The sequence below is a fragment of the Callithrix jacchus genome, chromosome 10 (assembly GCF_049354715.1).
Source record: "Callithrix jacchus isolate 240 chromosome 10, calJac240_pri, whole genome shotgun sequence".
Taxonomy (NCBI): Eukaryota; Metazoa; Chordata; class Mammalia; order Primates; family Cebidae; genus Callithrix; species Callithrix jacchus.
This window is the reverse complement of record NC_133511.1, coordinates 128,688,537-128,829,500: the sequence shown is the minus strand read 5'-3', so window position 1 is coordinate 128,829,500 and position 140,964 is coordinate 128,688,537. Positions and strand designations below refer to the sequence as shown.

General features: G+C 55.5%; 2 protein-coding genes across 15 annotated transcripts in view; both read right to left on the bottom strand.

Annotated features, from left to right (window-relative positions):
* The window catches only part of CARS1 (cysteinyl-tRNA synthetase 1), a 58,294-nt gene extending 15,924 nt beyond the window's left edge, over positions 1-42,370 (bottom strand). For 2 of the 8 annotated variants that reach the window (XM_035263697.3, XM_035263698.3), the window contains exons 1-10: positions 42,278-42,370; positions 32,118-32,366; positions 26,966-27,057; positions 25,694-25,782; positions 24,333-24,429; positions 23,672-23,770; positions 22,556-22,705; positions 7,972-8,112; positions 7,690-7,778; positions 6,361-6,482 (exon numbers count right to left, since the gene is read on the bottom strand). In XM_035263697.3, coding sequence (XP_035119588.1) covers positions 6,361-6,482; positions 7,690-7,778; positions 7,972-8,112; positions 22,556-22,705; positions 23,672-23,770; positions 24,333-24,429; positions 25,694-25,782; positions 26,966-27,057; positions 32,118-32,366; positions 42,278-42,302 — 1,153 coding nt within the window. In that variant the 5' untranslated portion in view covers positions 42,303-42,370. Of the gene's footprint in view, positions 1-6,360; positions 6,483-7,689; positions 7,779-7,971; positions 8,113-22,555; positions 22,706-23,671; positions 23,771-24,332; positions 24,430-25,693; positions 25,830-26,965; positions 27,058-32,117; positions 32,367-42,277 lie in introns of all 8 variants that reach the window. The other 6 variants (XM_035263699.3, XM_078341754.1, XM_078341755.1 and 3 more) reach the window with 5 other exon arrangements.
* Positions 42,371-60,326: 17,956 nt separating this feature from the next.
* Positions 60,327-139,238, bottom strand: OSBPL5 (oxysterol binding protein like 5). 7 transcript variants are annotated; one of them, XM_078341753.1, is made up of 22 exons: positions 138,983-139,238; positions 102,177-102,333; positions 99,839-99,921; positions 95,652-95,732; positions 95,313-95,475; positions 94,122-94,325; positions 93,323-93,407; positions 81,975-82,149; positions 81,473-81,665; positions 77,917-78,101; positions 76,938-77,019; positions 75,911-76,009; positions 75,382-75,478; positions 74,008-74,106; positions 68,418-68,515; positions 67,923-68,012; positions 67,704-67,840; positions 67,050-67,235; positions 66,616-66,742; positions 63,774-63,912; positions 62,977-63,079; positions 60,327-61,302 (listed from the first exon to the last, which is right to left on the bottom strand). In XM_078341753.1, the coding sequence occupies exons 2-22, from the start codon at positions 102,198-102,200 to the stop codon at positions 61,164-61,166; spliced, it is 2,589 nt and encodes an 862-aa protein (XP_078197879.1). In that variant the 5' UTR covers positions 102,201-102,333; positions 138,983-139,238; the 3' UTR covers positions 60,327-61,163. The 7 variants fall into 7 exon arrangements, with proteins under 7 accessions (XP_078197879.1, XP_078197877.1, XP_054097188.1 ...); XM_078341751.1 differs by having other exon boundaries at positions 95,313-95,414; XM_054241213.2 differs by lacking the exon at positions 138,983-139,238 and adding an exon at positions 138,695-138,800.
* Positions 139,239-140,964: the final 1,726 nt, after the last annotated feature.

The window sequence follows — 140,964 nt, the reverse complement described above, 5'->3', positions numbered from 1 at the left end:
TGCGGTGAGCCAAGATCACGCCACTGCACTCCAGCCTGGGCAGCAAGAGTGAAACTCCATATCAAAAAAAAAAAAAAAAAAGGAAAAAGAACCGAGAGCAAGTTCATCATAGAGCAGTAAGATCGTGTGCTCCAGCTGCCTCCAGAACGTTTCTTCGCCATGTGACCTTGAGGGCACTGCTGCACTCACCAGTCCCTCGGGCCCTCCCAGTCCCACCTTTCCCACGCGCTGCCGGTTTCCTCCTGACATCTAAACGCCAAATGCAGTGTGAGTTGTTCACGGTTTCCTCTAAGGACTTTAAGGAACGCTCTACTATATCCAGTTACATTCAGGTTTTGTCTTGTTATCTGAACAGATGTATATACGCATAGGATCTTGCTCTGTCACCCAGGCTGGAGTGCGATGTGCAATCATAGCACACCATAGGGCGAGGCTGCTATCACTGCAGCCTCGACCTCCCTGGCTCAAGCAATCCTCTCACCTCAGTCTCCTGAGTACCTGGGACTACAGGTGCACGCTAGCACACTCAGCTAATTTTTAAAATTTGTGTAGAGATGGGGTCTCACTATGTGGCCCACGCTGGTCTCGAACTCCTGGTCTCAAGCGATCCTCCTGCTTCAGCCTCCCACAGTGCTGAATTACAGGCATGAGCTACGGTGCCCCAGCCCTAACATATTTTTGAATCTTCTATTTGTATTAAGCAGACTTGTTAAGGGTTTTTCTACGTTACTGTTTCTATAAAGAGCCAGCTTTTGGCTTTTACAACGATTTCTCTTCCTTCAACCTCTGATTGAACATTCATTTCCTATTTCTTTCCACTGCCTCTTGCTCTTTTCCTGGCTTTTGACCGACTGCTTAGCTCACTTCTTTTCTGTTTTTTTTTTTTTTTGAGATGGAGTTTCACTGTGTTGCCCAGGCTGGAGTGCAGTGGTGCAATCTCAGCTCACTGTAACCTCTGCCTCCCGGGTTCAAGAGATTCTTCTGCCTCAATCCCCCGAGTAGCTGAGACTAAAGGCACACACCACCACAGCCGGCTAATTTTTGTATTTTTAGTAGAGACGGGATTTCACCATGTTGGCCAGGCTGGTCTGGAACTCCTGACCTCGTGATCCGCCCACCTTGGCCTCCCAAAGTGTTGGGATTACAGGCGTGAGCCACTGCGCCCGGCGACTCACTTATTTTCAATCTTTTAGTAACTACATTTAAAAACATCAGTTTTGGTGCTTGAGGGCATTCTCCAGATTTGGTGGGTGGCAGGCACCTTTGCTACTGTTTGGCTTAAACACCCCTGACTTCCGTCTGTGGTTTTGGTTTTCTTTCCTAGGAATTATCCAGGAGCACGACTTCAACTCCCCCGGCAGGTTTGTACACTTTAGATGTCCTGTCAGTGTGGGTATCTTTTTTATTAAAAAAAAAACTGTTTTCATTTTTTTTGAGACACAGTCTTGCTCTGCTGCCCAGGCTGGAGTGCCGCTGCACGTCAGGGCTCGCTGCAGCCTCGACCTCTTGGGCTCAAGTGATCCTCCTCCCTCAGCCTCTTAAGTAACTGGGACTATATGCGCATGCCACCACACCCGGCCAATTTTTAAATTTCTGTAGAAAGGGGGGGTCTCCCAATGTTGCCCAGGCTGGTGTTCAACTCCTGGACTCAAGGGATCCTCCTGCCTTGGCCTCCTAAAGTGCTGGGATTACACGTGTGAGTCACCATGCCCGGCCAAGTGTTGTCTAATACAATTGCTCCGTGGTCAGAGAATGAGCTCTCCTTGTAAGTGGTTCTTTGGGATTTGTGGAGATCTTTTTCTGTGGCCTGGCGTATGGTTCTGTGTTTCTGGAAGTAAAGGATGGTCTTTAGTTCCTGAGTGCAAAGTTCCCAGCTCTCAAACCAAGCCTGTTAATTGTATTTCAAACATTGCACATCCTTATTATTCTCTGCCTGCCTGATCTGTCAGCTCCTGCGAAGTGTGTGAAATGCGGGGATGTCCACTCCAGTCCTAGGGTTCTAGAATTGGTATTTTCCAGTCTGCTAGGATCAGTTACCTTGAAGTATTTTAAAATCTCAGTAAATAGTTATTGCTGAAATGGATGTTAGCAGTCCTTATGATTCAGAGAAGATCAAAGGCTTTAGCTTCATTTTGAAAAAGACCAAATTACGATTCCTGAGTGGGTCATGACAGGATCACAACTGAAACGTAAACAACATTAATGATGACCATAACAAATCACCAAACTGCTAAACGTGATACTTTAGACTTGGTATAAAAACTGATGGCCGGGCGTGGTGGCTCGCACCTGTGGTCCCAGCACCTTGGGAGGCTGAGGCAGGAGAACTGCTTGAGCCCGGGAGGTGGCGGTTGCAGTGAGCCGAGGTTATGCTCTGTCTCGAAAAAAGATAAAAAATGATGTTTACTGGAGGCTTCTGGGCCACAGAGGCCCAGGCTGGGTCCTCTCAGGGCTGAGGCGCTTTATCGTCACAGATCTGCCCCTGTACTCCCACAAACCTGGAGCCTGCAGTGCCATGGGTGTGATATTTATGCTGTTAACCTGGCTTAGTCTATCTTTTTTCAGTCTGTGTTGTCTTGTTTTATTTTATTTTACTATTATTATTATTTCTGAGACAGAGTCTCATTCTGTTGCCCAGGCTGGAGCGCAGTAGTGCAATCTTGGCTCACTGTAACCTCTGCCTCCCAGGTTCAAGTGATTCTCATGCCTCAGCCTCCTGAGTAGCAGGGATTACAACTGTGTGTCACGACACCCGGCTGATTTTTGTATTTATTTTTTAGTAGAGACTGGGTTTCACCATGTTGGTCAGCCTGGTCTCAAATTCTCAACCTCAGATGATCCACCCACCTCGGCCTCCCAAAGTGCTGGGATTACAGGCGTGAGTCACCGCACCTGGCTTGTCTTGTTTTATTTAAATTCTAACATTTCGGCAGAACGATCCAAGATGGCCGATCGCTAACATCTCGGGATTGCAGCTCTCAGGGAAGGCGCAGAGAACTAGAGGACGCCACACTTTCAGACAAATTCTGGTCGCTCACGGAGCAGGAGATCCCCCAGTGGAGGAATCACACGGGTCACCAGCACGACTTTCGTGACCGGGGCAGCGGTTCCGCCAGCACCTCGGCGCCGCAGCTCTCGGAGCAGAGTAAACAGGTTCAGAGGACCCACACGGGACCCCAGCACGACACCAGAGCCCAGCCCGGTGGCTGTGATGGCATCTCGGCGCGGCAGCGCTCAGCGCAGAGTAAACGGGACCGGTTCCCCTTCTGACCGAGGTTTGGAGCCCCGGGAAGGCAGAGTCGCCCACTACAGACACAAGAAGGAAGCCCGACAGGAGAATCCTGGGCAGAAAAGCACCATCAGTTTTAACGCCGCTACTCTGGCCCTGGGAACTAACAACCTGGACGTCCACTCAAGAGACCTAATCTGAAAGTTGGTAATTTCAAAGACGACAGGAGGATAAATTTACAATGACGGGAAGAAACCAGCGTAAAAAAGCTGAGAATACTCAAAGTCAGAACGCCTCTCCCTCTAAAGGTGATCACAGTTCCACATCAACAATGGAACAAGGCTTGACGGAGGAATAGCGCATCCTGATGACAGAATCACTCTTCAAGGAATGGATAATAACAAACTTCGGTGAGTTAAAAGAACACGTTGTAGCCCAACGTAAAGAAACTAGGAACTTTGAAAAAAGGTTTGATGAAATCCTATTGAGAATAGACAACTTAGAGAGGAGTATGAGTGAATTAATGGAACTGAAGAATACAATACAGGAACTCCGAGAAGTATGCACAGGTTTAAACACTCGAATTGTTCAAGCAGAAGAAGGGATATCAGAGGTCAAAGTCCAACTTAATGAAATAAAACGTGAAGAAAAGATTAGAGAAAAAAGGATAAAAAGGAATGAGCAAAGTCTCCAAGAAATGTGGGACTATGTGAAAAGACCAAATTTACGTTTGACAGGTGTACCTGAATGCGACGGAGAGAATGAATCCAAGCTGGAAAATACCCTTCAGGATATTATTCAGGAAAATTTTCCTAAACTAGCAAAGCAGGTCAACATTCAACCCCAGGTAATACAGAGAACACCACAAAGATATTCCTCAAGAAGAGCAACCCCAAGGCACATAATCGTTAGATTCACCAGGGTTGAAACGAAGGAGAAAATACTAAGGGCAGCCAGAGAGAAAGGTCAGATTACCCACAAAGGCAAGCTTATCAGACTTACAGCAGATCTCTCAGCAGAAACTCTACAGGCCAGAAGAGAGTGGGGGCCAATATTCAACATCCTCAAAGAACAGAACCTTCAGCCCAGAATTACATATCCAGCCAAACTAAGCTTCACAACTGAAGGAAAAATAAAATCTTTTATGAATAAGCAAGAACTCAGAGATTTTATTACCACCAGGCCTGCTTTACAAGAGCTTCTGAAAGAAGCATTACACACAGAAAGAAACAACCAGTATTAGCCTTTCTAAAAATACACCAAAAAGTAAAGAGCACCAACATAAAGAAGAATTTACACCAACACATGGATAAAACAGCTGGTCAGCATCAAATGGCAGTAACCCTAAATTTAAATTGACTAAATTCCCAATCAAAAGACACAGCCAAAACCCAATGGCATGTTACATCCAAAGCTGTTTCACATGCAAGGATACACAAAGACTCAAAACAAAGGGATGGAGAAAGATTTACCAACCAAATGGAGAGCAAAAATAAATACATAATAAATAAAAAGCAGGAGTTGCAATTCTCGTATCAGATAAAATAGATTTTAAAGCAACAAAGATATAGTGGTAAAAGGATCAATGCAACAACAAGAGCTAACGATCCTAACACCCAGATACATAGAGACTTAGATTCAATGAGACAGAAAATTAATAAGGATATGCAGGACTCGAACTCAGATCCGGAACAAGTAAACTTAATAAATATTTATAGAGCTCTCCACTTCAAATACACAAAATATACATTCTTGTCAATACCACATCACACCTACCCGTAAGTTTAAATGAAACATTGATTGGCCATTATTAACACCCAATTTTTTTCAAAATAAAGCAATATTTCCATTTACTCTCCCTCTTTCTCTTCCTCTTTCTTCCTCTCCTTTACTTATTTTTTTTTTCTTTCCTTCTCTCAAAAAAAAAAAGAAATCAACTTGTAAACCTCTAGATCCAGGTCAGCAATATCTCTCTCATTGCTTGATTTCCTTCATTCCCTTCCCTCCCTCCCTCCCTCCCCGCTTCCTCCCTTCCTTCCTTCATCCCTTCCTTAAAAAAAAAAAAAAAATTCTAACATTTCTTTAGAATAGAGACCTAAAATTACTAGATCAAAAAGTATGAACAGTTTTATAGCCAGACTGTCTTCCAGAAACACTGGGGACCTCACTCTGCAGGGCGGCTTCCAACCCTGACTCTTCTGGATGTGTCCCCAGACTCACTTAAAGAATAAACACGAAGAAAACGCCAGTGAAAGGGTTCCAAATATAATTCTGCCTTGTCTACAAAAAGCCTGATACATGTTTGAAGCACTTGGATCCAGACGGGCACAGAGGCTGTTGTCCACTAAGCGTCACTCAGCGCACACCCCAGCATTCCACAGTCTGCCGTAAACCGCACGTGCTCAGCCAGCAAACAGCAGCCCTGCGAATCCCGGCCCACGGCCACTGTGTTGACTGCCTTTTGTTTCTTAAAAAATAACACAGCACTAGAAAATGAAATCCTGTCTTTTACAGCAATGGGGATGGAACTGGAAGACATTCTGTTACGCAAAATAAGCCAGGCAGAAAAAGACAAGTATCACACGCCTCCCTCTTATGTGGGAGCTAAAAAATGGTGGACCTCAAAAAGGTAGAGGGTAGAACAGTGGCCCAGAGAAGGGTCAGATGGTCGGGGAGGGAGTGAAGAGAGGCTGGCTTCCAGGCACCAACACAGACAGAGCGAGTAAGTTCTTGCGCTCAATAGCACAGTAGGGCAACCACAGCCACCAAAGAACTTTGTTGTGTATTTCAAAATAGCTAGAAGATATGGAACATTCCCAGTGCAGAGCAGAGATAAACGTCGAAGGTGATGAGCACCCTAGTTACCCAGATTGTCACACACCGTGTGCACGTACTAAAACATCACGTGCACAGCGTAAATGCACAATGATCATGGATCAGTAGGATTGTGTACACTAAGGCATTTCACGGCCTTAGTGCGGAAAACTCCTAAAACTCCTTCAGGTGAAAAAGCACTGTTCCCAAGAGTCTGAGGGGTGGGCTCAGAGCATGCGCCGCGGCCACGCAGGGTGAACACCACGCAGGCTGTGCCAGGAGGGGAGCCCACAGCGCTCTCGGGCCTGCCTCCTCACCTTCCCCTTCCTGAAGTGCTTTCTGATCTCCAACGGCCTCGGGCACCAGCTTCCCATAGGAATGCTTTTCGCTAGAAGCAAACTTCACCGTATCAAAGTAGACAGACCCATTGGAGACATAGCTGGAAAACAGAAAAGGAATTGAGTAGGGGGAATCTAACAGACCCAAAAGCATTTCAGCAGGATGCAAATAAAGCAGGGCTATAAAACTGTGAAATCTGTGACCTATCTACTCTGCGGTGGCCACTGAGAACCGCATCAGCTAGTTTGGACTGAGTGGGACACAAGGGCCCATCCCACTGCCCCGGGCAGCTCACCCCTCTGCCTGGCATCCTCTGGCCATGCAGCTCCCATCCTGCCTTGCTCTGGGGCTGCTGCAGTCCTCATCCTTGTGTGGCACGCCTCGCCTGTCCCTGAACGGCCACACTCTAACCGAGCAGCTTAGCCCAACTGAGGCTCTTGGCTCCCAAGAAGCACTCCAGATGACTCCAGTCTGGAATGGCCTGTCCTCTCTGAGCTTAGGCTTGCCCGTGCCTCTCAGCTTAGCACATGCTCTTATGCTGCCCAACAGTGGTCTGTGTTCGGTGGGGAGAGAAGCGCGCTACTGCTCCTGGCACTGCCACAGTTTCTCTTTCATCCAGCCTGTGTGGCTCCTGCCTCACTCACCTTCCCCAATCAGGTGGGGAGGGAAGCAACCTGAGGCTGGACACAGGGACCCCGGATGGGCCCTGCAGAGTGGGTCTCCGGGAGCAGGGCACGGCACAGTGCTGAATGCGACAGACAGATAGCCAGGTTCCTGTCTGCACTTCCCGTTTGTTGGCCATTCTGAAAATGCTACTTTGGAGATTGAGACAATACAGGCCAGGGAAGTGTGTGATGGACTCACTGACAAAACGTCACTAAAATCGCAGCCAAGCAATAGACGCGCAGCCTCCCTCGGGCTATGACACCGGGACTGGCACTTTCAACATGTCCACGCCACAGCGCTGCTGTCTGTGAAGGGCCAGCCACATGCACCACTCGCCACCATGCAGCTCTGCGGCCCCACGACCGACGGTCTGAGTGTCCAAACTTCCCAGCAGACTCTGGGTTAGGTTCTCACCATGGCCCCCAGGGCAGGGCGGACCCATGCTCCTCAGCCCCTGGGTAGGGCCCCGAGTGGCAGGAGGAAGTCTGCTGGGACTTCTGGCTAGGTGGCCCCGAACACCTGCTCCCCTGCTTCTTGGGGCAACCCCAGAACACCAACTCCCTGCTTCCCAAACTCAGACTCAGAGCTGGGAGCACCTCCCCGTGCAATGCTCTGAACCCTGGGGGGGCCCCTGTGCTCACCCGTAACCATTGTCCACAATCTTCTGGACGAAGTTCACAATTTCTGGCACATACTCACTAACCCGGGTTAAGACATCTGGAGGGAGAACCTGTGCGAGACAAGAGAAAACCACGCGCTCCATGAAAATGTCACCAATTCATAAAACCAAAGACATTTTATGTCCCTCAGCTTGAGTTCAATGTTGACTTGGCCACTTAACTGAGCTGGCTTTACCAAAACAGGAATTTAGAAATCAGGACTCTTAGCGCAAGACGCCAGCACAAGACAGCTGTGACACTCACGTTCAGAGCTTCCATGTCTCTGTGGAACTCCCCTTCCCAGAACTTGGGCAGTTCGGAGAAGATGGAATTGTCAGTCACGTCACTGCCAAGTGTAGAATCCAGCCAGTCGGAGAGCAAATCCTTGGCCTCTTCGAGCAACACCTGAAGAGAAAGAAACAAAACTACAGAAGTGGGCCACGTACCTCACATGAGCACATGTCGTGCAGCTGGAGTGAGCCAGTCAGAGCCCTGAATTCAAAGGTGCTGGCCTTGACCTGTGACGAGTCACCGTCTCCCAGGGAGACAGTGATGCTTATACAACTGGCTCAGGGGGGAGAAATACAAGGCTCCACAAACGAGCGGGTCTCACAGGACTCAGAGGAGCAGAGCCGAGGGGAGAGAGGGTGCAGAGGCACAAAGAGGTGGAGGGCCAGGGTGCAGCCTACCTGAGCCCTGCAGGGAAGGGTCATGGGCAGAGGCTGGGCAGGAGCGCACAGTGAGTCACCTACAGCACGACCACTCGGTGTGTTCAAAAGATTCATGATGGAGATAGCCAGAGGTTAGAAGAAATGGGCAGGGCACTGGTCCTGGAGGTCTCAAAGGACCCATCTCCCTGATGCCATTGACTGCAGATGCCACCCCCACTTCCCACACAATGGAATGGGAGGAAAAACCAATCCCAGCACAATGTGGTATCTGTGTGACCCAGGTCCTGAGCACATGCACTCTAGTTATGAGACATTTCCCAACTGCTCTTGTGTCAGAGGTAGAAATGTCTGCCCTCCACCTACCTGGGAGAAACCTAGAGCTGCCAACGCCCTGACCTGGACCTAGCATAGGGTGTGGCACCAAGCAGCTGGTCTGTGGCCTCCCACGTGAATGCGACACAAAGAACCAAGGGTGGAGAGAAAAAGTGTAGGAAATGGCCTGGCAGGGTGGACGGAGAAGCCACAACACAGACACAGAAGGGCACGGGGCCCACGTGGCCAGGAAATAGCAAGGACACAGGGTGGACAGAGAAGCCACAATACAGACACAGAAGGGCATGGGGCCCATGTGGCCAGGAGACAGCGAGGACACAGGGTGGACGGAGAAGCCACAACACAGACACAGAAGGGCCATGGAGCCCACGTGGCCAGGAGACAGCAAGGACACAAGGTGGACGGAGAAGCCACAACACAGACACAGAAGGGCACGGGGCCCACGTGGCCAGGAGACAGCGAGGACACAGGGTGGACGGAGAAGCCACAACACAGACACAGAAGGGCACGGGGCCCACGTGGCCAGGAGACAGCGAGGACACAGGGTGGACGGAGAAGCCACAACACAGACACAGAAGGGCACGGGGCCCACGTGGCCAGGAGACAGCAAGGACACAAGTGGATGGAGAAGCCACAACACAGACACAGAAGAGGCATGGGGCCCATGTGGCCAGGAGACAGCGAGGACACAGGGTGGACGGAGAAGCCACAACACAGACACAGAAGAGGCATGGGGCCCATGTGGCCAGGAGACAGCAAGGACACAGGGTGGACGGAGAAGCCACAATACAGACACAGAAGGGAATGGGGCCCATGTGGCCAGGAGACAGCGAGGACACAGGGTAGACGGAGAAGCCACAACACAGACACAGAAGGGCCACAGAGCCCACGTGGCCAGGAGACAGTAAGGACACAAGGTGGATGGAGAAGCCACAACACAGACACAGAAGGGCACGGGGCCCACGTGGCCAGGAGACAGCGAGGACACAGGGTGGACGGAGAAGCCACAATACAGACACAGAAGGGCACGGGGCCCACGTGGCCAGGAGACAGCGAGGACACAGGGTGGACAGAGAAGCCACAACACAGACACAGAAGGGCACGGGGCCCACGTGGCCAGGAGACAGCGAGGACACAGGGTAGACGAAGAAGCCACAACACAGACACAGAAGGGCCACGGAGCCCACATGGCCAGGAGACAGTAAGGACACAAGGTGGACGGAGAAGCCACAACACAGACACAGAAGGGCACGTGGCCCACGTGGCCAGGAGACAGCGAGGACACAGGGTGGACGGAGAAGCCACAACACAGACACAGAAGGGCACGGGGCCCACGTGGCCAGGAGATAGCGAGGACACTGGTGGACGGAGAAGCCACAACACAGACACAGAAGGGGCATGGGGCTCACGTGGCCAGGAGGCAGCAAGGACACAGGGTGGATGGAGAAGCCACAACACAGACACAGAAGGGGCACAGGGCCCACGTGGCCAGGAGACAGCAAGGACACAGGGTGGATGGAGAAGCCACAACACAGACACAGAAGGGGCACAGGGCCCACGTGGCCAGGAGACAGCAAGGACACAGGGTGGATGGAGAAGCCACAACACAGACACAGAAGGGGCATAGGGCCCACGTGGCCAGGTTCTTGACATAGTCTCTGCCTACAGCTCCTGAGTCAAACAGATGTGTTAATATATTGCAGGCTTGCAAGTGGTCAGGCATGGCTGCAGGAATGGACACACCCTCACTACCACAGCGGGGCATTCGGGGGTAGACAAGCAACAAAGGCAGGGCATGTGCTCTGGGGAGCAAAGGCTGCCAAGCCTGGAAAGCAAATGGTGGGCCCATCCTAAGTATAGGGAAACATGTGCATCCTGGCCCTCAGGATCACCAAGGTCATGGCCCAGCAATAACTGATATCCTAATCAAGGTCACCAAATGCCAAAGAACATGAGCAACTGTGAATGGGAGTCCGCAGAAACAACAGATGGACGCTTCAGATGCAAGAGTTACAGATACATAGTAGAATCCACATGCTTAAAGAAATAAAGATGGACTGGGCACGGTGGCTCAAGCCTGTAATCCCAGCACTCTGGGAGGCTGAGGCAGGCAGATCACCTGAGGCCGGGAGTTCGAGACCAGCCTGACCAACATAGAGAAACTCCATCTTTACTAAAAATACAAAATTAGCAGGGCGTGGCAGCACATGCCTGTAATCCCAGCACTCTGGGAGGCCGAGGCAGGCAGATCACCTGAGGCCGGGAGTTCGAGACCAGCCTGACCAACATAGAGAAACTCCATCTTTACTAAAAATACAAAATTAGCAGGGCGTGGCAGCACATGCCTGTAATCCCAGCTACTCTCGAGGCTGAGGCAGAAGAATCGCTTGAACCCAGGAGGCAGAGGTTGCAGTGAGTTGAGATCACACCACTGCACTCCAGCCTGGGCAACAAGAGCGAAACTCTGTCTCAAACAAATAAAAAATAATAAATATATAAATAAATAGAGACTCACAGATGATAAGCATTAGCAAGCAGGAAGAGGCCAGCAAAATGGCCCAGGCACATCTGAAAACTTCTGTTTTCATTCTTACATTCTGCAAATGGAATGTTCAGAGATGAACTCTATTAACAGGCAAAACAGTCATACCTACCCTGCTGAGTGACTGCTCCAGTCCCTGCCTGAAGGGAGGACTTGTGACTAGGAAGACGGAACTCAAGAAGTCATCCGAAATGAATGACAGGTGAGGGGACACAGAGAAGGAGGAGATGAAATGTTGAGGCTCACATCTAACTGGCATCCCAGGGGAGAGGAGAGAGGGAGTCGAGTAGAGGTGACATTTCTCAAAACCCATCCAACAGTCAGACCCAGGAAGCACATAAAATATCCAGTGGGATAAGTAAAAACAAATCTCTTATATTGCCTTAGTCAAAGAGCAGAAAACTGAAAATAGAATATTCTTATAAGGAGCCTGATAGAAAAGACATATTCACAGATCAAAGACAAGTGATTTGGAGGGCAGCCAATGTTTTCAACAACAGCCAACTCGGGAACCCAGAAGACAGCAGCCGCCTTGAACAAACGGAAATACACACTTCGAGACAGACAGAAGCTGCTTCCCACCAATACGTCTAAGACGAGGTTTCCAAAACTTGCCTGATGACAGGACAGGAACACTCAGCGTTGCTGGTTAAGCAAACAGATCAACAATCAAAATGCCAGAGACTTCTGCTTTCCAGTTTCACGTAAGTAAGGAGCTTGGAAGTTGCCACTCTACCTAACAATAGGTAAAAAGCTGAACAAACTGAAAAAAACAACTCTTCTTAGATCCGTAAGAGAAGTAAGGTCACAGGGCAAACCACTGCCCACCAAATTGGGGAGACCAACAGGCGAATAGAGCATCACAACTTAGCAGAGCAGAGACTCATGAGCGGAAAACTCTGTGGGAACCAGCGTCGGGTCGGGAGGAAAACCAGGAATGGAACTGACAGATTGGTGTGGGCAAGGCTGACAGTTAAGAACTCTAGGGACCCAGTCATAGGGGACCCCACGCTTTTGTGAGTGTTTTTTTTTACCTCCAAATTCCTGTCTTAATAAGGACTTGTTTATTTGGCACAAGAAAAGAAAACAGAGGTTGAGCATCCTTAATCCAAAAATCTAAAATACTCCAAAATCTGAAATGTTTTGAGTGCTGACATCATGCTCACTGGAACATTTCCAATGTTTGGATTGGGGTACTCGGTTGATTAAGTATAATACAAAGATTCCGGAAGGAGAGGAGGGGGGAGAAAAAAAATGCAGAGATTTCAGAATGAGAAATCCAAAACACCTCTGGTCCCAAGCATTTCAGATAACGGATACTCAACCTGTAAAATGTTTACTGATTGGGAAGGAAAAAGTAGAACTGTCTTTGTTCACAGATGACAGCATTGCCTACGCAGAAAATCGGAAAGAACTGACAAAAACACATCCTGGACCCAATAAGCTATTACATCAAGGTTGAAGGATGCAAGATGAATACACAAGTCAATCAATTTCCTGTACACCAGCAATGAACAAGTGGAATTTGAAATTAGAAACACACTATCACTTACATTTACAACTCTAAAACAAAACACGTATAAATCTAACAAAATATGCAAAAGATCTATATGAGAAAAACTCTAAAACTCTGAGGAAAAAAACAAAAAGAACTAAAAAAATGGAGGGATATTCTAGGTTCATAAATAGGACGACTCAGTATTTTAAGATTTTAGTTCTTCCCAACTTGATCTATAGAGTTAATGCAATCCAAATCCCAGTAAGTTATTTTGTGGGTATTGACAAGCTGATTCCAAAGTTTATATGAAGAGGCAAAAGCCCCAGAAGAGCAGCCGGGCATGGTGGCTCACACCTGTAATCCCAGCACTTTGGGAGGCTGAGGTAGGAGTTTGAGACCAGCCTGGGCAACGAAGTGAGACCCCATCTTTACAAAAGATGAAATTAGCCAGGCATGGTGGTGTGTGTCTATGGACCCAGCTATACAGGAGGTTTCAGCAGAAGGATCACTTGAGCCCAGAGGTCAAGGCTGCAGTGAGCCGTGTTCATGCCACTGCACTCCAGCCTGGGTGACAGAGGGAGACTTCATTTCAAAACAAAGACACAAAAAACAAAAGAAGCGGCCAGGTGCGGTGGCTCACGCCTGTAATCCCAGCACTTTGGGAGGCTGAGGCAGGTGGATCACGAGGTCAAGAGATCGAGACCATCCTGGTCAACATGGTGAAACCCCGTCTCTACTAAAAATACAAACAATTAGCTGGGCATGGTGGCGCGTGCCTGTAATCCCAGCTGCTCAGGAGGCTGAGGCAGGAGAATTGCCTGAACCCAGGAGGCGGAGGTTGCGGTGAGCTGAGATCGCGCCATTGCACTCCAGCCTGGGTAACAAGAGCAAAACTCCGTCTCAAAAAAAACCAAAAAACAATAAAAAACAAAAGAAGCCAGGCGTGGTGGCTCACACCTATAATCCCAGCACTTTGGCCGGGGTGGGGGTGGCCACAGCAGGAGGATTGCTTGAGGCCAACAGTTTAACACTAGCCTGGTCAATGTGGAAAAATCTCCACTAAAAATACAAAAATGAGTCAGGCATAGTGGTGCATGCCTGTAATCCCAGCTACTGGGGAGGTTGAGGCAGGAGGATTGCTTGAACCTGGGAGGCGGAGGTTGCAGTGAACTGGGATCGTGCCACTGCACTCCAGCCTGGGTGACAGAGCAAGACAAATAAAAACAAAAACAAAAAGACCCAGAATAGCCACCATTATACTGAAGGAGAACAAAGCTGGGGGACTACCATCGCCCGACTTCCGGATCTACTATAAAGCTACAGGAAGCGAGGCAGTATGGCAGTGGCACAAGAGACAGCAGATGAATGCAGCAGACGGACTCCAGAAACAGACCCAGGTAATACAGTCAACTGACTTTTGACAAAGGAGCAAAGGTAATCTAATGGGGAAAAAAAAGTCCCTTAGACAAATGGTACTGGAGCAATTGGACACCCATGTGTAAAAACAAGCAATCTGCAGAGAGACCTTCCATCCTTCACATTAACTCCGGAGGGACCACGGACCTAAGTGTAAAGCACCAAACTACAAAACTCGCAGGAGAAAATCCAGATGGCCCAGATGCAGTAACGAATTTTAGATACGACACCAAAGGCACAGTCCAGGAAATAAAGTATCACTTAAATGGACGTCGTTAAAAGTAAACATTTCTGCTCTGTGAAAGACAGTGTCAAGGGGACAAAAAGACAAGCCACAAATTGGGAGAAAATGTCTGCAAAAGGACTGTTATGCAAAATATACAAAGAACTCTTAAAACTCGACAATAAGAAAACAACCTGGGGCCAGCCTGTAATCCCAGCACCGTGGGAGGCCGAGGTGGGTGGATCACCTGAGGTCAGGAGTTCGAGACCAGCCTGACCAACATGGTGAAACCTGGTCCCTACTAAAAATACAAAAATGAGCCAGGGGTGGTGGTGCACACCTGTAATCCCAGCTACTTGGGAGGATGAGGCAGGAGGATCACTTGGAGGTTGCAGTGATCACACCAAGATCAGGACACTGCACTCCAGCCTGGGCAACAGAGTGAGACTCCAGAAGAAAAGAAAGGAAAAGAACAGTAAAGAAGGAAAGGAAGATAAAAGAAGAGAGAAAACAGCCTGGTTAAAAACCAGGCCAAAAAAACAGACGGCTCATCAAAGAAGATCTGCAGAAAGCAAGCACAGGAAAAGATGCCCTCATGATGGCATCGGAGACAGGCACGTTCAAATGACATCCCACTACACACCTAGTAAACGGCCGAAATCTGGATCACGAAGAGCAAGTGATGGCCAGTGTGTGGAAGAGGAACTCCCATTCACGGATTTGGGCAACACGAACGGGGCAGGCACTTAGGCAGGAAGAGCTGGGTGGCTTCTGCAAATCGTGCTCCTTGGTGTTTACCCAAAGGAGCTGAAAACTCAAATCTGCACACGATGTTTACAGTAGCTTTATTATACTTGCTGAAACTGGGAAGCAGTTGAGATGCCCTTCAGCAGGGAGACGGCAAACCATGGTACATCCACACAACGAAACATGGAATGTTATTCAGCGCTGGAAGGCAATGCGCTATCAGGCAGGGCGCGGTGGCTCACGCCTGTAATCCCAGCACTTTGGGAGGCTAAGGAGGGTGGCTCTCTTGAGGTCAGGAGTTTGAGACCTGCCTGGCCAACATGGTGAAACCCCATCTCTACTAAAAAATATAAAAATTAGCTGGGCTTGGTCACAGGCACCTATAATCCCAGCTACTCAGGAGGCTGAGGTAGGAGAACTGCTTGAACCCAGGAGGTGGAGGTTGCAGAGTGAGACTCTGTCTCAAAAAAAAAAAGAAAAGAAAAGAAAAAAAATGCACTATCAAGCCATGAAATGATATGGAGGGAACTTAAATGCATATGACTAAGTGGAAGAAGCTGTGATGTCACATAGCAGTATATATGTTGGTCTTGGCTTCTGGTTCTTGATACAGATATAATAAGACCTTTGTAATTTCCCGGGGGACAGGAGTATCTTTTGTTCTAATGAGGTGACTCTTGGTGGGCTTCTGGATAACATCAGAGTGGGGCTGGTTACCAAGAGAACCAACCCTGTGATGAGAGGGGTGAACTTTTAGCCCCAGCCCTCGACCTGGGGAGTAGGCAGAAGGTCAAGCTGTACCCACAGCCAATGGTTTAATCAATCATGGCTTTGTAATGGAGCCTCCAGAAAATCCCCAAAGTTCAGAGTGCTTCTCGATTGCTGCACTGTGACGGTGACTGCCGGGTGACCACAGAGGGCACGGGAGCTCCGCGCCCCTTTCCACATGCCGTGCCCTGTGCATCTCTCCCTTTGCTGTTCATCTGGGTCCTCTGTGATGTTCTTTATTAATAAACTGGTAAATATAAGTATTTCCCTGAGTTCTACAAGCCACTCTAGCAAATTAACTAAACCTGAAGATGGGTTCACAGGAACCCCTGATTTATAACTGGCAGGTCAGAAGTATAGGTAACAAACTACTGCTTTCTTTTTACTTTGAGACAGAGTCTCGCTCGCCCTGTTGTCCAGGCTGGAGTGTAATGGTACATTCTCGGCTCATTGCAACCTCTGCCTCCCGGGTTCAAGCAATTCTCCTGACTCAGCCTTCCAAGTAGCTGGGATTGCAGGCACACAGCACAAACCCTGACTGATTTTTTGTATCTTTAGCAGAGTCAGGGTTTCACCATGTTGGCCAGGCTGGTCTCGAACTCCTGACCTCATGATCTGCCCGCCTTGGCCTCCCAAAGTGCTGAGATTACAGGTGTGAGCCACCATACCCTGCCACAAACTACTACTTTCAATTGGCATCTGAGTTGAGGACAGTCTTATGGGACTGAGCCTTCAATCTTTGGGATCTGACACTGTCTTCTGGCAGACTGTGTTAGAAATGAGTTAAATTATAGGATGCCCAGCTCATGACCGCTAGAAAACTGACTGGTTGTTGGGGCAGGGGTGGGTTGGGTGAGGGACAAATCCCTGCACATTTTGGTGATCAGAGGTGAAGTATTCTGTTTAGAAAATGAAAATAAGAAAAAAAAAATTTCCCCCTATCTCAAACAGAAGTCAATCTGAAATGGCTACACACTGTAGGATTCCAAGTATGTGACATTCTGGAAAAGGCAACACTATGGAGACAGTAAAAAGACCAGCTGTTGTCAGAAGTTAGGGTGGGGGGGAGGGATAAACAGCTGGAGCACAGAGGATGTTCAGGGCAATGGAACTATTCTGTGTGATACTGTCAAGGTGGATACTGTCAAGGCAGGGTTTGTGCAGACCCACAGGATTCTGAGAGCGAACCGTAGTGGAAAGCAGGGACTCAGGGTAATGATGTGTCAGTGCAGGTTCACTGACTCTAATAAATGCACCCACCGGTGGGTGTGGATACTAGGGAGGTGACGTGAGGTGGGCAGGGGATACACACACAGCCTCTCAATGCCGACGTGAACCAGAATCTGCTCCACAAATGTGCATTTTGTTTTGTTGCTGTTTTTAAAGTGAAAAAATAAGGAGAACCAGACAAATTCAACATCAGAGGGGGAGTTTTGTTTTGATTCGTGTTTTTGTTTTTTTAAGAAACTGTATGAACAGGCTACGCTAGCAGAAGAATTAGCAAAGATGCACATAATGTTAACAACGCAGCCAACGGGTCCAGCCCACCGGACGGCCTGTGGAAGTGTGCACCAGGTGGTTAGAGAATACAACACCTTCTCAAGCCCGAGAGAACATTCAGAAACCAGCACACACAGGGGCCGCAACACAAGTCTCTGTTCACAGATCCAGCACGGGACGACCACGCTCTCTGACCACTGGGTAATTAAGTTATGAGGGAATCATGTGAAAACATACCATCTATTTGGAAATTTAAGACTCCTAGGTAATTCTAGACAATTACCTTTTAGATAATTACTTCTGGATAATTCCTGGGCAAAAAAAAAAAAAAAAAAAAAAAATGGGTAGTAGACGTTGTTCCCAAGTGAATGATATCAAATTCTGCAGCAAAAACAGTCAGAGGAAAATTCATAGCCTTAAATTCTTAAATCAGAAAATGAGCTGGATTGCTAAGTGAGACAAAGAAAAACAGAAAGAATCCAAAGAAAAAAGAAGAAATAAAGAATGGGCAAAAACTGATAAAACATATAGACTAGAGACGCTCAACACAGCCACACCGGACCTGAGACGGTTCTTAAGCACGATGTGTAAAAACCCAACCGTCTCTGACATGGAGCTTGACAAGCTGAGGCTTCAAAACACACCTCACAACAAAGCCAGGACGGGACCTCTCACCCATCAGATTCCCCTGGGAGACAGCACGATACTCCTGGAGGACAGGACAATTCTTATAATTTTTTAAAAAATTTTAAATTAGATTTTTTTGTAGAGATACAGTCTCATTATATTGTCCTGGCTGATCTCAAACTCTGGGCTCAAGGGATCCTTTTGCCTTCGTGAGCCACTGCACCTGGCCTGGGCTGGACAATTTCACCAACAGAACAGAACTGAGAAACACAAACACATAGAGACCCAACATGTCACGGAGATGGATTTGTGTTTTAGTCTGTTTTCTGTTGCCCAGGCTGGAGTGCAGTGGTACTATCTCAGCTCACTGCAACCTTCCACCTCCTGGGTTCAAGCCTTTCTCCTGCCTCAGCCTCCAGAGTAGCTGGGATTACAGGATGAGCCATCACTGTGGCTAATCTTTATATTTTCTAGTGATGGGGTTTCGCCATGTTGCCAGGCTGGTCTGAAACCCCTGACCGCAGGTGATCTGCCCACCTCAGCCTCCCAAAGTGCTAGGATTACAGGGGTGAGCCACCGAACCTGGCCAAGACTGGATAATTTTTTTTTTTTTAATTTATTTCTTACAATTCTGTAGGCTGGGAAGTTCCAAGTCAAGGGGCCAGATGTGTTCTAGGCCTTCCTGCTGGTGGGGACTTTCTGCAGAGTGCCAAGGTGGCGCAGAGCATCACACAGCTGGGGGGGCTCATGAGGGCCAAACTGTCTTCCATAACAGCCCACTCTCAGGATAACTATGCTACTTCTGCGATGACCCATTCATCCATTAACCCCCTTATCTCTGAATGGATGAATCTGTTCAGGAGGGCTGAGCGCTCACGACCCAGTCACCTCTCAATACTGCTAACTAGGGATTCAGTTTCAACATGAGCTTTGGAGGTGACAGTTACATCATAGCAATTAGTATCGGAAGAAAAAACCCATAACCCCATGGGAAACGGGAGAGATGGGGCACAGAATCACAGCTGGAAGCAAACTCGTGACAAGACGCTCAGTCTCAGGAGAGGGTGGAAAAAGAGGCAGTCAAACCACAGCAAACAGCACTTGGCGTTCATTTGACTGATGAGAGGGGAGAATCTGACAATACAAGTACGGGTGTATGTGCAGATAAACAGCACAGACAACTCTTCCTTCCTGTAAGGCTCCGCACAGACATCTCTTCCTTCCTGTAAGGCTCTGCACAGACAACTCTTCCTTCCCGTGAGGCTCTGCACAGACAACTCTTCCTTCCCGTGAGGCTCTGCACAGACAACTCTTCCTTCCCGTGAGGCTCTGCACAGACATGTCTTCCTTCCCGTGAGGCTCTGCACAGACACGTCCTCCTTCCCATGAGGCTCTGCACAGACACCTCTTCCTTCCCGTGAGGCTCTGCACAGACATCTCTTCCTTCCCGTAAGGGTCTGCACAGACACGTCTTCCTTCCCGTGAGGCTCTGCACAGACATCTCTTCCTTCCCGTGAGGCTCTGCACAGACAACTCTTCCTTCCCGTAAGGCTCTGCACAGACACCTCTTCCTTCCCGTGAGGCTCTGCACAGACACCTCTTCCTTCCCGTGAGGCTCTGCACAGACACGTCTTCCTTCCCGTGAGGCTCTGCACAGACACCTCTTCCTTCCCGTGAGGCTCTGCACAGACGCCTCTTCCTTCCTGTAAAGGTCAGGGTCTCTTTCTGTTGCACAGGCTGGAGTGCAGTGGTGCGATCATGGTTCACTGCAGCTCAAACTCCTCAGCTCCTGTGATTGTCTCACCTCAGCCTCCCGAGTAGCTGGAACCACCAGCATGCGTCACCATGCTTGGCTACTTTTAAAAACTTTTTGTAGAAACAGAGTCTCACTATGTTGCCTCGGCTGGTCTGGAACTTCTGGGCTCAAGTGATCCTCCTGCCCCGGCCTCCCAAAGTGCTGGGATTACAGGTGTGAGCCGCCGTGCCTGACCATCCAGACACTGCCGATATGGTTACTATGCAGGTCGAAGTGAGCCCAGCAGGTCTGTGTGTGCTACCTGAGAAAGGCCTGCTGCAGAGCTGGCCACTGGCTGCCATCTGGGAGCTGAAATGTCCCCTTTGCCGAGAGGCTGGGACACCCAGCTCTGTGGCAGTAGCTCCCACGGGCAGTTGAACAAACACTGTGGCTTATGCAGGTGGAACCCCACAATTCCTTCTGGGGAGTCAGGAATTGTGGCACATGCCAGGCAGAGGGTGCCTATGTGACAGGCTTCCCTAGAGAGGAACATTTCACACATGTGGCTGTATTTTTTCCTGGAGGGGGAAAGTGTGCTCTGTGTCCTCATGGGAGGGAGGGAGGATGCTTCAGCAGCCTGCCCTTGGATGAATGAAGACTCCGCCTGAGCCTTTGCCCCTCCGTTGTGTCACTATTATAAACCTTAGATGAGGCCGGGCATGACGGCTCATGCTTGTAATTCCAGCACTTTGGGAGGCTGAGGCGGGCGGATCACCTGAGGTCAGGAGTTTGAGACCAGCCTGGCTAGCATGGTGAAACTGTTTCTACTAAAAATACAAAAAATTAGCCAGGCATGGTGGCATGCACCGGTAATACCTGTAATCCCAGCTACTTGGGAGGCTGAGACCGGAGAACCACTTGAACCCTGGAGGCAGAGGTTGTAGTGAGCTGAGATCGTGCCATTGTATTCCAGCCTGGGTAACAAGAGTGAAGCTCCATCTCAAAAAAAAAGAAACAAACAAAAAAAACCCCCAAACAAACAACCTTAGACGAGATGGTAACTCAGTGCCGAGTCTCATGAGTCCTCCTAGAGGACCCAGAATGTGTGGGCAGTGTTGGGAGCCCCCGACGCAGTCACCGACATATATCCTATAGAACCCAGCAATTCCACTTGCAAGTGTGTGTCGTAAAGAAAGTCGCAAACGTCCACCTAGAGACAACACAAAACAACTCACAGTTCAGGAAAAGACGCTCCACATCGCTAGTCATTGCGGAAGTGCAAACCAGAACCACGGGATACACCACCTCACACCTACTAGATGAAAAAGATGAAGAACAACAGGCTTTGGCAAGGACGTGGAGCAAACAGAACCCAGGTACACCACGGGTGGGAACGTGTGACAGCGCAGCCACTGCGCAAACAACATGGTGGTCACACAGAATGCCAAAAGCAGAATCACCCTATCGCCCAGCAAGATCTCCAAAAGAAGTGAAAGCAGGAACTCAAACAGGTATCTGTACACCCAGGGTTACAGCAGCATTACTCGCGAGAGCCAAAAGGTGGAAACCAGCCACGTGTCCACGGGCAGGTGGATGGATGAACGAAATGTGGCCCATCTATCTAGCACAGAGTATGATTCAGCCGCGGGGGGAGGAAGAGCACGACAGGCCGACAGCATGGGTAAAGCACGGGGATGCTACGCTGGGCAAAACAAACCAGACACGAAAAGACCCTGTCTCTACAACGAAAATGTGTAAAAACGGTTAAGATGATGTGTGTTTCATCACAATTTTACAATAGGAGTAAGTGGGGGGAAAACGTATAGTAGTATTGCTGGTAATAAGGAAACCTAACGGCCCGTCCAGGAGAACAAACAGCTCGGCCCCCAGGCAGGCACTGAGGGAGTGACAGCCATGTGGGCCCGCCCCAGGGGCACAGCCGGGGTGAAAGCACACTGACAACTACACACACGTGGCGCGTTCCCATGAAGCTTGGAAACAGGCACGACCAAGTCATCTGCTGGGTCAGGACACAGAAGAAACCAAACGGAAAAGAAACAGGCCCACGAAGGGCAGCCACAGAATCCCTGCCCCATCACTGAGGTGGGGCCAGGGCAGTGGTAAGGCTGTGGGCTAAGGAGGCCTCTTTCTCCTGGCACAGCTGCAGCCATCTCTCTTTTTTCCATCCAGTTCTTTAAGAGTGACCAGCAGGTGGCGCTGGCACAAAGGAGAAGGCCATCCTAGCCCTGTCCAGGGTGCCCGCCACACGGGAACGCCTGCACCCAGGTCTCTCCCCTGTGTGTGGAGGCCTTTGCAGGGATAACGTAGCTGGTCAGTGTGAAGGCCCAAGCTCGGCAGGTACCCACAGGCCTCAATGCTCAATTCAACATTAACCCCTGCTCCTCTTCCTTCTACAGCTGGTGTGGGGAAAGTCCATGGGGGAATCCTGGAGCACTTCGACAGAAGGCTGTGCCCCCACATTCCAAGTGCACTTCCTGCCTGTCTGATGGAGGCCACTCTCTCACCTGACCAACTCTTAAGTGAGGGTGAGGGTAGTGGATCCCAAGTCTCCTTCCCGTGGCACAGGCTCTGCACCCAGGAAATGCAGCAAGAGGGTGTGGGAGGGGAGGGGCACTGACTCAGCCACCACAGAATCGGGCCACCTGCCACAGTGGAGCTATAGGAGACACGGCCAGACTATCTTCCACTAAGACGATCTGTGGACTCAATCTGTGCACAGCCTGACAGGTGACCCAAAAGGGCTGGCTGGGAGATGTGTGAAACTCACCTCCACACGGCTGGTGACTTCCTCTCCCGTGAGCCTGGACTGTACAGCCTTCTCAAGTGGTTCTGTGGCAAGCTGCACCGCGTGCCTAATCCGCTCAAGCATCTGCTTTTTATCGGCATCTGTGGTCTCATTTAATTTTACCAAAAATGGCTATAACCATAAAGAGATGTCAAACCTATTAGATATGACTCAGCAAAACCCCAAGTTCATAAAGGTGATTCAAGGTAGAAAACAGACCAGTTTTTCCCACGGCCCCATAGAGAGAAGTTTGCACCCCAAGGGGCAGGGCAGTAACTAAGAGACTATGAAGCTCCCGGCTCAGGAGCTCCTGGTACTGGCCTCTCATGTGTGACCTTGGACAGGGCACCTAGCCACTCTATGCCTCAGTTTCTCCAGTGCGAATTGGGTGTGAGAGCAGTATTTCAAGGGCTGTTCTGGGGATGAGGGAAAGTGGGCCACCCAGAGAGTTCTGAGGTGGCTGCAAACACCCCCATCAGGAAGGCACTCGAGCCTCACTGACCTAAAAGATTGCTAAGCTCTAATTTTATTCCTGCTTTTGAGATAAAATGCCATAAACATGCCAGTAATTATTACTGCAATTACTATTAGTAAAGAGAATAAAATGACCTATTCTTAGTACCGTTGTGAAATAGCTATATAATAATGTTACTCAGAATGAAAATACTAGAGAGAACAAACTTTAGGAAATTCTGAAAGTTTACAGTACTACCAAATTGAGAAGCTTAGTATAGCTTCTGCTCTCAGTCAGTACTTTCTGATTTCGTTGTGACCTTGGCATTGAAGACTAGACAGCAGCATTGGTAAGCATTTTTGTAAGTGTAATTAGTGGCACCGAGATGAATTCAGCTGTTTTCCTGTAAGTGGCAGGAATGTCACCTACTCTCCACTCCACCCTAGTGCGTGTTCCCTGGTGACTTTGTCACAGGCCAAGGGACCTCACCTATGGAGACTTCAGTGCCCCAATGGCACTGGCTTACTAACACACACTTTGTGAAAGTCTGCGAGACTGACACTACCCTAGGGACAGTACCCTACAGAGGACCGAGACCAGAAAGCAAAGGGCTCAGTTTCCAGAGCAGACAGCAAGAGGCCCACCATCAGGGCGGCCTGAACATCCTCCAGGAGCTGTGCCGCTTCAGGCCTCTTCTCCCGATACTGCCGGAACAGGTGGTTCTGCCGGGCCCTCTTGATGATCTAGAGAGGGAAGGCAGACACTGGGGAGTGACGCGTAGAGCCCAGTTTCATCCCTGTGCAGCGGGCCGCTCTCTACCTGGCCAACTCTAAGTGAGGGTGAGGGCGGGGGGGAGACAACTGCCGGCCCCAGACGTGCACACCATCGCCAAACAGAAACATCACCCTCCATCTCCCACCTGCCGAGTAGTGCCCAAGGCCTAACATGATCTTTCTGCCGCTTAAGGAAACAAGCCCGGCGGGAGGCGGGGGGCCCGGCTTCCCCTGCGGAGCTGGAAGTAGAAGGGCGCGCTGCGGGCGGCCTTCCTTCCGCAAAACACCAGGGGTTCCTGACACGTGCCCAACATGCAGGTTTCTAACTGCACGTGAACGTCTATATAAACGAACACAGCAGTAGCATACGCTGTCCTAATACTATTCATTGAGGGGATTAAAATGATGTTTATCAGGTCAAAACGTGAGCCGGATCAAGCCTACATTACTTTATTTCCTTATGCGAAAGTCCTGTCTTCTCTCACGCCGCCCGACTGCGTTTAAACTCTAATCCTGTAAAATCTTTCTTTACCTTGTCATCGATATCCGTGATGTTCATGCAGTAAAAGACATCAAATCTGAAGTAGTCCCTCAACACTCTTCTCAAGATGTCGAAAGAGATGTAGGACCTGAAGCAACGAAAAACACACACACCGCCAGATCAGACGAGGCGTACGGCTGAACACTGAACGCAGGCACGAACTGCGTGGGCCCACTCACACATGATTTTCTCTCCCACCCCTGAAACAGCAAGGACCCTCCTCTTCCTCCTCCTACTCAACGTGAAGATGACAAGGATGAGCTTTACGATGATCCACTTCTACTTAATGAATAGTTATTTCCTGTTCCTTACGATTTCTTCTTTCGTTGGACACCGAGTTTCACTCTTGCTGCCCAGGCTGGAGTGCAATGGCGCCATCTCAGCTCAGTGCAACCTCCACCTCCCAGGTTCAAGTGATTCTCCTGCCTCGGCCTCCCAAGTGACTGGAATTACAGGCATGTGCCACCATACCTGGCTAATTGTGTATTTTTAGTCGAGACAGGGTTTCTCCATGTTGGTCAGGCTGGTCTTGAACTCCCGACCTCAGGTGATCCGCCTACCTCGGCCTCCCAAAGTGCTGAGATTACAGGTGTAAGGCACCACAGCCGGCCCTGATTTTCTTAATGACATTGTCTTCACTCTGGCTTGCTTTGCTGTTACGGATACGGTATGTAACACATATGTAAGAGACGTGTCCACTGACTGGCATGCTATTGGTATGGCTTCTGGTCAGCAGGAGGCTATTTCAGTAGTGACGTTTTGGGAAATCAAAAGTTGCATGCGGATTTTCAACTGTGTAGAGGGCCACGCCCCCACCCTCTGGGTTGTTCCAGGGTTGACTATACATGACCTTGGCATTGCAACTAAAACACGAACAAACAAAAGGACTCTGTGGCATTGACCCCAACAGCCAGCTACTCATCAGGAACGACGGCCATGACCACCCAGAGTGCGTGTGGCGGGGAGGGTCACAGCCAACTCAGCCTCAGGCCGGTCAGGTCTGAGTGTGATGGCAATCCAGCGTCTGGGGACCGCAGCAGCGCTTGAGGGATGACAGAAAACTTAAGGGTACGTGAGAAGAAGCGGCCGGGTGGGGTCCAGCATGCTAGCAGCGGGGCTAGACGCTTCCTTTTTGGTCATCCGTAGTGTTTCTGCAGTGAATATGGATTACTTATGGCACTAACATTTTCATCTTAAAAATAAGAGAAGAAACTCAGGCTTGATTCCTCAGATCTCAGGTCGCTGTAGCAGAGCTAAGATCTTTGTAAAGCTAAGATCCCTGCTGTGGACCCCGCGGCTCTGGCTTCTGCGTGCAACTGCAGAAGCCACAGGACACCTGGCAGTGGACCTACCTGGCGTGCCCCATGTGAGATGCGTCATAGACGGTTGGCCCACAGCAATACCACGTCACCTTTTTCCCATCTTGAGGTATGAACACTTCCTTTGTTAGGAATGAAGGAATGTCGATCACAAGAAATGCAAGAAACACTGCACAGGATTACCAAAAACAGCAACAGACATCACAGTGTGGTTTGCGTTTTGTGTAAACAAATTCAACGCAGACCACTTTGTTTTACTGTGAAAAGTCAGTCTCGGTGGGAGCCCAGTGAGACGCCTGGCACCTCCCCACCGACTGAGAGCCCGGTGTGTGTGGAGCCTCTGCCTCCCTGGGTTCCACTCATCGATGGAGGGAGACCATAAAGGGAATCAATGATTTTACTCATTGCTGAAATGCTGCTTATTGAACAATTACACAGCTAATATTTACTGAGTACCTACCACGTGCCAGGCCCTGAGCAAAATACTCAATTGAACATATCTGCTCCAGGCAGTACACTCTAGGATGCAGGTGATGTAATTTTCTTTTTACAGATGAAGAAACTGAGGCAGAGAGCACTTGGCCAGGGTCAGTCCCTGTTGGAGGATCCTGGCTCGGAGGCCAGGACCCCTGAATCGTGGTGCTACTCACCGCTGCTCTGGCACCACCCCCCAACATCCCAGCATCCTCAGACCTCTCTGGGGCATCATCTTCAACAGTTTCCCAAGGAAGGCCATGAACTGCCTCACACCTGACTCCCCGTCTGCCAAGTGTGCTCGCAGCCCCGGCCAGAGCCTGGTCCGAAATCTCTGGAGTCACTGGCCATGCCCTGAGCCAAGCAAACCATGCAAACCCCATTCTGTGAGGAACCCGTCCTGCCGCCTTCTCAAAACCTGCTGTGCCCCCAACAACATGCAGCCAGTTTGCCATTTTGCCCATCCTGCTTGGCTCATACGGTGCCAACTGCTGCAACCACGTGTCCTCCTGAAAGGACTGGCTGTGGATGACCTCAGGTATTCATGCTTGGGCAGAGTCCGAGAGACAAGCCAGGGTGATCCACGCCCAGAAGCCGTGGGCAGGCTTCCACATGAGGCGTGATACTTCACGTGTCTGAGTTTCAGAACACAACTCTGCCCCTGGGCCACAGGGACTATGCACGTGGAAGTGTCCGGAGGATCTTAAACCTGGATTTATGGAACTCCAGAGCCCAGCAGAAGGAACAGACAAGTCTGTTGTGTGACAGGGCACCTGGGCCGCCCTGCCTCCCCATCCTGTGCACATGCCAGGGCATCTGTGTCCTCCTTACCTTGTTCCTGGTGAGGCTGTTGTAAAGGTGGAGTCTGTAGGGCTGGGTCCCAGCAGGAGGGGACCATTGGGGCTGCACACGCCGGCCTTTGCCTGGGAGGCAGAGAGAGCAGGGTCAGGGTCCAGGGGCAGCAACAGGAAGTGCAAGTCGCCTCTTCATCCGGAGACTTGGTTTTTATAACAGGACTATTGTTTTCCGTGAAATGTTTAACGTGAAACCACATGAATCTCAGCCAACATTACCCAGGTCAAAGACAGCTGCCTCTTTCTTTCACTTTTTCATATTCTGTATGGCAGCGCACCCCAATAATACCCTAAGAACCTCAGCAGGGCTGAGGAATGCCTGTACAGCATACCCAGCACATTCCACTGCCCTTCCAATACCACCCCTTGCTGGCAATGAGCACGCCGCCTGGCACTCCTGGGTCAGCCAGGGCCTAACACTGACATGGTCTGTGCTGTCCCAGCCCTGGGAACCTCCCCCTCCTGGATCCCTCACCTGGACAAAGTGAGGACATTGAGGACTCTTTGTGGGACACAGGCCACCTCCAAGCCTCCAAGCCCTGGCAACAGAGGCCAAGAGTCTGAGCAGAAAGGACTCTCCGTGGCCACAGCCAGCAGGCAAGACTGGCTCCAGCCCAGCCCCTCCTCATCACTTCGGACACTGCAGAAGCGAGGGGCTGGCTCCTAGCTGGGGGCGGGCAGCCTGGCAGACTCTGATCCAGACACTGGCTTCAAGCTCCACACAGGTCTATACTGCCTTCAGAGATAACCTGAGCTCCTCCCAGCCCCTGGGCGGAGACCCTGGCCAGCCAGCCCTCACTCCAGTCACCTCCTCCTGGCCAGGCTTCCCCAGCTGTTCCCTCCACACGCCTGCGGGGCTGCCCGGGCTGCTGTGACCACACTGCTGCCAGACCTGGCTTCCAACCTGGCATGAGGCTGTCCTTATCAACCTGCATCTGAGACCCCTGAAGGGGCAGAGCTCTGTCTCTGGGGCCAGGGGCAGCCACAGGGTGATTATTCACCCTCTGAAATGTCAATCCTGCAATGCCGGATGCAGAGGAGAGCACCTGGTGACTTTCTCATTGCCCTCGGCTGGCTCAGACCTGCCCTGCCCCTCAGCAGATCCCCACTTTCCGCCAGTTGTTGCCCACAGGTCCAGGTTCTGCATCATGCTCTACTGGGCACCTCCAACCCCAGCCTGGTGCCTGGCCCTGGGAAGGGCTTCACATGTCTCCACTGAGTGGCACCAGGAGGGCCTACGAGATGGATACTCCTGGCACTGACCTGCGCCCACCCCAGCAGGCTGCCTGGCAGCTCACCAGGATGCTTGCATCCTGCCTCCTCCTGTTCCTGGCTTCTGTGCCAGAGGGTCTGGCAGGAGGTGGGACCCTGTACAGGCCTCCCTCAAATCTCTGTTGAACATGACCAGTGAATCGCCACATAGCGATTGGTCCTGGGCACCAGCCATCTTCTGGCCTCCTGGCTCTTGCCCAGGCCACATGGGCCAGGACGGCACATGCTGGTGACTAGCAGGTCAAGGGGAGGAAGGAGAGCGGCTGCACCATGTGTGTCTGGGCAGGGAGAGGAGATGGGGTGGGAGGCAGAGAGAGGAACAGTGCTCAGCAGGCACCCCCATGCTAGCTAAGTTCCAGCAGTCACAGATGGTCAGATTCCAAAGTGTAGGAAATTCCAATCCTAATGAAATATCACGTGTTTATGAGGCCAAGTGCAGCCTAGCCTCAGTCTACTTCAAATGCCTCACAAGCCCTTGAAGGAGACTCTCACTCAATGCCTGGAGGCTCTCAACCTGCCACTCTAGGACCGTGTCACTCTCTTCCCTGACAAAGACCCTGGAGCTCCTCTAATAGGACACTGCTGCCATCTCAGATGGCTGGAGATGCTGCCCAGAAACACAGCCATGAGGCCATGGGATCATCACACTCGCCCTGCTATGAGGGAAGGGCCCAGGGTTCCAGGGACTGAGAGCTCGCCCAAGAAGCCAGGCCACGGCCAGCTTTCCAGCTCCCCTAAGGCTGCTACTTCCACACAGATGGTGATGTGCTCCCCAGGAAATGGGTTACCAAGCCCAGATACACATATTCAGATTGCAGGAGGGAAAAACTAAGGACCCTTGCTTTTTACAGTTCACTGCCTGCCTCCTGAGTTATCAGGGCTGAGAGCACTCGGCCAGGGTCAGTCCCTGTTGGAGGAGTCTAGTTCAGAGGCCAGGACCCCTGAATCGTGATGCCAGAGTCTTCCATCCTGTATAACACCCCACAACCCGACAATCCTAACCAGGGTTCCTGCTACACCTCACACAGGAACCCAGAAAAGCAGTCAGCGTGCTGTTCTCTAAGTCTTTGCTTTTTTTTTTTTTTAACAAGACGGAGTTTCGCTCTTGTTGCCCAGGCTGGAGTACAATGGCGCGATCTCGTCTCACTGCAACCTCCACCTCTGGGGTTCAAGCAATTCTGCCTCAGCCTCCTGAGTAGCTGAGACCACAAGTGTGTGACACCACACCCAGCTAATTTTTTGTATTTTTAGTAGAGACGGGGTTTCACCATGTTGGCCAGGATCGTCTTGAACTTCTGACCCCAGGTGATCCGCCCACTTCGGCCTCCCAAAGTGCTGGCATTACAGGGGTGAGTCACTGCGCCCAGCCTAGCTTTTGTTTCTTTAGAAAAAATGAACACACATTCATTCATTCCACAGTCCCACCCTGACCTGAGAGATCCAACAATGGAACAACTATGAATCGCTCATGAGAGACATGCCTCAAAATCAGGGATCTGGGAGGCTGAAGAAAAAGGATGGACAGAGAGAAGCCGGGAAGTGGCGAGCAGTCTGCCTATGTCACATCACATGTAGACACAACCCAAGCAAGGGGTTCACGGAGAGAAATCCTTCATAAGGAAGTTAAGGGGCCTCCACCCAAGGGGCGACAGCAACACCAAACCTTCATGCTCCTAAAACCATGGCCTCAGCGTCTGACAGACCCATGCCCTTCTCAGTGAAGTGGAGCCCCCTTCCTGGGGGCTAGGGAGAGGCTGGCAGGCTGGAAGGGCTGAGCCTCCGCTGTGAGTGAAAAGGGCCCAGCAAGTTCAACGCCCTGACTTCAGTGGACCTCCGGGCTAGAGGCCGACCTCAGAGGGAACGGGTCCCCAGGAAGCGGTCTGGCTCCACAGGAATAGGACCCTGAGGGTTAAGCAGAGCCTTTCCATCTCCGAGAGGACCCCTCGGGCTGCTGAGGCCCATGGTTTCGGAAAAAGGACACGGAGGGCATGTGGGAGGGGCTGGTGACAGGCAGGCAGGCTGAGGGCCAGACATGGACACATCTGATGCTGCTGCAATGGCCAGCAGGAGGAGGGGCACTTGCCCCACTGTGCCAGGAGGGAAGGCAGATGCCTGGGGAGTATGGGCATGGAAGTGGAGGGCGTTCCCACTCAGTGGAGGCAGCTGCTCTGATTCTCACAGCTACATGGAGGGAGAGCCACAGCTTATGTCATCCCAGGGACGTGGGTGAGGACACTACACTGGACTCCACGGCATCTTGGACCCATTCGCGGTCACTGTCACTGGACCTAGCAGTCCTGGACTCCAGCTCCACCTTCCCTTTCAGCCCCTGCTCAATGTACAGCTCGAGTGAGGGTCACCTGACCTAATGTCCATCATTCCTGGCACAAGCAGTCCCTGGCAGCCTCCTGGGCAGCCTGGGTGATGAGGGGATTTGGAAGCTGGGGAGGGCACAAGTCCATTAGTGCTATCCACGGTCCATTCTGTTATGTGGCAGTGTGGCTCTGCTTCCTCTCTGTAGGAGCAAAAACCTTCCTTTATCTCAGTGTGGATGGAGGCATGTGTCTATACTGTTCTTTCAACAAGTCCCTGTGACAGAAGACTGGACGGGCCACTGCTGAGTGGGAGGAACCAGGCCCCTTCTGGATATGTCTTGGAATGGCACATGGCAGGGGGAGCAATCTGATGCCCTTGGAGAGAAGGCACCTCATAGCACAGCTGTCACCTGGGTGACCACATGGCTACTCAGGCAGGAATGACTACACAGGGAAGGTTATGACCTGCACAGCAGCAGCCTCCATCCTACGCTGGTAAGGGGTGCCTGCTTCAGAGCTATCCAGAAAACACAGCCCCTAGGAGATATGACACCCCACCTCCACCCTGCTTCAAACAGTGGCCTTGCAGAGGCGTGACCCACGGCAGAGGCAGGGTGGCATGTTCCAAATCCCAGGCCCCAAAGAAGTCTGGAGAAGCCCCCAGGAGGCCACCAAGTACAGCCAGGACCACCAGAAAACAGCACGAAACCTGCCCTGCATGAAGGTGGAGGAGTGCCCACAGCCAGAGGAGGAGCTGAGCCACCCAAAGGCACACTTCGGGGGTGGTGGCATGGAATGCCCTCAGATTTGCCATGGAGAGCGATAAGGCCACGCAGGCACCCCAGGAGTGCCTCCCACAAATGACCTCAGCCACATTCCACAGGCGCGACCAGCACCAACAGGCCGGAGCTGCAGGGCCGACATCATCCCACGAGAAAAAAATGACCTATTTCTGATTTTTAAAAAGTCCAGTGGCTGGTCCAGAGGAGTGAGTTCTCTCAATTGACTGTTCACAGCCAGTTACAGATCGGGCTCCTGGTTCTGCTCTTCCCTCTTCTCACTACCGCACTTGACTAGTCTTTTAAAAACAAGTTCAATGACGACCTAACACGTCAGGATTCAACGACTCTAAAGCTGGAGGGCAGACACACTGCAATCTTCTAGAAAAAGTAAAGAGAAAGAACTGAGTCAATCAGAGCCAGGCACAGCCTCAGCCAAAAATCGCAAGGCTAGGCCCGGGGCCTGCATGCTGCGTGGGAACCCAGGGTCACGGTGGCCCTGCATCCCGTCACCTCAGGCAATCCTGCCGTGTCAGCGACGTGAACATCACTGTGGATAACCAACTCCACGGGGCGCGATTTTATCCCAACCTCCACCCACCGCGCACTGGATCTGCGCTGCCAGGCCACTTGCTGCAGACACTCTTGGGCGAGGCTCCCTTTGGGATATCCGCAGGCGCCAGGTAACCACAAAGGTGATGGAGAAGGCCTTTGACCTTGGGGGAGAGGTTCGAGTGGCCAGGGAACCCATTCCGTTACTCACTTGCTTGGAACACGCAGGGCTGGCCTTTGCCACAGGGGCTACCCAGGAGCGCTTCTATGTGCCTGAACCACCGAGCCACGTGGAAGAGCTGGGGGTCAGCGGGCGGGGCCGAGAGCTGCCTGAACGCGTCCACGTCTGCCTGGGATAGTGAGTACCCCCGGACATAGCTACGCGTGCTGAGGTGCTCGTTCAGGGCCTGTGCCCTGGCTGCCCCGTCACTAATGCTCAGAATGGACCTGTAGTCGGGAGCTGCAAAAACAGAGGGCACATGTGTCAGGCAGGCAGGCGAGGCAGCGCAGAGCCACCTGGCAGAACTCAGACGTGGGGCTGGGGGATGGCACAGAACAAAGAGAAAGGTGTCTAAGCCCTTCCCTGGACACTGAACATCCAGAACTGGCAAATGCACAGGGTCGCGCCAGCTGGGGTTGGGGGGGTGGCTGCCTAACAGATAGGGGTTTCCTCTGGGGTGACGAAAACGCTCTGGAGCTAGGGAGAACTGAAGGCCGCACGACAGCTTCGTGCACCAAATGCCACAGAACTCTGCCCTTTTCATTTTATGCCACATATATGACTTCGTTTTTAAACTTTTAATTGATTTTTCTATCAGAGAAAGCATGAACACAGTTCCACACTATCAGAAGTTATGCAGTTCAGTTTCTGACACTTGAAATCACAGGGGTCGGCACGTCCGGAGTGTAATGAATGGATAAGCCTCGCCTTGGGAAAACCACCTACACACTGTGGTATGTCACCTGTCAGGTAAGGACGCTCTATGAATTTTACCTCAGTGTTTTAAAACTCACAACAAAAGTCCCCCGAACCAAACCAACCTCAATTCTTCCTCTGGGTGCTGAGGGATGAAGCGTAGGGAGAACCCCACACTGACAACATGTCATCTACACCCCTATACCAAGAGACACCTGGACCCTAGCACAGTGTCTGCAGGAGTGAGCCCCCTAGAAGGACCAGCCAAGAAAGCACAGGGCTGCCAGGAGAATGTGACTGCTCGAGCCAGCCACACCTGGCCACCTGCCCCAGGCCCCAGCCTCCTTCCTTAGAGCCTTCAAAGTACAAATCAGGTGTATCACTCAAGGACCTGAGAGCCGCTGTTCTGCATGTCACCACGGGGAGGAGCAGAACCCTAACTTTCACAAGGGTGAAACCCTAACAGACAAGGCTGCCTTGACACACGAGCGTGGACCAGCCCCATGCTGTTTTTCACTGGAGACCCCCTGCTCGCCCTCCTTCCCCTCCTTCATTCTCCCTTTATTTTTTATTTATTTTATGTGTGTTTTTGTTTTTTAGAGACAGGGTCTGATTCTATTGCCCAGGCTGGAGCACAGTGGCGCAGTCAAGGCTCATCACAGCCTCAAAATGCTGGGCTCAAGTGATCCTCCAGCTTCAGCCTCCTGAGTAGCTGGGACGACAGGCACGTGCCACCAGGCTCAGCTAATCATTCTCCCTTTAAATCCAAAAGTCATCTCTGCTGAATCAGCAAGGAACGCAGCTCCTTTCCCTACTGTCAGGGTTGGGGAATGAAATCTGCCTCACCATTCTAAGGGGTATCCGGCTGCAATCACCTCCAACATGGGAGCTGGAGACCAGGTGGTCTGCAGGGCCCGCCTCCCTCAAGTGGGGGCAGAGCAGACAGACGGCACCGGGCTGCTGGCCAGGGGAAGGACATCTGGTCCCCGAGCCCATGAGCATGAGTGCATCCGAGCCTTGAACCAGTGACTGTGTTTGCTGAGTGAACTGTGGGGAAAGGACCGATGCCTGCTCCTTCCACATAGACGCCCTCTGACCCCAGAGTTCACTCAGGGTAGGAAAGCACACATCTGGCCACCCCTTGTTGTGCCATGTGCAGCACAGGCTGCCCGACATCACAAAGCCATGGGGCGTGGGTGGCCTGCATGTCATCATCTCCCGCTCTGCCCTCTCCCATTCCCTTTCGTCCCCCATCTTCTGTGTTTACTCCCTGGCACAGAGCCAGTCACCCCAACCAAACCCACACACCTTCTGAAAACAGAGCAGAGTGTGTTGCGGGGGTAAGTGCACACAAACGCCTTTCTCTGCTTTGCCTAGTATGGGGAAAACCCTTCAGTCAGGCTGATAACTGGCCCTTCCCAGAACACAGTGCTGTCAGCAAAGAGGGGTCAGAATGGAGTGCAGCACTAGTACCCGCTGGGCTGAGCTCCTCATCTGCCAGGGAGCCCACGGAGCTGCGTGATGCCCAGGGCCTGGCCTCCATAGCCGCCAGAGCTGTCCTGAAGCCACCTCTTCTCTGCAGTAAAGGGGTGGGCACGGCGTGGGAGAGCCTTCCTGAAGTCTCCACACGGACGCAGGCCCTAAAACAGGCTTCCTGGGGTGACTCTCACTGGTGGGATGAGTGCAGCGTCCCTCTCACTGCCCTGCTTCCCTCTCACTGCAGGGAGCCACCGTCCCATCTGACCCCCATAAGATGGCCACCCACTCCAAGTACCCAGAAGCAAAGCTCTGGCACACTCCCTAGCCAAAATTGGAATCATGCCCCTCTACAAGTTATTCTCAGGAGCACCCACAGCCACCCCACAGGAGGATCCAGGGCCTCTAACTCGTCACCCGGCTTCCTGTGAGGCAGACACCACCACCTGGAGCCAGAGTGGCTCTTCCCTCCCAGCCACGGGGCTCCTGCGGCCCTGCTGAAAAGCTCAAGGTCACATCACAGTCCCCTAACACCCACCTCGCCAGCAGCCCCAGCCCGTTCTTGTGCTGGCCATGGGCCCCGACCTGGCTCACCATACCCTAGTCACATGGCCCCTTCACCTGCTGCTCCTTTCCAGGGAGAATGCTCCCCAGATACCAGCAGGCCCCTTAATCCTTCGTAGCTCTGCGAGGTGCCAGCTTCCCCACCAGGCCTTCAAGAACTCTGTCCGCATGGCGCCCGCCTCTAGACCCTGAGCCTGGCTGCCGTTTCTCTCCACAGCACTCCTGTCAAACACATGCAGGGACAGCTCTCCTTCACCATCCGCCTGACCACTCCAACTGCTCCATTCGCTGCTTGGTCTGCACCATTCAGATACTGCAGATACCGGCTAATGCTGCTGAGGGAACAGATGAGCGGACAGCAGAACGGCACCACGGAGCGCATCCCACTGGTGGCAGGCTGGCGTTCCCCTATGGCACTGGGTCTCCCCCACCCTTCTCAGGACACCTGCGCAAGGACCAGTGCTGGGAACTGGCCACAGCCTCTGCGGCTTTGAGCCCTTAAGGGCTTGCTTAGCAGGAGCGCTGCTGCCCAAAGATACCAGAGCCACAAGAACAAGTCACTTTCACTTTAGCTCTTCCAACAGTCCCAGGAAAGAGATACACAGGGCAGACTCTGGCCCCGCTGAAGGTGCCCGCGGGTGCCAGGAGCTCACCTGTCCTATCTCCACGATTACTGGCCCGGTCTCGGCACTGGCACTGCTGAGGCTTCCCTCTGAGAGAGGAAGGAGGTCGCTCACATGGAGATGCACTCTCCTCCAAGCTGGAGACAAGATCAGGGAGGACAGAGGCAGAGGGAGACCCGCCATGCCAGCTCCAAGGACCCCAAAGCAAGGTCCTGGAAAACTAACGCTAATTAAGTATCAGACTCCTCCAAACTCTTTCACAGAGCAGCTTCCGACCAGGAGACTTCTGGTTCAGCTGGATACTGCCCCCACTCATGAGAAAAACGAAGTCCACTCAAGATGAGAGAACTTGCCAGAATGACGGGCAGGGCCAGAAGGTGAGCCTCGTCCCCTCACCGGTCAGGCCACAGTTCAAAAGCTGTGTTCCCCCGACGCCGACCCTCTGCGCTTCCCCTCCCCGTCCCCTCCCTGAGCCTCGGTCTTATGCAACTGCTTGTGTCTGGGTTGGGCTCCAGGACAGCAGGAGGGAAGGAGAGGCCACAGCATCTCCTGAGGAACAGTGACACAGCATCAGCTTCCAGTTCCCACCCCCCCCCAGCCCCAGGCAGCAAGCTGACAGTAATGTCTCACACTCAGGACAGATTCTGATGAAGACGGGAGACTGCGGCCATGCGCCCGAACACTGACAGTGACGATGGCTGATGAGGGGGTTACAGGTGACTTTAATCCCCTCTTTTTATTCATGGCTCACATGTTCTGCGATAAGCATATGCTATTTTTAAAACGAGAAAAACACGACATGTCCTAACGACTGCACTGGCTTTCGAGTGCTAACGAAGCAGTCTGGTTGCTGAAGGCGCTGTGGATCCACTCTAGAGACCTGAGGGGCGGCCCCAAGCCCGTGGGGCTGAGGCCCTACGCCAACACACGCTGCGGCATTTCCGCATGTGCGAAACACACTCATAACATCGCCTTGTAAAGCTGCAGGCCATTAAGTCCAATTACACTTGTAAAATGTTTAAAAGCTGCTGGCTCAGAGCCAGTGCCCAGTTTGCTATTATTATCATCCTAATCACTCAGTTATTACTATAATGGCGGCACGTGACGCCCAGAGAGTCTCCTGGAGATTTCCCGGGATCACACACTCATTTTTATTGAATTAATTTTATTCTTTTAAAAATTCATTACCACATCTGCCTTGATCTTGGGCCACATCACTCTTAAATGCACCGGCTGGAGCAGCCTGGACTGCTCATCAAAAGAGAACCAAGCGCAGGCTTGGGAAGCACCCGCTCAGAACAGAAAGGTGCTGGTGCCCGGGGAAGCACAGGAGAACCACTGGCTCCCACGGGATGGGGGCAGTCATGCGGGCAATTGTGGCAGCTGCATTTAAGGCTGTCTGGAGGAAAGACATAAAAATAGGTCACCTTTCAAGTGGTCATGGGTTTGAGCCAGGCTGCGGTCAATCAGTCTGATGCTGAGACCAGATGAGAACACTTCTGAGCAGACGACAACCTCCCAGGGACCAGTTCCTGGACGTTGGCCCTCATTGTAGAGCCTGCACACTCTGTGCTGAAACTCCTGCTCTGCCCCCACAGAAAGCAATGTCTGCCCCCAGGTGACCTTGCAGTTCAGTCCATAAACACAATGAAGGCCATGGGAATGTCCCAAAGGTGGATGCTGATTATCACCAGCTACAAAGTTGGAGTCTTTACAGAACATTTACTGAAATCAAATGCAAGTACCAAGCAGATACTAAGCAGTCACTCAGCGCAGACACCAGGCAATCACTCAGCGCAGGTACCAAGCAATCATTCAGCGCAGGTACCAAGCAATCACTCAGCACAGATACTAAGCAGTCACTCAGCGCAGACACCAAGCAATCACTCAGTGCAGACACCAAGCTATCAGTCAGCACAGGTACCAAGCAATCACTCAGCACAGATACTAAGCAGTCACTCAGCACAGACACCAAGCAATCACTCAGTGCAGACACCAAGCTATCAGTCAGCGCAGGTACCAAGCAATCACTCGGCACAGGTACCAAGCAATCACTCAGCACAGATACTAAGCAGTCACTCAGCGCAGACACCAAGCAATCACTCAGTGCAGACACCAAGCTATCAGTCAGCACAGGTACCAAGCAATCACTCAGCACAGATACTAAGCAGTCACTCAGCGCAGACACCAAGCAATCACTCAGCGCAGACACCAAGCTATCAGTCAGCGCAGGTACCAAGCAATCACTCAGCACAGGTACCAAGCTATCAGTCAGCGCAGGTACCAAGCAATCACTCAGCGCAGGTACCAAGCTATCAGTCCGCGCAGGTACCAAGCAATCACTCAGCGCAGACACCAAGCTATCAGTCAGCGCAGGTAACAAGCAATCACTCAGCGCAGGTACCAAGCTATCAGTCAGCGCAGGTACCAAGCAATCACTCAGCGCAGGTACCAAGCAATCACTCAGCACAGATACTAAGCAGTCACTCGGCACAGACACCAAGCAATCACTCAGTGCAGACACCAAGCTATCAGTCAGCGCAGGTACCAAGCAATCACTCAGCACAGGTACCAAGCTATCAGTCAGCGCAGGTACCAAGCAATCACTCAGTGCAGACACCAAGCTATCAGTCGGCGCAGGTACCAAGCAATCGCTTGGCGCAGGTACCAAGCAATCACTCAGCACAGATACTAAGCAGTCACTCAGCGCAGACACCAAGCAATCACTCAGTGCAGACACCAAGCTATCAGTCAGCGCAGGTACCAAGCAATCACTCAGTGCAGACACCAAGCAATCGCTCGGCGCAGGTACCAAGCTATCAGTCAGCGCAGGTACCAAGCAATCACTCAGTGCAGACACCAAGCTATCACTCGGCGCAGGTACCAAGCCAAATCCACACCAAATGAACCACATCCCTGACATGCCAAACAACCACGGCAGTGCCACTTCTCCCTCTCGCTGGCTCTTTCCTATCAGCATTTATTTTTTATTTTATTATTTTTTTGAGACAGAGTTTCACTCTTGTCACTCAGGCTGGAGTGCAATGGCATGATCTTGGCTCACTGCAACCTCCACTTCCCAAGTTCAAGTGATTCTCCTGCCTCAGCCTCCTGAGTAGCTGGGATTACAGGCATCCCCCACCATGCCCAGCTAATTTTTTGTTTGTAGTAGAGACAGGGTTTCACCACTTGGCCAGGCTGGTCTTCAACTCCTGATCTCAGGTGATCCACCCACCTCTGCCTCCCAAAGTGCTGGGATTACAGGCATGAGCCGCCACACCTGGCCTATCAGCATTTAAACCTCTCCGGGCTGCCCTGTTTCTCCTCTTGCCTTCCTTCAGGCATGGTCCTGGCACCACCAGCAGCAGCACCTGGGGCTCCTTACACATCACATTCTTGGGCCCACCAGAGACCGCCAAATCAGAGTCTCTGGGGTGGGCCCAGCAAGTAAGGTTTAAACCAGCTTCCCCATGGGTGGGCGGCTTGCTAAAATGCAGACCCCCTTCACAGCAGGTCTGAGCTCCTAATAAGTGCCTCGGTTTGGTGGGGGTCTGCACCCGTCACTCACCCTGACCCTCTGCCCACTGACCCTGCTACTTCTAAGGTCCCACCAGTGTCCTCATCTTGCGGGTGTCCAGGCAACACCTCACCCTGCAGGTCACTCCCTTTCTGCACATGTTTCCCTGGTCCTACCCTCTACAGCTGCTCCTCCTGGGTCCCTCTCAATGACGCACTCCGTGCCCAAGAAGTGCTCAGACAGGGGACTGGAAAAAGCCCCCAGACATGAATTGTGGGGAGGAGAGAGGTGGATGCCCCCCTGCTCTCACCAACTAGGAGCCAACACCACCCAACTAGGAGCCTCCACCAGCTCCTGGAGGAGGACCAGAGCTTCCTCCCACAGGCGAGGGCTCCCACCTGTCTCCTGCTCCCCAGCCCAGGAGGTTGAGCTGACACTCATTCACAGAGGTGTCCCCCAGGCATCATCTCTTCCCTGCAAGAACAGCATCTCCATCTTCCTCCTTACTGGGAAGGAGGTTATTCATTATCAGGAGAATCCGACATCCCTCACACTGAGCCCGTGGGGTAATCAGACAGCAATACTGCCACCCGGAGCACCCACACTGGAAATGGCTTAATCTCTACTCCAAGGGTACTGCCTAAGACTCTTCAAGTGCCTGAAAACATGGTACCGGAGTTCACAGGGCAAACATTTCATTTGGCTCTGGGGAGCACATCAAGGGCACCAGCTTTATTCTCGCCTGCCTTAACTCTCTGGGTCAAGTTACTCTGAGTGAGTCTGAAGAGCATCATCAGAAGCAGCACAGCACAGGTAAGGTCCTATTGAGTCAGCCTCCCCAGGTTGGAAGCCTGGCTCTGCCTCTGGCTAGGCATGATGGTGGACAGACTGCTTGACTTCTCTGAAGCTCAGGGTTCTCATCTGTACAAGATGCCAGCAGGATCTTCCTCAAAGGGGCTTCTTCAAGGGTGGCAGGAGATAACAGATGTAAAGCATTTAGAGTAGTGCCTGGCACAGACTCTTGCTGAAAAAATGCTGGTTATGTTATGATGAAGACCCTTGAATTAAACTGTATAAAAATTAAAGTGTAAGTCTGACCTATCGAGCAGCCACCCGAGTGGTATCCCAAATCTGTAGGGAAAGGCCCTGAGGTAGGCTCCATCCACCCCAGAAATCTCAGAAATGAAACTCATCCTTCTGAAATAATTGGGCCCCTGGACAGGCGCCAAGCCCCCGCACCTTCAAGACTACAGAGAAGAAGCTGTACAGCCAATGAGATCACGAACAAGCAAGTGAGGGTCTGAGGCAAGTTACGGAAGACGGTCCGAAAACGAGGGTCTCCTTGAAAAATCTGGGAAGAGAGTCACTGAAAGCATTTACGATTGGATTTTATTTCCTGTTCTTATCTTTGAGAGCCTGTGTGTGGTGGGAGGAGGCGATAGCAAAGGGCAGGCGGGCCACGTCTTGGGGCAGAACACTGGCTGGAGATGCTGCCCGCAGGGTAAGGATGGGCAATCTGCCTGCTGTCCTGGCAGCCGAGTGAGCAATCCCAACCCAGACGGCAAGCTCCAAAACTAAGGCAATTCTTACGAAGCTCTGAAAACCTCAAGTTCCGAAGCCATTTTTAAAAACAAGATAAAAACACTACTAACATGTCATTTGCATTCACAAAGGAACCAAAATCACATTTTTATTTTAAAAAACAAACAGGCTCTCATTTTCAACATGGACAGAGCACCTATTTCGTGCCAGGCACTGTTCTAAGTCCTTCTCATCTATTAACTCATTTATGCTACATCCTCCAAGGTAGGAGCCATTACCCATGGTTTCCTGTGAGGAAGGGGCAGAGCTGGGACCCAGGATCGGTTCCAGAGCTGGGGCTATTAACCACGACGCTGTTTTACAGGAATCTGGGTGACTTCTGAGGGCTGCCTGGCTCTGGGGTGGGTGGAGATGGTGCTGGAATCCAGGCACACAGGTAGGGTAGAAGGCGGCGTGCCTGGAAGGTGACTAGCTCCTGCCATGAGGCACAAGAGTGTAGCCCTGTCATCCAGGTGTACCCATGTCACCAGATTACCCAGCTTGTCAAACTACCTATCTATAACCCAGTGAACCCTCAGAGGCGAAGGGCACCACCAAATGCCAAGGAAATCTTGGCATGATCTAAACTGGGGGTAGGTAGGTGCTGGAGGTGTCTTAGAAGAACTTGCATCTAATTTTTGCCAGCCAAGAGAATTAAAAACTAGATAATGAGAATGTTTCCTTTGGAAAACCTGCTCCAGACTGTCAGGAATCTGGGCTTTCTGATTCAGTCTCTTGCCTTTCCAGCACCTAAAATCTTGCTGGAGGGACAGTGTGAGACCCTGTGGTCTCTCGAGGTCTACCCACTGGTGACATGAGTGACTGGGGGAGCTGACCCAGCTGTGTCCCCGGGGAACCTCCAGGGTTGGCAATAAAGTGGGCAGTAATGCTCTGACAATCAGCTTGCAGTGGACTGCTTCCGAACTGGAGATGAAAGCCTTCATAAAGCCCCAAGCCCTTTTACTGCGTGTACGCGTACCCCTGGCGTCCTCTGCCCCATTTCCCTAAGTACCAACCTCGGGTGCCCTCCGCCCACCTCCCGGATGCTGCCAGGTCTGGGCAGAAAACCAAAACAACTCTTGCACTTTTGTATCTCCCGAAAAGTCCAGCTGGGACAAGATGGGGCGAGGGCCCACCCAGGCACCGGCTGAGGAGAGGCTGTTGGACGTAGGGCCACCTCCTGGTGTGGGGATACAAGGGGTCCTCGGCAGGAACCAAGTGAGGAAACTGAGGCAAGGTGGTATCGGCAGCGTCCGGTCGGGCTCGGGTGCCTGCGGGGTCTGTGCTCCAGCCACGAGTCTGGCAGCCCTTCACACAGGGTCCCCCAGTGGCCGTCCCTCGGAGCTGGGCACCAGTTGTCCTTCGGATCCCAAGGCGTGCCGCCCCTCAGACCCCGGGCACCGCCGCCCCTCAGACCCCGGGCACCGCCGCCCCTCGGACCCCGGGCACCGCCGCCCCTCGGACCCCGGGCACCGCCGCCCCTCGGACCCCGGGCACCGCCGCCCCTCTGACCCCGGGCACCGCCGCCCCTCGGACCCCGGGTACCCCCGTCCCTCGGACACAAGGAAGTGCCGTCCCTCGGACCCCAGGCACCCCCGCTCCTCAGACACAAGGCCTCGCCGCCCTTCGAGCCGAGCACCCAGCGCCCAGGCAGGCCCCAGCCGCCCTCAGCCTGGCCCAGCCAAGCCGCTCACCCTGCTCCCCGGAGGAACCTGCCATGGCTGGGAATCCCGGACCCGCAGCTACGGCGACAGACACTTCCCAGAATCTGATGCAACCGCCGCCCCGGAAGTCCCGCCCCGCCCCGGGCCCGTCTTCCGGGACTGGCCGGGTCGCTAGGCAACCACCAGGGGCTCCGGGCGTCGGCGGCCCGGAGCATGCTGGGAGCTGTAGTTCAATCCCACGGCGACCTCTGCTCCGGAGCATCCCGCGGCCAAGCATTCAGTGTCTGGGCTGGAAGTAGTCAGCCCAGCCGCGGGGAGACAGACACTAAAGACGGAGTGTCCTGTGATAGGTGTTTAAGTCACGATTGCACTAAGTGCTGTGGAGACCAGGCCCAACCCGGAGGTCAGAGGCGGCCTCGGGGCGGAGTGTGCTGGCGAGACCCGATGGTTCCTGGAGCAGGGCCTGGGGATGGGCGGGAAGCGCGCTCCAGCCAAGGGATCGCCCTGCCACTGACCCTGCGGAAAGCAAGCCCCTATGAAGAGTTCCGTGAACAGGCTTCTCCATCTCCTTCTCAGACCCCATTCTAGAGCCATCCCCAACCCCCAATCATATCAAGTTCCTTAGGGCTCCTGCCTTCTGTGTGCATGGTGTCACTTCCCAAGGATATCCCACCCAATGTTTGTGTACCCACCCACAATGAGATGAAATGCTATTGACAAAGAGTTTTAGTATGTCAAGAAAAATCATTAGCCAGGAGGAGTGGCTCATGCCTGTCATCCAGCACCTCGGGAGGCCAAGGCAGGAGGATCATTTGAGCCCAGGAGGTTGAAGCTACAGTGAGCTATGATTGTGCCACTGCACTCCAGCCTGGGAGGCACAGTGAGACCCTTTCTCAAAAAATAAAAAATCCTCTAGTTGCTTTTTGGAACCTCATGTCTCATTTTATAATAAATTTTTTTTTTTTTTTTTTTTTTTTTGAGACAGAGTCTTGTTCTGTTTCCAAGCGCTAGGCTGGAGTGCAATGGTGCGATCTCGGCTCACTGCAACCACCGCCTCCCGGGTTCAAGCAAGTCTCCTGCCTCAGCCTCCCGAGTAGCTGGGACTACAGATGAGTGCCACCGGCCTCAGCTAATTTTTATATTTTAGTAGAGACGGGATTTCACTATGTTGGCCAGGATGGTCTCCATCTCTTGACCTCGTGATCCGCCCACCTCTGCCTCCCAAAGTGCTGGGATTCCAGGCGTGAGCCACTGCGCCCCATAATAAACTCTATTGGTGGCTGGAAAAAAAAAAAAAATCAAGAAGGAAGAGTTTGTTTACATCTCTGCAAAGACCCTGTAGCATCTACTGTAACTGCTGCCCAGGATGTGGGAGACTCTGTGAGACCCCAACTGATCCCAAAGAAGGGACCAGGTCCAGGGATTAGGGGACCAAGTTCTGACCAGGTCCCACAGTGACTCTCACGGGGCCTGCTGTTCACTCATCACTCTTGGACCATGAATCACCCAGCACAGCCACAGGCCTTCTGGGGAGAAGGAACTGGAGGCGCCCAGGAGAGTCAGAAGCCTCTCGGAGATACACAGTCGGCTAAGGTTCACCCTGCCCTTCCTTTCTTTCACTGAGAAGAACTCCTGACATCAGGTCAGGCAAGCCAGAGTTTGGCTGTGAAAGATGGGGTGAGTTTAACTTCTCTGAGCTTTCAGATGTCTTGTTTTTGAATCTTCAAAGTGAGGCTAGGCTCGGTGGCTCATGCCTGTAATCTCACCACTTTGGGAGACCGAGGCAGCTGGATCATTCGAGATCAGGAGTTAAAAACCAGCTTAGCCAGCATAGCAAAATCCCGTCTCTACTGAAAAAGAAAAAAAAGTCCGGTGGAGGTGGCTCACGCCTGTAATCCCAGCAATCTGGGAGGCTGAGGCAGGCAGATCACTTGAGGTCAGGAGTTCCAGACCAGCCTGGCCAACACGGTGAGACCCTGTCTCTACTAAAATGCAAAAACAATTTAGCCGGGCATGGTGGCAAGTGCCTGTAATCGCACCTACTAGGGAGATTGAGGCAGGAGAATCACTTGAACCCAGGAGGCAGAGGTTGCAGTGAGCTGAGGTCATACCACTGCACTCCAGCCTGGGTGACAGAGTGAGACTCCACCTAAAAAAATAATCTGTAAAGTGGGAGTGTTCCTTCAGAGTTGTCAGTGGGGATGAGATATAACAAGTACCTATCAGGCGTGGTGGCTCATGCCTGTAATCCCTGCATTTTGGGAGGCCAAGGTGGGAGGATCACTTGAGGCCAGGAGTTTGTGACCAACCTGGGCAACATAAGGAGATCTCATCTCTAAAAAAAGTTTAGGCCAGGCGCGGTGGCTCACACCTGTAATCCCAGCACTTCGGGAGGCCGAGGTGAGCAGATCACAAGGTCAGGAGTTTGAGACCCACCTGGCCAACACGGTGAAACCCCATCTCTACTAAAGATACAAACAATTAGCCGGGCATAGTAGCACACGCCTGTAATCGCAGGTACTCGGAGGCTGAGGCAGGAGAATCGCTTGAACCTGGGAGGTGGAGGTTGTAGTGAGCCAAAATCACACCATTGCACCCCAGGCTGGGCGACAGAGCAAGACTCCATCTCAAAAAAAAAAAAAAAAATTAAAAATTAGTGGCATGTGGTGGTACATGCCTAGTCCCAGCTACTCAGGAGGCTGAGGTGGGAGGATTGCTTGAGCCCGGGAGTTCAGAGGCTGGGGTGCGCTCTGATTGCACCGATGCACTCCCTCCAGCCTGGGCAATAGAGTAAGACCCTGTCTCAGAAAGAAAAAACTCCCGAAAACAAACCAAAACAGAGGCACCTGGAAGTAGCATGTGCACAATAAACGCTTACCTTTCCGCCGTGAAAATATGGTATCATATCGGGCAGGGGCCTGTAATCTAGAATTATACAAGCATTTCTACCACCCTCTCACAGTTTCTCTTAAAAACATGGTATGTTATAAAATAAAAGCAACATCTAACGTTTCTTGATTATGCCCACAAAACTCAACAGGAAATTGCAGGAGAAGGAATAAAATGTTCAAATTTAATAAGACCGCAAAACATCTTTGATAGCAGAGTGTTTTCTCTTGTGTCATCAGTGAATGGGAAAAGTGACCTCGAGTCTCCGGGAAAACTCCTTACACGTAGGCAGATGTTCCTCTTCCTCAGAAATAGACATTAGACCTTGACATTCGCTCCAAAGGTATAACTCTAAACCGTTGCTATAAATGAAGAATTCCAGTTACTGATCGCCACAGGACACATCCTTCAAAAATACTTTTCTGCATATTCCTGTGAGGGGAAGAGAGCGGAATTATTCCTGGAGAAGAAATCTGTATAGCCCCTTGGAGGAATTCTGAAACAGAACCAGAATCTGCTGTCTTGTGGGGCAGGTGGGCCTCACAGGAACAGAGTCGGCCTGTGGGCGAGTCCCCACTGTGCCCGTCTGAGAGTGGAAAGGGCTCAGGACCTGCCTTGTCCTCAGGGTCAAGCTTCCCCAGGACACTCCTGGGGCCTGAGTTGGACGCCTGTGTGGTCAGGGCTGCCCTGCTCAGTGGGCAGGCAGGATCCTGGGCCCGCTGCCCTGAGAGAGCCCCCCCAACTCTGACTCCAACTGGGGCCCAGCTCCCCCAGCCCTGGGGAGCTGCTGTGAACAGTGGACCGATGTTGCCTGGCGGGGAAGTGTCCACTCTGGACTTGGACAGCACTCAAGGAGAGGACACTGGTCCACAGAAGGTGCCGTGGAAAGCTATCACTGGCGTAAATGTGGCCTCCTCATGGAGATCCGGGCACGTTCTGGCAGCTGAGGAGCTAGGACTTGCCCAAGCCTTTCCAGGTGCTGCTCCTGAGACTGCTTGAAAGCCTGGAATCAGGCTGCATTTTCCCTTGAGATCACCAAAGACCTCACGCCTCCAGTCCCAGCTCTGCCTGGTGGTAGCTGTTGGCCCCACTTGCCACTCACCCTCTCTGCTGCCTCATCCATAACACAGGGACAATAACGGTTCCACCCGCACAGCACAGCCCCAAGCGGGACACCCAGCAATGCTCTGACCCCCTCTAGTGTCTCTTGAAGACATGGCTGGGGATCCTAATCTCTGTTTTATTTATTTGTCTCAGCCACTTTGAAGACTCTGTCAAAAGCCGCACAGCGTCTTCCTGGAATGATACACAAGAACACAAGAGCCATGGTGGGTACAATTTTGAGTTCTGTTCAGTGCCTGAGGTGGGGTGTCCCAGGCATCCATGACCTTCAGCTTAGGGCCCATGGTCTCCTCCCTGGTCCTATTCCCTGCTCACCTTACCAAACCCCTCTCAGGCATTGCTGGCTGGGGACAGCTCCACACAGACCCAGGATGGAGAATGGAGACGGTTCCTCTCCTCCCTGCATGGATGGATGGATGGACGAATGGACAGATGGATGGATGGATAGATGGATGGATGGACAAATGGATGGACGGATGGACGAATGGATGGATGGATAGATGGATGGATGGTTGAATGAATGGATGGACAGATGGATGGATGGATGAATGGATGGATGAATGGATAGACAGATGGATAGATGATGGATGAATGGATGGACAGATGGATGGATGGACGAATGGATGGATGAATAGATAGACAGATGGAAAGATGATGGATGGATGGATGGATGGATGGATGGATGAATGGATGGATGAATGGATAGACAGATGGATAGATGATGGATGAATGGATGGACAGATGGATGGATGGACGAATGGATGGATGAATAGATAGACAGATGGAAAGATGATGGATGGATGGATGGATGGATGGTTGGATGGATGGGTGAATGGATTGACAGTGGATGGATAGATAGATGGATGAATGAATAGACGAATGGAAAAATGGATGGACAGCTGGACATGGATCCTGCTTCCCTCCCATCCAGACTTCCTGGGGGACATGTGCACTCCCCTCTCCCTCTCATGCCCTCTGTTTCCCCTGCCACCCTGTCTGCTTTCTCTAGATGCTGTTCCTGGGATACAGGAGGTGCTTAACCAAGGTCTGCAGAGCAGATCTGGGAGACGATCACATGCTCAGGTGGCCGAACTGTGTCTAATAGCGCTGCAGTTTCTAGCAGCAGGGGGCCCTGCCTCCTCGGTCCTGCTGTGTCGCAGCCATACCACCACGGCAAGGACGCTCTCTGAACCTCAGCGTCCCGCTGGGTGTCGTAGTTCTTTGGGACAACAGGTTGTTATGGGTTGAATTGTGTCTCTCTCAAAAGATGTGGAAGTCCTATGACCACCAGGACTTGCGAACGTGACCTTATTTGGAAATAGGGTCTCTGTAGATGATAAAGTCATAAGATGAGGTCATTAGGGTGGACCTTAATCCTGTATAACCGATATCCTTGTGACAAAGGAAATTTCCGCTGGGTATGGTAGCTTGCCCTGCGGACATCTTGACCTGAGACTTCCAGAATTGTGAGGCAATAAATTCTTGCTGAAGCCACCAAGCATGGCAGCCCCAGCACTGCTCATGAGGATTTCGTAAGGATGTAACTCGGAACTCTGCCTGCTGACTATCCCGCACGTGCGGGTCCATCCTGAAGCTTCACTGGCCTGTTCCAGACGGCTGAGGGGCTGATGCCTGCTGGGCAGCAGGCAGTGGGTGAGTGAACAGCACCCTCCCCTGGGCACCGGTGGCCACCGTGCAGGGCTCTCCTTTGAGTCTTCTAAGGGCCAAGGCCAAGTCCTTCTCCAAGAGCTCTGGTCTTTCCATGCCAGAGGCTGGCCCATCCCCCTCAGTGTCCACGGGCAGAAGTGTGTCACTGGGCCCACCGCTTTGAGGTGTCTAGAGCAGAGTGACTTCTTTGCTGGCACAGCCGGCAGCTCAGGCCCTACCCAAACCACTTTTAGGGAAAGAAATGCCACGTGGCCTGCAAGCTAGGGCAGCGCAGGGTTAGAGAGGAACACACGTGGGTGAGTTCCCAGTTCTGCTGTCAACTCCTGGGGGCTCCCAAGACAAGCCTGTTGCGGGTCTAGCTGTGGTCCCCCAAGATGATTGTGTCCATGTTCTAACCCCCAGTACCTGTGTGACTTTATTTATTTTTATTCATTTATTTATTGATTTTATTTTATTTTACATTTTTAAGATGGAGTTTTGCTCTTATTGCCCAGGCTGGAGTGCAATGGCGTGATCTCAGCTCACTGCAACCTCCATCTCCCAGATTCAAGTGATTCTCCTGCCTCGGCCTCCCTAGTAGATTACAGCCTCCCTAGTAGATTACATGCCTGTAATCCTCCCATGGGATTATAGGCATGCGCCACCATGACTGGCTAATTTTTTTTTGTCTTTTTAGTAGAGATGGGGTTTCTCCATGTTGATCATGGCTGGTCTCGAACTCCCGACCTCAGGTGACGTGCCCTCCTTGGCCTCCAAAACTGCTGGGATTACAGGCATGAGCCACTGTGCCTGGCCTCATTTATTATTTATTTTTTTGAGGCAAGGTCTCACTTTGTCACCTTGGCTGTAATGCAGTGGTGCAATCACAGCTCACTACTTCCTTGACCTCCTGAGCTCAGGTGATCCTCCCACCTCAGCTTCCTGAGTAGCGGAGACTACAAACAGGCACCACCACACCTGACTAATTTTTTGTAGGGTTGGGTTTCATTATGTTGCCCAGGCTGGTCTTGAACTCCAGGGCTCAAGCGATCCTCCCGCCTTGGCCTCCGAAAGGGAGAGGAGTACAGTCGTGAGCCCCTGTGCCTGGCTGGCTTTATTTGAAAAAGGGGTCTTTGCAGATATAATCAAGTTAAAATGAGGTCCTCCTGGATTAGAATGGGCCCTAATCCAATGCCTCTTTATAAGAAGTGAGATTCAGAGACACAAAGACAGGTGTGAAGGGGGAAGCAGTTGGAGTGAGGAAGCCATGAGCTAAGGATGGCTGGTGGCCACCAGAAGCCGGGAGAGAGGCAGGGAAGGACATCCTGAGAGCCTCTGAAGGAAGCCACCCTGCCACACCTTGATTCGGAGCTTCTGGCCTCCAGAGATGTGAAAGAATCACTCCCTATTGTTTCTGTTTTTAATGTTTAATTATTGCGGGTATAGGGTAGGGATGTGAATCCCTACTGTTTTTAAAAAATTATTACTATTATCATTTTTGAGATGAAATCTCACTCCCTTACCCAGGCCAGAGTGCAGTGATGTAATCTCAGCTAACTGCAACCTCCACCTCCCGGGTTCAAGCAATTCTCCTGCCTCAGCCTCCTGAGTAGCTGGGACTACAGGCATGTGCCATCACATCCAGCTAATTTTTGTATTTGTGGTAGAGACAGGGTTTCACCACGTTGGCCAGGCTGGTCTTGAACTCCTTGCATTTGGTGATCTGCCCACCTTGGCTTCCAAAGTGCTGGGATGACAGGCATGAGGCACTGTGCCCAGCCTGTTTTTATTTTTAATGTTTAATTGTTGTGGGTGCATGGTGGCTATGTAAATTCCAATTGTTTCTGTTTTTATTTTTAATGTTTAATTGTAGGTGCATGGTAGATGTGTGAATTCCTGTTGTTGGAAACAGATGCTCGGTGCCACAAATCAAAATCAGCGCTGAGACAAAGGCTCTTTCAGCAACACAAGTTTTACTTCCTGGGCTGCAGGAAGGGGACCCTCGCTGGCCATCTTGCCACGAGAGTACAATGAACAAAGGAAAACACACAGATTTATCCCTCACGCATTTGGGGTCGTCCTTACTGCCGTGTCTGATCTCCGTCGGCTGCAGCCAGACCTCACCATCTAAACTAAAACCTGATTGGCTAATAACGTAAAACTTTTCTAAACAGCTAAAAGCAGTGAAGGGCTGGGACATGCCTGTGAGCACGTCCAGCACAGATACCCTGGTGAAGGTACAAGGATGTAGAATGTACCACGTGCCTGTAAGCGCGGCGTGTCTAACAGCTACATAGGATAGGGCTTCACAAAGTTCTTAGCACACTGATTCTTTAACAAGAGAGGAAACTTTAAAGAGGAACTTTTCTACTTCCCACACTATTATTTCTGTTTGTAACATTTAACTGCTGTGGGCGCATGGTGGTTGTGTCAGTTTCTGCGTGTTTAATGCTTGATTGTGGACGAATGGTGGGTGTGTAAACCCGGACTGTTTGAACACCTAGTTTGTTGTCATTTGTCACTGCCACTCCGGGATGCTTGTGTGAAGCCCTTTTCCTCTCTGTGCCTCAGTTTCCACTCAGCAGTCTAAACAACCAGAATTTCAGCCTTCCAGCACACGCATCTGGGGCTTCAATAAGTTGAGGGCAAACACCGTGGCACAGGCTAAAACTGCGGCTGCAGGTGGGAAGGCCTGGGGCTGCCCCACACCCCCTCCTGGAAGTTTTGGGGACTTTGCTGCCCATGTAGAGGCCTAAATGGCCAGCTCTGTGCCGGGGCCTGAGATACTGCCAGGCATTTCCAGGAAGGCTGTGCCCAAATGCCAGCATGGTCCCCACAGGGCTGCCTGGCTCATCTGCCTCTTCTGAAAGCAAAAAGAAGAGACACGAAATGAATTTCTATTAACTGGGACCACGACTTCTGTGAAGGAATAAAGTGCTTTTAATTCATAACGAAGAAATCCTCCTTACATTTGAAAAACCTGTTATCCCATGGCTGAGTATCTGGGAAAACACCAGAGGGTGGGCTTCGTCGGTGCCCAGCCCAGGACCTCCCAACTGCCCCGAGGACTCCCTGGCTCAGGTAGCACCGTCTCTCCCGGCTTCCCAGCTGGGAGTGCCCTGGACAGCCTTCTCCTGCGTCGCTGCCATTGCTGCCCTCTACCCTGAGATTCTGGTCTTGAGACCTCAAGAAGTGGCTCTCCACGTCTCTGAGCTCCAAGCTCAGGCACACAAGCTGCCCTTGAGTTCGAAAGTAAGAACCAGCTGGGTGCAGTGGCTCAAACCTGTAATCCCTGCACTTTGGGAGGCTGAGGCAGGAGGATGCTTGAGCCCAGGAGTTCAAGACCACCCTGGGCTTGAGCCCAGGGCAGTAAAGTGAAGCAAGCACAGCCCAGACAACCCTGCAGAGAGTGAGCAAGGCTGACTTGAGCCCCCAGACGCCAAGACCTGACAGAAAGGTGGAATTGGCCGAAGGACAGTCCAGCATACACAGACACTGGTTTATGATGAAGGGGATGCTGAGAGGAGAGGATCGTCAGGATCATCCATCCTTCCTTCCTTCCTTTTTTTCTCTCTTTTCTACTTCTTTTTTTTCTTTTGAGACAATCTCTACTGGCAGGCTAGTAGCGTACAGTGACGCCATCATAACTCACTGCAGCCTCAACCTCCAGGCTCAAGCAATCCTCCCACCCTGGCCTCCCAAAGTTCTGGGGTTACAGGTCTGAGCCACTGGTCTTTTCAGTCTTCCCAGGGGGTCACTTCCCAGCCGGGAGTGCCCTGGACATCCTTCCCCTATGTGATCATTTGCATATGTCCATGGGGAAAGCACAACCGGCCTGACCTCTTCCTCACACCATGCAAAAAAACGCAGTCCCAGTTCCTTGAGGAATGTCATGAGGAAAAAGACAGCAAAGGGCCCAGCAGATCATGAGAGGCAGGAGAGCAAAGCTTTCTTCCGCAGGTCACAAAGAGCACCAGCCACAGGAAAGTGACCATAAACTGGACCCCATTAAAATGGATGGCTGTGGCCAGGCGCCGTGGCTCATGCCTGTAATCCCAGCACTTTAGGAGGCCAAGGTGGGAGGCTCGCTTGAGCCCAGGAGTTTGAGACCAGCTGGGCAACATAGGGAGACCCTATCTATACAAAAAAATTTTTTAAATTAGCCGGTGTCGGGGGCTGGGCGCGGTGGCTCACGCCTGTAATCCCAGCACTATGGGAGGCCTAGGCGGGTGGATCACGAGGTCGAGAGATCGAGACCATCCTGGTCAACATGGTGAAACCCCGTCTCTACTAAAAATACAAAAATTAGCTGGGCATGGTGGCGCGTGCCTGTAATCCCAGCTACTCAGGAGGCTGAGGCAGGAGAATTGCCTGAACCCAGGAGGCGGAGGTTGAGGTGAGCCGAGATCGCGCCATTGCACTCCAGCCTGGGTAATGAGCGAAACTCCGTCTCAAAAAAAAAAAAAATTAGCCGGTGTGACAGTGCACACCTGTGGGGCCAGCTACTGAGGAAGGTGAGGTGGGAGGGTGGCCTGAGCCTGGGAGGTTGAGGTCACGCCACTGTACTCCAGCCTGGGAGACAAAGTGAGTCTCCCATCTAAAAAAATTATAAAGGGCATGACACCCTAAAGGGAACAAAATACACCCTACAGAGAAGGAGGAGATGCGTGTGATGCAAAGGGCTTGGGGCGCAAGCTTATCAATCACCACCAGTGTTTATAAATAATTATCAAAAATAAGAAGGAAAAAGCCCCAGCAACCCAGTGTCAGAATGCACAAGGGTCTTGCATGAGCCCTCCCATGAGAGAGCAAGGCTGCACGTCATTTCTATCCTAAGCACGCGCCCAGCTCCAATTCTTCATGTCTGAGAGCTGTGAGGGCCGGGGCCTGGAGCAGCACTGGCGCTGGCACAAACGATGGGTAGGAGGAGCCTGGCAGAGAGCCTGCTGAAGAAGCCTGCCGGCCCTATGGAGGCCAGCCCCTCTGCTCCAAACTTGCCAGGCTGGAATTACAGACGCCCACCACCACACCCAGCTAATTTTTGTATTTTTAGTAAAGACGGGGTTTCACCATGTTGGCCAGGATGGTCTTGATCTCTTGACCTTGTGATCTCCCTGCCTGGGCCTTCCAAAGTGCTGGGATGACAGGCGTGAGCCCCTGCGCCCGGCCGGGAATGTCTTTATTCTTAGGAGATGCATGCGGCAGTACTGAGGAGTGAAGTACTGTGATGTGTCCATTTCACACGGTCCACAGACAGGGGTGCACATGCAGGTGGGACAACAGTACTGGTTGTTTAATCTTAAGTGGATTTATTGGTGCCTACTCTATTTCTTCCAATTTTCTACATGTTTGAAAACTGTCATAATAAAAGATTCCCTATTCTCTAGTAAGTGAATTTTATCTTCTTTTTTCATGTGTTATTCACGTTTTCTGGATTGAGTTTCCTAATTTGCAAAAGAATAAAATGAATAAAAACTGACAAGAGCTGTGGGCCAGGTGCGGTGGCTCACGCCTGTAATCCCAGCACTGTGGGAGGCGGAGGCGGGTGGATCACCTGAGGTTGGGAGTTCGAGACCAGCCTGACCAACATGGTGAAACCCCGTGTCTACTAAAAATACAAAATTGGTGCATGCCTGTAGTCCCAGCAACTCAGGAGGCTGAGGCAGGAGGATCACTTGAACCCGGGAGGTGGAGGTTGCGGGGAGTTGAAACCACATCATTTCTACTCCTAAGCACGCACCCAGCTCCAATTCTTCATGTCTAAGAGACATGCACTCCAGCCTGGGTGACAGAGTGAGACCTCTCTCAAAAAACAAAAACAAAAAAACAAAAACAGAAACAAAACCAATCCTTTAACTCGTCAGGAAAAAAAAATTTCACATTCCCATGACTTCTTATAGTCTTTTACCAAAAACATATTTCACTTTTCTTACATACCTTGCATGCAAAACTGTTTCCTCAGTAGTCTCAATTACATATTACGTTAACTCTTAGCAACTTTTCCTTTTGGTGTAAAACTTCGATCAATTCGGGATTTCAGTTATGAACTAGGTGTGAAGCTTGCCTGAAACACACTAGACAGAGTGCAGATAAGGGGCCCGGTGTGGCGGCTCGTGCCTGTTAACCCAGCACTTTGTGAGGCTGAGGCAGGCAGGTCACTTGAGGTCAGGAGTTTGAGATTTGAGACTACATGGTGAAACCCTGTCTTTACTAAAAATACAGAAATTAGCCAGGCGTGGTGGTGGGCACCTGTAATCCCACCTACTCAGGAGGCTGAGGCAGGAGAATCGCTTGAACCTGGGAGGCGGAGGTTGCAGACATCGTACTGCTGCACTCCAGCCTGGGTGACAGAGCGAGACGTTTCAAAAAAAAAAGTTCAGATAAGGGCGGACTTCCACATAGCTGGGGGATGGCCGACTCCACGGGTCCCCGGCCTCATCAAGAATCTAACGCTCCACGGTAGGTAAGTTCAACAATTTTCAAAAGTTAAAGAAGCAGTTTATGACCTCAAAGCATTTAAAAACTTAATATCTGACACGCATAATTTAGACCAAATGCTTGCATTTTTGAAGCTATTTTCATTTTACCAACAATCCTTAAAACTGTCTTTATTTCCCAAAGAATACTTAAGTCATATGGACTAAAAAAGCATTACACTTTTAACTTTCCTGAGAAAGTATCTGATTTAAACTCTTATTATTAAACCAATTAATTAAAGCTCTTTTTTTTTTTTTTTTTGAGACTTAGTCTTGCTCTGTCACCAGGCTGGAGAGCAGTGGCGCAGTCTTGGCTCACTGCAAACTCCGCCTCCCGGGTTCAAGTGATCCTTCCGTCTCAGCCTCCTAAGTAGCTGGGATTATTAGCCTGGCGTGCGACTACACCAGGCTAATATATATATATATTTTTTTGTATTTTTAGTAGAGACGGGGTTTCACCATGTTGGCCAGGATGGTCTTGATCTCTTGACCTCGTGATCTGCCCTCCTCGGCCTCCCAGTGCTGGGATTACAGGCGTGAGCCACCGCACCTGGCCTGAAACTCTTTCATATTACACACACAACACGTATAAATACACAGACAGACACAAGATAAAGGAGTTACCCCCAAGCTTGGAATTGAACCCTGGACCCGGGCTGCCGTTGTAAAATGAGAAAGCGTGGCCACGTGGTCACAGGTCAAGCTGCTAAGGACATGAAAGACAAGAGGAAAACTTCATCCAGGTTTCTTCAGGGACCTGCAGCAAAGCTTGTAACTGACCAGTTTGCTGGGCCATGTTGAATCGCAGGCTTACAGGTGCCCCAGGCCCACATTCTACCCTGAAGTGCTCCTCTCCGCTGTAAACACAGAGAGGGACACAGAAAGCAAAGCACACCAAATTCACTACGGCTTAAGCTTAGCCTCAAATCCTTTTTTCCCATTAATCTGTTGTACCCGAGAGAGTCAAGGAATGCACCACACTCTGAGATTGAATTATGAGTCCTTTATTATGCCGGTGACTGAGAGGTGGCTGATGCCCCAAATCCTCTCGGCCCCTAAGAAAATGTTAGGGGGTCTTTTATACCCTAGTTTGAAAGGGGAGGGGGAACCTAGCTGAAGCAAATTTTTCACAAACGCAGAGTAAGCAAAACGTTAAAAGATAAACTAGAACATGAGAAATAAAACAGTGCCAGGTACGAGGGGTAGAGCTGTCATGAAAGACGTGCGACTTACAGATAACGGGGGCGCTGGGCACTGGGCGCTGGACGCTACACACTCAGTGGTGGGACAATGACTCAAATGCAGAAGCTAAGATGGAGTCTGTCCGGCTCAGGAAGCCGACATGCAGCCTGAGCAGGTTTCAGTCTGAGAGTTCGTTTTAGCTGGCAAAAAGCAGCTTATCACAAATTGAAACTTTACAGAGGGTTTACCATTTATTTAACCTGTTTGCACAGAGAGAGGAAAGCACTGACTGAGGCAGGGTGGAGAAGATAAGGCACTCGGGGAGGCCAGAGGAACACCCACCCGTTGCACCGAAAAGCTCAGGCGGCTGCTTGTTGGTAGCAAAGGGTCTTTCCCAGCAGTCCTGCGAGTTCTCAAGTTTCCCCTTTCAGGGAGGAAAAGCTCCTCATGTCCCACGACCCTGTAAATGCCTAATCCTGTCACCCATAGCCATCACCAAAGAGTGCAAGGCAGATTATTCCAAAGAGAAGAACAGTTACCATCCCATAGCACCAAACCCATTCTTAGCCAGAAGGGACTTAACCGAGAGGGGCCTCTGACTCCCTACATCTTAGAAGGGACTCTAAGTTGGGCCTCTGACCCACGGCCAGGCAAGCATCCTTACCTTTTATGAAGAGGGGCCTGTAACCCCCTCCGTCTTAGGAGAGACTCTCACTCCCCTAAGCTGAGCCTCTAACCCAATCCCATCCTCTACCCAACACGCCACCACTTACCCAGAGTCGCCCAATCAGGGCTGCAGTCTATTCCCTTTGGCTTGGGGGCTCTCCTTAGTTTCGTCCCTTTAGGATTTGCCAGAAAGATGTTACCGGACCCCACTACTTACCCAAAGTTAGCCTTTGGGTCAGGGGTTTCCTCACTACAGTCCCTTCACTGGGCACCAGAGAGATGTCACAAGAAAGGGGTCCCAATCCAGACCCCAGGAGAGGGTTCTTGGATCTCATGCAAGAAAGAATTCAGGGTGAGTCCGTAAAGTGAATTGAAAGCAAGTTGATCAGAAAGTAAAGGGATGAAAGAACGGCGATTCCACAGACAGAGCAGCCCCGAGGGCCGCTGGCTGCCCATGTCTATGGTTATTTCTTGGTTATGTGCTAAACAAGGGGTGGATGATTCATGCCTCCCCTTTTCAGACTATAGAGGGTAACTCTGATGTTGCCATGGTGTTTGTGTCATGGCACTGGTGAGAGTGTAGCAATGAGGATGACCAGAGGCCACTCTTCTGACCATCCTGGTTTTGGTGGGTTTGGGCTGGCTTTTCTCCTGCAACGTGTTTTATCAGCAAGGTCTTGTGACCTGTGTCTGGTGCTGACCGCCTAGCTCATCTTGTGACTTAGAATGCTTTAACCATCTGGGAATGCAGCCCAGTAGGTCTCAGCCTCGCTTTACCCAGCTCCTATTCAAGATGGAGTCATTCTGGTTCACACGCCTCTGACAAATTTGCATCCTTAGGGGAAAAGGCAGACTCAGAAAAGACCTGAGAAGGACTTAAGTTTACACCTCAGGCTGGTTCACAACACAGATACCCCCCGCCCCCGAAACAAAAACAAAAACAAAAACCTGGGAAGGGGATAATACAATTTTCAGTTATAAGATTCAGAGTGCTCCTAACTCTGGGCATCTGGCAAGGCACATATATCCTGGTTTCCCAGGACGTTCCCCAGGTCACCAGCCTTCTCTGCAGGTGCATCGGCAGGTCCGGCGGGCCAGTCTTTCCTCTGTAAGCTTTCCCCAGGACTTCCCAGGAATGGAGACGCAGCATCATCGTCACAGGTGGTGAGCCCCATGTCTTTGCCAGCAATTCCAGTGGAAACACTCTGTGTAGTGAAGTCCAGCCTTGCAGATATGTCTCTCTTAAGGCGTGCAGAAGACTTTATGCAGTTCACTCAAATCATACTCCATAAACTCACACACGAGTCTCTCCATGTAAGTGCAAGCTGATTGAGAATGGGCTTCAGCGGACCTAGCTCTGCAGTCAAAATCCCAGACAGACAGATTTGGAAAATATGGGGGCCCTGGCCAGGCGCGGTGGCTCATGCCTATAATCCCAGCACTTTGGGAGGCCGAGGCTGGCGGATCACTTGATCTCAGGAGTTAGAGACCATCCTGGCCAACATGGTGAAACCCCGTCTCTACTAAAAATACAAAAATTAGCTGGTGTGGTGGTGTGCATCTGTAATCCCAGCTACTGGGGAGGCTGAGGCAGGAGAATCATTTGAATTCAGGAGGTGGAGGTTGCAAAGAGCCGAGATTATGCCTCTACACTCCAACCTGGGCAACAGAGTGAAACTGTTTCAAAAAAAAAAAAAAAAAAAAGAAAAAAGAAAAAAGAAAAAAAAGAAACTATGGGCCTCCTTGTCATCACAAGCCGCAGTAAGCACATCTGGTCCCGGCCGGCCTGCTATGCCGGCTTCTGCTTTGCTTCCAATTAGAGGCGCAGCTCGGCACACAGGAAGAGTGCCAGACACAAAGCTGGCATCCAGCACTCCTGGTGCATAAAATCCATCACAGTCTGGCATCGGCAGGAAGCCTGGCAACCGAGATACCAACGCGCGTGGTCGGCAGCAGGGAGGGTTTTCTTAGATAAGCCGCAAGCTCTGACTACCCTCTCCTCAGCACGGGCAGTGCAGCCTGGCTCTGACTACCCTCTCCTCAGCACGGGCAGTGCAGCCTGGCTCTGACTACCCTCTCCTCAGCACGGGCAGTGCAGCCTGGCTCTCCATTTCAGAACACTTGGTTTCCTCTGAACCTTACAGCCTTGATGGCACATTGGTTTGATGAATTCTGCCCCAAGAGCTCCAAAGAGTGTCACTGGCTAGAATGAACCGCGTTAAACATCTGGAACGCTGGTCAGGTGCCCTCCCTTCCACCCCTGCAGAGCTGCACGCTGAGGCCAGGCGATGGCTGTTGGCAGGTGCCCCCTGCAGTCCCGCGTAGGCACCTCTTTGGCACCTGTTCAATTATCCCTTAGGATTATGCCCCACTCGGGACGCACTAGGGTCTGGAGTCTGTTTTTTCCTCCTGGGAAGGTTGCTTTCTCCTCCATGTTGATTTAACACAGTTCTTAGCAAGGGGCTGGGAGCCATAGCTCACACCTGAAATCCCAGCACTTTGGGAGGCCAAGGCAGGAGGACCGCTTGGGGTCAGGAGTTTGAGATGAGCCTGGGCAACACAGTGAGACCCCTGTCTCTAAAGAAAATGAGCTAGACGTGGTGGTGGGTGTCTGCAGTCCCAGCTACTCTGGAGGCTGAGGCAGGAGAATCATTGGGCTCAGGAGGCCAAGCCTGCAGAGCTGTAATCAGACCACTGCAGTCCAGCCTGGGTGGCAGAGTGAGACCCTTCTCAAAAACAAATTTAAAAATAAACAGTTCTGGTAACATAGAGGGAGAATTCTGGAGGGGATTCCAGTCTTGCCCCTGGGTGTGTGAAGGAGCTGGGATGTTAGGGGATGGCCTGCCCTTCGGTCAGCTGGAGCTGGTGGGAGGCGGACCCCTGGGTAGGTGGCCTCCGGGCAGGGCCATCTGGCTGAGCACCTTTGCTCTGCATGGGCCTGGGGTGCAGGAGACAAGATGAGTGTCCCTGGCAAGGTGTCTGGAGCAGCCTGCCCCAATGTCAAGATGCAGAAGGCTGTTGTGCCCAGGGCTCACTCTGAGCTCATGCTTGCCCCATGGAGTGTGGCCTCCACACAGGGGCTCTGGAGCCAGGCAGCCCTGCATCCTACAAGTGGCTTCGGCAGTTCTGTCTGAGGTGGACATGCAGCTTCTCAGATGAACTGAGTGTCAGGACCCCCCCCACCCCAGCCACAGCCCATCCTCTCCTGGGACCCTGGAGGTTGAGGTGGGGAGTTGCAGAGGGAGGTGGTGAGCCGAGGAGCCTTGTGTCCCCCATCTCCTGGGTGCTGCCTGGCCACCCTCCCTCTTGTCACCTGTGTCCTCTGGTTGCTGTGAGTGTTGGGCTGCAGTCTCCCTCTGCACCCCTCCTTCAGGGGCACCCTGGACAGGCCCACTCACTGGTCTTGGTGTCTGAGTACCAGGGGTGGTGGCCACAGTGGAACCAAAGCAAGGGGTAGGCAGGGGCAGCGGGTCAGGAGGTCCAGCCTGGGGTCCCCTTCAGTGATTGGCAGCATGGCCCCCAGCAGCCTCTGAGGTGCCTGGAGAGCCTGTGCACCTTGTCACTCCGTGTCCTCAGCTGGCTCATCAGGACCCTGGCCTCCCAGCATTGGCTCCACAGGGTGGGCTGGCCGCCCACGGCTCCCTGAGAACTCTGCGCCCTCCTCCCTCCGGGCCCCTCACCCAGCTCAACACAGCTCCACGCTGGCCTCGAGTCTTCCTGGGAAGCCCTCCTCTCGTTTCCAGAAGCGCCCCAAGAAGAGAACACACATATGTGTCTGTTTATTTCAAGGTGTGGAGCACACACACATCCGCAGATGGGGGAAGAGGGAAGACAAGGACATGAGTACAGAAACTGGAAAACAAACCACCCGCCCCAGCTCAGATGGCACCAAACCGCCCGCTCCAGCTCAGACAGCACCGAACCACCCGCCCCAGCTCAGATGGCACCGAACTGCCCACCCAAGCTCAGACAGCACCGAACCACCCGCCCCAGCTCGGACGGCACCACTGTGATGTAGTTTAAGGCTTTGTATGTTACATAGATGTGATATTCACACGCACACGCACACGCACACGCAGAGCTGCACAGACACGGGATGGAGGCCAGACGCAGAGGCTGACTGGCTCGCAGCCCGCCTCCAATATTGCAATTATGTTTATTAAAAAAGTGTAAAATGGGAAGACTGTGCATGGGTCTGAGTAAAGTGGCGAAGTTGAGCCTCCCTGACCCACCTGCGGGGCCAGCTAAGCCGCACCCCTGCACCCACCACCACCTCCACCTGCACGTTCCCCACTGGAGCCAGCGTCCAGGTGTGGGGGCGGGGTGGTTCCAGGACCTGCCTCTGTGGGGCTTCCATCTAAACAGCACATGGTGGAATAAAAAACCAAAATGCCCTCCCCAGAGCAGCCCTCACCTGTGCCCGCCACCCACCAGTGGCCCCACCAGGACGGCCCCGGCTTTGTAGGCAGGGTGTCAGGAAGGCAGGCCTGTGCATCTGTGTGTGTGTGTGGGGGGGGGGCTCCTGGGCCACTTGGGACTCTGTGGCTGCTCCTCCAAACCTGCCTACTCACTGCTGTTGGGCTGTGACTGTCCAGAGCCCCAACAGGCCCTCCCACCCTAAATCCATCCATCCTCTGGACTGGGGGTGGCGAGACAAGACGGCCAGGAGTGTATTACACAGCGGAAGCTGCATTTGGCTTTAGCATTAAGGCTGGTGCTGAGCAGAAGGCCCTGCAGACAGGCCAGCGCCCCCGCAAGAGGTACCCAGCACGCCTGGGCCACAGTGCCCTTGTGGCCCCAGGCGTCTCCTGTGCCCGGGCCTCCCGTCACAGTGGCTGTGCTTGCTGGACTCTCTGCGTCCACAGAGCCAGCTTAAAGTGCTGGGTGCCTGGGAAGGAGGGCTCAGGGCTGGTCAGGAGCTGCCCCCACGGCTCCTATTTGAGGATGTGGTTAATGAACAGCTGACACGCCAGGAACACGCAGAGCAGGAACCAGGATCGGGGGCTCTGCAGGAGGCCGGGGGCTGGTGCCTGTGCTGCCCATGCCGTGGAGCTCAGCATGAAAGAGAGGTGCCTGCAAGGACAGAGGAGAGGTCGTGGGGGCTGTGCCAACACCAGCAAGGCTTCCTCCCACAGGCCAGGATGGTGCCCTGGGTGCTTGACTAGGTGCTGGACACGGGGCCGTGTTGGAGACAGGATGGCACCTCTTGTCCTCCAGGGACATCGGAGCAGGTGTGAGTGGAGAGCTTGTTAGGGGGAGGGCCCCAGGGCACAGTGGCTCTATTGGGATTCCCTGGGCACATCCAGGGCAGAGGAGGGCCAGGGATGGGGGAGCTGGTCTTTCACCTCCTCCCGCCACCCCTGTGGTTACAACTGAATCGTGCCTCTGCCACAGTCACTGTTGGTGTCCGAACCCCTCCACCTCAGATGAGACAGTGTTTGGAGATCAGGTCCTTAATGAGGCATTGATTTAAATTGAGACCATTAGGGTGGGCCCTGATCCCATAGGAACTTATACGAAGGTCCCTATATGAAGAGGCGATTAGGACAGACATGGTGAGAAGGTGGCATCTGCAAGACAGGAGAGAGGTCCCCGGAGAAACCAGCTCTGTGACACCCAGAGCTCGGACCCCAGCCTCCAGGACTGTGAGGGAGCAGAAGCTACTGTTCCAGCCTTTGGCCAGCAGTGCTTTGCCATGGATGCCCTGGGTCCTCAGCTGGAGTGCTCTGCCATCCTGGCCCTGAGCTGGAGTTCTTTGCCCTGGAGAACCTGGCCTCCGACGTGGATCTGGTTTTTGCTGCAGAAGCTTCTGGCTGCGTCCTGCCAACTGCCTGTTAGCAGACCTGCTTCTGGGGAGCCAGAACTCCGTTTCTTTGCCCACACAGCCTCACCAGGGAGCACCCTTCTGGAAGGGCATGGGGGTTCTGCTGCTGAGTCACAGGGGAGGGAGCTGTCACCAAAGGCAGGTGCCACCCGCACCCGGCACACTCGCTGCCTGCATCCGTAACTGGTCATGGATACAAACCCCATAGCTGGCATGTGCCCCTCCCTGAGGGCTCTCCGGCCAGGACCCAGAGCAGAATCACAGGGATAATGGCAGCTCTCAGAGCCCAGGCCTGTGTCCTGGCTGCATTCCACCTTGGGGTACTGCTACCAACCGCACTTTACAAACAAGAGGCTGAGGTGTGACAGCCAAGGTCCCACAGCCAGTGAGTCCCTCAGCCTGGCTCAGAGCCAGGAGCTTTGGACCCGAGATGGACCCTGTGCTGTGCCCCCATAGGTGGTATCTGGTGACAGGAAGGGGCCATGTGTAGGCCTGTGCCCAGAACTCTTGGCCAATACCACTGGCTCCTTCCTCAGCCACTCCTGAGAAGCCGCTGTGCCTGGGTTTGGGCACTGCAGTGAGCCCAGGCTGCTTCCTTGTCCCTCGAACCTCAGGGTCTCTCCTGGGGTTTACCCCAGGCTATGCTGGGCTGGCACCTTCCTCTAGGCTCCAGGACATCTCTGGCTCAGTGTCTGCCAGGCATGGCGAACGTGGCCAGTTGAACACCCTGCACTGCCTGCCCCTCTCACAGCCTCTCTCCTGCCCTTGGCAGTTTTCTTCATCAGCCTGCAGGTCTGTGGGTTCCTGCTCCAGTGACACCCCAGGTCCCGGCCTCCCGGCCTCCCCGCTTCCCGCCGTAGCTCCTCCAGCTCCCCTGTCCTCTCCCACCTGGAGCCCGGATGGACACCCAGAGTCTGGCCCACCTGTGCAGCTCCTGCTGGGCATCTCGGATGGAGAGGATGGCCTCGTGCAGGGCCTGCAGCCGCCGTGCCTCCTTCCTGCACCGAGGGCAGGGGCTCTCGCTGCCTGGGACAGCCCCAAGGGAGATACAGGAGGGGAGGGGAGAAGCGAGGATGAGCTGGAGGTCTGGGGGGCTGGCACGTGGGTCACGGGGTCACATCCAGCCTGGGCTTCCACCCCCTCATGGGAAACGTGCAGGGCCAAGCTGGAGACCCAGAGATGAGGGAGGGTGCTGAGGATGTTTCTGGAGAGAACCCCCAGGCTGGACCAGCCTCTAACAGGAGGCTGACTGGCCAAGGCAAGGCTCATCTACTACAGAGGCAGGGACAAAGCTGGGGAGACACAGCTCCTGGTGGCAGGAGAGGAGCAGAGGGCTGGGGAGGATGCCACCAGACCTGCCCCTCATGCTGCCCCCGCCACTGGGGAGCCCCTGGCCTGGACCCACTCGCCTTTCTTCCCCATCCCCACCCTGTCCCTCGTTGGCCCTTGGGCTGCCCCCCAGACTCTGAGAGGCCAGAGCCTGCTGGGGGCCCCTCAGGGTGGCAGAGGAGCTTCTGCTGGGAGACTGCCCTACACCTGGGCAGGTGCTTCTCTGGACTCCCCTCCAGCCAGGTGGCATCTGAGGCGTCCACCAGAGAGGGGTGTCAGCTGGCCTGGACGGCATCAGCCAGGGAACACGCGCCATTCTGCCTGCTGTGGGCGAGCACCAGCTGCGCTCTGCACATAGACAGGGACCTTGGGGCTAGGCCAGGGTGCTCACCAGGGACAAAGTCGCCATCCTGCTCCTCGTCTGAGAGCTCTGGGCAGGACTCCGGCGTGGACCCGCTGCTCTCTGTGGCCTGGCTGTGGCCGGAAGGCTGGTCACTGGCCTTGCGAAGCCGCTGGTCTGGGTCAGACCTCTGCAGAGAAATGGAGCCGCTGCAGCTGAGAGCCACTCATGCCCCCTGCCCATACCCTGGGGACATGAGGCATGCTCATGCCAGGACAGTGCTAGAGGGCACAGCTGGCAGGGAAGACAGCTGCTGGTGTGGAGCTGGCTGGAGGGGTCGTCTCAGCCCTGGAATGGCCTGGAGTGGCCATGCCCCCTTTGGGCCTGTTTCCTCACTGGTGGCACAGGGCTGCTGACCCTCACAGTGAACAAGGGCCTATGAGGCGGTGCAGACAGGCCTGCCCTGTGCCACCATGGGGTTGCACCCAATAAATGGAGAGATGATGGCATGGGGGCCATGGGTGGTTCTGACCCCTGAGTCACAAAGACAGATAAAAGCTGAGGCCACTATGGGAGCTGGTGGGGTCCACAGGAACCCCAGATGTCTAGGGTTCCCCACGTCAAGGGACAGCTCCAGGGGGAACCCCCAGACTCAGCTGGCTGTGCACAGTCCCAGGAATGCCGGCAGGGCTTGTCCATTCAGCCTTTACTTGAGTTCACAAGGAACCCAGGACAGGAACCAATGCTTGGGGTGGGGAAAGAGCAGAGCCTGGCTGTGGGACCACCGTGTAACAACAGGCCTTCAGGCCAGAGAGATGCCAGGGTCACTCCACATTAGGTGTGGTCAGAGGTGGGGCAGGTGGGGCAGAGCCAGGACAGGTGTGGTCAGAGCCAGGACAGGTGTGGTCAGTGATGGGACAGGTGAGGTCAGAGCCAGAACAGGTGTGGTCAGTGATGGGACAGGTGAGGTCAGAGCCAGAACAGGTGTGGTCAGAGCCAGGACAGGTGAGGTCAGAGCCAGAACAGGTGTGGTCAGTGATGGGACAGGTGAGGTCAGAGCCAGAACAGGTGTGGTCAGTGATGGGACAGGTGAGGTCAGAGCCAGAACAGGTGTGGTCAGTGATGGGACAGGTGAGGTCAGAGCCAGAACAGGTGTGGTCAGAGCCAGGACAGGTGTGGTCAGAGGTGGGGCAGGTGGGTCAGGGCCAGGACAGGTGTGGTCAGAGGTGGGGCTGGTGGGTCAGGGCCAGGACAGGTGTGGTCAGAGGTGGGGCAGGTGGGTCAGGGCCAGGACAGGTGTGGTCAGAGGTGGGGCAGGTGGGTCAGGGCCAGGACAGGTGTGGTCAGAGGTGGGACAGGTGTGATCAGAGGTGGGGCAGGTGGGTCAGGGCCAGGACAGGTGTGGTCAGAGGTGGGGCAGGTGGGTCAGAGCCAGGACAGGTGTGGTCAGAGGTGGGGCTGGTGGGTCCAGGGCCAGGACAGGTGTGGTCAGAGGTGGGGCAGGTGGGTCAGGGCCAGGACAGGTGTGGTCAGAGGTGGGACAGGTGTGGTCAGAGGTGGGGCTGGTGGGTCAGGGCCAGGACAGGTGTGGTCAGAGGTGGGACAGGTGTGGTCAGAGGTGGGGCAGGTGGGTCAGAGCCAGGACAGGTGTGGTCAGAGGTGGGGCTGGTGGGTCAGGGCCAGGACAGGTGTGGTCAGAGGTGGGGCAGGTGGGTCAGGGCCAGGACAGGTGTGGTCAGAGGTGGGACAGGTGTGGTCAGAGGTGGGGCTGGTGGGTCAGGGCCAGGACAGGTGTGGTCAGAGGTGGGGCAGGTGGGTCAGGGCCAGGACAGGTGTGGTCAGAGGTGGGGCAGGTGGGTCAGGGCCAGGACAGGTGGGGTCAGAGGTCGGGCCGGTGGGTTTGGGCACAAGGTACTCCTTGGGATGGTGTTTGAGGCTTGGTGGGGTCCAGCCTGACTGCAGAGGCCGGGGAGTGGGAGGCTGCAGAGGGCACTTGGGGTAGACATCTGCTGGAGATGGGGAGGAGGAGTGGGACTGGGAGGGGCTGGGGCCAAGGGAAGGCAGGAGCGAGCAGTTTGGGCTGAGCCCAGGGACCTGGCAACTGTGCTGCAGACAGAGGGGGTGCAGGGGTGCATCTGCCTTCCTAAGGCTTCTTCCCTGGTCCCTCAGCACACAGCGCGGGACATGAGGCCAGGGAGATACGGCAACCCCCAGCTTTCTGGGGAAGTTAGGACCACCAGGCAAGCATGGCTTCTCATCTGAGTGTGTCCCAGACCTGACCACCTGGGGAATATGCCCCCATCCTGCCTGCTGCGGGTGAGCACTGGCCATGCTCTACACACAGTAGGTGTGCGGCTGGTGCCGCTCAGCACACCTGACATGGGGGCATGTGGGTTGGGCACCACCTGGTGGCCGCCCAGGGCAAGGCACAAAGACACACCCAAGGTGGCTTCCTCTGGTTCCTCCCCGGAGCCTCCCTGTGTCCTGCTTACCCCGCTTCCAGGCCCAAGATCTGTGCCAGTGCTGGCTCCTCCTCCTCCTACCTGGGCAGGGCCCTGGGCTGCCCTGGGCCTCCATCTCCTCATCAGTGGAATGGGATAATGTGGCTGCTAACTTGGCAGACAAAGGCTTTGGGGGCAGTGGGCTGACAGTAGACCCTGACACACACCGAGGTGGCCTGGAACTGAGCGTCCTGCACATTCTGGTTCCTGAGTCCCATGCAGGGCAGGGCAGGGAAGGGAAGGGGAGGGATGAGGGGGCTGGGGGATGAGGGCGTGAGGGCCTAAGCTGGTGCCCCAGCTAAAGCTTAACAGAGTGAGGGGAAGGAGAAGCCAGGTGAGGAGCAAGGCACCACCACTAGGACCACCCTGGGCGGGGCCTGCAGGGTGCTGACCTCGTGCCTGGGCCCCGGGCTGCCCAGGAAGGTGGTCTGGCGGGCCACAGCCTCCTGCCGCAGGGTTTGCAGGATCCCGTCTTGCTCAAACTGGGCGATGTCCTTCAGGGGGTCCCATGGGCTGCGGCTAGAGGGTCCACAGGGCGTCCATCAGCACAGGCAGTGGGCCTCAGGCGAGGGGGCTGTCCTGGCCCAGCCATCAGCTCCTCCAACAGTGGCCAAAGACCTTCAGGCAGGAGAGTGACCACTGCCCACACCCCACGGGCAGGGCCTGCAGTAAGGACTGGAGGGGCGGTGGTGGTGGGTGTCACTATCTGACCCTCCCCTACTGGCTCCTCCAGGGGATAGGATGAAGGTGAGAGGGAAGTGGGGACCGCTGGGCCCTTCTCTGACCAGCCCAACCCTGCGGCCCCAGGGCTGTGCCCAGCACGCACTCCTCATGGCGGTAGCGCCACTCCTGGGTGACGGGGTCCAGGTGGAACAGCTGCGGCTTCCAAGGTGTGAGGCTCTCCTGCCGCTCGCGGGCCCGCTGCCGCTGCGCCTCCTCCAGGGCAAACTTGTCCTGCGTGGCCCTGTGCTGGTCGCCATTGCGGATGGCCCTGGTGACGTGCTGCCAGAGCCTGTGGGCCAGCGACCTGCCCTGAGCCAGAGGCCCGGACAGCCCGACCACCCCTTAGGCAGCTGGGAATCAGGGCCCCTTGGCACCGGAAGGAAGGCACAGAGCAACCTCTGCCTGATTGCCTCCAGTAACAGGGAGCTCACTACCTTAAAGGGAGCTTTTCTTTTGTCCATGAGATAGGTTTTCCAGCACTGAGCTCCCACCTCCCGCCTGTAGGGACCTCCCTGGGCAGCTGTCGGTCACCCGCCACCAGTGAGGGGTCGGGGGAGCCTGCTCCTCTCCAGGCCACACCCCCTCCCTCCATCTGTCCTTTCTGGAACATGCAATCTGCTATGAGGGTTCCACCAGGCTGCCCTCCCAGCCAGGGACATCCTGGGACCTTGCTCACAGCACTGTAGCCTTGCTGGCCTTCCCGCCCGGCCCTGCCAGGCTGTGGCCAGCAGGGTCCCTGGGCACCGGCAGGCCTCACCTCTCGGACTCCAGCTCTGTCTGCTGCTCCAGCGGCACCGTGTGCTGCCTCAGCCTCTGCCCGCGAACCTCCCCGCTCGGGGTCCAGAAAAGCGTGGTGCTTCCACTCCCCTCCTCCTTGATAAACACGTCCCTATCCTGCCCCAGATGGCCAGTGGGGTCAGAGGCGGGCCTTGCCATGACTGCCCAGCCATGCCTGCCCTGAGGGTTGGCCCCTTACCCAGTGGCCACTGAGGCTCGCCAGGACTTCCTCTCCCGACGTGATCTTTCCCGAGATCTGGTTGATGTTGGTGCTGCCCCCGAAGAAGGGCTGCAGGGCCACACCCAGAACACAGCCCATGAGCAGGGGCCCGGGACCCTCCAGAGCCACAGCCTCATGGGGGCACGGAACAGTTATTCTCTTGGGATGCCTGGGAGCCCAGGAGGGACGGACCCAACCAACACTAGCCAGCAAGGTCTTTGTGACCCCCATGCCTCCGCTCAAGGATGCAGGGTCCCTGCCACAGAGACAGGGCCTGGGCTGGCTCCGCTGTGCGGCTGCAGGCAGCAGCCTCCCCTCTCTGGGCCCTGTCTGTGTTGTTGGATGTCAATAGCCGCTCTCCTCATGTGCACTGCCTTGGGGAACCTTCCTTGGGGGCTGGGGAGGGTCCAGGAGGATCCCCAAGGCCTCTTTCCTTCACTGGCCTCGCCTCCCCCAGGCTGCGGCTAGCTCTACCTTGAGTTTGAACTCCAGCTCGGCTTGGAAGTTGTTCTTGGCGCACTCGATGGTGACTTTCCCACCCAGCTCCAGGGTCATCGTGCCATACAGGAGTCCTGAAATGCAGCCAGTGTCAGGGCCTATGCTGCCCCAGCCCTGCTGAGTCCCGACCCAGCAGCACCGACCCCTGGGAGGCATGTGCCAGTCCCTGGGATGGCGAGGAGGACAAGAGGAGCTGGGAGCAGAGCCCCATGTGGAGGCACGCTTGGGCCCTCGGGGGCTGTCTCCCCACTAAGGGGGCTCTGTCCTCGCCAGGCCTTTTTGCATGTCTGGGTGTCACCTCCTGTTCCACGCGCTGGAGGCCACCAGCCCCGTGAGACACGAGTGTGCTTCACTTGACTCTGTGGTCCCTGCTGTGACGTCACACTCCTCAGGGCGGGCATCTTCCCGCTCACTGCTGCGCCCCAGGCTGGCACCCAGGACAGAGCAGGCACCAGCACCCAGGATAGCATCCCGTATAGTTAAAAAATTAATGCATCTTTTTTCAATTAACCCAAACATTTGCACTCTGAAAACCACTCAGAAATGTGTGGCGAAATATGTGTCTTAAAAATGAAGAAAACGGACGACAAGCTACTTGTCGAGACAAAAGCTTGAAGCACCCCCAAGGCCCTCCGGAGGGTGCTGTGCGAGCGCACCCTGGCCACGTGCCCGGTGGAAAGCTACGCGCCTGGAAAGACGAAGGAGCGGCTCTGCGCAGCCTTGAGGGCTCTGTGGGCTCCAGGGAGAGGAAGGCCCAGTGCCGAGGCTGCAGCGAGCCACGATCGCACCCCTGCACTCTAGCCTGGGCAACAGAGTGAGAGTCTTCTTAAAAAAGAAAGAAAGGAAGAAAAACAAAACAGACCTGCCCCCCAGATGGCGGTCACTACATGTTATTTCCTAGTGAGAGGAACTGGGGCTCTCTGGAGAAATGGCCGCCTTGAAGTCCAGCGTCGGCATGTGCAGGGGGCCCCGGAGCCAACGATGGCCCCCAAAGATGGGGCAATCTCAGTATCAATAAGGTGAACAATTAAAACATTCTAAAACATCAAATACGTTCCTATCAAAAGATACGTGGCAATAATCACCTTTGCCAGTCACCTTTGGAAGACAGCAGGGGAAAAACCTCATTATTTTGAAAAGATTAAAAAAAAACCTGGGATTTATCCTAAAACAAAGCAGTCCTGTTGGGTAACTGTGTAGTGGGCAAGGGGGAGTTTCTCTTTCGAGAAGCCTTTCGGTGACTAAGTGAAGGAGGATGGAACGTCACCATCTTGCAATGCCTGATACAGGAATGGAGGCGGGCATGAGAATCAAGGTCCACTAACGTCACAGAGAACAGCAGGCCCCGTGCGCCCTGCTGTGGAAAGACACGAAACCCTCGAGGAAGCATCATGTTGAAAAAAATTGTGGTGAACATGATCAGGCATCTAGGGATCAAATCAATTGATGGTTTATGGGCGATCCCCAGGGCACAGGAATGCAGCCAGGAAAATCCACGCTGGAGGGAAGCATTAATACACTGCAGGGAAAAACAGGAGGGATCAAGGAGATGTAAGAACGGGGCAGCCACCTGCAGAGCACGGCTGTACACAGAGACCCAGCCAGCCAGCCAGCTGTCCGAGTGCCAGGGAACAAGACACAGGCACACGGCAACTGGGGACCCGAACGTGGACTGCAGACTCGATGATAAGGAAGAGTGGGTGTTTTTTGGTCTGGTGATAGTATTTTAGTTATGGTCAAGAAGGGAAATCCTGGGTGGGTGCAGTGCTCATGCCTGTAACGCCGGCACTTCGGGAGGCCAAGGCGGGCAGATCACTTGAGGTCAGGAATCTATGACCAGCCTGGCCAACATGGTGAAACCCCATGTCTACTAAAATACAAAAATTAACCAGGCATGGTGGCAGATGCCTGTAATCTCAGCCACTCCGGAGGTGGAGGCAGGAGAATCGCTTGAACCTGGGAGGGGGAGGTAGCAGTGAGCCGAGATCACACCACTGTACTCCAGCCTGGGCGATACAGTGAGACTCTGTCTCAAAAAAAAAAAAAGGGAAATCCTTGTCTTTAAGTGATATAAAATAAAATACTCAGATGATGTGATGTCTGGGATTTACCTCCAATCAACTGGGGGAGAGCATGAAGGTGAGTGGCTTGCTGTGCTGCGGGTTCGTGGGTGTGCCATACATATATGTTTGAACTTCGCCAATAACAAAAAGTTGAAAAAAAAATATGAAACATGGGTGAGTCAATGAGCATGCAAGGAAATATGGGAACTCCCCCAGAAGAAAAATAAAGAGGGAGGGGAGGAGGAGGAGGAGGAGGAGGAAGAGGAGGAGAGGGAAGGGGAGGAGGAGAAGGAGGAGGAGGGGGAGGAGGAGGGAGAAGGGGGAAGGGGAGGGGGAGGAGGAGGAGAAGGGGGAAGGGGAGGGGGAGTGGGAGGAGGGGAAAGAGGAGGGGAGGAGAAGGGGGAGGAGGAGGGAGAGGAGGAGAGGGAAGGGGAGGAGAAGGAGGAGGAGGAGGGGGAGGAGGAGGAGGGGGAAGGGGAGGAGGAGGGGGAAGGGGAGGGGGAGTGGAGGAGGGGGGAGGAGAGGGAGGAGGAGGAGAAGGGGGAAGGGAAGGGGGGAGTGGGAGGAGGAGGGGGAGGGGAGGGGGAGGGGGAGTGGGAGGAGGAGGGGGAAGGGGAAGGGGAAGGGGAGGGGGAGTGGGAGGAGGAGGGGGAAGGGGAGGGGGGAGTGGGAGGAGTGGGAGGAGGAGGGGGAAGGGGAGGGGGGAGTGGGAGGAGGGGGAAGGGAAGGGGAGAGTGGGAGGAGGAGGGGGAAGGGGAGGGGGGAGTGGGAGGAGGGGGAGGAGGAGGGGGGAAGGGGAAGGGGCAGTGGGAGGAGGGGGAAAGGAAGGAGGGGCATTTGTTGATCTGAGATCTTGGTTTCTGAGGTTCCCATGGGAAGTGGCAGACAGGTCCTTGGGTCAGAGAAACCAGGAGAGTTTTTTCTGAGACATTTCCACAAAGCAGGCACTCTCACATGGCTATACCATCAGCAAAAGGAACAGCTGCAGAAAGCCCATTCGTCCCAGAGGGTGACTCAAGGGGACCCCTCTGTTGGCCTCTGCTCTAGGGGTTAAAAAGAAACCTGGAACTCTCCATGAATGCGTAAGGTGAGTTTGGGATTCAAACCTATACTTCTGTGTCCCAGAAACAACCTACTAAGAAAATGTGAGAGGCAGTCAAACAATTTCAGGTAGCAAAACAGCAACAAATGAAGCACTAGCAAAATGAGAATCCCAGGGTAATTCAGCCATTCTCTGAGTAACTACTGAGCATCTCTGAGGGCATCACTGCGGGCAGAGGGGACCCAGCCGCAAACAAATTACACTATGAGAATGGCCAGATAGAAATGATGAAAAAACTGTTTATTGCAGTGCTCTAAGATTTGCAGGAAAGGATTGCAAGCATGACCAAGGAACAGGTACCAGTATAAAAGAACAGGAAAGGCCGGTGCCGTGGCTCACTCCTGTGATCCCAGCACTTTGGGACGCTGATGCGGGTGGATCACCTGAGGTCAGGAGTTCAAGACCAACCTGATCAACATGGAGAAACCCAGTCTCTCCTAAAAATACAAAATTAGCCAGGTGTGGTGGCACACACCTGTAGTCCCAGGTACTTGGGAGGCTAAGGCAGGAGAATTGCTTGAACCCAGGAGGCGGAGGTTGCAGTGAACCGAGATGGTGCCACTGCACTCAGCCTGGGCAGTAAGAGCAAAATTCCATCTAAAACAAAAGAGAGAAAGAAGAAAAAGAACAGGCAGCTTTGAAAAGGAGAAGAACTTCTTGGGAAACAAAACATCAAAAAGGAAACTCGGTGAATAAGTCACATGTCAAGTTAATTAGAGTTAAAGATGCACCTGAATAAATTCTCTAGAATGCAAACAAATAAAAGAATGATGGAAACAGTAAGAGAGACAAGCAAAGAAGGTGGTTTAAATTCGGTCTCACTGGAGTTCTAGGAGAAACGGAGAAATCGGGAGTGAGGCACTTAAAAAATAATAATGGGCTAAAAGTTTCCAGACATGATCAACGGCACAAAACCTCAGGTTCAAAGAGTTCGAACAAACAAAAATCCTCAGTCAGTAAAAATTCAAGAGCAATCCAGAGCTAGCAAGTGATAAAAGGACATGGAGGATTTTTTTTTTGAGACAGGGTCTCACTCTGCTGCCCAGGCTGGAGTGCACCTGGTGTCATGAGGGTCCCCACAGCCTCTACCTCCTGGACTCAGGTAATCCTCCCACTTCAACCTCCCAAGGCTGGGACCACCAGTGCAGTGCATCACCATGCCTGGCTCATTTTTTGGTATTTTTGGTACAGAAAGGGTTTCACCATGTTGCCCAGGCTGGTCTTGAACTCCCCCATCAAGCAAATCCCCCACCTCGGCCTCCCAAAGTGCGGGGATGCCCAGTGGAAGAATCTTTATGTGCATATTTCTAAGTGAAAGAAGCCAATCTGAAAAGGCTCCATGCCATATGATTCCAACTACATCACATTCTGGAAAAGGCAAAACTATGGAGGCAGTAAAGGATCAGTTGTGGCCAGAGCCTGGGGGGACGGAGGAGTATGTGGATTCATCTGTTCATGTCTCATCATAAGAGACTTTTAGAGTGGTGCAACTATTCTGTGAAATACGGTAATGGCAGACACAGGTCCTTCTGTCTTTATCAAAACCCACATAATGAGCAACACAAGAAGCGACCTGTACACTCAGCTCATAACAGTGTATCAGTACTGGCTCATCATTGGCACCAAATGCAGCACCTCAATGTGAGGTGTTAATGACAGGGGACACTGTGTAAGGGACACACAGGAACTCTGTATTCCTGCTCAATTCTTCTGTAAACACAACACTATTATAAAAAATAAAGTCCATTAATGAAAAAATCAAAAGAAATCCTAACTTGGACACACTATAGCGAGACTACAGAGCACCAAGGCAACAAGAGTGCCTTCAAAGCCTTGCTGGGAAGAGCAGATGATGTAACAAACGCGCTGACAGCTGATCATCCCGACAGCAGTGCCAGCCGGAAGGCAAACGAAATGCGTATGTCAAAAGGGCTGAAAACAGCAATCCACCTGGAATCACGCACCTTCGAAAGTCACGGGCCAGGCTGGGCGTGGTGGCTGTCACGCCTGTAATTTGGGAGGCTGAGGTGAACGGAGCACCTGAGGCCGGGAGTTCAAGACCAGCCTGACCAACATGGAGAAACCCCATCACTACTAAAAATACAAAATTAGCTGAGCGTGGTGGTGCATGCCTGTAATCCCAGCTACTCAGGAGGTGGAGACAAGAGAATCACTTGAACCTGGGAGGCGGAGGTTGCGGTGAGCCAGATCGCACCATTGCAGTCCAGCCTGGGCAACAAGAGCGAAACTCCGTCTCAAAAAAAAAAAAAAAAAAAGTAATGGGGGAGTGAAGGTGAAGTAGATATCCTCCAGCAAATAACTAAAGGGGTTTATCACCCAGCCGATGTCACTGAGGGAGGAGCCTGGCTCTGCCCTTGGGGTGGGTAGCTGAGCCCCTCACCTTTGCAGTGGGCGTAGGGCATGGTGAGGGTGTAATCCTCCGCTTGGTTCAGGAAGGTGAGCGTGGCTTTACCATCCAGCAGAGCTGACAGCGAGTTCCCTGCAGAGACAAGAGGCAGAAGGACCAGTGAGTGCAGACAGCCCCTTCACACCTGCGGCCGCCCCCGTGTCACAGGGTCAGAGCTCCTTCCGACAGCCGAACGCGAACATGCGGTGTGACTTCGGGTGCGTCACGTAACCTCTCGGGGCCTGAGACTCTGTCAAATCCCCGTCCAGTGTGTGCATGACATCTGCGCTGAGAAGTCTTTTCACCTTTGACTTGTTAGTGTTTTATTCCAGTCACAAAACTGACGATTCTCAGGGTGGAGGCTGCAAACCTTTTCAAAGTAGCCTGAGTCCCCCTTAGACTTTAAACATCCCTGTGGAAGGGCCGAGTCACGGACATGGCCAGTGAGGAGAGGACAGAGGTGGACGAGGTGGGCTGAACCGGAGGGCAGTGGCACATGGGCCCCTCCCAGACTTCCACACACCCAGGAGAGCCAGGCGCACAGAGGCAACCGGCACACACCCGCCCATGACGGAACTGATGGGAAACGTACGACTGATGGGAAGACATGGAAACGGCCACCTTCTGCACACCCGCGGCTGTCAGGCCCCAAAGCAGTGCAGTCCAGTGGGGCTGCTGCAAAGACCAGAGATTCCCTCCCTGTCCCACTCTGGGGCCAACACTGAGCACTGAGATGTGGCCACAGAAAGTCCTTGGTTTCAGTTTCATTTTTTTCTCTCTTTGGAGGCAGAGTCTAACCCTGTCATTCAGGCTGGAGGGCAGTGGCACCTCAGCTCATGGTAAGTTCCACCTCCTGGGTTCAAGCGATTCTCCTGCCTCAGCCTCCCAAGTAGCTAGGATTACAGGCACCCATCACGGCCAGCTAATTTTTATATTTTGAGACAAGGTTTTGCCATGTTGGCCAGGCTGGTCTTGAACTCGTGACCTCAGGTGATCCGCCCACCTCAGCCTCCCAAAGTGCTGGGATGATAGGCGTGAGCCACTGTGCTAAAAAGTTTCATTTTAGCGGATTCACACAGCCACACAGCGCTCTGGGGCTGCTCAGCCCTGGTCCACACCTTTCCACGCAGACGCTTCCCTCAGTTCTCAAGGCATCCCTACAAAAGGTGCCCCCTCTCAGCTCAGGGGAGCTGCGGGCAAGCTCTGCCTGATGCCCGGGTGTGAGCACTTGACCATGGCGGTCTCTGACTACAAGGGTTGGGAGGGACAGGCACACGGCCCCCAGCTGAGATGTTGGCCCACTTGCTCCTGCAGCCCCCCACTGCATTTCCCTGAGGCCCCAGGGGGCGCCTGGGGTGACCTCCTCACCATAGAACCTGGACCTGGCTGTGACGCTCCCACTGATGCAGAAGCCGTCCTTCCGGTTGCTGACGTGGAAGGCAGACACGGGCGGGTGGTGGGACACCTGTGTGCAGAGGCGGCTCTGTCAACAGCTCAGAAGCAGGTAATCCCAGGAAGCAGGAGCCCAGCTTCAAAGAAAACCCCTCCCTGTCCCGGATACACCCCCATCCCCGTCCCAGGATTCGGGTAGGGGCCTTCCTGGCTCTCGCTCATGACGCCCAGGGCAGGCAGGCTTCAATGTGGGGCTCAGGAGCCCTGACTGCCCCAGAAGGCCCCCCCTTGAGAGATGGGATGCTCTGTCCCCTCCGTAGGGAGATGCTGTCTGCTGCCACAGCCATGGAGGTGTCTGCACCTTCTGTGAGAATCCCTGTTGGCAGTGCTGGGCAGGATGTGGGGCGCCTAGGAAGCGGGCTCTCGGGGTCATGCTTGCCCGCTGCCAGGGCCCCGCCCCCACGAGCCCAGCCCCCAGGCCCGGGTGCAGTGGAGGGGCTCTTGCCTGCTCTGCTATGTAGAACGTGCGGCTGTCAGTCTGGGGGTGGAGCCAGCAGCAGCGGAAGGTCTCCCCCAGGATGGGGTTGTAGGGCTTCTTGATTCCCTGCACGCAACAGACTCGTGTGAGGAACTGGGCAGGTGAGGGGTCGCTGTGCAGAGCAGGTGAGGGAGGTGGCCTGGGGGGCAGTGTGGGTGGGCTGCCCGCTGCCTGCTCGTCTGCTTTGCTGCCAGCATCTGGGAACAGCACCTCACTTCTGATTTGGGGGGATTGTTTTGCCTGTGGTTTACATTCCTGGGGGACAGCCTCAGGGGAATCCTGTCCACTTCTTAGCTTAGAGGAGGGATGTAAGACCCCAACCTTGTCACACTCTCCTTGGACCTTGGGTGCAGCTGAAGACCACAGAGGGCACCAGGCAGTCAGGAGTCCCGCCACCACCCCACACCTGCTGTGTGACTTGGGCCATCCTTTCCCCTCACCGAGCCTCAGTTTCCCCATCTGCACAATGAAGAAGTGGAACCAAGATCCTGGTTTTCAAACTTGCTTCCCATGGAGCCCCAGGGCTTGGTGGTGAGGTCAGGGGGGCTTCGGGCCCCTGTCCCTCACTATAACCAGAGCAGCCTGCTGTCACTGGAGTCTTGGGTTTGTGGTTCTAAAAAGGGGCTCCATGGCTAAAAATTTATGAAAACCACAGATCCCAAAGGTTCCTCGAGGTTCGGGGTTGAAAGCCTCTGTCTTTTGGCACCATCTCTCACACGGCCTGAGGCTGTTCTCTTGGGGGATAAGGAAGGGGTCCAGCTTGGGCCCTTCAGGGAACTGAGACCACCCTTGGGGGCCTGGCCTGAGCCACCCAGAACACCCCTGTGGGAAGTGGGGCCCTGTCCCCCATCACCAAGGACCTGGGACCTCTGTGGGGTAACCAGGGTCCTTCAAGGCCATGTGGAGTAGGGGGTAGCCCGGGGACAAGGAACGAGGGCTGAGCAAACGGACCCGTGGGCCGCAGCCCCACCCTCCCCGGCTGGCAGGGTCTCACCTTGGGCTTCTTGTAGAAGCCAGACAGGTACCACTGCAGCACCAGCTTCATGCGACTGTAGGCGTCCTCCTCCACTGCGGCCCTGCCATGGGGCGGGAGAACGCTGACCTCTGCTCTGGGGGCCATGGGCCACCCTCCCTTTCCCTGACCCCTCCCTCCTACCATGCCAACCTCCATCCACTCAGCTGGAAACAGGCTGCCTGGCCCAGGTACTCTGGCCACCCCAAGCAGGAGAATTTTCTACAGAGAAGTGGGTTCTTCATTGGAGCCAGGGCTGCTCCAATGTTGGGGCAGAGGGCACTGCTCACATAGGGTGCCAGGGTGCCCCCACCTCCAGGAAGCCCACACTCTTGTCCCCACGATGCTCCCTCTGCCTGACTCCCAAGCCTGCAGCCCCCTTCCAGCCTCTACAGCCCCTTCCAGCCTCTACAGCCCCTTCCTGCCTCTGCAGCCCCTTCCGGCCTCTGTAGCCCCTTCCTGCCTCTGCAGCCCCCTTCCTGCCTCTGCAGCCCCTTCCGGCCTCTGTAGCCCCTTCCTGCCTCTGCAGCCCCTTCCTGCCTCTGCAGCCCCTTCCGGCCTCTGTAGCCCCTTCTGGCCTCTGTAGCCCCTTCCTGCCTCTGCAGCCCTTTCCTGCCTCTGCAACCTGCTTCTAGTCTCTGCAACTCCCTTCCTTCCTCTGTATCCCATCCCTTCCAGCTTGAGGGTACAGGGCTCAGGGTGCATGGCAGGTGCTTGGGACTGAGCCCCCTCTCACCACAGATGGCCCTGGCCCTGAGGGAACGACTCTCCCTCTCTGCCAGCTCCGCCCAGGCCCGCCTTGGAGACAGGGCCCCCTGGGAGGGGGGAGCTGCAGGAACAGTGGGCTGAGATCAGCCAGGGGACTCTGGAAGCCCCCACAGGGGAGGCAGGGGCTGAGGGGCTGCAGGTCTCCTGCAGATGCAGGGCACGGTGTGGGGCGCCCTCCCGGCGTGGCGCTCACCTGGAGAGCAGGTCTGCGTGGTAGTAGTGGTCAGAGAGCTTGTTCAGGAAGGAGCGTGGCTCCAGCACAAAGGTGGGCAGCACCACGCGGGACAGGTCCATGCCCGGCCGCAGCTGCTTCAGCAGGGTCCACATCAGACTCTTGTTTTCCTCCGACACTGTCTCCACCTGGGACGCCTCGCCCAGCTGCGGCAGACAGGCTGCAGTCAGCGCCTGCGTGGAGGAGCCTCGAGGAAGGGTGGCGGGGCAGTGGCAGCTCTGGCTGGAGGAGGCCACACCTGCCACCCCTTTGGGTGTAAACCCCTGGCCTGGTCCCTGTGGCCTCATGAGGCCAACTCAGCCCCGTCAGATGTGAACTCTTCCCAATGTGTCTCCACCCTGCCCCTGGGGCACCCCCAGCCCTGATCCAGGCCTGCTTCTGTCTCTGCTCCTGGCCCAGGGACCCCATGTCCTGCCCCCCTCAAAGGGCAGGGTACAGCCTTTCAGCACCTGCTGTTGAAATGCATCTGTGCTTCGTGGGACCCGGGGCCCAGGAACAGAGAGGCTGCCGCCCGCCCTGTCTTCACAGCTGCCTGGGGAGCAGCGCTTTGACCTGCTCTTCCTTTTTTCCGAGACAGAAGCTCACTTTGTCACCCAGGCTGGAGTGCAATGGCACGATCTCGGCTCACCACAATCAACCTCCCGGGTTCAAGCGATTCTCCTGCCTCAGCCTCCTGAATAGCTGGACTACAGACATGCACCACCACACCTCAGCTAATTTTTGTTATTTTTTAGTAGAAATGGGGCTTCACCATATTGGACAGGCTGGTCTCAAACTCCTGACCTTAAGATCCACCTGCCTCAGCCTCCCAAAGTGCTGGGATTATAAGCATAAGCCACCGTGCCCAGCCTGCTCTTCCATTTTTTTAAAAGATTATATTTCTGGCCGGGCGCGGTGGCTCAAGCCTGTAACCCCAGCTAGCCTGAAGACAGCTGCCCAGGGGAGGGGGCCAGATGGGGTGCGGTCTGTGAGTCGGGATCTCGCCCCTGCTGCAGGGATGCCTTAGGCAAGTGGCTTCGCCTCTCTGTGCTTGTGGCACCAAGGAGCCATGTCTGACCCTGTGAGGGGCTGGCCCATGAGGGGTCGAGGGTCCAGTGCTGTAGCCTTGATTTCCAAGAAAGCTTTGGGACTTAGAAATGGCGGGCAGCTTCGGCTGTCAGGGACCCTCCAGCTCTGTCTGTGCCCTTCCATCTTCCTGAACCCTCTCCCCCAGGCTTCTGCTCTCTTCTCTACTAAGGCTGTCTTGGTGCAGGTCCCCACTGCCCCTCACTGATCCAGCCGTCACCCCCTCTTCTCATCCTGCCCTGGTTCTCAGCACTGCTGGCCCTGCAACCCCTCCTCCTACCTCCCTGCCCACCTCTGTGAAGCCTTATCTGTGCTTGGCCTCTGAAGGTTGGGCGCCCCTTGGCTGTCCGCCCATGCCCTCATGCCCAGGTCTCTGCCTGGAGCCTTGGGCTCACACCTGCAGCAGCCCACCCTGCCTGGCTCACAGCAGCGTCACGCGTTGCCATCTGGCTGGGATCTGCCCAATCCACCTTCCAAACACCCTGAGTCTGCCCCTCTCCCTTCTCCATCACAGCCAGGTCCAGGGCACCCCCAGCTTTCTTCCCACAATGGCTCTTTCCTACAGGTGGCCCGGTGTCCACCTCTGCCCCTCAGCTGTCCTGAGGGCCCTGCCTAACCTGCTGGTGGTTTCCCCAACACTCTCAGCCCAAGGCTCCCGGGGCCCTCGGTCCACTCCCTCTAGGCGCATCCTAACCCTCCCATCCCTGCACGGGAGCCTGAGCTCTGTGGAAACAGCAGCCACAGGGAGGCCACGGTGTTCTACTGAACACAAGGAATTCCACAGACCACAGATGTCCCTGCAGAGCAAGATGTGAACATGATGCTCATCCAAACAGCAGCAGGGACCGCAATCCCCTTTCCCGCGGAAACCAGGACTGCCCGTTGCCCTGTGACAGCCACAGCCTTGCTCCTCCTGTCCCACTTCCCGCATGAGAATGACAAGATCCCAGATCTCAGAGCTTCCTGTTCCTGACACATCCACGCCGGAGCACAGCCTGGCTTCCTCAGCCTGTGCCCAAGTCACCCAGTGTAAGCTCAGAGCCTGTGATTCCTCTGGACTCCCCTTCCTGAGATGCCCCACAGTGCCCAGGGCCACGTGCATTCTCTCTGGCAGCAGGGAGGCAGTGCCCTGGCTGTTCATCTGAGGGTGTGCACTGGGGACACTGGCACCACTACCCGCCGCCTGCACCTGCTTCAGCCTCACGCACTGGTGGAGGTCCCCGTCCCTGCTTTGGCCTCGCGCACTGGCCACGGTCCCCGTCCCTGCTTCGGCCTCGTGCACTGGTGACAGTCCCTGTCTTTGCTTCGGCCTCGTGCACTGGTGATGGTCCCCGTCTTTGCTTCGGCCTCCTGCACCGGTGACGGTACCCGTCTTTGCTTAGGCCTTGTGCACTGGTGGAGGTCCCCGTCCCTGTTTCGGCCTCACGCACTGGCCACGGTCCCCGCCCCTGCTCCGGCCTCGTGCACTGGTGACGGTCCCCGTCTTTGCTTCGGCCTTGTGCACTGGTGGAGGTCCCCGTCCCTGCTTCGGCCTTGTGCACTGGTGACAGTCCCCGCCCCTGCTCCGGCCTTGTGCACTGGTGACGGTCCCTGTTTTTGCTTCAGCCTCGTGCACTGGTGGAGGTCCCCATCCCTGCTTTGGCCTCGTGCACTGGTGACGGTCCCCGTCCCTGCTCCGGCCTCGTGCACTGGCCACGGTCCCTGTCCCTGCTCCGGCCTCGTGCACTGGTGACGGTCCCTGTCTTTGCTTCGGCCTCATGCACTGGTGACGGTCCTTGTCTTTGCTTCCGCCTCATGCACTGGTGACGGTCCCTGTCCCTGCTCCGGCCGGCCTCGTGCACTGGCCACGGTCCCCGTCCCTGCTTCGGCCTCGTGCACTGGTGACGGTCCCTCTTCTTAGAACACCATCCTCCCTCTCCTCACTCATGTCTTAGGATCGTCCCCTCAGCTGCTCCCCAGCCTCCTCCCGTGTTTGTGGGTTTTTCGTGTTTCCTGCTGCCCGTGCACCGGGGGCCCAGGGCCCAGCTCTGTCTCGTTCACGGCTCTCCCAGGACCCGAGGAGCAGCAGGTATGCAGGTGCCTGTAAGCCTGGGACTCACGCCCAGCACACCCTCCTCTGTGCTCCTCCAGGAAGTGGGGCCGCCCCCCCCAGAAAGGGTCAAGGGCCCCTCCAGAGCCTCTGTTTCTCCCGCCAATGAATTCCAGCCCGAGAAGGGAGCTGCCCTGCCCATCCCACGTCTGCATCCCAGCCAGCCAGAGGCCGCCTCTTCAGAAGAGGAGAGGAGCCTGCTTACCTAACAGACAGCTCCCAGACTCACTGCCAAGCGATGGGGACAAAAGCCACCCCCGGGGCCCCAGGTGCTCCCCCCAGGATGAGGCATGGCTACCTCTGCTTCCAGATCGAGGGGCCGAGGCGGAGGAGACGCCTGGGGCTCCTGGCTGGGGCTCTCACCTCCCCCAGCTCCTCCTGGGCCTGCTGCACATAGGTGGTCCCTCTCTGTGCCGGGGCCCCAGGGGTCTCCGACTGGTCGCTGCCACTCTCGTTCTTCCGGCTGTGGTCCTGGGTCTCGGCATCTGAGTCCTCAGGGTTCTCTCTCTCCGACTTATCTGAGAAGGCGTCGTTCTCCAGGGAAGACCCATTCAGTCTGGAAGGTGGATGGTGTCAGTGGGTCCCTGTCAAAGGTGAGACCCTGGCACACCCCTCTGGGCCTCCCAGCCCTTGCTGCTCAGCGCTACCCTATGTTCCGGCCTGCCATCGCCTCCACAACTCACGTTGGACACGATTAGCCCGTTTTATAGAGGAAGAAGCCGAGGCTCCTGGGTACACTGCAATGAACAGGTCCCTGCCTGCAGCCTGCAGCCCACCAGAGCGGAGGCTGGGCCGTCCTCTCCCTGTCTTCCTCACCTACAAGGACACCCCATGAGTCACCACCCTGTGCCCTGGCCTCACTCACGGGAACAGGTCTTGGTCTGGGTGGATGGTGGCCAAGGCAGGCAGCCCGCACAGCGATGAGGGTGACGCGTCTGGCGACGTCCCTGGCTCCCCGTCTCGGCCTGGCTTGCAGGTGCCCAGTCTCAGCAGGCTAGAGCAGCGCAGGGCCAGCTCCAGGGCATCCAGCCAGCAGCGGCCTGCGGGGGATACGGGGTGAGCAGGTCCCACCCTACCTCTCTACGTCCCCCATCCCCAAGGAGCCACCAGGAGGCTCCCCTCACTCTGACCCTTCAGGGACCCACCCCCTCCACCCCAGACCCAGCAGGGACTGGGTTCCTGGGTCCCCTCCCTTCCTGCACCCGCATCCAGCTGCAGATGCTGTGGGGGTGGACATGGGAACCCCTGGGGACTGAGGACTTCCCGAGCAGGCAGGTGCAGCCTGGGGACAGCTGTGCTGGGGAGGCAGTCTTGCAGAGGTGCCTGGGGATGCTCACGGCACAGCCTCATCCACCTCCACCACCCACATGGCCGATGAGGGGCCGGTGTGGTAAGTGACCCCTCCAGGTCACACTGGAGGCGGCCTCCCACCCTGATAGCCGCCCTCAGGTTTCTGCAGGTGTAGTCAGGGAGGAGGGTCCTCCCTCACTGGGAAGCAGAGGTCAGGGTGCTGGGAGCTCCCGAGAGCCTGGAGTCAAGGCAGGAGGGTGGGGAGGGCTGAGGAGCTTGCACACCATGGAGGAGCCCTGCCTGAGGCTGCCCAGAGGGTCTGTGGACAGCAGTGGGGGCAGGGGCCAGTCAACAGCTGGCCTCCTCCAAGCCCTGCTCTGGGTCTTGAGCCCTGATGCCTTCCTGGGCAGGGTGACAGCCCCACCCAAGGGTCCTCCTGTGGGGCATGTATCCACCTGGGTGACACCTGTGTCCTGGTGTGTTCACTAACAGCAGTCCCCACACTCACAGGAGCATCTTGCAGTGGCTTGTGACAAGTCACACTATTAATAGGTGTGGGTTTTTTTTCGGTTTTATTTTGAGATGGAGTCTCGTTCTGGCACCCAGGCTGTAGTGCAGTGGGGCTGTCTCAGCTCGCTGGAACCTCTACCTCCTGGGTTCAAGCAATTCTCCTGCCTCAGCCTCCCAAGTAGCTGGGATTACAGGTGCCTGCCTGTAATGTTTTGTCATTTTGGTAGAGACGGAGTTTCACCATGTTGGCAAGGCTGGTCTCAACCTCTGGGCCTCCAGTGTTCTGCCCTCCTCAGCCTCCCAGTATTCTGGGATTACAGGATTACAAGCCACCGTGCCTGGCCTCTGGGCCATGCTGAGGGGAGCACAGGGCTGGAGAGCATTGGGGGCGGTTCTGTGCCTCTCCGAGCCTCTGCCTTTCGGAGCTCCTGGAAACAGTGAGTTTCTCTCCCTCACTTTCAGATCCATGAAATCCTGCTCTCCGTGGAGCACCCCCGGGTCTGGTGTGGGGAGGGGCCTGGACAGTGGCTGCTGGGTCTCTAGAGCTGGCCTTTTCGTCGTGGTGGGGAGATATCTGGGATCCTGCTGGTTCCATTGCAGGCTTGGTTTGGCGCCAGTGTGGCCAAGCCTGGGCTGACCACTGGGGCCGGGGCTGGGGGCAGGGAGTTGGAGAGGTCACAACTGCCGAGTTGGCCTCAGGGCCCAAACACATGGGCTTTGTGGCTGCCAAAGGACTAGACATCCTAAATATTATGCATCTCTTTTGAAGCTCATTCCAAGGCCTCTTCCTCCTCTTCCTGGAAGCCCGCCCTGATACCTTCAGGGGCTATGGACATCCTTCCTCCCGGATGGCAGCCCCCATCCTATCAGGGGCTCAGCTCATGCCTCAGCCTGACCTGCCTTATCTGATGGTTGGTTATCTACCTCACCCATGAGCACAGAGGATGGGGCTGCCCTGTCCATCTGGGGGCCTTTGTAGGACCTGGCACAGAATGGGGGACTCAGGATGGCCTGGGAGGGAGCACAGATGTGGCATTTGACCACCGGGGTGATGTGGCACCACAACTCCAAGCTAAGAGGCACCCGAGGCTGAGGCCAGGCTGCTCTAGGTCTGCATCTCTGGTGAGATGGGAGCCCCTCATCCTGTGGCTCTGGGAAGCACCACCACCCTGGGGTTAGAAGAGGTACAGCAACCGCATTTACCCAGAGCAGCCACTGGAGGGCGCAGTGGGGCCAGGCTCCAACCCCAGGTCAGCGCCAGCCACCGGGGAGAGGGAATCACTCGAGGTGCGGGATCCCCACGGCCACAGCTACCTGAGCCACCACTCAGCACACCCCAACAGCGTGCAATGCATCTGGGAGTCGGGGAAATTCGCATTCATGTCCAGGCCCTAGCACTTTCTTGCTGGCGGTTTGCCTGTGCCTCAGTTTCCTCATGTAGATGATAACAGGAGAACCTGTTGGTTCAATGGTGCCTGGTGTGGAAGGAAAATCTTGGGCCCCTCAAATCACTAAGCTAAAAGGAAAACCCAAGCTGGGACGGCGTGGGGCCAGCCTGCCTCCCATTTCATTCAGTCACCCCTCTGCTGAGACAGATGTGTATCCAATTGCCTCCTTTGGAGAGACTAGCCAGAAATGCAAAAGAATGCAATGATTTGTCCCTCGTCTACCCACGACCGGGAAGCCCTTCCCTGCCTGATGTTGTCCCCACTTTCTGGACCGAACCAACGTTCATCTTACATATGTTGGCTAATGTCTCCTGTCTCCCTAAAATGTATAAAATCAAACTGTGCTCTGACCGCCTCAGGCCCATCATCAGGACCTCCCGAGGCTGCGTCAGGGACATGTCCTCAACCTTGGCAACGTAAACTTTCTCAATTAACTGAGACCTGTGTTAGATATTCGGGATTCTGAGTGGAGGTGCCCCTGATGTTTGACAAGTCTCCCAGTGGCACTTGGTACCAGCTTGAACTAACTTTGTGGCTCAAACCAGTAAGACCATTTGCTGAGGCCTGGAAGCACCCCCTCCAGAGAATCCCTGATCTCCCTCAATTCAGCTGAGAGCTAAAGCTTATTTTCCTGTACAATTCCTCTTTTTGGAGTTTCGCTTGCTTCCAACACAAGGCAGCAAGTTTTTCCCGCTTCCGTGACGACGGAACACAGGTAACTCCTTTACGGAGTTTGAGCTCGCTTCCAACATGGAAGATGAAGCGTTTCATTCTTTTCCCGCCTCTAGGATGGTGGAGTCGTTTTCAGCCTGAGACCCATCCCTGGGTATGTAACTGAATTGTGGTCTGTCTGGGCTAAAGTTAAGACTGAGAGCCAGCTGGTCGTAACTTCGCCTTCCCATTAGAGCACTCAGCAATCGTCTAAGTTATACGATTGTTTTGCTGAGCTGGTTTTTTTGTTGTTTCTGTTTTGGTCTTTTTCCCATTGAACTCTCTGACTTGGTCAAATCCGAAGGAAGTTCCAAATTATGGGGAACGAAGCCTCTGACGTGGCTAAATTCCCTGATGGGAGGAGAAAAATGGCCATCGAAAGGAAAAAAGAGGAAAGATTTGGATTTTGACTGCCGGGGCTTCATTTATGCAACGTGGCCCCGTTTTCACTAGCCAGACCAAACCGCGAGAGTAACGACTGCACTTCCGAAGTAGCAGCAGTCTGTCCGAGTTGATACAGAATGAGATTTAAAAATATATTTTTAAAGAAGCTCAGTGGTTAAAAGTCAGCTTAATTAAAAGCTAACATCCAAGGGGTGTGCGTGCGTGCCTGTGTGTGCACACGCGCCTGTGTGCGGCATGCATGTGTGTGTGTGCACACGCGCCTGTGTGCGGCATGCATGAGTGTGTGCACACGCGCCTGTGTGCGTGCATGCATGTGTGTGCGTGTGCACACGCGCCTGTGTGCGTGCGTGTGTGTGTGTGCACACACGCCTGTGTGCGGCATGCATGTGAGTGTGCGTGTGCACACGCCTGTGTGTGGCATGCATGTGTGTGTGCACACGCGCCTGTGTGCGCGCATGTATGTGTGAGTGTGCGTGTGCACACGCCTGTGTGCGCACATGCATGTGAGTGTGCGTGTACACACGCGCCTGTGTGCGCACATGCATATGAGTGTGTGCACACGCGCCTGTGTGCGCGCATGCGAGTGTGCGTGTGCACACGCGCCTGTGTGCGGCATGCATGTGAGTGTGCATGTGCACATGCGCCTGTGTGTGCGCATGCATGTGTGTGTGCGTGTGCACACGCCTATGTGCGTGCATGCATGTGTGCGTGTGCACACGCGCCTGTGTGCGCGCATTCATGTGTGCATGTGCACATGCGCCTGTGTGCGCGCATGCATGTGTGTGTGTGCACACGCGCCTGTGCGCGCATGTGTGTGAGTGTGCATGTGCACACATGCGCATATATGTGTGTTTACATTTAAAAGGCCTTCGTGTTTTGTTTTTGGTTTTCTCCTAAGACCTTGTCTTTTTCTGAGCACAAGTTTTTTTCTTCTCAGTTGACTGAATTCTGTTTCTTCACTTACTTCTGCTGTCTCCCCTTTCTCTTGCACCCTCTACTGCACGGGGGAACTAAAATAATTTATGACAGCCTGGGGTTCCTTTAAGAAAACGGAGAAGGCACCAGACTCTTTTTGGGTGGAAAGTTGTTTTTTTCTCATGAACCGCCCAGAATGTAAACAGACGAGTTCATCTCAGCTCTTAAGTTCCTTACTTTTCTTTTGTATTGTGCCGTTCTGTTGTTGCTTTTTGACTACAATAGTTATTGCAACAGAGGTCATTCGTGGGTTTTTAAGAATGTGTTTTAGAAACTTAGAAATGTCTTTGTTTTAAAAAAAATTTTTAAGTGCACTGTAATAGCATCATGTGTCTAACCTCATAATAATTCTCCATTTTTGGAGACCCAGAGCTCCAAATCTGGGTCTTTTTTTGAGACAGAGTTTCGCTCTTGTTTCCCAGGCTGGAGTGCAATGGCTCAATGTCAGCTCACTGCAACCTCCGCCTCCTGGGTTCAGGCAATTCTCCCACCTCAGCCTCCTGAGTAGCTGGGATTACAGGCACGCACCACCATGCCCAGCTAATTTTTTGTATTTTTAGTAGAGATGGGGTTTCACCATGTTGACCTGGATGGTCTCGATCTCTTGACCTCTTGATCCACCCACCTTGGCCTCCCAAAGTGCTGGGATTACAGGCTTGAGCCACCGCGCCTGGCTGCCTGTGATAGATTTCTATGACTTTGTTTGACTTGGCACCCACCTTTAGTCTCCCTCTAGCACCACCAGACTTTTTCTCTCTGTACCTAATAATGATACAAATTTTGCTATTTGATTTTCACCTGAGTTGTTTCCTTTCATATGCAAATTTAAGGATCTTTAGCTGACAACTCCCTGAAACAGGTTATCAAGAATCTGAAAGTCTAAGATAGGAATAAAAAGTTTTTATAAACCTGTGAGAGGTACCTCTATTGGCATGCCTAATATGTCTAGGTACTTATGTGTTGTGTACACGATGTTTCACTACTGAGAATATATAAAAGGGCTCTGATTGCCTTGAATCAATTATTAGATAAGAAACACACTTGAATCAAATATGTTATCAGGAAAAAAGATGAGTTGAATGCTTTCTCGGGTTTATGTAACTTAAGTAAAATCTTTAATAAAGAAGCTAGCTTTAAAATTATTGGCAAAGTAATATTAGAAATGTCTTAAGAATTTCCAGCATACATTTTGTTTGCATGTATTAATCAAGCAATTTCATACTTAGCCCTGCCAAATACCATAAGGTGTGTAAATTTGGCATAGGGGGCCGGGCGCGGTGGCTCACGCCTGTAATCCCAGCACTTTGGGAGGCTGAGGTGGGTGGATCACGAGGTCAAGAGATCGAGACCATCCTGGTCAATATGGTGAAACCCCGTCTCTACTAAAAATACAAAAAATTAGCTGGGCATGGTGGCACGTGCCTGTAATCCCAGCTACTCAGGAGGCTGAGGCAGGAGAATTGCTTGAACCCAGGAGGTGGAGGTTGCAGTGAGCCGAGATCACGCCATTGCACTCCAGCCTGGGTAACAAGAGCGAAACTCCGTCTCAAAAAAAAAAAAAAAAATTGGCATAGGGGTTATGAAACTATAAACCCAGACCAAGATGGAATGATCTTTGCTTGTGTAATCTTTAATAAGTAGGGCATTAATATTGGTTTAATAAAAATAGCTACACCTTAAATTTAGTAAGATTACCATAACTTCTAATCTGGTGGCTTTAGGTGGTCTAGTCCATAGGCAGTAAGGTTCATTTTGAGAAACGCTGTTATAGTCTTTGTTTCAGCTAAACTATAAACCAAGTTTCTCCCAAAGTTAGTTCGACCTATGCCCGGGAATGAACAAGGTTAGCTTGGAGGTTAGACGCAAGATTGCATCACTTAGGTCCATTCTTTTTCACCGTCTCAGTTATAATTTTGCAATGGTGGTTCAATAACTTTAAATAATGACAATTGCAGCTTTTGTAAATAATCTAGGTAAATGTTTAAAATAATGGTGTAAATGTAATAGGATAAATACTTGTAGACAAACTCATCATAATTTAGAATCTAAAGTTAGATTAAATAACAGATTTTTCACTATTTGGATATTTTCCAATAAAAATATATTTGTAGGGAAATACTCTTTCTAAAAAACAAAAGTGTGTCGTTTTAAAAAAGGTGAACAATTTGTCTAATTCAAAGCTTAAAGGTCATGTATAAAAGTAAAAGGAACCAGGAAATAAAAGAGTAAAAGAGACGTAAAGAAAGTCATAAAGAAGATTTTTGTTTTTGTTTTTTTGATAAGAAAGCTTAAAGAGAAATAATTTCATATGAGAAAGAATCTTGTATGGCAAATTTAGTCCTAGAGTAAAATGACTGGTTATTTATGAAAGAGGGATGCTCAGGATAAACAAGAAGGCCCAAGCATGTCATGAATGGTCGGTGTAAGTCGCAATAAGAGGGTCTGTTTTAAAAAAACAAAACGAAACACCAAAACCTCTTATATGATCAAGTTGTCTACGATTAAAGGGAAATTATAGTGGTCTTTATAGGTATTGCGTTTGATGTAAAGAAACAAACACTTATACACTAAATAATTGGTTAGAACAATGACATCTTCCTAATGGGTTGATTTACCCTTAATCGATTATGAGATTTTAATTTTTTAATTTTAACTCAAAGTTCAACTTTTATTGCCTCTCACCAGTTTCAGTTTTCCCTTTTAAAAGGCATGAATAGTAACACTCCCCTTCTGCTTATTTCCCGCTTATGTAAGTTCTATTTTCCTCCTCAGGTTCTGTTTCCTTTGTGGCCTGACACTAACAACGTTTTCTTAAAGAAAATGCTTTCTTCTAACATGATATTCTATGAATTGCAGAAGGTACTTTCTTTTACCTTGTGATGACTGGCCTAACAGATTTTCTATTTTATTGAAATAATTCCCATGCCATTATTATTAAGTTTGTTTTGCTTACAAAAAACTGAGATTAAAATTTTTTTTTTTTAAATTAAGGTTATGACATCCTTTTATCTTCCCATATGTGCTTTTAAAGTCCTTGCAACATTGAGTTAAAGAAATTGGACTCTTGGGTCTAAAAAGAACACCAAGTCCTGCTAAATCTTAAACATTGACAGCAATTAAAGCCTCATCTTCAGGCCCAGTAGAAGATGCCAATCAAAAGAAACTGCATTCCTGAGGCATGGGGCCAGAAATTAAAGCTATTCAACTCCTCAAGGTCCAGGGACTGTCTCAAAAGAGGTAAGCATGTGAGATTATAAGAGCCAACTTTGAGATATAAAATAAATTCAGTTTCTCTGTAAATTAATCGTTAATGTCAAAGTCACACTGATGCAAATATGATCCCCTGTGTCAGATTAACAAGGTTTTCCTGAAACGATGACTGACTCCTTAATAAAGGTTATAAAGGCTTATGGAAGTTACATCTTATGATCAAGATGAACATTTTATAGACGGTAATTTTGGAAAACACATTTAATTGGCTTCATGATATTATTAGGGCTTATTGTTGGGAAAATTAAGTTTCCTGTCTCAAAGAATGAAGGTTTTTGATGTTTTTTTGAAATCCTTATCACTTTGGTCAAATGAATGACTTATTTTACAATGATCTGTAATGCTATTTTATATCAAGTGTTTTAAACCTTTGATATTTAACAAACTTTCCAAAATCAAATTAAAAATTATGTCTTTTTCTAACCTAATCCTTTAAGATATCATTAATAGGTTCCCTAAAGTCCAAAATTGACATATTTGGCTTATTTGATATAAAAATTATACAGGAAGCATTATCAAATATAAAATGGTGCTTGGTTTTCTTTGGGCTGTATTTGCATAAATATGTCATTGGTATGTATTCCAAAATTATGGGAAATTCCCATAATTCTGATATGACTTAATGTACATTATCAGTAATGATCATAATTGTTATGTTAAATTATTTTCTGCCACAGAGGAAACAAATTTCCTTGTCAATCATGTCTTTGCCTATGGGTGCCCTAAAACTTTTTGTCATCTATGGACAATTATTGTCTTGTTTTGGTCTTCTTTAGAAGGTGGTTTTATAATAAACCTATAAAACTATAAAACTCCAACAGGTGCTCTTGAATGCTGGTTTCTAATAACTAGAGATTGTGACATCAGAATAGAGGAAAAACTTGCAGGACTCATGGAGAGCTGAAATGTTCATGAATATCAAGCAGAACAGGAATTAACTGCATGGACTAAACTAATAGAAATGTGAAGTAATCTTTTTGACTTTTTGCTTAAAACATTGCTGATCCTTTGTTTTGTTTTTCAGAGTCAAGAAAACTTTAAGGTATTTACAGCTTTTAACAATTGAGTAAAGTATACTCCTATGGAAAAAAATTGGAGCACAGTTGTTTCTCTCTACCTGATTTCTACAGAATTTGGAAACTATTTGCAAGTATTTCTGACTTATGACAATACAGTTATTTGCATAAGTGCAATAAGAATCTGTTTTCCTCAGCACTTTGGGAGGCCGAGGCGGGTGGATCACGAGGTCAAGAGATCGAGACCATCCTGGTCAACATGGTGAAACCCCGTCTCTACTAAAAATACAAAAAATTAGCTGGGCATGGTGGCGCGTGCCTGTAATCCCAGCTACTCAGGAGGCTGAGGCAGGAGAACTGTCTGAACCCAGGAGGCAGAGATTGCGGTGAGCCAAGACGCGCCATTGCACTCCAGCCTGGGTAACAAGAGTGAAACTCCGTCTCAAAAAAAAAAAAAAAAAAAAAAAGAATCTGTTTTCATGGCTGGGCATGGTGGCTCACGCCTGTAATCCCAGCACTTTGGGAGGCTGAGGCAGGTGGATCATGAGGTCAGGAGATCGAGACCATCCTGGCCAACATGGTGAAATCCCATCCCTACTAAAAAATACAAAAATTAGCTGGGCGTGGTGGTGGATGCCTGTAGTCCCAGCTACTTGGGAGGCTGAGGCAGGAGAATTGCTTGAACCTGGGAGGCAGAGGTTGCAGTGAGCTGAAATCATGCCACTGCACTTCAGCCTGGTGCCCGGCAACATAGAGACTCTGTCTCAAAAAAAAGAATCTGTTTTCATTTGTAACAGGACGCAATTGGAGAAACTGGTTATTTTACCAAGGCTTTGACTGGAATAATGAGCTTTCCTTTAAGGATTCAAACGTGACTTCCAGAGCCAATGAAAGCTCCTGGAAAAACTGGCCTCAGACTTTTGTCTACACAGTCCCTGGACAGGCTCCTGACCCGTGTAAGTAAAGAAATGTCACTTTCTGACAGGCCCAGGACCTCCAAATTTATTTTCGAACCTCAAAAAGACAATAATTCACCTAACTGATAGGCATTTAATGGTACAAATCCATGACTGGATTCAGCTTTAAAAAAAGTCTTATCTGAGATTCCTTCTATGAAACAAAGTTCCATCACAGCCAATTAAAAAGCCTATGTAAAAAAAAAATAATTATTCTTGGTGCGCTGTATATAAACAATTAGGCCAAGTATAACAAAGCAGACCAGTCCTGCCATGATTCTTCCCTAGTTCAAATGGGAAGCCGGAGAGAAAAATCATGTTTCAAAAACTACAGTACAGCTGTTGTTAGATTCTAGTCTTGCCTGCTTTTCAATTTTTGTTATTTTCTACAGTTTGGATGAAATTCTAATTTTTGTTGGCTACAAGTCTTCAGACTAATGTTTTCAATTTTTTTCCTTCTTTTTTCCCCTACTTTTCCTACTTTGGAGTCACGGAAGATTAAGCTGTGCTTTCGTAAAGCCTGTGAACTGAAGCTAGACGACTTAAACTTCCGAAGAAAAGAACAGCAACCCACTCACATCCACACGCCACCTTCATGCCTGCGCACTATGTATGGACTTCAGAGTGATGTGGCCTCTATTGATTTCCCAGGATTGTTCTTTTGTTTGTTGTTTTTCTTCCTTCCTCCCCCTATTTTGTCTTCATAGGACACGAGACTTCACAAACCTTCTGAAAATGAGCTTTCCTAATAACTTGGGACCTACTTGTCTATGAATAAAACCGTCCTAGCCACGAAATATCAGATGGAACCTGATACCAGAGACTCATTTTCTTCTAAAATGCTTTCTCCAAAAGATTTTAAAAAAGAAAAAGGGGTGAAATATGAAAGAAAAATATCTTGGGCCCCCAAAATCACTAAGCTAAAAGGGAAAAGCCAAGCTTTTCAGGGCCAACCTGCCTCCCACTCCATCCAAAGTCACCCCTATGCCCACTGAGATAGATGCATATCTGATTGCCTCCTATGGAGAGGCTAATCAGAAACCCAAAGGAATGCAACCATTTGTCTCTTATCTCCCTGTGACCTGGAAGCCCCTTCCCCACTTTGATTGTCCCGCCTTTCCTGTCCAAACCAATGTTCATCTTGCATGTGTTGACTGATGTCTCATGTCTCCCTAAAATGTATAAAAACAAACTCTGCGTTGACCACCTTGGGCACAGGTGGTCAGGACCTCCTGAGGCCATGTCACAGGCGCGTCCTCAACCTTGGCAAAATAAATGTTCTAAATTAACTGAGACCTGTCTCAGATGTTTGGGGTTCACGCTGGCATGTGGCTGGAGCTCAGCAATTGTTATATGGGTGCATTTATAAGGTCACTGGGTTCTCACAACATTGGGGTGACAGGTGGTATTTTCATGTCACATTTTACCATGGGGAAACTGAGGCTAGGAGTGGGGGCTCTGTGAGTGCAGGCCTGCCTGGCTCTGAGCTGGGCTTGTCCCGGCCAGACTTCAGGCTGGCCCCAGGCAGTGGAAGGGACTGGACTGGGGCCATCTGTACCTGAGCTACAACCTCAAAAGGGGGCCACTTCAGGTGGGGACACTGAAGATATACACAAGCTGGTGGGGACTCACCGTCTGACTCGGAGGCGGCCCTGAAGATCAGGTAGCTGCTGGGCAGGGGCTGTGTGATGGAGCCCACGCTCTCGCCTTTGGGGCCCTGGAGAGACACAAATCAGGGTGTCACCCGAGGTAACACCCAGGGCCACCTGCATAGACAGGTCAGGCAGAACCATGCGAACCCACACCCAGGCCCACCGGGACACCCCCAGGGTCATGGGGCCACCAGGTGGGGAGGTGGGGGAGCTCTGCCCTCAGCTTTCCAGCTCTGAGCCTCCCGACCTGGGGTGGCCAGAATCAGCAAATGCACAGCCAGGATGCCCAGTGACATTCGAATCCCAGAGAAACCACCAGCAGCTTGTTGATGTTAAGTTTACCCACGTGCAGCTGGGGTCGTAGTTGTGTGAAAAAACCCTGACGTTTCTCTGAAATCCAATGTAACCAGGTGCTCGGGTTTCTCTGGCAGGGCAGCCCCAGCTTAGGAGGGGTGAGGGCCGGGCGCTGTTCCTCAGCCACCCATGGGGAGTGGCCACTAGCCTCCCTGCTGGACAGCAGCTGGGTAAGGGGTGGGGGTAACCTTGCTGGCACCCTGCCACATCTGTGCAGCCTCCTGTGTGCTTCGCATGGAGGACCCAGAACCACATCTGATCCCCCGGCCCATGTGGGGCTCAGAGAAGGTGAGAGACCTGCCCAAGACCCCAAGGGGCCCATTTTGGACTTGACAGCTGGCTGGGTCCACCCTCCACCAAGGCCCCAGGAATGAGCCCCTTGGCCATGGAGGGCCTCTGTCTTCCACTCCACCCCTCCACAGCACCTTCACAGCCCAGACAGACTGGTCCAGCGGGTGGAAGAGCTTGAAGCAGAAGCCGTCCTTCTTGGAGGGGCGCTCGATGAGCTCACAGCAGTGCAGCAGCACCGTGCCCACCCACTGGCCCACCTTGGGCGTCTTGTAGATGAGCAGTGCCCCTGGCTTCAGCACGCACCACAGCTTGGTCCAGCTCTTCAGGGTGCCGCGGATCTGCAGGAAGGGTGCTGTGGTCAATGCCCGCCGTCCGGTGCCAGCACCCCTGGGGCATCTGGATGGCTTGGTGGGGAGCTGGGCACAGACCAGGGTGGGGTGCCGAGGGGTCCTTCTCTTCCCTCACTCCCTCACACCAGCTCAGAACTGGCCCCTTCCTCGCCCTCCCACTACCTGGGGTGGTGTCTTGTGCCTGCCTTGTGCCCGGGCAAGGGCCAAGCCACGGGTGGGCAGTGCCGCAGGACACAGAGTGGAACTCAGGGCAGGGTCCTTGTCCATGTGCTATGGCGAATGCAAAGAAATACGTGGCAGCAGGGACAGATTTCCTTGTGAGGTTCATGTGGGTCGAGTTCAAGATCAAGGCCCTCAGGGAGGACCCAGCAATGCACGGTGTGACTGCTGTAACTGGTGGCTTTGTACATTCTGAAACTAGTTGTCACTTCTTTTCTCATCTAAATTCTACTTTTGCACCTAACTTTTGATTCGTAATCTTGGTACGTGGGTAGAAGGGGACTGCCTGGCAGCCTTGGAGTTGGGCAGTTTTACCCCCACTGTGTGCAAGGGGAAACTGAGGCTCAGAGGCTGAGTGAATGGCCACAGTCTCTGTGAGGTCTGAACACGGGACACCTGGCCCTGATGTGGGGTCCTCTCCCAGAAGCCGGAGCAATGCCTCCCTCCCCGGCACTCTCTGCCTGCTGGCCAGGCCACACCTTATTTGGAAATGAGGTCTTTGCAGACATCATCAGGTGAAGAAGGGCTGCACTGGAGTAAGGCGGCCCTAATTCCTACCACTGGTGTCCTTGTAAAAAGGGGAGGCAGGTGGATAAGGAAAGGCTGCGTGAGGATGGAGCAGAGGCTGCAGTGATACAGCCAGATGCCAGGAAGTGAATTTTCACCATTTTCGGCCACACCGGGTGTGTGGTCCTTTGTTATGGCAGCAGCATGGTAAGCTGTGTCCTGGGTGGCCAGAGGCTGGGTGTTGCCTACCTTCAGGCTGTCAGCCATGATGACCACGCTGGGGTCCGTCAGGGCGCTGAGCAGCTGCCGCGTGGCACGCTTCTTCTCCTGCCGGTAGTTCTCCTTCTGTGCCTGGGCCCGGGGCACCCGAGGTGGATTATAGGAAAAGGTGCTGAGCTGCCCCAACTCCTCCCTTTGCAGTCCAGGGGTGGGTCCAGGGGCAGGGACAGGAGAGGAATCGGGGGGTGTGGAGGCAACCAGGGGCAGTTTGTACCCCCTCCTTTGGCAGGCGGGGAGGGCGACCTCCCTGGCTTGGTGGCCATGGGTCTCACAATGACATGGTTGCGCCCTCCCCAGGCCCAGGCTCACCTTGAGAGTCTCCTTCTTGGTGACCCTGGCAGTGGGGGACACACACTCCTTGTCTGACCCATTGCACAGCCTGTACTCTGCCTGCAAGAGAGAGAGATGTGGGTGTAGGGGACAGGACATCGGGGCTGGTCTGGGGCCAGGAGCTCAGGTTGGCCTGATGCCAAGCATATGATAGGAAGAGGTCAGAGAGGGGTGCTCCGCTTCCTTCTCACCTGGTACCCTGTGTCCCACCCACCAGTAGTTCCAGAGCTCCCATGGGGGGATGGAAGAACAAGGGTGGCCGACTAGAGCCCCTCCACAGACATGCCGGTGACAGGAAGGGACCCACCCTCCTGGGGCACCTGCCAGTGTGGGGCAGGGCAGTCGGGAAATAGGGAAACATCGGGACATCAGGGTTCAGGGCTGACTTTCCATGGGTCTGACTGAGCCCTGAGGGACAGCCCTCTTTGAAGGGACACCTGGGAGGCCTCAGAGGGAGGCATCAGGGTGCCAGGGGGTGGAGCTTGCAGCAGGGAAGCTTCCCGGAGGTCATGAGATGGTGGCCACAAGCGCTCGGGCTGGGTCTCTCTGGACGCCAGCCCTGCATCCACCCAAAAGAATCACTTCTTCGCCTGGCCTTCCCCCCATGGGACCCAGCACATGCCCCCATGGTACCCAGCACACCCACCCTGGGCATTGCATGTGCCCAGCTCTGGGCAGGGCCAACGTACAGGTAGGGGGTGTGCAGTGGGGGCACCCACCCCACCCCCGGGAGCCGGGGGCAGGGGTCAGCGTCCAGGCCCGCACCTGAGCCCAGCACGTGGCTGACTGCATGGGCCGAGGGCAGCAGTCCCAGGACCTTGGAGCCAGAAGGGGTCACGTTGTTCTACAGATGGGGAGCCTGAGGCCTGGCGGGGTGAGCTGGGATACAGAAGCAGGTCTGAAGGCTGCAGTCCGCGACAGCAAGCTACGACCCACCCCGCCCCCATGGACTCCTTCCCTGCGGTCTGCAAGCTAAGAACGGCTTCCACGGTTTCAATACGTTGAAAAGGAAAATCATAAGACTATTTTGTGAGATGTGAAAATTACATGAAATTCAAATTTGGAGTCCATAAAGGAGGTTTTCTTGGCACGTGCCATCCGTCGCACCTGCCATCCGTCGCACCTGCCATCCGTCGCACCTGCCATCCGTCGCACCTGCCATCCGTCGCACCTGCCATCCGTCGCACCTGCCATCCGTCGCACCTGCCATCCGTCACACGTGCCATCCGTCACACGTGCCATCCGTCGCACCTGCCATCCGTCGCACCTGCCATCCGTCGCACCTGCCATCCGTCACACGTGCCATCCGTCACACGTGCCATCCGTCGCACCTGCCATCCGTCGCACCTGCCATCGGTCGCACCTGCCATCCGTCGCACCTGCCATCCGTCACACGTGCCATCCGTCGCACCTGCCATCCGTCGCACCTGCCATCCGTCGCACCTGCCATCCGTCGCACCTGCCATCCGTCACACGTGCCATCCGTCGCAGCTGCCATCGGTTGCACCTGCCATCCGTCACACATGCCATCCGTCACACATGCCATCCGTCACACGTGCCATCCGTCGCACGTGCCATCCATCGCACCTGCCATCGGTTGCACCTGCCATCGGTCGCACCTGCCATCGGTCGCACCTGCCAGCCGTCACAAATGCCATCCATCACACGTGCCATCCGTCGCACCGGCCATCCGTCACACGTGCCATCCATCACACATTGTCTGCAGCTGCTTTCCCGCTTGCACGGTGCACTGAGTCCCTGGAATGGAGCCTGCGCCGTGGCAGGGCCTCCAGGCCATCTCGCCTCTCCAGAGAAAGCTCGCCTCTCCCTGCCCAGCCCAGCTCTGGCTGGGTGTCTGTGGGTGCTCAGCACTTTCCAGTGGAGTCTCCATGGTGAGGAAAGCCTCCCTCAGGCCTCTCCTGGCTGGAAGCCCCAGGCGCTGGTGCCCGCCTACCACCCAATCACGATGGTGCCAAGTACAGAGCTAAAGCCTTGTCCGCTGGGACACACCAGGTCCTGCTCAGGTGCTGCCCATATTCATCCCCCGAATTATCCAGCCATGCATGAGGTAGGGCCAGTTATTGTCCCATTTTACGGCCTGGGAAATCAAGGCACAGAGAGGTGAAGAGCTGCCAAGGGTCAGGGCACGGAACTGTTCCATGGACTGGTGGTCCAGCAACACTGGGTGCGAGGATTGGCCTTAGACGCCAAGCTTAGAAAGTAAAGATGCCAGTGAAGATGCCCACAGAGCCGGGACGGGCCAGGGTTGGAGTGAGTGCCGTGGCTCTGCCATCTGTGCGGGGGTATAAGCATGTTAGATGCCACGGCTCAAATGGTTACCATTATCAGCATTGTGCAGAGGAAGAGCCTGTGCACAGAGGGGTCCAGACACCTGCCCAAGATCACACAGCTTGTAAGGAGGTGAGCTGGGACTGGACCCAGGCAGTGTTGCTCCAGTGTGGCACTGTCTTAGCCAAGTCAGAGCATCAGGCTTACAAGATGAAAAGGGCACAGGATGGGCCCTTGGGGGGCTCTGACTTGGAAAGAGTCTTGGGGTGATGAGGAGTGATGAGGAGGAGCCGGATCTGAGTGATGAGGCATGCACCAGACCTGGCCAGCTGACGGGCCTCCAGGGACCCCAGCTGACAGAGAAGGTATCCTAAGTTGCCCTCCTGGGAGTCTCCTGAGCTGGGGTCTTGTTCACAGTGCCCTTAGCTACCTTGGCACATGCTATTCCCAGCCTGGAATGCTCTTCGCTGTGGCCGGGTAGCCCCTGCTCCTTTCTTAGGCTCCCTGAACTGCTTCCCCAGAAGCAGGACAGCTCATGGCCCTGCTGGCACAGGTCCTGGTGACACACACCACCCTTGGCCCGCCCAGGACTTTTGCAATACAGCCACACAGCCATTCACAGCAGTTTCTGTGGTGAGCTGCTGGCTGTCTACAGCTCCCACCAGGGGAGGCTTCTACCCTAGCACCCATTCGTGCTGGCAGCTGGGGCTTGGCAAGCATCTCAGATGGATGGATGGATGGACGGACAGATGGATGCATGAACCTGCTGCCAATTCCCCTCTGCCCTGTTTCCCACCAGATGCAGCTGAATGGAGCTGTGCTTGTTTCAGGTAACAGGGGAAGCGAGAGGCAAGATTGGGGGGCACGAGATAGAGCACTTATAACCCCTGCTCCCCAACTGGGCATTGCGCTTTGGGGTCTGGTCACTGTAGCCCCTGCCTAGCACTGCAGAGAGTGTCTTCCCACTCCTCCCTCCCGCAGGCCAGGTGGGCACCCGGTCCAGGCACGCCGGGTCCCCCGTCACTCCTCAGGCTGCTGTGCATCGGTGCACAGAACAATAAGGAAGCACCCTGACAGATCGAACAGCTGTTCAGAACCGGGCACCTCAATCTCACCAGAACTTGGCAACCTATAAAAATTCTTTAAAGATATAATTTAGAACAACCTACAGAATGGGAGGAAGGCCCTGGTATTCACAATGCATAAAGAACTCTTACAGCTCAGCACTGAAAAGGCAAACAACCCGTTCCAAAACTGGACAAAGAACTGGAATAGACACTTCTCCAAACAGGATATACAAACAGCCAGGAGCTGCCCGAGGACCTCAGCGCCGCCCGTCATTAGAGATGCAAACCGAACCCACAGTGAGAGGCCACTTCGTGCCCACTGGGACAGCTACCGTCATAATGCAGAAAAGAATCAGAAAATAGCCGGCGTTGGTGAGGAGGTGAGGAACTGGAACCCTGTGGCCGTGGGTGGCCGCGGAAGATGCTGCAGCCGCTGGGAAGGAGCTTGGCAGTTCCTCCAAAAGTTAAACAGAGAATTCTGAGAGTTCTGCATTATCACAGAATGACCACGTGACCCAGCAACTCCACTCTAGGTTTATACCCGAGAGAACGGAAAACAGATGCTCAAATACACGTGCATGCATGTTCACAGAAGCACCGTTCAGCACAGCCAGGAGTGAAAACAGCACGAATCTCCAGCAGCGGCCCTCCCGGAGCAACACGGCCTGGGACTGGGAGCTGTTTTCCCACCCAGAACCGGCTGGAAAGGCAGGCTCAGCCGGCCGCCCTGCTATCCTTTTCCGCAGCCATTTCCTGCTGTCCCCCAAGCCAGGCTCCAGCCCACGGACGCTTCTATGCCCAGGCTCTTACCGGTGGCACCTTCGTGGTGGAGCTTGGGGTCGGGGGCCCTTCATCCCTGGGCAGCGACAGGCCATTGGGCTCCATGTCCTTCCCTGCAAGAGAGCAGCGAGGGTGAGGACCCGGGCATGGTGAGCAGAGCCAGGCTACTCAGACTGGCTGCCTGGTGTGCTACAGGCAAGGGTGGGTGCGGGCGGTTTGGGAGGTGGGGGCAGCAACAGGACACTGTCTGAGAGGTGTGCTAAATGCCAGTGGCCAGGAGCTCTGGCAGGGCCTCCAGGACCTACAGGGAGGAAGCTGGGGCAGGAGCTGGCAGGAACCCGCATCCTGGGCCTGCTGTGGGGTGCATTTGTCTGTAAGGCCAGAGTCCCTGTTTTCAGACAGAGAACGTGGCATCCAGTCTCAAAGGCTCACGGCAGGTTGGGGGGCCCTGGACCGTGCATCCCTCTGGCCGGATGCTGTGGCCCCTGCGTGCTGGGCTCTTGCAGGGAGAGCCTGTCCCTCATCCCACCCTGCTGTTCCTCACTCTGCTCTCGAAGGCCGGGTCAGGAGGAAGGAGGGGCGAGGGAGGGGACCCGAGGTATGTCTCCATTTCCTGGGGAAACGGCCTCCCCTTCCCCGGCTCTGTCTGCTTTGGAGCCAGTTCCCCAAGGCACGATTCATGGACACGAGGAAGGAGGGGATGCTCACGGGGGAGGCCTGAAGCCCGCCCCAGTCCCTGGCACTGAAACTCGGAGGCCCTGAGGGCTGGAGTGAGCCCCATCCTGCTGAGGCCACAGCGACAGGCCAGCAATAGGCTGGCTGTGAGGACAGATGCCCGCAGACCAGTGGAAGGCCTGAGGCCTACAGCTGAGCTTCCCTGACAGCCCAGGGCGGGGACCTGGTGGGGACGAAGACTGGAAAAGCCAGGATGGGGGCCTGAGGAAGTGGTTCTGTCCGAAGGTCCTGGACAGTGGCCACTCACAGTCACAGAACATGGCTGCCCCTGGCCAGGGAGCCGCCACTTCCTCACCTGCAGAGTGCTGCGCCCTGAGCCGGGGTGCTGGGGAGGCCAGCAGGAGCCCTTTCCTCTGGTGCTTGTTTTCTCATACGGTCCTGGGGGCTTGGCCTGCGGCCGCCAGCAAACCACCCCGCCCTGGAGAGTACTGCCTCCTGGCCGGGAAGGCTCGGGGGCCCTCAGAGCACTCAAAGGGACAGAGTGCAGGTGCCCTGGGCAGGGGAGGCCAATGCTGTCCTTCTCCTTGAAGCCTGTCCACACCCACCCCTCTCCCCTGGCCTGGGACCTGCTGTCTCTGTTCCTCGGAAAAGGCCCTTCCCAGCCTGCATTCTGCACTGCCTGGCCAGTCCCTCCAAAATGGACCACCTGGCCCTTCCCCTCCTCTGCCCTGCCTCTCTAAGTGCTTCTAAGCCTCCGGCCAGGGTCAACGTGACCGCAGAGAATACAGGGTGTGGGGTTTACCTCACTGGGTGTCCAGTGCCCCTGCCTGCCAAGGGACCTTCAGCAAGGCCATCTCTATTATGGGACCTCGTTTTTCTGACTATTGGGTGGGACTTTGGCTGGGACCATCCCCAGGCCCCTGGATGGTAGGTCTGCCCAATGCTCTCCCACTATCCCTGGGACAGGACAGATGACCACGGCCAGGCAGAGCTGGGGCTCCCACTTCCTCAGCCCCAAAGCAGGCAGTAGGAGGAGGGGGACAGAGCTGGGGAGAGGCCCCCACAGGCAGGTGCCAGCCCCTGCCTCCTACCCCTCGGGGGAGCAGGGGAGGAAGAGCTGGGTTTTCCGGGGGACAGCAGTCACAGCTCAGCCTTGGCCAGGGCAGGGGTTGTGAACTGTCAGGTACCAGGGAGTGGGCCTGGAGCGTGGCAGCACTGGCGGGCAGAGATCCCGAATCTGCGCACTGGGTGCTTTATCCACAACTGCATGAGGGCAGGCCTGGTCCGACTGTTCCCTCCCAGAGCCCAGGACCTGCGTGCAGCTGGAAGCAGGTACTAATGCTGTCCCATTGTACAGATCAGTCAACTGAGGCCTAGAGAGGTCAAGTAGCTGGCCTGGGGTTACCCTGCCAGGACTGGGGCTCAGGCCACCCATCCCTGGAGCGTGTTTGGGATGACTGCACCACGTAACTCGGGAAACCTGGGCTGTAGGAGCCCCCTCCTCAACTGGATGGGCTTCACCTGGCCCCGAAGGTCAGGCCAAGAAACCGTATCACCTGGCGCCCTACCAAGCTGCAAACCCACCCAGTCCCCAGCATGGAGGCTGGGGACCCCCACGGAGGGGCTGGGCTGCCTGGGGTCACCCCACCGGCCCAAGCTGGGGGCCAGGCTGCCCTGCCTCGGCCGCACTGACCTGGGCTGAGGGAGTCCAACTCATTGTCTCCACCGAGGAGCAGGTTCCGCGTGAGCTTCCGAGGATCGACTTTCTGAGGGGTGGAGGAAGGCGGGCACAGGGAGAAGCGGCGACGAAGGAAGGCCTCCTCCTTCATGCTGCGGGTGCTCGGGGGCTTCTGGACGGGAGGAGGAGGGGAGCACGAGGTTACCGCCTGGGAAGGGACTTCAGAGCCGCACGGTGGGGTGCCCCCAGCTGGCACCCGGTCCACTCTCAGGGGACTTCTGAGGCAGGGTGAGGAGGGCCTGGGCCCTGGGAGCCTGGTGGAGGGTGGTCACCAGGGCAGCCCAGCTCAGGCAAATGGCTTTGGCTGGTGCCAGCCCTTTCCAGGCCTGGCAGGAGGGCTGGACAGATCCTGGTCAGAGACTCGTCAGCCCCCTCGGAAGACGTTCCCCTCAGAACCCCACCCCAGGTTCTGTGAGACCCTGGCCGCAGCCGGGCAGGTTTTCCCTCTCACGTTTCTCTCCCAGGTGATGGTGCTGCATGGTGGGAGGGGTCTAGAGCCGTCTGTCCATAAAGAAGACGTGTGGGGGCGAGACCAGGTGGCCCGAGTGGCCCCAGGGAGTGACTGGCCCGGGGCTGGGCAGTCTGGGAGCCTGGCCCGCCGTCCACCTAGGGGTCCTTGGAGCCCCTCCCCACAGAGCACCTCTGGTCAAGCCCGCCTGTTGCTTGGGTGCCCCAATGGTTTTACGTGCACCCACGTGTACCCCTGCAAGGTAGAGAGCTCTGGGCGCTCACAGCCAGGTGCACCTGCGTCCACACCCAGCCTAAGACGTTGCATCCCCAGTGGGAGCTTCCTTCCTGCTTCACAAAAGATGGAGGACACACAGCCAGGCCCTGCTGCCCGCCGGCCTTGCTCTCTCAGCCCCACTCACCGGCTTCCCCTGTGGGTTCAGAAGCGGCTGGGCCAAGTGGAGGAGAATTGATTGCAGTCACGCCTTTGCAGGCACTTGACGCTGACGGCTCGAAACCCACCAAGGTCTTAGCCCATTTTACAGATGAGAAAATCATGGCTCACGGAACGGAAGGCCTCACCCTGTAATTGTGACCTGGCAGGGGTTGGCAGAGCATCCCCTCCGGCTTCTAATCTTGTGTCCACTCCCCAAGGATGAGCTCCTTAAAAACGCATATCAATTTTCCTCCGCCCCCTGATTTTCTGGGGCTGCTCCCACCACGTCTCTGGGCAGGCCAGGGGCATCCTGCCAAGCCCGGGCCAAAGTACTCCGTTTCTCCCATGGCTCTGGGTGTTCCTGGGCAGGGGCCTCTCTTCAGAGCCTCTCCTGCTGTGGTTTCAGGAGTGGGTTGGGTGGCGCAGGGTGTCCGTGGTCCTGCGCTTTGTCCACTGCCCCAGAGCCCCCTCTGTGGCCCCAAAGAGTGGGAAGGGGCTGCAAGGCTGCGGCCAGATTGGGCCAGCCGCTCCCTCGCTGAGCACCTGTCTCAGCTGGTGACCTTGGCCGGCTTACACACGGGGAAACTGGCTTCAGAGAGGCTAACAATCAGCACGGCCCGTCCTTGAGACAGGTGGAACCGGTCCTAAAACCTGGCTGCTGAGCGTCTGCCTGCTCAGTGTGTCAGCTCAGCTCAGCCAACCTGCCGCAGGGAAGTCCCGTCCCCATTTGTCAATCACAGCAAACCTGTCCTACTTGTCCAGGTGTGGCTCAGGCCAGGAGCCAGCACCTGAGCGGAGGCCAGGCTGACTCAGCCAGCCAGCTGAGATCTTCTGAGCACCCAGGCTGGGCTGGGCACCGGGCAGCCAACCTGAGTCAGCTGCGATCCTGCTCTCAGGACCCAGAGGCTCCGGAAAGTCCCCGGCAGCATGGTGACGGTGATGCCCAGGTAGGTCTCCCTCACTTGGAACCTCCTGGGGCAGGGAGAGGAGCTCTCAGCCCAGCCGCAGCTGCCCTGTCTGGCTGTCGGCTCCAGCTCCACCTGGGCCAAGGTGCAGAGTGACTTTGGCTGCCTTTCTGCTCAGACCCCGCATGCCTCCTCCCAGCACCACTGACAGCCAGTGGGACTTGTTAGTCTGTGAGCGCCATCAGCCACTCATCTACCCACCACTACCTGGCCCCCTTGCACCCATCCACCGATATATACATGTATCTTCCTTTCCATGCATCCACCCACCCACCCACCCATTCATCCATCCATCTTCCCATTCTCCCTTCCTCCCTCCCTTTGAGGCATCGCTCCATCCACCCGCTCACCCATCCACCAATCTGCCATCCCTCTCTCCCTCCTTTTCTAGCCGGTCAGTTGACCAGCCCAATTCCCACTTCCTTCCCATTCACCCCACACTCAGACACATCCAAGGTGGTATTCACATAACAGCTGAACCACTGATATGGAGCAGAAGCTCACCCATCCAAATGCAATACAGGCATGTACCAGGGATTCTCGCTGTGTGCCAACACCCCCTGACCAGTGTCCACTGCCCTGGGCCCTGCAGACTCCCTCTGACCAGCTCAGACAGGCTGGGGGGCAGCTTTCATCACAGGGCATCCTGGTCTGTGGAGCTCTTCTGGAGACCCCCTCCCTTGGACCTCCCGATGTCCTACAGCTGACAGGTGCCTGCTGAGTGTCCCTATATTGTCATCTGGTCGGGGGAGGCGTTTTGCTCATTTGATTTTACTTTTAAATTTTATTTCTGAGATGGAGTTTCGCTCTTTTGCCCAGGCTGGACTGAAGTGGTGCAATCTTGGCTCTCTGTAATCTCTGCCCACCCCCCCACCCTCGGGTTCAAGCGATTATCCTGCCTCGGCCTCCTGAGTAGCTGGGATTACAGGCATGTGCCACCACACCCAGCTAAGTTTTGTATTTTAGTAGAGACAGGGTTTCTCCATGTTGGCCAGGCTGGTCTCGAACTCCTAACCTCAGGAGATCCACCCGCCTGGGCCTCGCAAAGTGCTGGGATTACAAGTGTGAGCCACCATGCCCGGTTTATTCATTTTAGAGGTCGCATCTCCCCGTTGGTTCCTTGCGGCATTTAGAACAAATCCAGTCTCGTCTCATCCATTCCCTAACCCTCCCCATCACCCCATTCCCCACGCCGCTCTGTCACCCAGTCCGCTCCAGTCACAGTGGCCCCTTTATGTTCCCTGAAAATGCCGAGCCCATTCCTGCTGAACGGTCCTGCCCACCATCTCCGCGTGGCCGGGCCCTCCCCGAATTCCACCCTCAGCTAAAATGTCACTCTGCAGAGGGCTCGGCCACCGTGGAAGTTGATTTGGATTCTCCAGTGGCACTGGGGGTCCTTGGAGGGATCGACTTTGCATTTCTTTGTTCTTCGGGCACTCTCTTCCCCCACCAGAGGCGGTGCAGGCGAGGGGTGGCGGGGTCTGACTGATCACAGCCCTGTCCCAGCAGCTGACGCAGGGATATGCGGCAGGTGCTCCTGTGTGTTTGGATTCACACAGGCTGCCTGTCGTGTGTCGCTCGGCTCTGGGGTGGAGACCCTGGGTGCTTGTGCAGCAGGCGTTCCTCAGCGGAGGTGCCTGGGGCACCCACCTGCCATCTGCCTCCCCCCCGCACTGTTCCCGAGGTCTCCAGGTCAGGTCCGGTCCTCAGAGAGGTGAGCAGGGTTAGTTTCGGGGCTGCTTTCCACTGGAACCCTAGCGAGGTTCCCACCCTGGCCATCCGCCACGCCAGGCGTTGCCTAAGAATTAAGGGAGCGTTGGCATCTGCAGGCTGTGAGCTGCTGAGGAATGAGGCCCTGCCCTGAGTGCTGGCAGGACCTTCACCCACGGCAGTGAAAGCTGAGGGCTGGGAGCCCCGGGGAGCACAGCCCACCATGGGAACCCCCCATGAGGGGAAGGAGAGAGGGAGGGAAGGAGGGAGGAGGGAAAGAAGGATGGTGGAGAAGGAAACAGACATGCTGGTGAGACCACGAGACCTGGGATCCCATCAAGCGGGAAACTCAAAACGCCCACACTCCCCGCCCCTCGCTCCCCGAGGGAAGCTCTGGGCCAGGCTCCAGCCATGAAGGGCTCCACGTGGACCCTGTGGGCCCAGCCCTCAGGCCCTGGTTTCTGCCTGTCTGAGGCCACCCAAGGTTCACGTGAGGGTCACTCTCATCAGCCTCCATGACCTGGGGGGCTGACCTGTCCCTGATGCCAGCAGCACCTTCATCTCCATGCCCTGGGGACTGGCCTTGTCCCTGATGCCAGCTGCACCTTCACCCCCAGTGACTCGATGCTCACCTGTGCACAGCTGGGCCTCAGCCTGCAGCTGCTGAACCCTTTTCTGCCCCTGTGCCCAGTGCTGTCTGTCTCCAGCTGTGGTCTCACCTGCCCCACAGTCCTGACGTCCAAGTGCGGGAGGGGATGCTGTGGGGCCTGAGAGGAAGGAGCTCCAGAGTGCCCCTCACGTGGTGAGACTGTCCCTGGGGCCAGAGAGGGAGCATGGGCAATTCCACTCTGAAAGGTCACGTTTCTGCCTGGTAGGGCCCCAGCCCTGACCCCAAGGAGGCTCACTCTGGAGGCCAGGGAACAGGGCATGGCTGGGGAAGAAGGCAGAGCTGGGGGGTGGTCACTAGATATATGTGGACCCCAGTGCCCAGCTCTGGCCAAGGCTAGGAGGAGGGACAGGTGCAGGCCCGAAAGCCACCGCCCGACCCCAGGTCCAGATCAGCCACCAGCTGCTGTGCAGCCTCCACTCCTGGGGGCTGAGGAAGTTTTCTCTTCCAATGTCGTGTCAGGTGCTGGGTCGCCTCGTTGGCCTCCAGCTGGCCACCAGACAGGATGGGAAGGGCCTCCTGTGCCCCTCCAGAGGCCGTGTTTGCCACTGCTGCCGTCTGCTGGCCACCCAGCCGGCACACTTCGAGCATGGCGGTTGCATGTGCCCCCCAGGAACCAATTCTCCAAGTGCCCCCTGCCTAGGGGAATGACAGGTTTGGCTCAGCTGTTGGGGAGACCTGGTGACTAGGGTGACCAGAATGAGCCAGCCCCACCCCCTGCTGGTCCCTGGCCCATCTCAGGGGCTGCCCTGCCCAGCTGCCCTTCTTAGTCACGACTTTGTGCCTCTTTGTGCCTTTTGGAAAGTTAGGGGGGGCACCAAAAGGGAACACTTTGGACTTGGGCTGGGGTGGAGACCCACTGTCCATGGAGAGAATGGGATCTGAGCGGAGCCTCCTCTGTCACTTGGCAGGAGGGGCCAGAAGCCCTTGAGAGCTGGGCTTTGGCAGCGTGAGAGGGTCTCCTCAGAGGTCTGCTGGGACTTGGGGGTAGGGTGGGGGTGATCCTGTGACCCAGAGAGGGGCTGAGGCCGAGGGTCCGGGAGGGGTGAATGTGGGTGCTGGGTGTAGTTTTGGACTGTGCCAACTACCAGCCTGGGAGAGATGGCAATCCCGTCCCTGGTCCCGCTAGGCTGGAGGGGCACACGGAAACTCCGTCCATGGAAGGCCCCCCTTTCTCTGCACCCCAGCCCCCGAGCTGGGCTTTTGCCTCTGCCTGTCCCCCTGCAGGGGCTCCACCTCCTTCCTTGGAGACCCAGCCCTTTTGTCTTTCCCCTGCTGTCGTTCCTCAGGAGCAACTGACCCCCATCTCTTGGGACTGGAAGTGCACCCTTACTGTGCTTCACTTTGGCCTGGGTGGGGTCCTCAGGGCTGGGCTGGGCGGGGCAGCGTGGGGCTGGGTAGGGCGGGGCTGGCTTCCGCTGAGGGCACAGGTCCCGCCAATTTCCTTGACACAGGGCCCAACGCTGCATCTCTAGAATGAATTCACTTGTGGCTGAAAGGGGGCCTGAGAGAGGCTGGGGCTGCTGAGGGCTGGGGAACGTTCTGGAAGGCCAGGGAGCAAGTGGAACAGAGAGCCAGACAGGCAGCTGGGCAGAGGCCACTCCTGAGGCCTTCCTCTGGGCAAGGTGGTGGATGCCCAGGCAGGCAGTCGTGGGTGCCTCTTCCAGGTCCTCTCCGGAGACCCTACCATCCTTCTCGGGCCAGCCTCAGACTCCTGACCCTGCCTGTGCACAAGGCTGCCCAGGGCAGGTGGACACGTGTGGCTCTCGGGGACCAAAGGTGGCCGTGACAGTGTCGTGCAGCTGCTGTGCTCCTGAGGCTACAGCTAAGACACCGCGCAGCCTGGCAGCCTGGGGGCTGCCCTACCCCCTGCAGCGTCCCACCCACGCCCAGAGCCACTGCTTGACCGCCCTTCCTGTTGACCACAGGCACCTCTGGTCTCCTCCTGGGGCCCCCACTTCCTCCCGCTCTGCTGAGTTCTTGGGCCACCCAGGAGTTGCAGAGGGGACAGAGACGAGGGCACAGGAAGGGAGTGAGCTCTGAGTCCGGGCTTACCCCCTGCGCCCTCCCCTACCTACTGCATAGGGCAGAGCAGGCTCTTCCTTCCGTTTTCCATGAGTGGCATGAAAGACCCCTCCCACCACTGGAGGGGCAAGAGGTCCTGTGTGGTGCCAGCCCAGAGCAGAGGGGGAGGGACAGGTCAGGTTCTGCCCCTGCCTGGCAGGCCCTGTGTCCCAGAGGATGCTTGCCTCTGGACACCTGGGGAGGGGCCATGCTCTCTAACCCCATGCCAAGGCCAGCTGTTTGGCAGCATGGAGCCCAGCCCCCTGAGGGGCCCCACTCAGAGCCAGTGCCCAAGGTCCCCTGCATCCCCCAGCTGCCTTCCCATCGGTTAACTGGACTCCAAAGCGCTCCCCACACCCTGCCTCCCTCCCAGACGCTCACCTTCAGGCTGGAATAAAGGGATTCTTAAAAAAAAAAGGTCACTGGTGCCTTGTCAGGCCACATAGAGCCAACAGCTGGGGCCACACTCAGCTGAGCCTCGTCCAGGGGCAGACACTGCCTCCGTTCTGAGAAAGGCTGAAGCTCTGGGAATGAATCCAACCGAGCGTGGACTCATTCCGCATCCTCCCTGCACCCAATTCCTCCCTCCCCCCATGCAGAGGCCCGGGGACCACAGAGCTGGGGAAAAGGGCCCAGCCCAGCCTCCAATGGCTGTGTGACCTCGGCTGGCCACATTCATCTCTCAGGCCCTGCTTGTAAGTCAAGGCTTGCTCTGAGCAGGGGAGATGATGTCCCAGGCCCCGGGGAGGCCCTGGGGAAGGCGCCTATAGAGGTGAGAGTGAGCCCAGCCCCAGCCCCCTCCACGCCTGCGTGGCGTCCTCACCCACAGCCGAGTCACGGGGCTGGGCCGAGCTGCATTGGAAGGGAGAGGAGGCTCTGGCCACTGGAGTGCCCATCAGTTGGCAGAGGCCAGAAAAGCAGGAGCTCGAAGCCAGCCTTCAGCAGCAACATTTGCAACAGATACTTCTACCTAAACCAGGTGGTTCTTTGCACATGGGATAGAGAGGTCAGTGGGTCCCAAGGAAGGACAGCAGCCATCAGTTAAAGGGCAGCAGCCGTCATGTCAACACCATACATTTGCATTCCAGAAACTTGCTAAGATCCCAGTGCAAGTGACCATGAGGACCCTGCTGTGAGGAAACCACCCAGGCCTCCTGAGTCACCCCAGGGAGACCACAGCAACAGATGCCCTCCCTGAGAGCAGACACCAGCACAAGGAACCAGGCTGCTGTGTGTGGGTGGAGCAAATGCCCAGTGCTAATGTGGGCAGCCTGACCACCCCTGCAGGGGCAGCAGCCTCTTCAGAGCACCGTGGCATGCACTTCAGCTATAGCATTGGGGCCCTGGGGGCTTGGGACAGAGGCTTTCCCAGGGCATCAGCTGCACAGATGGATGTTAAAGCCCCCCAGGCCCTCCTGGGTATTCTATCCCACCTGATACGATTCTCAGAATGCTCTAGAGGTATGGGGAGCAGGGGTCAGCATCACATTTTTAAAGACGCAGTGGGCTGGGTGCTGTAGCTCACGCCTGTAATCCCGCACTGTGGGAGGCTGAGGTGGGCGGATTGCTTGAGCCTAGGAGTTTGAGATCAGCATGGGCAACATAGCGAGATCCTATCTTTACAAAACTGAAAAAAAAATACCCAGTTGTGACGGCACATGCCTGTGGTCCCCATTACTCAGGATCTGAGGTGGGAAGACTGCTTAGCCTGGGAGGTCAAGGCTGCTGTGAGCTGTGGTCACGCCACTGCACTCAGCCTGGGTGACAAAGTGAGATCCCTATATCACACACATGCAGAAACTGGGGCCCCAAGAGGGGAAACAGCCCATCTAAGGTCTTGTGGGCCATGCTGTGCCTGGAACCCACTTGGCACTGTGGAGATAGCTGTGGAGGTGCAGGGGAGGGCAGGCGCCCCTCTGGAGAGACATTTCTCAGAGGCTGCCATGGAGCGGGTGAACCTCAAGAGGGGCGCAGGAAGTGGCCTGCCCTGCTGAGGGCGTGGTGCTGAGCCATGCCTGGGTGTTGTCCGGGCTGCCTCAGCTGAGTCCTGTGCCTGTGGGCCCAGCCAGGCCAGCCCGTCCCCTGGCCCTGTCCATCCAGCCTCCTGCTGACATCACTGAAGGCTCAGAGCAGCTACCGGGTCAGCTGGCCTGGGTACGCACCCCACCCCACACCCCGTAGCCGACCCGTCCCCCACTAGCCCTAGGGGGACCTGGCTGTGGTCCCTGAGACAGGCATGGCCCCACCACATCCCAGCCAGACCCTGCCCACCTGTCCCAACAGAAAGGAGACTGATTTTCAGATGCAAGCTGCAGCCAGGTGGCAGCCGGGGTCAGGCAGGGAAGGGGTGAGGGGATGCAGCCATCACTTGGAGGCAGTACCGCTGGAGGGAGGGCCCTGCCGGGGTTGTGGATGCAATCTCAAACCAGCCACACCGAGCCTCAGCATTCACACGGGAAACAGAACAGGAACCTGGGCCCCCAGGGGCACCTGGACACCCACTTCCAGAAGACGATCACCTGACAAGCCACCGGACTGGCCTCTGTTCTGAATGTCCTCAGACACACCTGGGCCTCTTCCCAGTGGTGCCTGTGCCCCCTCGCCTGGCCCTCCTGGGAGGCTCCTGGGCTCTGGGCACCACGCCCAGTGGACAGCCCTGCAGGCCGCTGCCTACACAGGTGTGGGGACTGAGGGAGAAGTGGCTGGGCGCAACAGCCCAGGGACATGCGGCTGAGAAGCTGGGCACACAGCTGTGTCTCCTCATCTGGCCCCAGCCTGCTCATCCCCCTAATTCCAGGGCAGCTAGGAGCCAGGCATGTGGGCAAAAACTCCAAGAAGAAGACCAGAGAAAACAGGGGACACAGCCGCTGCCGGCCAAGACTGAGGTTTGTCTCTGGCCTCCAGGGGCACCTGAGCGCCAAGGGCAGGGACTGGGTGACTGGCTGTTGCTGACACTGAGTGGGGAGCCTGGGGTGCCAGCAGGCCCGCACTCTCCCCCAAAGCCCTCCAGCCAGCCTCAGTCTCCCCCACTGCCTACCCACATGCCACCTCTGTCGGGACCTTCTGCAGCTGTCCCTGTTCCGGGGTCCCTGGGGTGACTGCGAGGCAGTAGGCCCAAGGCTGAGTGGGCCTGAGAGCCGGGCAGGTAGAAGCTTCCAGCTGGAGGAGAGTGGTAAGCGGAGACCAAGAGGCCGTGAGGGAGCGGCGGGGACACCCCCCCACCCCAACTCCCTTCCTTCAGGCCACACTTCCGCCTTCCCTGCTGGGGTCCCTGTGGCCCAGCCACGAGCCCTGACAGAACACCAGCTCCTAGGAACATTCACTCGCAGAGGCTGAAGGTGGTGGCAGGGTGGGGTACTCACGGCCTGGCCTTTGGTTGGTCCTTCTGTCCTTGTGTCCAAGAACACCAACGGGAGCTCTTCCCTGCAGCTCCCGGCAGGCCTGCAGAGGTAGCCCCTGCTCTCAGAGAAGCCAGCCTCACAAGAACATGCATCTCAGGCTCAGGGCCCACTGCTGGGCTATGCAGCATGGGAGCCTCTGCAGCCATTTGCCAAGGAAGTCCTCCAAATTGCAGCCACCATATCAGGCTGTATTAACAGAGGTTGAGTCCTCAGAAGGAGGGAGGGGATAATTGCAATGGAGCCTCCCTGGGCCGCAGCTGGGTTCAGCTTGGTGCCTCAGGAAGGGGTACCACAGCAATGCTCTCTCTGAAGGGCCAGTGTGATGCCCTGCAGGAATGATGCCAGCCAGGAGTGACAGACACAGCCACGGTCTCCCCCATATCCCTTGGGCTGGACAGGCAGGGTGGGGTTCACAGCCGGGCCAGGGCCAAAGCGGCCCAGGAAAAGCCAGCATGGCATTTCCTCCTGAGAGGCCTTCCGGGAACTCCAGGGTCCCGGTCTGATGGGAACACAGCCCTGACCTTGTAGCCAGGGCCCTTGTGTAGGGCCTCCCCCAGCAGAAAGAGGGGCACTGAGGTAAGCCAGGCCCCCAGGCAGTGCCCTCTGCCACGCAGGTACATGGCACCCCAGCAGTGGACAGGCATCGTCATCCTGGCTCCCCCTCCCCCAGGGTCACATTACCCAGAGCCTTGTTTCCAAGACCAGAGAGGTCCTAAGGCCACCTGCTGCCCACACACCCATTCCAGCCCTCCTTAGGATCTGTGGGTACCTGGGGCAGCCCCTGGGTGTTTCGAGGTGAGGCGTCCCACCCCCACCCCGCCACGCAGCCACTCCTTCCCCGATGCCATCAGTTAAAGGTCAGGAGTCTCAGACACTGCAGGCAAGAGGACACAGAGCATCACAGGTTGGACCCTGGGTGCACGGCTGCGGTGGGGAGGTCGGCCCAATGCCTCGGACAGAGAGGCCCCCAAAACAAGAATAAAAGCCACCCTAACAACAGAGACAACCACGTCCGCCCGTGAAGCCTCACTCCAGGCCGCTTTGAGTGCTTTGCTTCTGTCAGCCGCCAATCTGCCCCCCGCCCAGCAGACAGTATTGTCATCGTCCCTGTGTGACACAGGGAGGGCGCCGGGGGATGCCACTGAGTGGCGACTGCTCCAGGACCCGGCACAACGTCCCTTGACCAAACGCCTCCCACTCTCCTGGGAATGGACCCTCAGGTCCGGCATCCTCCGTGTGGCTCCATAGTGGGGACGGCATGGACTCCAGAAACCCCTCCTGCCCCAGCAGGCCAGCCCTGAGCCTCCTTGTCCCCCTCAGAACGAAGCTTCCAGAAGGGCCCCCAGTCTGTCTCACACAGGAAATGGGAGGGTCTCAAACAGAAGGACCCCAAGTCTGTCTTCCACAATGGTGGAGGGCTTGCCAAGGTATTCGGGAAATGGCATGAATGGGGTCCACTGCTGGCTGGGTTGCAGAGAGGATGGGGGGCTCCACTGTGGAGGGGATGGAAGGCTCCACTGCAGAGGGACAGGGAGGGCTCCATTGTGGAGGGGACAGGGAGGGCTCCGTTTCGCTGACCTCCCAGGGGAATCCTTCCATGAACGGAAAACTAGTGCCTTGCTCCATGGGCTGCTACACGAGATGCCCATGCATCCCACGCTTTGCCAAGGTGCCCACACCACCCTTGCACTTGCGTCCTTCCCTGGGCACAGGATGCTAAATGAGGTGGCAGTAGGAACACTCGCCAGCTGCCTACCCACCACCTACCCAGTGCGGGACTGGGGGGATTCTAAGCCTTGGAAGAGTGCAAATATCCTCTCTCCACTTTCAGCTGACAGTAAAGAGAGAGAGTCTCTCTCTCTCCTCCCTCTCTCTCTCTCTCCTCTCCCTCTCTCTCTTCCCTCCTCTCTCTCTTCCCTCCCTCTCTCTCTCTCCCTCTCTCTCTCCTCTCTCTCTCCCTCTCCCTCTCCTCTCCCTCCCTCCTCTCTCCTCTCTCCCTCCCTCTCTCTCTCTTCCCTCCCTCTCTCTCTCTTTCTCTTCTCCTCTTCCCTCTCTCTCTCCTCCCTCTCTCTCTTTCCCCCTCCCTCTCTCTCTTCCCTCCCTCTCTCTCTCCTTCTCCTCCCTCTCTCTCTCCTCTCTCTCTCTTCCCTCCCTCTCTCTTCCCTCCCCTCTCTCTCTCCTCCCCTCCTTCCCTCCCTCTCTCTCTTCCCTCCCTCTCTCTCTCCCTCCCCTCTCTCTCTCCCCTCTCTCTCCCCTCCCTCTCTCTCTCCCTCTTCCCCCTCCCTCTCTTTCTTCCCTCCCTCTCTCTCTCTTCCCTCTCTCTCTCTTCCCTCCCTCTCTCTTCCCTCCCTCTCTCTCTCTCTTCCCTCCCTCTCTCTCTTCCCTCTTCTCTCTCTCTCTTCCCTCCCTCTCTCTCTTCCCTCCCTCTCTCTTCCCTCCCCTCTCTCTTCCCTCCCTCTCTCTCTCTCTTCTCCCCTCTCTCTCTTCCCTCCCTCTCTCTCTTCCCTCCCTCTCTCTCTTCCCTCCCTCTCTCTCTTCCCTCCCTCTCTCTCTTCCCTCCCTCTCTCTCTCTTCCCTCCCTCTGTCTCTTTTTCTCTCTCTTCCCTCCCTCTCTCTCTCTCTTCCTTCCCTCTCTCTCTCTCTTCCCTCCCTCTCTCTTCCCTCCCCTCTCTCTTCCCTCCCTCTCTCTCTTCCCTCCCTCTCTCTCTTCCCTCCCTCTCTCTCTCTCCCCTCTCTCTCTCTTCCCTCCCTCTCTCTCTTCCCTCCCTCTCTCTCTTCCCTCCCTCTCTCTCTTCCCTCCCTCTCTCTCTTCCCTCCCTCTCTCTCTTCCCTCCCCTCTCTCTCTTCCCTCCCTCTCTCTCTTCCCTCCCTCTCTCTCTCTTCCCTCTCTCTCTCTTCCCTCCCTCTCTCTTCCCTCCCTCTCTCTCTCTTCCCTCCCTCTCTCTCTTCCCTCCTTCTCTCTCTCTTCCCTCCCTCTCTCTCTTCCCTCCCTCTCTCTTCCCTCCCCTCTTTCTTCCCTCCCTCTCTCTCTCTTCTCCCTCTCTCTCTTCCCTCCCTCTTCCCTCCCTCTCTCTCTTCCCTCCCTCTCTCTCTTCCCTCCCTCTGTCTCTTTTTCTCTCTCTTCCCTCCCTCTCTCTCTCTCTTCCTTCCCTCTCTCTCTCTTCCCTCCCTCTCTCTTCCCTCCCCTCTCTCTCTTCCCTCCCTCTCTCTCTTCCCTCCCTCTCTCTTCCTTCCCTCTCTCTCTCTCTCCCTCCCTCCCTCTCTCTTCCCCTCCCTCTCTCTCTTCCTTCCCTCTCTCTCTCTCTCTTCCCTCCCTCTCTCTCTTCCCTCCCCTCTCTCTTCCCTCCCCTCTCTCTCTTCCCTCCCTCTCTCTTCCCTCCCTCTCTCTTCCTTCCCTCTCTCTCTCTTCCCTCCCTCCCTCTCTCTTCCCTCCCTCCCTCTCTCTTCCTTCCCTCTCTCTCTCCCCTCCCTCTCTCTCTCTTCCCTCCCTCTCTCTCTCTCTCTTCCCTCCCTCTCTCTCTCTCTCTCTCTCTCTCTCTTTTGCTTGCTTGCTTTATTTTTCTTTCAGATGGAGTCTCACTCGGTCGCCCAGGCTGGAGTGCAGTGGCACAATCTTGGCTCACTGCAACCTCCGCCTCCTAGGTTCAAGCGACTCTCCTGCCTCAGCCTCCCAAGTAGCTGGTGTTACAGGTGCTCACCACCACGCCCAGCTAAATTTTTTGTATTTTCAGAAGAGACGGGTTCTCACCATGTTGGCCAGGCTAGTCTTGAACTCCTGACCTCAAGTGATCCATCTGTCTCAGCCTCCCAAAATGCCGGGATTATATGTGTGAGCCACTGTGCCCAGCTGACAGCTGCAGTTTCTGAGGCCGAGGGGAAGCTGACTCGCCCGGGGCCACACAGCAGGCTCGTGGAGAAGGTACTGGGCCCCTGGCGTCACCCCAGAGTCGACAGGGCTGCCCACAGCTCGGGGACTGCCATGCCCGGGTGGGCCAAGAAAACACCTTCTGGGCTGCTGGTCTGTACAACTAGGAAGCCCCTGCCTCCCCACCACGACCCTTCCCCCACTGCCACCACAAGGGTCCAGGACCCCTCCCCACTCGCCGCTCAGTGTTCCCGGAGGTCCAGTTTCACCCAGATGTTTAGCTCCCTCCCATTCGACAGATTGGGAGGCTGAGAAGCAGGAAAATGAAACGGACAACTTGGTCCTACGGCCTGGCCCACAGGGGCCTGATTGGCACCGTCTGGCGGCGGGGAGCCTGGGCGGACTGCTGGTTTCCTGCCTCTACCTCTCCATTTAAGACCCGCTCCTGTGGAGACCTGTCCTGCCTGCGTGTCCTCGGGGCCTGGAAGGAAGTCCTGTGTAGGAGGGGAGGCTGGCAGATCGACAGGTCTCATCTCACCTGGGAATCCCTAAGCCCCACGCAGCCTGGCAGGTATAAGGCAATGACTGTCCACCCTCTGCACACACAGAAACAGTGAGGTAGGAGGAAAAGGACAAACCCGACACCCAGGACGGGAGCCGGCACGCGGGTGTGTGTGTGAGCAGAGCCCCTCGGGACCCTGCGTCTCGGTCTGGACCATCCTGGTGCCTGCAGAGCGGGGTGGGAGGCAGGTACAGCCCAGTGCATAGACAGGTGACCAGGCCCCAGGGGCCCAGGGGGCTGCACTGTGGGCGAAAACGCGCAGACGCAACACACCCCAGAGAAATGAGCGAACGCCCCGGGTGGCACACGCAGGCGTGCTCCCAGCACACGGCGCAGGGCCATCAGAAAGCGGACACGGCCAGACGTCCACGCAGGTGAATGATAAATAGATGACCCGTCTGCGCGATGGGCGTATTCGGCCTCCGAGAGGAAGGAAGTGCTGCACTCATACACGCCTCAGCCCCGATGAGCCGCAGAAACGTGTCAAGTGAAAGGAGCCTGACACCAAAGGCCACACCTTGTCTGCTTCCACGTCCACGCAGTGTCCAGGACCGGTGGGTTTGGACATGAACGCAGACTGCTGGCCAGGGCCTGGCCCGGTTCTTTCCTGGCTTCCCGTGGTGCTTTTGGGAAAGGGCAGGGCTTTGGAGCCCACTGTGACTGGGGGGTGATGGGATGATTCTGGGGCCCTGTGCCCTGGGTTTGCTTTACTGCAGCCCGGGGGGTTCCTCCCAGATGGGGACAGAAAGTGTCCCCTCCTCTGCAGCTCACACACTGGGGAATACAGTGAAACCACTGACATTGACAGCCCCCAGGGAAGTGGGGTGCCATGGTGCCAGGGAGCAGGGCGGGCACCCTCAGCATGGTAAAGCCCCCGTCACGCAGAGCTACAGCATGCAGAAACGCTGGCAGTGGCAGACTTTGGGTGACCAGTGCTGTTTCTTTAAAATACGAAGTGGAATTTCCACTGCTCTTCATGTACCAGTCAATGCATTGATCGTGATCACAGCCAGCAGTGAACGTGCCCAGCTCCGAGGCCTGGACCAGCCGACCTCTGCAGGGGAGCTTGGGCTGGGCACAGCCTGACCCCATTCTACAGACATGGACACAGCAGACACCGGCCCCAAATCCCACCACCTGCCACTGGCAGAGCGAGCAGCCACACGTGCGGGTGGGCTGACTTTGGGGACACCACATGTGACGTTGCCTCTTGGGGATTGTTTTTATAATGGGAAAAACACGTCCCCCTTATAAATCCTGCAAGTCCGGAGTCTGCAGGAGTCAACCGCAACTCACCCCTCAGGGGCAACAACACACTCAGGCAGCCACCCTGGCGGAGGTCAGGCCCGAGGCCCATTCCCTAGGCCCTGCGAGGACACTCCCCTGCACCCAGATGCTCCAGGATGGCCTCATACCAAGAGCTTCAGTTACACCTGCAAAGACCTGGATTTCAAGCAAGGCCATATCCACAGGTACCCGGGGTTGGGACCTGGACACACTTCGGCGTCCCGCGCACTACAGGCAGCTTCTACAGCATCTAGCCCGGCGGGGGCCTTTTGGGGACAGCGTGGCCCTTTGCAACTCCCCACAGGAGGGACCCTTTGCTCCCTCGGCCACAGGAGCCCACCCCTCCCCGCTCTGTGTGGCCCTCACGCTCTCCACATGCACCTGCGCTGGCCCCATGCCACTGTGTCTCCTACCACCTGTGGCAAAGCCACCTTTTCAACCCCGTTAGCCAGTTGACAAACCTCCCCTAGGGCTCTAGCCTCCAGATGAAGCCTCAGCCCCTACCCCTCCCTCCACCACCAGTGGTGCCAGCTCAGCACCTGCCCCAGCAGGGTCCACAGTTCTGTCACGGGCAGCCCCTGCCAGCAGCCCACAGGCAGCTCTGAGAGCCCCATTCCCTCAGTCACACAACCCCCTCCCGGGCCAATAGTGTCTCCCTCTGCCCCACAGCCTCCACTGAACCTTCTGGAAGCCACCCCTGCCAGCGAGTTGGCACTCACTTGCCTGCTGTCCTGGCCATGACATTCTTGGGGTGGAGGTGTGTCCTCAAGGGCTGGGAACACTGGACCTGGCTGAGTCCCTGCACCAGCTGAGAGTCACAGCTGGGGGCTGCTTCCTGGAGGACATTCACAGGCCTGCACCCTCAGATCCCAGACCAGCAGGACCAGCGTGGCATTTAGAGCACCTGTGCATTTTACAGATGAGGAGAGGGAGGCCCTGGTGGGAAGTGGGCCTGGCCAGCCAAGACTGGCCCAGAACCCAGGCCGGTCGGCCTGCAGTGGTTGGCAGCGGGCACCCGGCACCCACATCATGTTCACTTAGCTTTGTTACCCGGAGGAAGGTCACAACGCCTCAACACTCCCAGGTGACTCTGTGGGGGCTGAGAGTTGCAGGGAGGCTTGTAAATGCTCCCGGGGTGACAGTCAGCAAAGACACTCTGAACACACCCTCAGTTCCATCTGCGGATGGGAGGATTCGTCTGGGGACTTCTCTGACCTGCCAGGGCCAAGCCAGACCCTGTGGCCTCAGGCCCAGGAGCCCACAGAGGCTGGGCGTCATTTCTATCCCAGGCTCTTCCAACTCACCAGAAGCTAGGGGTACAAAGAGAAATAGGCCATGCTCCTGTGGCTCCGTCGGAGCGCTCAGACCAGGGCGGGCAGAGCAGTGAGGTGGACAAACTGCCCTTATCAGCTGTGCCCCCGCACCGCCATCTCTGGGTGGCGCGTGGTGGCGAGAAGCCCCTACCTGTGGGCATGGCTGCTGGACCTGGCATGGCATGGCTGAGACTAGGGACCCGGTGTCTTTCTGGCACCCAGTTCCCATCGTACCACATTTCCGGCACCCCATCGCTGGCCTTCTGCAGAGCTGCTGAGCCGCTGGGCGCATGGCCACTCCTGGGTTCCTGCAGAGAGGCCAGCTCCAGGCTGCAGGCTTCTCTCTGGGGAGGGGACGATCCTGGGACACCTCTGGGGTTTGCGAGGTGACTGTTGGCCTTTGTACAGCCTGTTCTGAACAGGGTCTGGCACAAGGCAGCACAGACTGCTGGGTCCCCGGCAGCCAGGAGCCCCTTATTGCGGCTGGAGCTGGCGCTTCTATTTACAATTTGCCTCTCACGCCCCTTCCCAGCACACCCAGCTGGTCTTGCGGAGGGGCTGGGATTTTCAAGGTGGCTCAGCTGAGGGCACAGGGTCTTGGGAGCTGCCCCACCCACCCTGAGCTAAATGCACAGCCCGAGTCTTGTTAGCCCTGGGTGGGCGGAGGCTCCAGCTCTGTCCTGGGATCCTTCCCAGCCACCCTCAAGTCCTGGACTTCAGTTTTCCTCAAGGCAGAACTGCAGCCCTGTGACCCACCTGTCTCAAGGGGGCCAGGTGGGTGTACAGGCTGCACAGCCACGGTGAAGCCTGAATTTTGGATGCCTGCTCCAGAGTCAGGGGCTAGGGCTGGGCAGGGCCCACCCAGGAAGACACTGGCAGAGGCCCCAAGGGTGGGGGGCGGGCGTCAGCTCTGGGAATGGTTGTGTCTGACACTCACTCTGTGCCCCACAGGGCTTGCCACAGGGCTGGGCACAGCTCCTGCCTCTGCTGGCCAACCTGGCTTGACCTCCAGCTGACTGGGCTGGGACAGCCACAGCCGAGGCCAGCCCACAGTGACAAAGCCTGCTCCCAGCCTCCGTCTCGTGCCCCGGGCTATGGGTCAGCCCAGTCAGCTCTGCTATGGGTGTACAGCCCCAGGCTGGCCCGGCTGGGACAGCGTCGACGCAGGCACAGCCACTGACCTCTCCGGGGGCCATTGGTGAACTGGAATTGGGGTGTCAAGTACTCATGTGTCCTTTAAGCCACGGTGGACTTCCAGAAATTTACCCTTGGGACTAAAACCCCATACAATCAATATCTGCCGGAAGAGAGGCGGATGGCTGGCAGCGGCATTTATGGGAGTGAGCTTGGGGGCAGGGAGTGCCCGGCACGGCCCTAGACCAGGCAAGGAGGATGCAAGGTGCTGGGGGGGGAACAGGACCGGCCTCGGCGAGGGTGAGTCAATGTGCACGGCCAGGGCCCTTCCGTTGTGCCTGGGTCTCCACCACCAGGAGGTGCCAGGTTTCCATTGATAGCAGGGCAGGGACACCATCCTCTTCACCTTTCTACACCTTTGACATTTCCTATCACCCGAAGCCAAAGAGACGCCACAGATTTCTCTAGAAGGCACAGGTGAAGGGAATCCACTCCCCAGATGGAGAGGAGAGTTTCAGAAGAGCCTTAAAGCAGGAGAAGAGATGAGCTAACAGCTGAGTCGCATCCCCACAAGGGAGGCCGAGGGTGTCTATGCAGGTAAAGGTGACAGCCGGCTAGATAAGAGGCTTCACACAGGTGAAAAATCAAGTAACCAGCACAAGATAAAAGGGGTTATTAAGATAAGTGGATTAAGACTCAGAATGAGCTTCAGAATGAGCAGAGAAGGAGCTGAGTGGCCCCGTATCCTCCGTGGGCTGCAGCCTCCAGAGAGCACGGACCCCAGAGGCTCAGAACCCATCTCAGCCCTGACCTCCCCACGGGGCCCACTGCACAGTCACCTTTACACATCAGCTGCCAAAGCCACCTCCCGGCCCCTCCAGCCCCGCATCTCAGCAACAGACCCTTTCCAGAGGCTTCTCAGAATGGCTCTCCCATTGCCCAGCATGCATCAGATTCGAAACAGGCCCCCTGCGGGTCCACATCAAACCATGCGGGAAGCCCCCAAGGCCAGAATGCAGCAGAGGCCCCGAGTCAGGCCCCCAGAGCTGTCTTCGGTTCCTACAGGTGTGGGCTGGGGGGTGCACCCTTTGGGAGACCTCCCAGCACCCCTACCTTGTCTGGTGGCTGGGAAAGGGGCAAGATCTTGCAGTGCGCTGGGCTCTGGTGAGGGAGGCCGTGGGCAAGATGACAGCAGCTGCCCCTCTTGCCTGCGTCCTCCCCGTCCCTATCAGCATCCCCAGAGTGCTTGCCGCTTCGTCAGCTTCCCCTGCCCATGTGTGCCGTGGAAGGGGTGTGGCCTGCACAGAGCGCGGGGGCAATTCCCACGTCAGGCAGCAGCAGCAGGTGCCCACGGCAGCCTTGCCCAAGCTCCTCTGATCTGATTTGCTTCTCACAGTTGTCCTGGGAGGCAGGTCCTATCGGGACATACAGCTTCCAGCACACAGCGGTGCTCCCCGAGACCCCTGCTCCCTGTCCCTTCTTCCTCTTTGATCAAACGACCCCAACCTCACTGACCAGTCAGGGGGTGGTTACTGCCCTGGCAGGCACTACGTAGCCTGGGGCATAAGGGCCAGCTGTGGCCACTGCTGAGTGTTCCCTGTGTACCAGGTGCCGACAGGCAGGAGCGCAGTGGTGGCCTTGCATTTCTCTCATCCTGACTGCTCACCGCCCCTTTCCCAGGCGCACACACACACAGATGCATGGACACACACCACCACCACGTGCACGGGATGCATGGACACACACCACCACGTGCACGGCACACACACATGAACACACACAGATGCATGGACACACACCACCACCACGTGCACGGGATGCATGGACACACACCACCACGTGCACGGCACACACACATGAACACACACAGATGCATGGACACACACTACCACGTGCACGGCACACACACATGAACACACACACAGATGCATGAACACACACCACCACCATGTTCATGGCACACACACACAGATGCATGGACACATACCACCACCATGTGCATGGCACACATACATGCACACATACACACGCACACACACACAGATGCATGGACACATACCACCACCATGTGCATGGCACACACACATGCACACACACACAGATGCATGGACACACACCACCACCATGTGCATGGCACACACACATGCATGCACACACAGATGCATGGACATACCACCACCATGTGCACAACACACACACAGATATATGAACACAAACACAGATGCATGGACACACATGTGCATGGCACACACATGCACAGGCACACAAATGTGTGCAAAGATGTATGCATGTGCACACGCATAAGCACACAGGCAGACACACACGTACACACACTCAGCAAATCAGATGAAGTTGACCAGTGGCTACTTCCCCTGTCAGCATGGCTGCTGCCTCCCAGGAGGGCACTGCTGCCCAGAGGCCCGGGCAGGAGGACCGTGTGCCTGAGGCTGAGGTAGTTCGAAAAGGCAAGTCACACTCCAGAGCCAGGGTCCCCAGTCCATGGGGGGAGCAGACAGTGCTTTTCTACCCTTCACTTTTTAAAGACAGCTTTTTAAAAAGAATGTTTCTTTGGTCCCCAGGTAAACATGTCTGATTCGAGCAGAGTCCTGTCCAGGCTGGCTTCCGGGGACCTGGGCCAGGCCGAGAACCTCGCAGCCCGGGGAGGAAGCCAGCAGCCCGCAGGTGGGCCTGTCCCACCTGCCCAGGATGGGCCACCACTTCATATGCGTGCAGGAGCCACAGCGGGACCATGCTCACATCTCAAGGGCTAGCCAGGGGTCAGGAGGCCAGGGGACCAAGGTGTCCCGCCCACAGACACAGAGGCCAGTGGCCTCACTGGACAAACGTGCCTCCAGGGGGAAGCAGAACTCATCCCTTCCCTGGGGTGGGGTCTCCCAGTGGCCACACCCAACATTCATTCCCAGCTCACTGCTGACAGCCTGGGGTACCTTGGGCGGCTCCTGGTTTCCTGGAAGGCCTCACTATTCTCCTCTGTGAAATATGGCAACCCTCTGCTCCCTAGCCCGGCTGCTGGGAATCAAACTTGACTGTGATCACGCACGCCTGCATTTGTGATGTCATCCTCATGCCCTGGAATGCCACCCCTGGTCCTTCTACAAATTCCAATCTTAGTCCATCTTCCCAGGAGTCACGGCAGGCTGCCCATTGTGGCCACCCTCTCCCGGCGATGGAGGGCTGAATTGTGTCTTCATGAAAGATGAGTCCAAGTTCTAACCTCAGGACCTGTGACCTTGACCTTGGAAAGAGGGTCACTGCGTGGGGTCCTCACCCAGTGACTGGGGTCCACGTGTGAAAAGACAGGGAGGAGACACAGAAGGAGAACGTGCTGTGAGGACAGAGGCGGAGATCGGAGCCACGCAGCCACGAGCCAAGGACACCTGGTGTCCCCAGGAGCTGCAAGAGGCAGGAAGAGTCCTCCCCCAGAGCCTTGGCAGGGAGCTGGGCCTACTGGCACTGGGATTCCGGACTTCCGGGCTCCACCGCTGTGAATGAATCTGTATTGTGCTAAGCCACCCGGCTTGTGGTCATTTGTTACGGCAGCGCCAGGGTTCAGAGCTGGGAGCAGGGAAGGGCCTGGTCAAAGGTGCGAACGCCCCTTCCTCAGCCACTCTGCCACCAGCATGGAAGAAACCGCAGGAAAGCCGCCTGCACCCACACACACAGCGGGCCACCAGCCGGACCTGGCCACTTCCTGTGAGCACAGCTGTCTTTCCCACTCCCCATGCGCTGGGCGTGCATTCAAACTGCCCCCTCGTCCCCCAAGAAAAGCCAAGGGGTTGAAGATGAAGCCTCACACACCTTTATTTCCCCCGCGGCACAAAAGACGGTTCTTCCAACCCCTCTGGGATCCCTGCTGAACACACCGTCCTGGCGTTAACCCAAAAAGAGAAAACCAGTGCCTACTCGGAGGACGTTCCATGACTCTGCAGACGCCAGACTGCCCTGTGGGAAGGGGGCTCCAGGCGACACAGCCGCACTCTGCTGGGAACCTGGATGGGATCCGTCACAGGGTCACCTCCTCCTCCCTGAGTGGGCTCTGCAGCCCCGACAGCTGCCTGTTCCTCTGGCTGATACTGGAGAGGTGCCCATTCTCAAATCCCCTGGAATTGGCCCCTGAAGCCCCCCCGTCCCCGCCTCTCAAGCCAGCTGGGAAGAATGCCTGTCACTGATGCCCCCGGGTGATACCAGCAGTACAGGCGGCCTTCGCCATAGGACACAGTGAGAAAGCAAGGTCTTCACCAGCGTCTTCCCAGCCTCCTGACCACATGAAGGGACCAGAGTGTGGGTCTTTACGGTGGCTCTGTCCCTGCTAATCTCTCTATTTAAGAAAGGAGGGTGGCCCTGGGGCAAAGCTCGCAGCAACCAACATGGGTCCACGGGGCCAGAGCACCCAAAAGCTGACGTGTAGTCAGGGGCTCTCGTGTGTCGTGCACGTCTTCAGGGGCTCGTGTGTGTCGTGCACGGCTTCAGGGGCTCGCGTGTGTCGTGCACGGCTTCAGGGCCTTGCATGTGTCGTGCGCGTCTTCAGGGGCTCACGTGTGTCGTGCACGTCTTAGCGTTACCGGCAACTTGTCACAGGTGACGTTGATTTTTTTAACTGCAGCAATGATTAATACGTCTTCTAGATATAAATGTACTTCAAAAAGAAAGGAGGTGATTTAAAGATCCAAGTCTTAAAATAACAGTGTAGGTGACGCTGGGTTGCCACAGTGGTCTCCAGACACTGAAGCTGTTCTAAAAATGCTCAAGTGTGGGGCCCCTTCCTGACCGAGAGGCGCCTGTGTTCCCTTCTCCTGCAGGCGGGGACCGGGCCTTGGTTTTCACCAGGTCCTCCCGGGGCCCCACCCAGAGCAGCAGCGGGGGCCTGCAGGCTTACCGGGAGCAGCCTGCAGGGTGCCATGCGCTGTCTCAGGCGAGGCACGTAGCGCCCCTAAGCCTGGTTCTATCTTGAAAGGACACCTAGGCGTGAATAGAGCCGGTGCCTACAAAACCTGCGGGAAGGGCTGGATGTGAGTGGGCGTTTGATACACGCGGACGGCTGTCAGTACCGTGTGGTCCACACCAGATGCTGGATGAGGAACACAGAAAGGAAAAGACCCCCCCTAAACAGCCCAATCGAACATCACGAAAGGCCGCGTGCTGGGTCTCATTCGCGCCTCGCGGGCATGGCCCGGTGGTCCTACCGCGGCTGCCCGCTCCTGGTTTGCTCAGTTTTCTAACAGCCTCGCTCATCTGCTTTCCTGGACAGCACTGGGTGCCAACGATCACCGACAGCCCCTCCAACAAGAGGGAGAAGAGGCGGAGACTGGGCCACTTCGTATAGCGAGAATAACATCCCCTGGGCACCAGGCATCCAGCTACGAGGCGAGCTGCTTCCCATCCCGGCCCTGTCACGGAGGGGTGGGTGACTCTGGGCAGCTCTGTTCACCTCCCCAAGCCCCAGTGTCCCCATCTGTAAAATGGGGACCATAATAGTACTTAGGACCTAGGGTTGTTTCAAGAGTTCAAGGAGATAAGTCGTTCCAAAAGCCTCAGTAAAATCCATGTCAATCATGATGAGAATTAACCATCATAATGGCACAAGTCCGCAGGAAAAGGGTTGGAGCGCTTCTATTTAGGCCTAAAGGTTGCATGTAACGCCTTATGGGATATCCACCGAACAGGGCAAATGTGTTTAATGAACCTCAGTGGGATAAGCTGCTCTGTTCTGGGAAGGCCCCTGTAGCCTGACGATGTAGCTCCCCAGGTCACACATTCCTGGGGCTGTTCCTGTGCTGGCGAGCTGTGGGGGCTGATGACGCCAGCGCCGTCGCTAGGGCTGAGGCCCAGGAATGATGAACGTCCACAGCCGGAGAACAGGCGCCCACCAGAGGCAAACGGCGTGTTCCTGCACATTCAAAGCAGACCCGGTTTAAAAATAATGAACAGGGCAGCGGACGGTGATTTGCCTGCAGTCACTCGTTAAACTGCAGTTTCAAAACTGACCAAAAGACTATAAATCGTTCTACTATAAGGACACATGTACACGAATGTTCATTGCAGCACTGTTTACAATAGCAAAGACCTGGAATCAACCCAAATGCCCATTGATAATAGACTGGATTGGAAAAATGTGGCACATATACACCATGGAATATTATGCAGCAATCAGAAATGATGAGTTTGTGTCGTTTGTAGGGACATGGATGAATCTGGAAAACATCATCCTCAGCAAACTGACACAAGAACAGAAAATGAAACACCGCATATTCTCACTCATAGGTGGGTGATGAAAAATGAGAACACATGGACACAGAAAGGGGAGTACTAAACACTGGGGTCTATTGGGGGGAAAAGGGGAGGGCCAGTGGGAGGGGGAGGTGGGGAGGGATAGCCTGGGGAGAAATGCCAAATGTGGGTGAAGGGGAGAAGAAAAGCAAAGCACACTGCCATGTGTGTACCTACGCAACTGTCTTGCATGCTCTGCTCATGTACCCCAAAACCTATAATCCAATAAAAAATTAAAAAAAAAAAAAAAAAAAAAAAAAAAAAAACTGACCAGAGAGCACAGGGGACAGCTGACACCTCCAATCCGCGGATCCTGGCCCAGGATGCTGGGACCTCAAGAGCACGGTCCTGCCGAAGCACCTGCCCGTGGGCAGCGCCCACCGGTGGGCAGCAGGATGCATCGCCGAGGGCTGGCGGACCCCACACACGCGAGTGACCCGCCTCCCGGCCTCCCCGCCCCCCACCGGTGGGGCAGAGCAGCTGACGGCTTGTGGCTGGGAAGGGTGAGCCCTGAAGGGTGAGCGCGCTTCTGCCTCTAAAGCTTCCCCAGGTTCTGTGTGAGCCAGGGCTCCCAGAAGGACCTAAAACAGTCAAGATTCAAGAACTCTGAGGACATTCCACACACTCACAGGGGTGAAGGTGCTGATCACATCAAGAGCGTACTCCGGGCAAACGCTTGGCGCTCACAGGACATAGAAACAGCCCGCTGACTCCAGCAGTGCTGGGCCCGGGAGAGTCTGGCCGCTCCACCACCCACGGGTATAGGCTGAAGTGTGTCCCCCTCAGTCCATATGTTGACGTCTTAACCCCAGGGCCTGAGAAAGTGACTGTGCTTGGATGGGGTCTTTAAAAAGCCCATTCGATTACAATAGGTCATGAGGGTGGGCCCTAATCCAGTCCAACTGGTGTCCTTCTCAAGAGAGGAGATGAGGACACAGGCACACCGAGGAATGGCCCTGCGAGGACACGGGGAGAGGCGGCTGTCTGCACCACGAGGAGAGAGGCCTCGGGAGGAGCCAGCCTGCATGGGCTCCAGCACTGAGAGGGCATGGCCGCCCATGCTGCTTAGCTGTGGAGGCCCCAGTGAACTCACACCCGCCCAGGACAGCCTTCCTAGACAGCCGGGTTACAGCTCCAGCTTCCTTGGGAAAAGGGGACTTCTTCCTGGCCACATCTGGAGGAGCCACAAGGCTCTCTCCCGGGAATAATGCCCAGCAGACTTGGGCTCTAATCCTGCCTGGGCCACTTCCCAGCTGGTGACCCGGGGTGATCCCAAGCTCTGACGGGAGGTGGGTGCCCAGCTCTGCCACCCATGTCCCATGCGGCCAGAGGGCCAGGGCAGCAACCGCTCTGCCAGCGGTTCTCTTCCGTGTAGCCCAGCCCTGTGGGGATGCCACGGGCCTGGGGCTTGGCCCTCTACCCAGGCGCTGAGCTGGAGGTGGCTCTGAGCAGACCTGCACAGCCATCGGCGGAACCCCGCCCTTCCCAGGCTGTCACAGTCTCACGCTCAAGCCTCTATTTCTGCTTTTAATTAACAAAGTGTGTTGGTCACTGAGAGGCTGCAGTTATCTCTGGTGTGTCCCCTGGGGACCAGGACTCCTCCCAAAGCCCTGTGCTGACGCAGAGTTGGGGGGTAGGGATGATTCCCGCCTTGGGAAGGGGGGGGGTCAGCACTGCGCACAGGAGGGACCAAGGCACAGCCCGCTGGGCTGCTGACCCCACCCCAGCTCAGTACCGGGGGAAACCTGAATGCAGACCTTGCTCCAGGGAAGGAACGGAACTACCAGAATGTTCTTCCGAAGGATGGAAGTCCGTGTGATTTAGGTACATAAAGAATGTACAAGGAGTACTGAACCACACAGACAAAACGAGGCTGCAGAGGGCAGTGAACTACTGTTTCTGCGACTTCTCCGCGACTCTAAAACGAACGGAAAGCAGAAAGGACGTGGGCGGCCCGTCAGTGGTCACGTGGCATCTGTGACACCAGCCAAGGGTGCCTGTGTGTGTTTACGGATCCATCCATAAATAGTCAAGCCTAAAACCCGCCTGGGAGCCTGAGCCTGGAAATCCAGGATACGGCTCCCGGGGGAAGAAGCCGGCTCTGGGGCCCTCCCCACACGCAGCTTGCAGCTTCAGAAAGACGCCTAAAGCAGATACACCAGGTGCCAGGACCTTGGCAAGGCCGGGGTAGGTTCTGTCATTCTGTATGGTTCCTGCCTGTGGATCTTTCACAATCATTCATTATTCATGAAGGTTTTCACGACGATAGGCGGTGGTCCCTCCCCGCTGTGAGAGCCTGCGCCACTTCCACACAGGTCAGGGGCCGGCACCCAGGGCGGGCTGGCCTACAGTCCCGACACATCCCCGAGGCACCTCCAGGAGGCTGGCCCTGCGACGGCCCATTTCACAGACAGGGAAACCAAGGCCTGGAGCGTTAGGACTTGCCCATGGCCCCACAGGCTGCAGACTCCCACCCGCTTCAACAACTGCTAGGCCCACATCCTAAGCACCGCGCCGCTGTCCGCGAGGTCAGACAGGTCACTCCTCAGGGCCCCCACGGGCCGCACGCTCCCAACTGGCACAGGTCAGAATGTGAAGAGGGCGCCTTTACAGGGCAGTGCTCATGGTCCAGGGCACCTGGCCTCACACACTAGCAATCAGAGAGCCCTGTGCAAAACACCTGGGAGCAGCATCTCACGGCCCACGAGGGAGGAAAGCAAGCGGCACCTTCCGAGCACGTGGGAAGAGGCCGGCCTTGTGGGGCCAGATCTGAGGAAGTCAGGGCCAGCAGCAGAGAGACCCTGACCCAAAAAAGGGTGGGAAGGGGCAGATAAGGAATGAGGCTGGACTTAGGAGCGGTCACCCTGACGAGACAGGGTTCCTGGACAAGGTGACGTCCCCAGGAGACATGGGGAGGCCAAGCCAGGGCCTGGGCACCAAGCTAACTAACCTAGATGTCTGGTGGGCTGCAGGTACTGAGGCCGCACCTGGGTGGAGGCAGGTTTTGCAGGCCTGGGACGGGCCTGTGCTAGACAGAGAGGGATGGGAGCGCTCCCGCCAGCTCCGCTCCTCGACCAGGATGGCTCCACAGGCCAGCCTGTGCTCAGCGGGTGGGCACCACCAGGCCGCTTCCTGCCACCCCACGTCACTTTAGAGTGTGAGCACCCAGCAGCTCCTGGAGCCAAGACGAAGGCGGCCCCGCTCCAGCTTCTGGGGACTGAGTAACTCATTCTCCTCTGCTCACAGCAATCAGATGAAGGAGAAACCAGCCCAGCCTGCTGGGCTTGCAGCAGCCGGAGGTTTTCCTGGCTGTTGGTGGGCACCTGCCAGCAGGGAGTGCCTGGGCAGGAAACAGCCATACAGTGCGGGGGATGAGGGTGGGGTCCCTGATGGCCTCGACCACAGCAGCTGCGGGTGTTCAGCAGCACACTGGGGCCAAAGACCCCGAGGGTGGCCCTTGGGTGCCAGTCACCAACAGAGAACACCTCTGTCCCCCGCTGAGTGCCTTCGTGAGAGCCTGGCTGCTGGGCTGGGGAGGATGAATCACTGTGGCACTGTAATGGAACAAGCAACCAGGGCCTGCCCTGGAGCGCTCTCACCCTCAGGTTTCCAGACGGGAGGCACATTCTGACATTTCTAGGTGTTCTTCATGCTCCAAACTCTCCCAGCCTCCTGCAGCCAAGTGGCCTGCCCGGGCCTGGCCTCTGGGGACAGCTGTGCCACTGAGACGCAGAATCTAGGTCTCAGAGCCAGAGGGAACTGTGCTCTCCTGCTGGAACTGGGCCCAAAGTAGAAACCCAGCATGGGTGCTGGAGTGGGCGAGGGTTCCCTTCAAAGCTGGCTGCTCTTTTCCTCTGCCCCAAGGAGATCAGAGGGTGCCATGTGGCAGCACACACTGCTACAAAGCACAAAAGGCTCGTGATGCCCACACTGGCACCTGCTCCCCCCTTCTGCAGAGCCCTCTTCCTGTCCTGGCGTCAGGATGTACAAGACAACAGGGCGGAGCTTTGCGGGAAAGTGGGGCGTCCTCGGCAGCATCCGGCCAGTCCACCCCCCAGAGTCAGCCACGGGGACACCCCTCGTGCAGAAGCTAGACTCATTGAGCTTCAGTGACACATGAGACCTCTTCCGTGTTGCACATTGTGCATGAGAGAGGGCAGGGGAAGGAGAGAGATTTCCAGTCACTCACGCTCACGGTTTTCAAACCTTTAAAAATCAGTGGGCACTTCTTTCTGCCTAAAACCTGGAGGGTGTCTTAAAGCTATAACGCAGCTCAAGGAGCAGGAGCAGATGGACGGAAGCACTTGGATAAGCGGGGCCTCGGGAGTGAATAGGGAGCCCTAGACGCCCCAGTTTTCGTCTCAGTTCCTGCTGGGGTGGTGCCTGTGTGCGGGAGGGAGCCTGAGCCCCACAGGTTTGGGGGTTTCGGGCAAATGTCAGGGATGGAGGTGACTTAGAGATGGGGAAACTGAGGCCGGGTGAGGAACAGCACTATGATCCTGCCATTCTTGGGCCCCATTTCCTCTGTGTAGAGAGGACCCTGTCAGATGGTGTGAGCCCTCGGGCCGGCCACCCTCTGAACGCAGGGGCAGCAGGGTGAGGGCACAGGCGAGGGTGCACATGCACCCTGAGGCCACAGAGATTGAAACATGAGGGCCAGTTTTTGCCCAGGAGACAGGTATGTTCTGGAGCCGGTTGGGGTAAGGGGTAGAACTCTTAGGTCTCCCTGGGGGTGAGGCATCTCACTATCTCTACAGCTCATCTTTGAGCATCAGTGCTAAGTCCCAGTACCCCGTCCACAACACCCCAGCCTCAGGCTAACAAGGCCTGGTACACAGCCCACAAAGTGCTGGCTGGTAGGGAGTGTGGGCGCGGGGAGGTGGGGGCCGGAGACTAAGGCATCCCAGCTCTCCCTGGCCCCACACCAGGCCTCTTGATGGATCCACTGCAGGGACACCGTGCGCTGTGATCCCTGCTCTACAGGTGAGTGCAGCAGCCTCGCAGAGCCGAGGCCAACTACTTCACTTCCCATGGACTTCAAAGGCCGGGGTCCCAAGACAGCTTCCGGCAGCCCGGGACCAATGCCAAGTTCAGGAGCAGAGGAGAGGGCGAGAGAGGGGGAGGGTCTGCCAGCGGAGACAGGGGCCAGCTGGGGAGGGCCAGGGCCATGGCTGGTGGGGTGGCCCAGGACTATCTGAGCCAGGGGGATGGTGGCTGGAGAGCGGAAACCTTTGGCAGCCCGTAGGGTGGGCTGGGGGGCGGGTCATGCCCGTCACTCACACAATGGCTGACACTCACCCAGCGTCTGCATACACAGACCATCTCCGGACGTCTCGAGGGCCAGCCATGACACTCACTTCACAGACGGGTAACCAAGGTTTAGGAGGCAGAGAAACTCTGCTGACCCTGGGACCTGAGGTGAAGCACTCCCGCTGCGTCTGCCGCGGCCAGGCCTTCGGATCGGGTTGGAGGCGGTGCTTGCCACCATCACCACCATCCACCTCTTAGGCCCAGCCCCCACCCTGCCCTGGCCTCGCCAGGCCTCCAGAACAGGGTCACATGCCCCACCCCGGTCCCTGCTGGCCTGGCTTGAATTTTGCTAAATTTGGGTGACTTCCCGTAAGAAGGGCCTTCCTGCCCCACTGGCCTGCATCGGGGCTCCTCTCCCTCTGGCCAATGCGGGGGGCCTCCCTAGAGTGCTCCCCTCCCACCCAGGACCAGGAGCTGCCCCAAAGCTGCACAGTGCAGCCGGCAGGATGCCTGGACCCTTTAAGCGACCTGACTGCTGTGCCGTATTCACCGAAATAGGCGGGCACATCGGGACGCACAGCTGCCAGACTCTGGCACTTTAAGCGACCCATACTCCCTGCGTCGCATTCACCCTAATACGCAGGCATACAAATGCCACTGCTTAGGGTGGCAGCCCAGCGAAAGGGACCCACAGCGGAGCACCCTTTAGTTGACTCTGTCGTATTCACAGCGATAGCTGGTCATGAGAAATCCCGCTGGCTCCCAGGAAAGGGGCCAGAGCTGCGGATGCCCCGCCACAACACCCACGTCTTTCCCTGCTGACCATCCCCAAGGGCCCCTTTAACAACCCCTCCCTCCACCCCCACTCCCACACCAAGCCCGTATTCACCCCAATAGCACATCAAGCCCTCCGCAGTACCGGGACACTGAGCTCCCTCCCCTGGCCGAGGAAGGCCCTTCCCCAAGAGGGAGGCAGCTGAGTGTGAGCCAGCACCAGCCAGAGAAAGGACAAAGGCACGGGTGACAGAGCGCCCTCTGTGCTGTCCCCAGGCGCCTGGGGGCGGTTCCCTCCTGGCTCAGAAGCACAGGGCGATTCCTGAGGGGCCATCCATGGCCAGCAGTCAGAGGCCTGCTGTCTCCAAGCCGGGGTGGTGCTTCTGCTCGTCCAGCCACAGCAGGGCCTACTGCAGGTCTGGATGAAGGGAAGGCAACCCCAGGCTGGTCACAACGGGCAGTCTGACCAGCTGCCTGCAAAGGTGGGGTATACCCCAAATCCCCTCCCTATGTTCCCACTTAAACTCCCTGAGAATGTGCATATTTAGAGGCAACACGGTCCTGTCTCCACTTTCCCTGTCGTCCTTGGCTTCATGTCTGCAGGGCCAGAGGGGAGCCCAGAGCCAGTTGAGTTCACCTGCATTCACCACATAAAGTATTAGGGGTCCCGTGGAGGTGAGACTCCCTCCAAGGGCTCCATTCCAAAATCAGAAATGAGGGGACCCTGGGAAAAGTCACACATGCTCTTGTCCTGCCATCCTAGGGCGTGGAGGAAATGAGCCGGTCACGTCCCTCACCAGCCAATGCTGGTGAAACCAGGACGTGGTGGGTGGGACTTGCGAGATGGGGGCAGCCGGTCTCAATCTCCCCATCTCCCTGGGATGACACAGTCTGATGGCCTTCCATGTGTGCCTCACTTGACCGTAGAGCACCTACTGTGTGCCAGCCCCTGGGAAGAGAACCTGGAGCAAACGTCCAGCCCACCATGCAGGGGAATGGATGACATGCACCATGAACCGGGCTTGGCCCGGTTGCTTTCTCCATAGGAAGCCATTCAATTAAATGAACGAGATCATTTCAGTATAAATTCAGAGAAAACAGGCTGGACGTGGTGGCTCGTGCCTGTAATCCCAGCACTTTGGGAGGCCGAGGCAGGCGGATCACCTGAGGTCAGGAGTTCGAGACCAGCCCAGCCAACATGGCAAAACCCTGTCTCTACTAAAAATACAAAAATTAGCCAGGCATGGTGGCAGACGCCTGTAATCCCAGCTACTCAGGAGGCTGAGGCAGGAGAATTGCTTGAACCTAGTGGGGCAGAGGTTGCAGCGAGTGGTGATTACATCACTTAAGAAAACAAAACACAGAGCTGAGAACTGCTTTGGAATGGGTATCGGGTCAGGAGCAGAGGGTCTCAGGGAGGCGGCATCCGAGCTGGGACCTGAATTAGATGGAGCCCACCATGTGCAGGTCTGAGGAGGGGCTGAAAGCAGAGGCACCTAGAGTGCAAAGGCCCTGGGGTCAAAGCCAGGCCTGAGGCTGGACCCCTATCAGCAAGGAGGGGAGAGGGAGGGGAGAGGGAGGGGAGGGGGAGGGGAGAGGGAGGGGAGAGGGAGGGGAGAGGGAGGGGAGAGGGAGGGGAGGGGAAGAAAGGGGAAAGGGAGGGGAGAGGGAGGGGAGAGGGAGGGGAGAGGGAGGGGAGGGGGAGGGGAGGGGGAGGGGAGGGGGAGGGGAGGGGGAGGGGAGAGGGAGGGGAGAGGGAGGGGAGAGGGAGGGGAGGGGGAGGGGAGAGGGAGGGGAGAGGGAGGGGAGGGGAAGGGGAGAGGGAGGGGAGAGGGAGGGGAGAGGGAGGGGAGAGGGAGAGGAGAGGGAGGGGAGAGGGAGGGGAGAGGGAGGGGAGGGGAGGGGAAGAAAGGGGAGAGGAAGGGGAGAGGGAGGGAAGGGGAAGAAAGGGGAGAGGAAGGGGAGAGGGAGGGGAGAGGGAGGGGAGAGGGAGGGGAGGGGAAGAAAGGGGAAAGGAAGGGGAGAGGGAGGGGAGGGGAAGAAAGGGGAGAGGGAGGGGAGAGGGAGGGGAGAGGGAGGGGAGAGGGAGGGGAGAGGGAGGGGAGGGGAAGAAAGGGGAAAGGGAGGGGAGAGGGAGGGGAGAGGGAGGGGAGAGGGAGGGGAGAGGGAGGGGAGGGGGAGGGGAGGGGGAGGGGAGGGGGAGGGGAGAGGGAGGGGAGAGGGAGGGGAGGGGGAGGGGAGGGGGAGGGGAGAGGGAGGGGAGAGGGAGGGGAGGGGAAGGGGAGAGGGAGGGGAGAGGGAGGGGAGAGGGAGGGGAGAGGGAGAGGAGAGGGAGGGGAGAGGGAGGGGAGAGGGAGGGGAGGGGAGGGGAAGAAAGGGGAGAGGAAGGGGAGAGGGAGGGAAGGGGAAGGAAGGGGAGAGGAAGGGGAGAGGGAGGGGAGAGGGAGGGGAGAGGGAGGGGAGGGGAAGAAAGGGGAAAGGAAGGGGAGAGGGAGGGGAGGGGAAGAAAGGGGAGAGGGAGGGGAGAGGGAGGGGAGAGGGAGGGGAGAGGGAGGGGAGAGGGAGGGGAGGGGAAGAAAGGGGAGAGGAAGGGGAGAGGGAGGGGAGGGGAAGAAAGGGGAGAGGAAGGGGAGAGGGAGGGGAGAGGGAGGCGAGAGGGAGGCGAGAGGGAGGGGAGAGGGAGGGGAGAGGGAGGGGAGGGGGAGGGGAGAGGGAGGGGAGGGGAAGAAAGGGGAGAGGAAGGGGAGAGGGAGGGGAGAGGGAGGCGAGAGGGAGGCGAGAGGGAGGGGAGAGGGAGGGGAGAGGGAGGGGAGAGGGAGGGGAGGGGAAGAAAGGGGAGAGGAAGGGGAGAGGGAGGGGAGGGGAAGAAAGGGGAGAGGGATGGGAGGGGAAGAAAGGGGAGAGGAAGGGGAGAGGGAGGGGAGGGGAAGAAAGGGGAGAGGGAGGGGAGAGGGAGGGGAGAGGGAGGGGAGGGGAAGAAAGGGGAGAGGGAGGGGAGAGGGAGGGGAGGGGAAGAAAGGGGAAAGGAAGGGGAGAGGGAGGGGAGGGGAAGAAAGGGGAGAGGAAGGGGAGAGGGAGGGGAGGGGGAGGGGAGAGGGAGGGGAGAGGGAGGGGAGAGGGAGGGGAGAGGGAGGGGAGGGGAAGAAAGGGAGAGGAAGGGGAGAGGGAGGGGAGGGGAAGAAAGGGGAGAGGAAGGGGAGAGGGAGGGGAGGGGAAGAAAGGGGAGAGGAAGGGGAGAGGGGGGGAGGGGAAGAAAGGGGAGAGGGAGGGGAGAGGGAGGGGAAGGGAAGAAAGGGGAGAGGAAGGGAGGAGGGAGGGAAGGGGAAGGGGGCGCAGGGGAGGGGGAGGAGAAGGGTGTCTCACGCCTGTGGGGTCTGGAAAGGTGTCAGGACTTACTGAGACCCATGGTGCCTCTCCAAGGGCTCTAAGTGGGCTCATTACATGAAGTGGTTTATCGTTTTCAAGACCATGTGGCTGCTGGCTGGGGAAAGGCTAGGGAGGCCACAACAGAGGAAGGAACCTGCTAGGCAGCCATGTGAAGCTCCAGGCTGGAGCTGGCAGGGCCAGGAGGGGAGTGGAGACCAGTCCTGCAGGAAACAGCCGGATGTGACGTGGGCTGGGAGGCCGGGCAAAGCATGTGCTCTCAGCCCGGGGGGCTCTGAGGTTTGCGACAAAGGCCCTCTGGGAATTCTAGATCCCTCTAAGCCGGCCAAGAAGGCTCATGTCCCACGCCCTCAAGCCCTGGTCCTGAGGAATGGCTGGTGCCCACCTCGCTTCGTGTAGCTGCCAGCACATGGCAACTCCGCACCCTTGTGCACGTGCTCCCAGACGTCCTGGCTCAGGACAACTGAGATGCTGAAAGAACAGGGTGGCCCCTACTCGGCCGCCACCCTACCACCCTCCGGAGAAGCTGCACTACCCGCCCATACATCTCCACGGGAAGGTTACCCAGCCTCGGCCAAGACCCAAAACCCCTTACAAATCTTCAGCAGCCCGGGAGCCCCATCCTCGGGTTGTTAGCTGTCTCCTCGAGCTGGGGGCTCGGTAAATCAAGCAGAGCTGGCATCGGGAACGATACTCTTTCCTTTGTGCCGGTCACAAGCAGCATGAGGACATCCCGGGCGGCGTGCCTGTTGCTGTGGGGACCCAACATCTACGCCCCAGCACACCGGCGCGCTCCCTGGGCACCTGCCAACCCTGCGAGCGGTGGGCACTTCTCTCTACCTGGCCCATGGATTCCACCAGGGGGTTGGTATCGATGGCTCCATCCCCTGACAGCTCCCTTCCCATCGCAACGACCGGATCCTTCTGGCGCTGTGCACCCGTGTGCCCCTGCCCCTCTACAACCCCCTGTCCAGGGCGTCAGAGCTTCCAGCTCCCCAGGCTCCTCCAGGAGAACTCTGAGCTGGATCTGCACCATTTCTCAGCTGTGGCCACACACTCAGATTCACTGGTCCCTTGAACACTAATTGGGATGTACCTTCCGTTATCTGGGGTAAGTTCTCCACCTGCACGCCCTGCCTGTGTGTGCACACGTGTGCGGGCTTAACCACAGAGTCAGCCGAGAGCACCAGTCCCCAAAACACAGCTGTCAGAGACACACACAGCCTTCTACCCGCCAGCTTGTCAGAGTGCTTCTCCCTCCCCCAAGCATAACATGTCAGATTACTATCACAGCTCACAGCCAGGCTGGGATTTCAGTGGAGAAACTGATCCCAGACATTCTCAGCACTGTAAACACAATCCTGGGTGGGGGCGGGGCGGGGGTCTTGCATTCACATTCTGTGAAGAGCTGAAAGCAGTCCTTTGAAGAACTTGCCTATGCGTGGCCCAGTCTGGAGCCAGAAAGGAGCCTCCACTGGACACGCAGGATGCTTGCCCGGGTTCAACATCTGCAGGACAGCCTCTCCGGGGCCAGGCCCAGGACTACGGGCCGGAGGCTCCACACCGGGCCCATCTGCTGTGTCACCTTTCCTAAACACAGTCTGGCAAGACAGACACACGCGGCGCCTGCCTCCAGGGCACTCCAGGCCAGCCCCACACGCGTGCAGCAGACAATGGGATCGGCAGCTCGGGAGCCTGAGCCCTGGAGGGAGCCACCAGACACCTGCCGCCACCCGGGTTGCGCCAAACCTGCCTGATGTCTGCGAAGCCCCCTTCCACCTGGCAGGTTCAAGGAATGGCAGGGCCCTGTGTATCAAGGAGGTGGGATACAAACGGGCAGAGGAGCCTTACTCTTGAGGGTGGGGGCAGGGTTTCTGTTCAGTCCGGGATCTGGATCAGCCCTGGTGCAGGCAGACCCAAGAGCATCTAGCTAGGATCCCAAAGCCTGGCCCACTTCTCCAGGCTGTGGGAGGCAGTATCAGGTGGCGTGGGACCCTTACCCACGTCTGCCTGTAAAAGGCACCTTGAAGAGACTGGGGTAGACACACAGAAGGGAGAAAGTGACAAAACAGGAGAGGAATCCACCCAGCTGCTTCAGCAGGGCAGACTCCTCCGCCCAGAGACAAGGGAGGGGAAGGGAAGCCCACCCTGTGACCCTTCCACACCCCCAGCAGCCACCCCAAAGCCCAACTCCAGTTGGCTTCGGACAGGAGGCAGCCCAGCCGTCTGGGTGGGGGTCGGGGACGGTGCCTGGGAAGACCAGGATGGGCCTGGGGGGTGGGGGTGCAGACTCTGGCCTCCTCCCTGCATGCCCCACCCTCCCGCACCCGCCCCCCCCCCCAGGAATCTTCAAGTGCAGAAGACCCTCTTGAGGACTCAAGCACCTCCACAATCCCTGATGCTCCGGATCTTGAGGGGGTGCGTGCCCCAGAGATGGGGGCTGTGGGCAAGGGTCCTTCCCTCGCCTGTAATCCAGGCAGCCCCTGCCTCTGCGGACTCAGACACTGCCGCCCTCCCAGGCCCGCAGCTGGGACGCCAAACTCGGATCCCAGACCCTAACCAGACCGTCCAGACCTGCCTCCTGAGAGCCCGCGGCGGCCGAGTTGGGGACACAGACCCCCTGGTCAGGGTCTGCGGCGGTCCCGGCTCCTTTAAGCCCCACCAAATGGGGAGCGGGGCCAGGCGCGCCGCCTCCCCACGCGCGGGCCGCACCCGCCCCAACCCGCCCGGCGCCGACCCGCCCTGGCCCGGGGCGCCCGGCCTCCCCCGCTCCCCAACTCCCCCGCGCCACCGGCCACTGCCAGGGTCCCCGCGCCGGACCCCGCGGCCTCCGGTTCGCTCCGGCCCTGCCAGGCGGCGCCCCCCGATCCTTCCCGGTCCCGCCGCCCTCTGCGCCCCTGCGTTCCCCGGGCCGCCGCGCTCCTACCGTGCCGCGGGCTGGGTGCTCCGGGCCGGCCGGGCGCGCGGGGTCTCCGCTGGCGGCGCGGGCCGGGCTGCAGGAAATGCCAGCAGATGGTCCCCCCGCGCGAGGCGGAGCGAGGGCGCGGCGGAGGGAGGAGGCCCGGGAGCCCGGGGCGGGGGCAGGAGGCGCGGCGGCCGCAAAACCCGGGCCGAATCCAATCGCCGCGCGGAGCCGGCGCCCAGGCTCCCCCCACCGGCTGCGGCGTCTCCTCGCCCCCCGACCCCCCGCGCGCGCTCCGGGGCTCACACTCACCCCTGCGGCCTGGACGCTCCGCTGAAACGGCCAGGAGGCTCGGCGGGTGGGGAGTGGCGAGGGGGTCAGCTTCGTGGGGTTCTCCAGTGTATGGGGTGCGAGCCCCCAGCCAGCCTAGCCAGAGTGCGGGGAACCTTCTTTCCCTTTCCGAACCCAAGGGAAGGTCGCTGTTTCTCCCCCACTTCATTCCCCCCTCAGTCCCCCACCCCGCTCAGGAGCCGTCGGGACACCCCAGGAACCGCAGACGTCTTAGTCTGCTGTCCCCGCCCCTCACGTGCTAAAAAGGACCCCTCAGTCACACTCCAGGTTTCAAACGGGATCTTTCTCAGGACTCTTTGGACAAGAAGCCACCCTCATCCTGCGTTTCCTCCTCACCTTTTTCTACCCTCCAGAGACTTTTTAGGGCCCCTAGTTCTCTTGTATATAAAAGACATTCCAAGTCCCCTCCACAGCCCCCCACCACGCGAGCTGAGGAGTCCTCCCCTGGCCCTGGCTCCCTGACTGTCGACCCTAAATTGGGTGTGAGCCCAGGGTTGGCCCCAGGGCGTTTCCAGCCGCAGTGTCCAAGCCTGGAGGTGCCCTGCAGGGCCTTCCTATCCCCAGATGTAAGTAGACCCCTCAAGAGGGCGTGGAGCCTTTTCTAAGCAGAACTTTAAAAGGGGCAGGGCAGGCCCTCCGCAGAGAGCCCCGCGCTCCTCCCCACACAGACTTGCCATCGACCCACGTTTCCACGGTTTCACTCTTTGCCGAGCTGCAGGTGCAATCGAGCAACCCTAAGCCTGGCTGTCACGGGCGTGTGTAAGACCTCCAGGCAGGGCTGCGGAGGGAGAGTCCCCCAGGAAGCCTCCTCCAGCCCTTGAAGGCGGAGCGGCACAGCATGCGGGTGTTCTGCCCTCAACAAGCCAGGCCCTTCCCCTCTCAGCCCAGGCCTCGCCCACCGCGTTAGACCAGGTGGTGGGTCTCCTCCAGGGGTAGCAGAGCCAGCGCCTGTGTGCCGATCACAGAGGCACTTATGGAGGCGGGTGGGCTGCTCAGACTTGCTCTAAGCTTACCCCCAGGGCTAGCCTTGCCGTTCCATAGTCACCTTTCGAGGCCTTGGGATGCAGAAGTGCTCAGTCAAGATGCTCAGGGCCATGGTGGGACCTTGCTTGGCATGGCCTGTGGCAGGCAGCCTCTCCCTCTCCAGGAGAGGGTCTGTGCAGCCTGGAACCACGGACACCTGCCAGCTCTGCTTTTCAAAGACTCCGCCCAGAGCTGGGGTGCTGCTGCCTGGTGAATTGCTGGTTGCCAGGGTCCATCCACAGGGAATTAGGGAAGAAAATAAAGCCCCTGTCCCCTAGGGTGGAGCTTTCAGTGGCCCAAGTAGATTGCCAGTTGCTCGATGCTGGCTGTCTGGGGCCTGGGTTTCATGAAATGACACTGCTGAGGGCAGAGGTCAAAGAGGCACCTGACAGCGGGTGGGAAGGGTCCTTAGATGACAGCAGGGCAGGGCTGGAATGGAGCGGGACGAGGGCTGAGCCTCCCGCCGGGTTGAGTCTGACAGCCAGATGGCCACGCAAGAAATGAAGAGCATGCCACCTGCCAGGCACAGTGACAGGTGTCAAGTGTCTGCCCCGCTTCCCAGCAGGCTCTGCACTCTTCCAGAGAGCCCCATTCCCAGCCTCTTGCCTGGTTTTGGAGAGGCAGCGAGCTGAAGACGTGGCCCCAACAAGAGGTAGGTCTGAATCTTGCTGCTGCCAGAAAGAAGGTCGGTCGCTAGGCCGGGCTGTTCCTCCAGCCGCCACTACCTCTCCTGTCAGATGGACACAACGTCTCTGTCTGGCCGCCAGCGCAGGAAGTGAGGGTGTGAGAGGTCTCAGAGATGGGCAGAGCCAGGTGCCAACTGCCTGCCCAGCAGGCCCCACTGTCCATGAGCTGTTGAGCCTTGAGCAAGTTCGTGCAACTGCCCGTGCCTCAGTTTCCTCCTCTGTAAATGGTGATGG

Bases quoted from the DNA above. Each gene is read 5' to 3' on its own strand.
- OSBPL5 (XM_054241210.2), bottom strand. From the start codon at position 131,682: ATGGTCTGTGTATGCAGACGCTGG. The intron at 66,743-67,049 runs GTGCGTGCTGGG...TGGACCCTCTAG, and splicing joins TGGCGCTACCGCCATGAGGA to CCGCAGCCCATGGGACCCCC. The intron at 63,080-63,773 runs GTGAGCACCCTG...GGGCTGTCCCAG, and splicing joins GGATGGCGACTTTGTCCCTG to GCAGCGAGAGCCCCTGCCCT.